This window comes from Zootermopsis nevadensis, unplaced genomic scaffold, assembly GCF_977971745.1.
Source record: "Zootermopsis nevadensis isolate Lab colony 2312 unplaced genomic scaffold, Znev_1.0 Znev_ptg000025l, whole genome shotgun sequence".
NCBI classification, from domain to species: Eukaryota; Metazoa; Arthropoda; class Insecta; order Blattodea; family Termopsidae; genus Zootermopsis; species Zootermopsis nevadensis.
In genome coordinates, this window is record NW_028259157.1 from 6,477,203 (window position 1) to 6,597,663 (window position 120,461).

The window sequence follows — 120,461 nt, forward strand, 5'->3', positions numbered from 1 at the left end:
TCCATCTGCATCTTTTCTATATCTTTACTATTTATAATTTTCCTATATATTATACAGTCATCTGCAAAAAGTCTAATAGTCGATTCAATGTTCCTCCAAATATCATTTACGTACGCGAGGAATAGAAGTGGACCCAATACACTCCCTTGCGGTACTCCTGATGTTACTCTGACTTCCTCTGATAATTGCCCTCCTACTCTAACTCTCTGTGTTCGGCCTAAAAGAAATTCTCTTATCCATACGACTATCCTCGAGTCCACGCCCGATGCCGCGATTTTCATAAGCAGCCGATCGTGAGGAACTAAATCGAAGGCCTTCGAAAAATCGATTATAATCGCGTCTAACCTTCCTCCGTTATCCAGTGTGTCTGCAATGTCCTGACAAACCGTGATTACTTGACTTTCACATGAATATCCCGGCCTGAACCCATGTTGACCCTCGAATAACCAATTCTTTTCCTCCCAGTTTTTCCTCAGGTACGATGCTATAACGTGTTCCATTTGTTTGCAGACCACCGATGTTAAACTGACCGGTCTGTAATTTGTGACCAATGATCGATCACCTCCTTTGTAAATAGGAACCACTATGGCTTTTTTCCAGTCCCTTGGTATAGTGGCATTATTAATTGTTACGTCCAATAATCGCGCCAGGTATGGAATCATGGCTTCCCCACCCAGTTTTAGAATTTCCCCAGAAATGCTGTCAGGCCCTACTGATTTGCTTTTTCCCATCCCTGCTAGCCTTTTTCTAATGATTTTAGTACTAATGGCGAAGGGTTCGCCTGAGTTAGCGCATTGTATCTGCGGGATGCTACGCTCGCAGCTAAATACCGAAGAATAATAGAAATTAAGGGAGTTGGCCTTTTCTATCGAGTCAGTAATGAGCCGTCCATTACCATCCTTGATCGCCGGAATATTATCCCTGTTTCCTTTACGTCGTTTTACATACTTGTAGAAATCGGTCCAGCATTTACCTTCATTTCTTAATATTGTCCGTAAAAATGTTTCCTGCGCATTTTGTTTAGCTAATAGCAACTGCTTTGATAGACGTTTCAGTTCCTCTTGGTGCTGTTGTCCTAATTTTCTGCTGTTATATGCTTTTCTCACCCTTGACTTTAACCGTTTCACCTCCTTATTGTAGTATTCAGGGTCCGAATTTTTTCTCAGTATAAATATACAGCAAGACTGCTAGCCACTCGGAGCGACGTTCGACTAACACACGAACATGATGAACACTCCTGCCTATGATTATAAGTACAGGAAGAACTGGAAACAGCAGTGGTGATTGGCGTTTGAAATAAGACCGTCAGTCCACTCATAACGACATAGAAATATGTAAGAGTAAACCTTTCCATCCCCAGCGCAGAATCTACATGTGAGTAATGCGATGGCCCCAGTTATCGATATCATATTATGGACTACAAGTTGAAAATGCAGTGAACTCGGCAAGTAAAACTGAACCAGTCATTGTGCGTATTTTGATCGTTTATTTATTATAATTCCGTGTATAATACTGCCTCTCAAAGATAAAACCGTCTACTCGTGAACCGCGTCCAATATGTTCCGATGCATGAAGTGAAAGCAAACGTTGGATTTGTTTTAAGTATTCAAATTTGGTACAATCGAATATCCAATAGGTTTCATTCGATTGTGTCTATCTCAACCGTATCGCTACGGTGGAAAAAAGATAACATGGCGAAAGGGCGGAAAGATAAAGTGCAAAAAAGTCAAGAATTTACGATAATTCAAAATGTTATTAATTATAAGCAATATGACATGTTTTACTAAATCAAACGTATCTATCTGTGATACATGACACATTAAGTAATATGTCTTTGAAGAAGTAATTTCCATTCTGTCACCGGCCAGTTATAACACAAGAGAGAATGAGGTTAGTTATGTCTTAAATCTTCGCGAAAGAATGTTACAGTTCAGATGAGTGAAATTATTTTCTTTGGGGAATGAATCCTTATGCTATTTTGAGGATCGGTTAAGAAATGTGTATTACTCTGAGAATTAGAACTCTTCGGAATATTGGACATATCTTAAGTACTGCACACAAAACATTTTAGAGAGCTGGTCGTTATTTAATTGTAATTATTTCCGTGTGTATGAAATATAAGACCGTACCTTGCTCTCATTGAAGTTGCTGATATTAAATTATAAATTTGCAATATGGAAACTGTAGAAACTATTTTGATCAGGCGGGATCTATGGGAGATTGAGTTGAAGGAGACTGTAGTTTGTTGGCCCAGGACAGGGACCAGTAGAAGGCTTTGGTTAATTCGGTGATAAACATTCTTGTTCCGTAAGTCATCTAGTTAGTTAGAAACTATTTTTGTTGGCCATAACATCTGGGGGTATTTTTACTTGATTTGGAAGATGATAGACAGGAAGGAAACAGGCAAAGTATGGTAAGGGAACTGGCTGAAAATACTGTAATTTAACGAGAATGTTACTTTCACGAGGGAACACAATCATCTTGCCCCAAAGAAGAGTTATGAGAAATGTGCACAGTTTGACAACGATCGTAGACATTGGTTTTTGTAGGATCAGGTCTGCCTCTTTAAAGTAGTGTTTGCTTGCATGGGTGATTAAAATTACTTATAATATAATAGTAACAAATGTAGGGTATTTAGAATACAAAGGAAGTCAAAAGAAAGATGTCAGAAACACTCAAGAGTGTTTCTGAAAAGAGCTTCATATTATATACTATATGGAAAAATGTGAGACGTGATCCATTACACAGAAACAGTGATAATATACTGCAGTCTTGTGTGACTTAACAGATCCGTATATTGCTTTCCCACACTTGTCTTATAATATTTTATATGTTGAGCATATTGCACCATATTCCAACCACCGAAACTGAGGTGAAAAGTGTAATAAATTCCCTCAAATCAAAAAACTCATCAGGTTATGATGAAATAACAAGTAAAATTTTGAAAGCTTGTTCAGCTTTAATTAGTCATCCATTAACCCACATTTGTAATCACTCATTATACACAGGCATTTTCCCGGACCGCCTTAAAATATCAGTAGTACAACCACTGCACAAGAAAGGGGACAAATTACAGACCAATTTCACTTTTAACTACCTTTTCTAAAGTGCTTGAGAAGATTATGTACAATAGATTAAGTCATCATATGCATGCTAACAACATATTAGTCCCAGAACAATTTGGCTTCAGGAAAGGTGTATCCACTGAAGATGCAGCTTTTAAACTAACAGACAATGTGCTAAAATCTGTTAACCAAAAAATGCATGTTGGAGGAATTTTCTGTGATTTAGCAAAAGCTTTTGACTGTGTAAATCATGAAATTTTGTTGGATAAATTGCATTTTTATGGCATTCAAGGAATAGCAGCGCAATGGTTCAGATCCTATTTAACAGATAGAAAGCAAAAGGTCGAAGTAAAAGCACCTAAAAACAAACGAAATTTTTTCTCAAACTGGGGAACAATAAAACATGGAGTTCCCCAAGGGTCAATTTTAGGGCCCTTGCTTTTAATAATATACATAAATGACCTTCCTCCAACAATAAAAACAATAAATACTTTAACAGAACCCATAATATTTGCTGATGACACAAGTGTCATAATTTCAAATAAACATTTTGATGATTTCTGTTCAACATCAAACATAGTTCTGTCTCATATGAGTAAATGGTTTACTGCTAACAAGCTGGCCCTAAATCTAGATAAAACGAATATAATAAAATTTATAACAAATAACTCTCCACAATGTGCTTTAAGTATTGGTTATAATGGGAAGTATATACAAGAGTCAATAAACACAAAATTCTTGGGTTTGCAAATTGATAATCACCTAAATTGGACTAATCATATTGATGAACTGATACCTAAGTTAAGTGGCGCATGTTACGCAGTTAGATCTCTGTTGCATGTCAGCAACACTGACACACTCAGATCAGTATATTTTGCCTATTTTCACTCTTTAATGAAATATGGAATAATTTTTGGGGGAAATTCATCAAACATCAAAAAGATATTCACTTTACAAAAGAAAATTGTTAGATTAATGGCTGGTGTCAAACCTAGGAATTCATGTAGAAGTCTATTTAAGAGATTAGAGATCTTAGCTCTTCCATGTGAATATATATTCTCATTAATGAACTTTATTGTAAATAACCAAGAAAATTTTCAAACTAATTCTCCTATCCACCGTGTCAACATAAGGAATAAAAATCAGCTTCATAGACCAATTGCCAACCTCTCTGGTTTCAGAAGAGTGCATATTATGCAGGGATCAAAATTTTCAACAGTCTACCATCAAATCTCACAAGTCTTGTAAATAAAAAGGCACAATTTAAACTAGCATTGAAAAGATACTTAATTACACACTCCTTTTACTCTGTCGGTGAATTTCTAATGTTTACAAGTAAGTCATAATTTATCTATTGTATATAATGGGTGGGTTTATTTGTAACTTATCTCTACTTTAGTGATCACTTTGTATTTGTGACATTTATATAATAGTATGACTTGTATTTGTATAACATGTATTGTATTATTATGACTTATTCTACACCCTATTGTCATCTGAGTAACTTATGGATCCATGGAATGTATAAAGATGTATGTATGTATATACCATTATTTTGAGTGATTCCATAATAAACTAAAATTACCATTTACTGTGAAGTTTTTAATCAGTGTGTAAGGTTTTTATTTACATTACATTACTTTATTATATTATATTATACCAAATTTATGTAAGCGTTGTCTGAAGTAAATGTCCTAAGTCTTGTAGTAATATTTAAAAACCAAAGTTTATCATCATGATGGCCTGTATTTTCATAGTCTCAACTTTGAAGTGGAGGACATTAAGTTTTGGAAAAGACTCTCTATAGATATAAAGAACCAATAATGTAACTTGCTGCTGTCAAGTCATCTCATACTCAATTGTGAGGGAAACTCTGCTGTTAAAAATGCAAACCATCAGATGTCTCTTCATATGAATTCTTTGTAAATATACTCATATCAAACAGGTAAAGAACATTTAATGACCTGCTATGGATATAAGTAAAATGCAAATCATAATGGAATTAAGAATTTGATACATTCAGTTGCTTAATGTAATAAAACTGGCTATTCTAATGACATATATGGTGTTATTACTGTTTATTTGTTACTTATTAATTTTTTACTATTCAGTTGATCTTTCTGTTTGTTTCAGATTAGATGTTATATAAGTAATACCATACTATCAGACTGCATTTCCAAACTTTGTATGAGTTTATATTAAATCCAGATTTTTGTGCCTTAAAATAATCAGTATGAAGAAGATACGTCGACGTTTCTCACAGACATTTCGCTTCAGTATTGAGGAATCCCTGTCTGAATTGGCAGAACATTTGACCATTGATGATGGTGGTTCTGTTAAAGAAAATGGTAAGTGTTGGGTAGTATGTTGTTTTTATTGACACATCTAAGTGCATTGTACTGTGAGGTCTTAATCATTCATACATCAGTTCAGATTTACATAATAACTAAAATCCATTGTATGTTACCATTGTGTATGTCTAGTTGTCAGAATGTAGTCTACATTTGTTGAGTACATGCAGTCTTAGAAGATTATTTGTACATTTTAAAAATTGTGATTTTGTGTGCCCATTTTAACGAATTGTGAATTTGGCAGTACTTACACAGTGTTTTGGAGTATGAGATATAATACTTATTTTGATGATGTTGAAATCATTGAAGGGAAAATATTTCTGAATTGGAATTTTTTACATGTGTGAATCATTTTAAATGTTATTTATATTAGTGTATTTATAATGAAACCAAAGCACAAGGTCTTGGTGACTTCCTTTCAGATCATCACCAGTTCCTAGTTTACTACTCATACCACACCACTAATGAAAAAGAATATGGTAACATAATTCATTATCACAAGGCAGTGAGGGGTTGGACATAAAGCTTCATGTGTTTTTATATTTATAAGCTTGACACTAGATGGAAGTAAATGATCAGCTTCTTAAGTCAGCCACTTTTACCCCTGGAAAATAGTCCCCATTACCTATTGTATAGGAGGGTGGGTGGGCTCCAGAGCTTGTCTTTATTTGGTGGCTCATGGAAATTTAACTCAGTCATTCAGCTTGTGTGTAGCCATTCATTTTACTGACTGAACTATCTCATCTGGTATTAAACAACCTATGCAGTTGAGAGTTTAATTAACTATATGAAAATATAATGAGAGTAGTTTTTAGCATCCCACTAATCACTGATTCTCTCAGGCAGAAAGATAGATTCTCTTCCTGTCATGTGGCCTGTGGAGATTTGAATTGCTAATATAGCTGACAGACTTGCAACATAAACACATTCAAAGTTAAACTTAATCAGAACACATCAGATTCTGGAAATGATTTCCATTTTTCTTTGTATCTCCATGATACATTTATATCACACATTGAAGTTCATGGGTACTGTTCCACATTTCTCTGGACCTCTTGAAAAAAATATCACTATACAGATTATTAAAGTTCACAGTTGATTGATTGTAAAATGGGACAACTTATGTTTTGATTGATTGTAAAATTGGACTGAACTTCTTTTATTTGCAGGTGTTCATGTTATCCCAGGATTCTCTGATCTAAATCGGAAGCTCTCATTGTCACACTCACGCATCATGTGTCCAAGTCTGAGAGACGGTAAGTCAGTGTGAATTATCAGAACATGAAATATTACTCTGACATTAGGAAATTTTGTATATTCTGAAGGGTTATGATGATTGTGTAATACAATCTATATTTTTGAGTTTTTGGACTTTGTCGATCATCTGATGTTATAGAATTACATTTATTTTTAATTTTATAAGAGATAAGTGATTCAGTGATTTTTTAATCACTGTAAATGCTGTGAATGTTATGTGTGTGGTATTGTAAGCAATGTCTGGTCACTGATCACTCTTATGTTAGCAGCTGACTCAGGGTCCTAAAGTGGGGAAAGGAAGGGTTGAAAAGAGAAGGTTTTGGAAGTAGGGTGGCCTATGGGGTAAAATGTAAACGTTGGCTTCAGTCACCACTTCATTTATCAATTAATGAGTGGTGATGGTGATATTTTAATAAGAGTGATTAAATAACTGTTACTGATATATAACTCTTTATGCATCGTTGTGCACATGTACAAAATACACACATACGCACACACAAGAACATGAATATATCATGTAATATACCAGTCATATGATAATTTACCATAAAGGGTGCAAAAAGATGTGGGTAATGAATTCAAGCAGTTCTTTTATGTTGTTTGAACTGGTTTTATCTAGTAACACATTCCTATATCAATTTAAATAATAACAGTTGCACTGTGCCTTTAAAATCTCTAGAGAAGTAGAGGTTTGTCAGGTGTATTTGTAACAAATCATAGGCATATCTCTTCAATATAAGATTTATTCTTTAACTCTTAGGCACTTCTTATTTAAAAAAAAAAGAGTGCATTGCAGTCTAATATACATACTTTACACTGTTATAACTAAAATACATGAACATACATTTTAAACATTGTTTTTTTTTTCTTCTCTACTGATTCAGTTGTTTATTGAAAACTGATTGTCCAGTGGTTCTTGAGTTGAATTATGCAGAGTGGATGGACAGAGAGACATGTATGTGTTCATTTTGTGCACATTGTGCATAAAATGCATTATAAGGAATGCAATAAAATGGTATATTTTGTGTTGTGTACAACACAAAACATAGGGTAAGGTAAGAAGTTTGAAGTACATTTCAGGTAATTTAATTGTTATATATGTTTTTATATATCATAGTATAGACTCTACAAAGATGCATATTTACTGAAAGGGGTCATATAGGAGGCCAGTCTTCAGGAAACTTGATAAAAATATTGCCTTTATTATCAACTATGTCTTGAAATGAAGAATACATATTTGTAAAAAAATTTCCATAGCCATTCAGCTGCTGTATATTCTCATCATAGTGAATTTGATTGATATTTGTCCAGCCCTTCTATAATTGTTTTCTATGGCAGTAAAAATTTAGAAATACACATAATGTACTGTGGCCCTAAGCATGTTATGTGTTATACTAAGAAACTTTTTAGAGTATTTATAATTTTATTTTTCATATGCTAACCTCCTTGTATCCCCAGGTCTTGCAATGGGTGTGCTGCACAGTTGTGAAATTTTTCCTAACTTAAAGTGGTGTGAAAGTTCGTTTGTGCATTTGATGTGATAGAAATTATCTCATATTGCACATGACATGAAGAATAATATTGCTTTTGCTTTAATGCTGAAGTTAGTAGTTTAATGCTAACGTAACGTCTAGAAAATAAAAATATGAAGTTACCTGGATATTTCACATTTTCTTCTGAAGCATCCTTCCATCTCACTATACTGTAATTTCTGGAGTTTCAACAAGGTAATAGGTTTGACTACCTTATTTCAGAAGCTTTAAATTTGTTGCTTAATTACAATTTTAATTTTTCTGTATATTCCTGTTTTTGATATATGGTAGTTTAATGCTTCTTTTGTAAAATGTGGAGTGGGAGCACTATGGCATTGGTATTTTTGTATTTAACATGGAGACAGTTAAAAATGGAAATTCTACCTGAGCCTTATAATATCCCTTAAAATAGAAATCAGAGAATACTCAACACTCACTGGTACAGTTATATAAATTTAAGTGTCAGCATTTCAAGATAAATTCTGCTATAAGAATAAAGATGCATGGCCATTAAGGTTAGGTACTTGAGGTTTGACATAGGTTACAAGAAAAAAATACAATAATACCTGAGATACAGAACATTAAGGGGCTATTGTTTTCCTTAAATGCATTTCTTATAGCATTTGAAGTAGATTATTGGTAATACAATAGATCAATTTAAACTGACAGAGTTTTATAAATGTGGATGTTTGTTATGATCAAATTAAGAATATGGAAACTTTACAGTGATTGTGTAAAATACAGGGAAATAGGTAGAGATTCCCTACATGTTACTATTTTAAGTCCCTGTGCACAGTCACAAGAACACACTATTCTGATTAGTAGTATTACACTGCATGATAGTCAAGTCCTGCGAAGGATTTGCACCATTGCATCCTTGCAGTTTTTCTATCGTTGCACTACAAAGCACTTACTCACTCACCCATCGTTGTGTTTAAATTGTAGTATAGTTGGCATTTGAGAGTATTACAAAATCAAACATATAGCAAGGGATATTCTGCAATGCATATCAAGGGCATCATACCAAAAGGTTTTATTTTAAAAATTTCTGATTTACAGGAAACTAAATTCTTACACTTATTAAGTTTGACAAATGTGCATTATTAGTGTTGATATGCCCAAATGCATCTGTTTGTATCTCTGTGCAGGAGCAGCAGCATTATGCCTTTCTGACATACATCCCTCTATTCTGTATTAGACCAAATATCTCTGATTATGCAGATATGTTGATATGCCCATATTGCATTATGCTGTTGTAAAAAATATTTTACCTTTTTTTTTTCATCTTTACTCACTTAGCACAATGAAATAATTTTATCCTGTGTTGCCAGCTAAACTTCTGACTTTTGCTGAGCAATGTTCACATAGCAGCTGATAGCATTTTTTACTTTTCTTAGCCACTTCCGTTGAATGTTATGTGTATTGTAACAAGACATCATTACTACTTCTTAACATATAGATGATCATAATTCATAGTCAGTGTTTTATGCTTACCATTAATGTAACAGTATAATGTTGTGTACTACAATTATAGTAATCTGTTTACTGGGAAGGACAGTGATTTACTAGAATGATTTTTATTACATGAATAGACTGATACAAATTCATTACTTGTCTGCAGTTCTGATAAGCTAAAGGTCATCGAGTGCACAAGTCATCTTATCAGTCATGCTTATTCTTAATTATGAAATATGTGAACTGAATACTTGTGAAGATGTGTGGAAAATTTGTTGTGTTATGTTACAGTAGTCATGCATTAAGCAATTATATATGGTGAAATAGCATAGTTTATATTGAAAATTCAGTATTTGGTCAACTCGTATTTTGACTACATACTGAGTGAAATTTCTGTTGAATTTTGTTTGCTGATAAAGTAAATACAAACAAAATTCTTCTTTTAATATATCTTTTGGATCTTACATTAATTGTTTTCTTAAAAATCTTGGCCATTGAAAGTGTTTGTTGTTAAATAATCCGAGAACAAATAAACAAAAATGAGAACATTTGATGGATGATGCAGCTCAGTGAACAGCAATTCTGACACACATTTAAGAAAACTTAGGTCTGTATGCTTCTTTTCTTGTCCATGTTGACAGCCATGACTCTTACATAGTTGTGTATTCATCTTTTACAGCTTTATCAGTTATAGATGTTATGTTGTGTTTACTGATATGAGATAATTATTATATACAACGGAGTGGAAAGGATGAGGGAGAAAACAGTGATCTTGTTTTGTCAAGTGACTGGATATTCTAACATTCACCTGTGCTTACCAAAGATAACCAATAAGAACTTGTCATATCTGCTGCTCCTGACAGTATTTACACTGGACACATCCCAAATACAAGTCATGTCACTGAGACAACCTGTTTGGTGTGCCTGTATAAAACTAGCTATTTAAAATCATAATGTTTGCATGTTTGTGTGTGAATTTCTTGTAACTGTTGAAAAATGTTATGGTAGACAAAAGGCTGCACTACCAAGATATCTTATTTTACAAGAGCATTTGAATCTCAACCAAGCTACTGGCTACCCTGACAGCTTTCTTTTTAATTTGTGGTTTTCCTCATCATCTTAAATTAGTTGTCAGGATAGTACCTTATAGGTAACAACCACTTCCGAATTTGTGTCTTCTCACCATTCATGATAATCTCCATGTTCCAGCCAACACTAATTCTTGCACTCAAAACATTATCATTAAATAACTAAAGAAAACATGTCTAATTATTTAGGTGGGTTAAAGGAAAACAGCAACAACATAATTCTGCACATGAAGTAGAAATTGAGTTCATTGTTATCTGTACTGGTAGTTGTGTCTGTTTGTTAGCATTTAGAAGAAGCAGTTGGGTAGAGAATTTTATGATTTGTTGGAGAAAGTTGATCTTTAACTGAATTTTTGTTAACAAAAATTAATTTTACCAGTTGTATTGTCATATCTAAGGTGCATACATCTTGAATCATTCTGATCCTCAGATCACAAGTTCAAATCTCGAGGCATGGATGTACACCATTGTTTTCTGTGTTGTTATTCTTTGTAGGTGGAGAGGCCTTACAGTGTTGTAATACCACAGTCTTCAGGTGTTACTAAAGGTGTAGCAGTTCATAATTCTCTAATTCTGAACCAGCTCAGGCCAAAGGGCCTAATCTGTGGAAGCTGATGAATAAATTAAAATTTCCATTAATTTAAAGAAATAACTGCATGCTTTTACTGTCATGGTGAATGAGATAATATATACATATGTAGTGAGGGAAATATAATGTGCACAGAAGGCTTATGCTTTCTGGCAGATTGGAGTGACATATCACACTGGGACTTATAATAATAATCTGTGGCGTAACAGCCCTCTGAGAGCCTAAGGCGACTAACTGGCTGCTGGCCTCATGTTCACATGCCTAAGCAGAGGTGAACGATCATCCAACCAGATATAGGGTGACGTGTGGTCAGCACGACGAACCCCCTGCCATTGCTAGTTTTCATGACCGGATTACGCTACCCATTGTAGCTCCCCAATTTCCTCACAATGCTACATACACCGGTCAAAAATCTCATGAGAAATTTCTTTCCCTGAGACTCGAACCAGCGGGCATTCCGTATCACCGGTCCGAAGCATGATGCCTCTGACCGTGCGGCTATGGCGCAAAAATCTTCTCTCCAATAATTGCTGCAAATCCTTTCCTGTCCACCATGGTCACCAGAACCTCCTTGTCACCTCCTCCCAAAATTCCATCACCTCCTTCTCTCAACCACATTCTCTTCTCCCATTGGATAGCAGCTTGCTCCACCAATCAGCACCATCAAATTCATCTCACCACTCACTGCCTGCCTTATATAACACCAGAACCAGTCCCACCTCATACCTACCTTGGAAATGGCAACTGAGATGTTTGCCAAAACGTTGGTTGACACCAAACATTCAACATGTCTGTCACCCAAAAGCCAAAGTTATGTAAGGAATATCATTGGTATCAACTACATACAAAATGTTATCCAAAATTCTTCTGTCAAGGTTAGTGCCATTCATAAACAAAGTTTTGGGGATCATCGTTGTGTATTTTGATATAATTGGTCAACTACTGATCAGGTTTTCTGCATTCATCAGATATTGGAGAAGAAATGATGGTACAGTGAGACCATAAAAAAAGTAAAGCTGTCATACTATGTTCCTTGTAGGTGCTCAGGGTGTGGGGAGGTATAGCTCCAACTTATTCTTAACCTCAGCACTAGATGGGGTGATTGGTTAGTGCCATGCCCTGCCTGCTCTTTAACCCTGGGGTAAGGGCTCCCAGTACCCTTTGGACAGGAGGCTGGGTGGGCCCCAGAGCCAGTCTGGATGCAAAGGCTGGGAGAAAATTCTTTGCCTATGTTGGGGATGGAACCCTGGTAGGCCAGCTTTTAGTCAGTCATTATATTGACAGATACCTGGCTCATACAACTGGGGGGGGGGATACATCACCTATTTGTTGACTTCAAGAAAGCCTATGATTTAGTTAGGAGAGAAGTATTAGACAGTGTTCGTGTTGGATTCATTTTTCCAATGAAACTAGTTAGGCTAAACTTGCTTAAATCAAATGTGTAGTGAAGTCTGGATAGGTAAATATTTGTCTGATGCATATCCTATTCAGAATGGTCTGAAACAAGGAGCTGCTTTATCACTACAGCTTTTCAACGTTGCTTTAGGATATGTCTTCAGAAAGGTCCAAGAAAGCAAAGAGGGATTGAAATTGAATGGGACACATCAGCTTCTGGTCTATGCTGATGATGTTAATTTATTAGGTGAAAAATAAGGCAGAATCTATATCAGAAGCTAGTAAAAGAGTTGGTCAAGAAGTAAACATACATAGTTTATGTTCATTTCTTGTCACCAGGCTATAGGACAAAATCATTATATGAAGGTAGTTCATAAATTCTTTGAAAATATGGCAAAGTTCAGATGTCTGGGAGCAAAATTAACAAACCATAATTGCATTCACAAAGAACTTAGGAGCAGACTAAATTGGAATTTGTTTTCCCATCTGCTATCTACAAATGTTTAGATTAAAATGTAGAAAGCTGTAATTTTACCTGTTCAGTGTAGGTACGAAGCTTTTGGTCTCTCTCAAGGGAGGTGAAGAAGATAGAGGGTGTTTTAGAGCAGAGTACTTTGAATATTTGAACTAAGTAGGGATGAAGTAATGCATGACTGAAGAAAATTGCATAAGGAGGAGCATTATAATTTGTTCTGTTCACCATATGTTATTAGAGTCATCAAATCAAAAAGGTTAAGAGGGGCAGGACATGTATTCCACGTGGAGGATGTGAGAAATGCATACAAAATTTTGGTTGAAAAGGTAGAAAGGAAGAGACTGCTTGAAAGACCTAGGCATAGGTCTGAGGGTAAGATGAAGATGGATCTCAAGGAAATAGGGTTTGGGGGTGTGGGTTTTGATTCATCTGGCTCAGGTTAGGGATTGTTGGTAGGCTGCTGTGAACATGGTAATGAACTGCATGAGCATATTCATTTCTGAAGATTGACTCTGCTACTTGTAGTTGTTGTTTAGTTAGATGCATTGATGGTTGTGGTTTTCTGAATTGTCTTGTGATAGAGTGACCCCTCCAGAAGCCATACTGCCTGTCTAATAGGATTTCATAAATCTGTATTGTAGAGTACTTGGAAGCTCAGATAATATTGTAGTGATATTGAAAGGAAGATGCCACCACACAGTGAGAGTTTTGAAGATTATGAAATAGCAGACAGTAAATTTCAGTTCTTAGACAATGAAGAAAATTGCAGTGTCTTGATAATGTGATATCGTAGTCAGTGAAATCAGAGCTGTTTTACAAGAATAAATATAGTGTTGTTTAAGAAAAAGTGCTAGCAACTGAATTATCTGTTTTCTTGCATGAAACATCGAGATTGACATGTGTCACAGATTGTAGTATGCAGCCAGTTATTTCAGTTAAAATAATGCCAGTACAAATAACTTAGAAGGCTAGGAGTTGTTATGGCATATTTCAACCAAAATATAGGATTTCCATTTTACATATAATTTAACTGGAGAAACACCTGAAGTAATACAATTTTGTACTATAAAATAATGAATATAAACAAAACTGTTTACACTAGAAAGGACACTAGTGCCAAACGTATTTCGACCTCAAGAGGTCATCATCAGTGGCAAAACAAATTAATTCATATAATACAATTCAAAAAAAACTGTGGTTTTCTACAGAGCATAGAAGGTATGTACTTTACAAAACCATACTTATGTAACACCTCACTGGACGATACCTCTCTTAATCTGTTATGTATGGGCATTTTGCCAACATTTGCAGTATTTAGTTGATTTATTGTATGCCTAGTGATGACCCTAGAAATATGCTTCTCTTTCATTGCACTATCTTCTTAATCCTTTCATTAGTTTTAATTTGTTTTTTGATTGGTTGAACAAGGAGGCCAAACTTCTTCAGAATCCAATAGGCAACTTTAGTCCCATAAACCAATTCTGATGTTACTTCTCTATGAATCATTTTTAAATGTCATACTTTCTGAACTGGTTATGTAGATAACCTTTAGATGTGAAATAGGTGGTTCTAAAGATAGCCTTGCATTTGGTTCATTGATATTTTAATATGGTTACATGTTATGAAATTATCAGTGAAACTTGTTTCTCTTAGTTTTCAGGGCCAAACTCTTCTGAAAATTAATTTTTATTTTGGATATCATAAAATTGGGGCAGAATATTTTGAAATGTATATTGTATAAAGTATGTGCTACTATATCTAAAAAACCACAGATAAGGCATGACCATGACATAACTTTAGTCTGTACCGGAATACACATGTACTCATGCATTCTTTACAGCGTGCATTTTGAGGTATTAAATCCAACTTATTTGATACTTCCCACTTTGGCAACCAGATTGCAGCATCTCATTGTATACCTCTCCTTGTCTGTCATTTTGTTATCACCACTTGTAGGATATTCAAAAGCACAATTTTAAGGTTGTGCAGAAGAGCACAAACTCCACATAAAATTTCATTCAAATCTATCCATTGGTTTTTCTGTTGAATTGACTGGATAGATGGATTGACAGACATAACTAGCCCATAATGCTTTCTCGTGCAAAGAATGCATAGAATTCTTCAGGAAGTGCTTAAAAAATTCTTGTCCCTCAGATTATCTGACTCCATGAAACAGAGTTCTTCTTGAAAACTAATAGTCACTCAGCTATTCAAGAAATTCCCTGCATTTTACAGAACCTGAAGGTTTATTACTGTGTTTACAAGAGATCACCATTAGCCCTTATCCTGAGCCAGATGAATTCAATATCCATGCTATTTATTGTATATCTTTTTCATTATTATCCTCACATCTGCAGTTACATTTCCCAAGTGATCTCTTTTGTTCATGCATTCCCCAACTGCCAGTTTCAAAGATATGTTATTGACAGCAGAACATGTGTTCACTCAAGTGTAAACATTTCTTTTTATAGATTAATGAATAGTAAAGCATTTATGGATATACAAATATGATACATTGTACATGGACATATTTTATTATGCATGACTAGTAGTTATGCAGGATTAACAATTATTCTATTGATTTTGTGTTTGAACTTGATAATTTTAGGTTGATAGTGCTTTATGTGGCTAGGGATGTGATATATTTTAATGTACTCAACCATCATTTTTCTGTAGGAAGTGAAGAAAAAAGTGAAGTTTGGTGGATGAATATGGGAGGGGGGGACACCCAAATGTGTCTATCAAATACAGGACAGGGATGTGAAGGGTAGACAAGCTGTTTTAATGTTTTTGGTACAACAGGATGCCTCGGTGTACTAGATTGTGAAGTAATGCATCAAAATCTTTTTTTAATACTGTTCTTAAAGTTGAATGGAAATGATTGATAAACTTTTCCACCCCAGCTTCTTATTTTGGAGGTTCCTTGTTCAAATCTCGGCCCGTTTCTTGACTGTCCTGACATGTTTCGTGGTTTTCCTCAGCCCCTCCAGGCAGTTGCCAGGGTGTACCTTAGATTAGGCCACATCTACTTCCATATCCTTACCAATTCATTGAAAATGCCATCATTTGACATTCTGTAATCTAATCAGCTGACAGCGTCGTTTAATAAAACAAACAAAAAAACTGGAATGCTCAGTCGAGTTTGAGTAATTTCCGTATGCCATGCTTGTATTAGTTACGGTCTATGAAGTTTTCAGCTGAAACTTTGTTTGTGACGTATGGGAATATGTTCGGCTGTAACTGTTTGTTCTTTATGAACGTAACCGAAGATGAAAGAACAAATGACGACGGTAGACCGTTTAGAATGTATTGGCAATGTCGGATACCATGATGGGAATTACGGGTTTGGTTTTCGTAGTGTAGAGCAATGACGCAAGGAGATGGAGTTGTAATTTTCAAGGCGCTGCTAATAACAATTTAAAAAGATCTGTGTTGGGGAGATGGCAGCATTCCAATTACTGCCTCGTCGCTGCTAGAATAAGCTGTTGTAGATTGTATTATGCACGTCTAAGTGAGCAATAAGCACGGTGTGAAGTGCGCGTGTAAACAGGCAGTTCGTAAGTGGGCTTATAATAAGTTTCAGTAATGAAGTGTAACATAATTGGAAGTTAGCAAAATTAATCCAAAACATATATAATGGAGGATACGTGATTCATTCATAAGTAATATATAATCAGCTCATTTGAATTCGTGTTGCCGAAAAGAACGAATATCATGGATATAAAAGTTTTGCATAAAAGCAGCACATTTAGTTCTTTCACAAGCAGTGGCCATAAAATTGGCAGTTGGTTTGCTACCCTTGGTGATCGACGGAGGAAAAATTCCATGAAAACATCAAAAAGCCTAACTTTAGGTAAGGAAATGGCATGTTCCTGTTGGTACACAAAACTGTTAACAGATTTTGTCCTGCTCTGGCCAAATGTGATTCATTAATTACCATACCCAAAATTTATACACAATTTTGGTGTATATTTTTATTAATTTTTTTAATGTTTCAAGGCACACCAAAACATACCAACATTCTTTCCTGTCATACAAGCATAGTATTTTGTTTTTCTTGTGAGGCAGCAGTGGGTAATATTTATAAATAATAGGAATTTATAAGGAAGTAGAAGTAAGATACTGTCATAAATGATCATTTCTATAGGTCACAAAAAACATTTTTTTAAATTTTAAATTTACAACTTTATGTGGAACATGTTACAATATGGTAACCATATATGCTTGCCCCTAAATTTGAGATTTATGAAGTTTAATATTGAGGCCACAGAAAGAAGTACCATGGATTGGCTTCATCCACATATCCTTTGAGTTGTTACATGTCCACTTCAAGTGTACTTTTCTGTATTTACTACTGCCTTTTAAGTGTTTCTCTTCACACGAATGTTGGTAGTGACACTAGCAACAAGCACTTTCAGTTGGCTGACTTTGTCTAGAAGAAGCCTGAGGAAAATATAACAGTAGACAGGTTCCTTGAGCATCGTCATCCCCAAGATCTGCTGGAGTTTCTTCTGCAGCCATAATGTAAACCTATTCATTTCCTGTATTCTGTCATTGAATTTAGTTTTTAAGAGGGATGGTGTTAGTTGTGTAATATTGTTCTGTGAAGTTATCACTTATTGCACAGGTTAACTATGATATAACATTTCTGCATAATGTGTACAATTACTTGATCTCAGCTGTTAGACTGTTGCATCAGAATAGCTAAAATAAAACTTGGCTGTGCCAGGGAATACAAACTATTTCTTGTTCAAAAAGTTCATTGTGAACTAACAGCAACAATTTGTCATATTAACCTATCTGCAGACTGAGTTTCAAAGCTTAAGACTTTAATCTGCTGCTGATATTAGAAGAACAGTTTTCATAACATGAGGCAGCAATTTTATTGTATAAGAACAGAAAAATCATGATATGTTTTGTCATTGGATTTTGTAGCCAAAATATATATACTGAGGGGCCCAAAAAATATGTGTACAGAACATGACTTATAGTCATCCCTTGATGTCTGTATAAATTTAGTATTAAAGCTTTTATACAGGTTTTTGTTTTGTTGAAGTGTGTATACATTTTTTGGGCCCCTCTGTATACTGTGGTACCAGAATAGACTTCTTGATCTGTTGATTGTGGTGTTCTGGGTTTTGATGCCATGTATTCTTCTATGAGCTTTCCCCTGCCAGAATAAACAGTGTTACAATCCAGAAGATGACAGTTATTTTCACTGTTGTGAGAACCTCAGATCTCAGACTGTCAAAAGCTTTTTTTTAATCTGTAATGATTTTTTCTTTCTTCCAATTTTCTGCTTGTAGTAAATGGTTAAAATAAGAACCTAAGAATATATCTTCACATAGTATTCTCCCTTCCTCACTTTATTTCAAGGATTTTTATGCAGTATAATACAGTAGTGAAAGTGTTACCTTTAATTTTCAACAGTATTAATGCTAGAGTATGCCTTTGGATCTGATTCTGAGCCAGTTCCATCAGTCTGCTGTCCTTGCAACTTATATCTTTAAGAGTCATCGTATTAACTTTATAAAGTTTTACAAACAAGAGCATGTTGCTGCTTTCCAGTATTACCTCTGCAGTTAAGTAATTCAATTAATGAGGTGGCTTGCTTGGGAATTGGCTTTATTTCTGAGGTTTCCTGAAGTTCGTGTCTTTACATGTTCAGAGCAGAAAGGGACGCTTCACTATGCAAACAGGTAGACTTGAATATTTTATCAGAAATCTTTGTTTGCTTTGGTGAAAATTGTTTGTTGATTTGTGAACATGTGATGTTTAAACCAGAAAATTAATTGTAAAAGAGTGAACATTATATTTTTTTATTTGCATGTCAGATTTTTTAACATTTTATTCATGAAGTGTTGCTTCATAAAAATGTCTTGGTTTTATAATGGATGTGTGTTATTTTATAAAATAGTACTGACAGCACATACAAAGTGAAACAGAAGAAAATTAGAAGACATAACATTAAGGGTTCATGTGTTGGATTATGTAAATAGCTGTTTTTCTTTTCATCGTGGCAGCACTGGCAGTTGTTTGTGGATGAGATCACAAAGTAATGTTTTGTATGTATTTAGATATATTAGATTTGTATAGTGAACTTCAGTTTTTGTTGTCATTTTACACTATGTGACTTTGACATGTTCCTGTTGTTTGCATTTTGAAAGTAAATAGGTAGGTGTTGTGCATGTTGGGTTGAAGGTAATCAGATAACCAAATCGCTGTGTCACCTGAATTTACAGGTGTGGTGCACGAAAACCCACGGATTGGCTCTGATGGCGAATCAGAGGAGGCATCCGGAGCATCCGATGAGGTAACCTCACCTATCAAACTCCGGCCAAAGAACAGGAGACTGAGTGAGGTACGTCATGCAGGTTTAAGTTATGAACCATTACCATGTTTTCATTGAGTTGTATATCTTATGAATGTTAGCCACGTCTCTTCAGAAAACAGTAAGTGTGGTGTTTACTAATATCAAAGCAAACATACCTGCTCTTTTAAAACCCAGTTATTTGCTCTTTCACTAATGAAAGTTGTATCTTCTTCTTATTCTTCTTGGGCATACAGCTCAAAGTTTAGCCAGTGCCTCCTTCAATATGATAGCCCATTCAACCCTATCTTCAACTCCATCTTCATATTCCTAACTCCTCCAAATCCTTCTCAACACAATCCAACCATCTCAGCCTGGGCCGCCCTCTATCTCTTCTCCCATCGGGTTTTCCCATAAAGATTTTCTTCACAGTCCTGGTGTTCTCCATTCTAATTAAGTGAACTGTCCATTCAAGTCTTCTGGCTTTTGTTAAAGTTACAATATTTGGTTTGTTGTACAATTTCTCAATTTCCAAATTACTGCAGATTCTCCACCCATTTTGTTCTTTAATAGGATCATAAATCTTTCTCATGATTTTCCTTTCCCATCGTTTTAGTTTATGTTTCATTTGCTCAGTCATAGCCCATGCTTCACAACCATACATCACTATTGTTTAATTATTATATTATAAATCTGCAATTTAGATTGGAGGAGACATTAAGCATAGAAAGTTTTAACATTGTGTCATTAGTTGGAAAGTAAAGTACATTTTAACTTTCAAATCACATTGTAAAGTTAAGAAATATAACACAGGTATTAAAAATTGCTGAATTTGTAGTAAAAATAGTAGTTTTGTGGCTGAAGTTCAGTGTACAACCTTGACTTTCAGCTTCTGCCATTTTTATATGGCAACTGCAATGTTTACTGAAATGTTGAATAGTTCTCAACATTTGACATGGTTCATCCCAGAAGTTGTACAACAAAAATACTTGTTTAAAATATGATTGAATGAAGACCATACTGTTTGCATAAGTAGACATTTTGCAGATACCTATATAATTCAGAGACCTGGAACAAGTGGATGCTTTATCTCCAGTTGTTTATATTTAAATTTGTGATATACACTGTAAGCATTGATAATTCCTTAATTCCAGAAGTGAATGTTATGTTGATATTAACTCTGAAAGTTGATTAGAAATTGTATTTATTTCTAAATATGAGGGTCATATGAATTACTTCTACTAGGAACAGTCACAATGAAGGCATTCAAATGCATTTATTCTATACCCCCACAGCAAGACATCAATAAACGTTTGTCACTGCCAGCTGATCTTCATTTACCAGAGTCATTTGTAGCAAAGCAAAATGCAAGTCCTACCATTGAGGGGCCGTTGAGTCGAGCCTCACGTCGACAGTCGCTGTCAGAAATAGGTTTTGGTCGTACGGAAACTTATACCAAGTTGTACAAACTTGGGCAGGTATGTGAATACAACTTCAAAGTTTATTTTAACATAGATGAACCCTTTCCAGTCCAATGTTGAGGCGGACACAAAGTCCAACATGCTGTTATATTGTAGTGTATAATGTCTAAAACATTTTAAAAAATCAAAGTATAGGCAAGTAATGAAATATTCATAGTCCTATATAGTTCAATAGTTCTATAAAGAATAGTTGGTTAACACTGTTTAAGAAAATAATCACTGTTTACTCTGTGAATCATACAAAACGTAGGAATATACTGGGGTCAAAATGCAGAGTTTTTTTTAAAGAGTTGCTAGTAACAGAAAGGATTTTGTATAAAATTTAGTACTGTACATTCAGTTACACTTTTCAGAAAAATTTATAACATTGTTAATTAATGAATGTCTATTAGATTCCATCTGATAGTAATAACATTCTGTTGTCATAAAATTCAGGTTTTAGCAACAGTTTATTTATGTTAATACATTAATAATGGATTTGTACTTATTTATGTTTAAATGTTCTAACTTTTAAAACAGATTTTCTTTATTAATTTTTGTTTAAACTAGATAGACCCTGATTAATCTGCCCCATGAATAATCAGGAGTTTACTATACTGCACATATACAGGTGCTTACTGTATAATTACTATCAGTTGCATGTGTGTGACATGTGGAAAAGTGGAGTGTTAATTATTGGTAAGAAAATGTGCCTACAAAGAACAGTGTCCTGGGGTTTGACTACGCTTTGAACAGAACTTGCTAGTAAAGGTATAGTTGTGCATATTGTTGCTGTAGACATTGTCATTTGTAAAATTAACAAGAGAAAGAATGTTCAGACAAACAGTAGTGTGTATTTTGTTCCATAAATGAGGATATAGTAAAGATGACTACTAAATAAATGGTGTGGAAATATACTTCACATTTGTGCCTTTTCTTTTTCCCTAATGATCCTAGCTGCACTTTGGTACATACATTAAGAAATAGAAATATGCCCAAGCATAAAAAAAGTTTGTTTACCACCACCCCTCCTTTAACACCAGTATTGGTGGTGGACGAAATGTGGCACTTTAATAGGGCTTGTCTGTATGTTCCTTTTTTAACAGGGTACATACGCAACTGTGTTCAAAGGGAAATCACGTCTTACAGATAATATAGTAGCTTTAAAAGAAATTCGGTTGGAGCATGAGGAGGGAGTTCCGTGTACAGGCATCCGAGAAGTATCTTTGTTGAAGGAACTCAGGCATGCTAATATTGGTAAGCATATCACGTGTTTAACTTGTTTTAAGAATGTACAGTAATTGATTATGCTCTGGCAAGAGTGGAGAACATCTTATGGTATAGTACCTTAAAATATGACAGTGGCTTTCTCCTCAGTTCTTTCTGGATATTATCATCCTTTTATGTGGTTTGATCCAACTTGATCAAATCATGAATCACGAATAATATCTTACCCAAGGTGAGTGCTGCCAGTATCACACTTTTCATTGTTTTCACAGCCCTTTTGCTGAACAGGGGAATTTCACTGTCCTGTAGGACAGTGAAGACAGATTAGAGGACATAGATAAACTTTATGTTGTATATTCTAGACTTACTAGTTGTAACTTACATTTCTTTTACCATCTGTTCGCACTTAACGTTATATCAGTACAGATCAAGCAGCCGTGTTACTTATATTCTTTTCTTAGATTTGTTGATGATTATTTTATTAAATACACATAAGATCAGACACAGTGTGTACCAGTGATTAGAAAGGATGAAAAATGCCAAGAACACTGCATTGCTGATTAATTCAGGCAGTGTAATTGGTGCTGTGAAATTGTAAGAGATGCAATTGTTCATAAAGTCTGTGCATATTTCTTTGCTATATTCCCACTTTTCAGTAGATATTTGAGGACAGACTTTTTTTACATTACTGATATGTAGCCTTGATCCTACATTCCTGTGCATAAAGAGTTTTTAAAAATGCACAGTGTTCTTTTTGTGTTTATTAATAATGAGTCTATCATTCCAAATTCCAGTAGCTTGGTTCATTTGGCTCTGGATTAGAGTTGGATGGCATATGTTGAATTTTCAAAATATTTGTGAAATATATTATTCTGATTCAATATTTATTTTGCAGTGACATTGCATGACATTGTGCATACTGAGAAGTCCCTCACCCTTGTTTTTGAATACCTGGAAAAAGATTTAAAGCAATACATGGATGATTGTGGTGCCATCCTTAGTATGAATAATGTTAAGGTATGTTTTTGTTGTTTTATATCACATAAAGCAGTCATTTCTAGTATGATTACTTAAATGTGTCTTAATCCAGTTTGAAAGTGAATTTTCTGCTCTTACTCATAAAGTATCTCCCAGATTATGAATTATACTAACAATATTCATCTTTAATGATGCAATGGAACTTCCATTTAATTCTCAATTTGTTTTCCTTACATAGTATTTTGTTTACCAGTATTGTAGTGTCAAGTTTCTTCTTGTTTAATAATTTCCTTATTTTAGTGTTTGCATCTAGTCTCTTCTGAAGAAACATTAAAGTGGGAGTTAACTGTAATTGGAAATGTAAGATAACAGTATTACTGTAAGTTGTGACTAGAAATATTTGTATGAACGTTACATAAGTTTTGTGGACTGGTGTTCCCAATCAGCAGCTGCTGCCCATATCAGCAGATATAATTAGAATCTGGAAAATTTGAAAAAGTACTCAATCTTATGGGTACTGATTATTTTCTAATGTGGTATAAATTAAAGGAAAGTATAACAGAATTTTTATTGCTGTTCCAATGTTTGTTGTCAGATTAATTTTGAGTATATACTTTCTGCTAACAAGCAAAGCATCAGTGTCATATAATTAAACTTTTCATTTGTCCAAATGCCTTTGTCAGTATAATAATGGACTCTTTGTAAGTAAGTTCATGAATCTTGAACAAGAACTGAAAGTTGTAAGCTACTTGTTTATGTTTGCTTGGATGTCTCATGTTGAATTAATAGTTGCATAGAATATGTATTTAAAAACTTGTACTGCAGTTTATATTTATTAATTGATTCATTGTGTTATCTCTTTTGGCACAGTGATTTGAAATTTATACCATTAACTGCTTTCATGTCTTCTCCCAGCTGTTATGGCAATGCTGTTGAATCTATTATTGCGCCATTACATCTGTCATCATATTCATCACTGCTATTATAGTTTAGGGTATTGTTGATATTTGCTGGTAGCATTAGTATGTATTAGGTTATTACAAACAACAATTGAACATAAAATTGTAAAATAATAAGGCTGTCCTACTAGCACTTCAGTCTCATGTCTGACGTTTACTTACAGGAGAGCACGTTTGATAACATATTGGTAGAATTGCATAAATTTGACATACCATATTACAGTGCAGAGATATCAGTAAAAGTATATGAGTCTTATTTTAACCAGTTCTTTCATATGTAAAATCTGAAACAATGTGTTTTGTCACTCAGTTCTTGGTTTGATATGACTATCCACAGAAAATATTCCTGAATTTTGAGAACAGGAACAAACTGAACCTTCTGTACAACTTATTTTGAACTTTCCGTATGGATCAGATGGTTTCAAAACATAGTAGTGAAATATTCACATTACTACATATAGCAGACTAACAGTGACAAGTTGAGAATGGTCATTATGCGATATCAGTATATTGTTAGTCAGGTAATAAGATTTAATGTGTATGTACAGTGTTGATAAGTACAAAAATTGGCATGACTGCACTGGCAGCCATTATTAATTTTGTTCTGCTTATAGTTGTTCCTGTTCCAACTTCTGCGTGGCCTCGCCTATTGTCATCGGCGCAGAATATTGCATAGAGATTTAAAGCCTCAGAACTTACTGATAAATGATAAAGGTGAATTAAAGGTCAGTAAGCTTTTCCTCTTTCATTAAAAAATAATTCCATTAACATCATATCTATCCTTTAATAAAATTACATTTATCCTTATTCTTTTGTTTACACTTTCACTATCATTAAAGGTGACATGCAGTTCTGTTTTAGTTAATAATTTTCGGTCATTGGAGGCCATGCTTTGTGTTAATACTGAAAGCAAGGAAATTTTCATCATTGTGATCCGCTCTCCCCTTCTCAACAACAGTTGAAAGGGGGAGGAGGTGTTCAGTTCTATGTGTCGGAGGTTCGCTTGGCCCACGCCCCTGAAAAAGGGTGTACTCAAACACATCAGAGTACAGTTGAAAATAAAACCCTTTAATGTCCTAAAACAAATTATCATACATACACATTACCAGGGCTCATTGATAAAACTATCACACACAAAGAAACTCTCAAACAAAACATATAAATACAACAAAATCCCCACGATACGGCTCACTCTCGGCAATGCTCAATTCGTCTCCCCGGTCTTGATGACCCCGAGGGACCAAGAATAAATCCGAAACACAGTAGTTGCCCCGTCCACCAACAAAACAAATCCAATACCAATCTGGATGGGCAACTACAACGTGAAAACACATACAAATCAATGTCGCCTCGAAGGGAGTGCCTAACCGGAGAGAAGTTGCCGACCGAATCTGTAGCTACAGCCAGAGAGAGTGTCTGTGTTCTGGCGAGAAGGGTTCAGCCCAAATCAGTCCCCCTTCCTAAACTAGCTTAACCTCCCCACACGCATGCGCACCCCTTTCGAAGTTTTGCCGTCACAACCTCAGAGCCAGATGTAGTTGGCTCATTTGTATGAATTTAAAGTAATGCTTTTCAGAATATTTAATTTTTTGCGTATGTAACTGTATAATGGTTTTCTGTTTGTGTCCTTTGAAATGTGTTTTTTAAGAACTTTAGAAAGCGTTCAAGATACAATGGGTAAAGTACAGAATAAGTAGTAACTGTCTGAACATATTCAGCTTGCAGATTTTGGACTGGCTAGGGCAAAGTCAGTTCCCACCAAAACATATTCAAATGAAGTTGTAACACTTTGGTACCGGCCGCCCGATGTCCTTCTTGGATCTACAGAATATTCAACACAAATTGACATGTGGTGAGCATTAGGTACTTCATGTGATCTGTAACATTAGTAAACAATATCTTAAGGAAGTTGATACGCAGAAAATTTGTTTTAATCACATTATCTTACATAATTTGCATCCTTTCCCCTTGATCTTTTAACTTTAAGGAGCAAATGCAGACCCTTGTCACAGTTTTGAGAACACAACTGTTGGGCTTAGAATAAGAAACAATTAGTTTAGTTGTTTATGGACATAATCACATTTCTTATGCCAAATTTGTAGTCCACGAATTTGGATTTTATGTATACTATTGAGTGAAAGACATAAATTGTAGATGCAAAATATGATATATGAACTGATTTCATATGTATGATGATTGAAATTAAATGTTAATTTGTTGTCAGGGGTGTTGGTTGTATATTTTATGAAATGGCCTGTGGACGTCCATTGTTCCCTGGTTCAACAGTTGAGGAGGAACTGCGACTGATCTTCCGAGCACTAGGCTCACCACCTGAGGATGCCTGGGGTGGATTAGCAGCAGCATATGCATCCCAGGAGTGCTCACCTGAGCCCCTCTTGGCAAGGGCACCCCGCTTGGATGCTGATGCCATTGACTTGCTGTCAAAGTTCCTTTGTGTAAGTTGAAATTAAAATTTCTTTAATATTGTAGTAAGAATCATCAAGATCACAGATAAATTAATTTAATGTGGTGGTGGGAATGAGCATGTAATGATAGATTGTAATTACATTTTTACACGTATCGATGCTGAATATAATAATTGTTCACAGAAGCTTTGTATTTCCAACTTAGAAACAGTGAACATTATGTGTACTAAATCATAGACTTTCATTACTGAAACATTGATAGATTAGTAACCACAATGTGATGACATCATAGTAACAACACTCATAACCGATTATCTATTGTCTGAGATATTGGATGGGTGACAGTACAAAGTTTAGTAAAGTGACATCAGAAGAGCAATGCAGTGGCATCTAGGTAAAGAAGCATGTCTGACTCCATGTTCATTGGATTTTTTTTATTGTTCTGTTTCTGAAAACATGTCCTTAAATTTTCCAAGCATACTTTTGACTCATTCTTTATAGGTTACAGCATATACATTATTAATATGGTCATTGAATTTTGTGGGCCCCCAAATTTTCTGCATTCGTAGAGATCTGTAATGACCTAACGATCCTATAACATTATTGTTTTTACAAATAATGTATACTAAATATGAAAGTATATTCTAAAGTTGATACCCTATTATGAAAATGTGGATTAAAATTGTCATCTTGTTTAGAATGATATATGTGATTCATCTAAAAGTTATATTATACAGTAATGTGACTGTAAGAGATCTAATAAAAGGTATATGGGAATTACCATCCACAAAAGTTTTATTCTGCAGCAGTCATTTTGCTGTGTACTCCATGTTCCAACCTAACCAGGTCATAATCAGGCATAAAGACTATGAATGGCCTGTTGCAAAGATGTGTATATACATTTATCTTTTAGTGGGCTGACGGATGTTAGTGTCCATATGTGGGTATTCAAGGAGTTTCCATGTTTTTATATATACTGTAGTAGAAGTATATGTAAGTATAATTGTATAGAAGGCATCTTGGTACTTCAGTAAATATTGATAGTTTAGTATATTGAATAAAGCTCTTGTTCATTCTCTATTATAAGTCCATAATTTTTGTATTGTGTTACATTTGTAGGTATTTGCACCCATTATGTGTTTCCTAACTGTGTCATATATTGATTTTCAGTATGAAGCCAAAAAGCGTGTATCTGCAGCAGATGCTATGAAACACCCTTATTTCAGATCCCTTGGGCCTGGTGTTCATAAACTTCCTGATGGTAAGAAAGGACAATATATGTAATATGAAAGCAGCAGAAATTTGAATAGGTTTATTCCATGATACTACAGACTCTTTAATATGTTTCAGTAATGTCCATCTTCACAATTCCTGGAATTCAACTGAACAAAGATCCTGGTTGCCGATCGTCCAACTTTCCAAAGTCTGGAGTCACTGGGCATTCACGACGCCAGAGCATGCTCTTATGAAATACAGAGTGGCCGAGCATTCAGCGTATCTCTTTAGAGGTAGCCATGGCTCGGTGAGACACCATGGATATCCAGTCCATCCAACCGCAGCTCTGATTCCGCCCGCCAGCCATTCTTTTCATGGCATGCTGTGAGGTATGGGGTGCTTTATACAAAAAGTCGGTTCTGTTTAAGTCATTTAATAATATCGTTGAACCGTGTGGTGAAGAAGAGGGAAACTAGCTGGAGTATGCTGTTACTGGCATCCTAGATTAGGAACTGTTACAAAAAGTGTTTTTGACATTGTGCCACTAAAGTCCTAGTTTTAAACAGAACTGTAATATATCATATTATGTTACTGTGTATTACTTGCATTGGACTTTGATCTCTTTATTGACTAATTGTTCACGTCTAGTCAATAGACGAACTGGTAGTTTTATGAATTAAGCAGATGGTGGATGGTAGGCAGGTAATGGAACAAAACAACCTGCTAACATTGAAGATTAAGTGGAAACAAACCTTAATTAATAATGATCTAGGGCTGTGCAAATATTTTTTTGTTTTGTTTAAAAACTGAACATAACTGTGATGCATCAAGTTGATTCTGACGTTTTGAACTGAACTGGCAGTTGGAGTCAAATTGGAACTGAACAATTTTCAACCATAGCGTTTTATCCCTCCTTGCATAAACACGAAATGTGTTCAATTGTTTGTGATGTAGAGGTGTATCCTATAAATTATTCATGTTTTTGAATTATACCTGTCCATTCTTTAGTAGATTAAAGAGAAACTTAGGATTCTGTTTCCTCTATTAAAACCTTTATTTAATGTAGAAAGAAAATTTTCCATCAATTTCAAAGAGCGCTAGCATGCATGCAGATAGAAATTGTGCTGTGTCATGCATTGTAACATGAGTGTTAAATCATTACAGTTTTCTGTACACTGTAAGATGATGGCTGAAAAAACGATAGACGTCAGTAAATTTTTATAATTATATGGGCAAGTACAGCGCAAATATATTTTGCTTTAAAGGACTAAAGGTTAAAAAATGTATATTGATTGTTAATGGACCATATGATCTTATCGTTGTCAACAAGTTAATATTTAATGTTATTAGAATGAATAATGTTAATTTGGCAATTTGTATGAGGGTCACTCCAAAAGTAATGCACCATATTTTTTAAAAATTCAATTTTTATTTTACAACTTTGCTATTCACACAGTGGATAGGTACAGCCTTTAAGAACAAAATGCTACTTTTCAACGCAGTCTCTATCTCTCTCAACTGCCTTACACTACCTCTGAGCAAGAGCATGTATTCTTGGACAGTAAAACTTGGGGTCAGCCCTTTTGAGCCACTTTTTCACAGCTACCACAAGGGAGTCATTGTCCTCAGACTTAGTCCCATGAATGCTGTCTTTCAGTTTATCAAACAGGTGATAAACTGGCGGTGCCAGATCAGGCCTGTGTGGTGGGTGTGGCAACACTGTCCGCCTCAATTTTGTGCATCTGTCAGTTGCCACGGGACCCACCTCGCACAGACCTTCGAAAATCCCAACTGTTCCAATATTCTACAGACACTGACTTTGCAATGTCCAGTCGGAGTGATAATTGTTTCACAGATATGTGTCTGTCCGCCATGATCACGTTGTTCACCATCTCAACATTGGCATCCGTCCACACTGACTGTGGCCTGCCATTGCGCAGCAAATCGCAAATGTTTGCATGTCCACCTTTGCCTGATGTTCTTTGTGCCCAGTGGCTAACTGTGCTGCGATCGACGGTATCCTCCCCATACACCTTCTGCAGTTGCTGGTGGATGTTTCCCACTTCTCGTTCTCACACACCAGGAACTTGATAACAGCACGTTTTTTCTGACGAATGTCAAGGACAGCAGCTGTGTTTAATGAATGATACACATGTGTCGCTTGCGGGAGAAGGATGAAGTAAGTTTTAATAGAAGCGGGATGAATGTTTCTGTGTTCTATGTGAATAGCAACACAGTAGAATAAAGGGATTTTTAAAAAAAAATATGGTGCATTTCTTTTGGAGTGACCCTCATATGAAAATTAGAAACTCACATTCAATTTACTTCACATTTTGATTCAGGCTATTCTCACAGATGATAATTTTAATTTATACACACCTTCCAGATTTTGTATGGGGTATGAGACGTTCAGAAGGGTAGAATAATTATGGTACACTTGAGTGAACCCTTCAGAGAACAAAATGGTTGGACTGTGTTATATGGGTACAGGGAAACCTCGATTTGCGCTGATTCAGAAATTATTGTTGCTATGGGTAGATGACATGAATAAAAAAAAACACTCCCTTGACTGAAATTGCTATCACGGATAAGGCGAAGTCAATTTTTGAGGAACTTAAGTCATCAGTGTTTGGGTGCTGGGAACACATGTCATTGATTTACATTATAAAAAGAGTTTCAATTTACGCCGGTTCATCCAGGAATGCATCCCCGGCGTAAATCAAGGTTTACCTGTATTCTTTTTAGAGGTTTTGGTTGTTTTTACTTTACCAGTACTGTAAATTTTAATTGTTCTGTGGAGATGTTTGTAGGTTGGCTTATGAGATAGATGACATAGTGGTTTTACTGTATTTATTATTTCATAACTTTCTTACATTTTCTACTTCTTAAAGCAGTAACATAAGTTCAGGTAAACTGCACTGTAGTGAAAGTATTAACATACCCTAATGGTGGAGGTAGGGAAGGTCTGCAGAATGTTGGACTTGTGTTTTGTGCTCTAGAAATTATAAGGTGGCAAAATAAATCTAATGTTCTCTTACATATCTGTTTTGGAGGTGTTTTCTGGTCCTGAACTAATACTCAGGTACATACCTGTTTGTTTAGATGTTTTCTGGTTCTGAAGCCTCCCAGCACCAATGACACCACATCAAAGCTTGGATTTGGGTTGATATGCTTCAATACACCAAAGTCCCACATCATACCCTTTTTTATCCTTTGTTCAGAAGTTACTTTGATTGATTATGCATGTTTGGTTGTACATGTACATCACATTTATGTCTTCAGACCATTTACATGAAGTAATCTCTTGCTCTAGGCCAAATATTGCCTCATTATAGTTTTTTGGTGGTAGCTGGTCATGTGGCATTCTATTTGTATTAGGCTTTACTGTTCCACAATAACTTATTTAATTTTCATCAAACAAGTCAGAAGAAGGGGAAAATAAAGTTGTCCATCTTTCACAATTTCTGTGAAGTGTTTTACAGTTGTGTGTGTTGCTATCATATTTGTGGTCTTACTTGTTATGCCCTTCTCTTAATTAAGACTTCCATGCCATATATAACTGACCTGTCACTTAATTTGTAGTTTTATTCCTAAACATGTGTTTGTTGGGGATATACTGTTTTATATTTACCTTCCCTTTGTATTATAACTTCATTCACAGGCACATGTTCCAAAAGGATGTACTATTTTGAGTAGTAGTTCAGCAAGTCAAAAGTATGTCACAGTGAACTGAAGGACACCGGTTTGTGCAGACTGCGTTGGTCATGTAATGTTACTTCCTGTCACCATAAAAAAGTACTTTAAAAGCATAGCATACAGCAGTTTGCAGCCCTTGCAAATGCAGCTGCTTGCAGAATAATATGTGCAACTTTGGCAAGTTGTAAAAATTGTTTCTCTACTTAAAATATAATCACAAACATTCATTCAGCATTTTGCTAGAAATTACATACTGATTCGCATCCAGCTGAGAAGACATAAATGAATTCTAAGGTATAGTACAGTAGTGTTCAAAACTTCAGACTGTAAACACTATTGATACAATTGTTTTGCTTATTTTGTGAAATGAAACCATACTGTTGTAATGGATTATAAAGTAACTTGCATATTTAAAGATTAGTGTCAAATCTTTGTATGCACATACAGTTTTATTCTTTTTTTATAATTTAGATCTTATTTTAAGTTGCTTTGTTAAACATAATAATGTTATTCTACACATTCTCACTGTTACATAGCAGTTTAATCCAGCTGAGTCGGTACATATCAGCATTATGCCAGAAATTTGAATGGCATCACTTATCAAAGGATAAAATTTTGTGTGAGACATTATTCAGTTTGTGTAATGGAGAATGAGATTAAAAAACTATTTTTGATTTCTGAAAGTGGTGTTTATATGTTACTGATAACCAGGAGTATAATTTTTGGCTAGGAGTTTTTTTAAGAACTCCCAGTATTAAGATTTTGCTAAATCTTTAAAAAGAATATTAACATTTCTCTGAGTCCAAATCTGGAACTTCTTGTAAAATAAATCAAAATTGTTAAGTACTGTATTATTCCCTCATCTGCCTAGTGGTGTAGAAGTATAGTAGGGAGCTGACCATTTGTTCTGTACTGTGGCTTACATGGACAAAAATTTATAATTTTGGTAACATATTTCCTGAAGTCCATTAATGGAATTCTTTAGGAGTTTTTCTCACTCTAATGTGAGTGAAGAACACCTTATGGGCCCATCCATGTCTGTCATGGATTTTGGTCTGAGAAGTAGGTAACCTCCCAGGGCTTCCCCGAGAGGGGATGCAAAAGGAGAGGTTTGCACTGTTAGGATAGCTCCTTTCCCCTGAGGGCTTCCTTCCTAGATTTTGGTCTTAGTGGGGTTTATTTCTCCCAGTCATTTGTCCCCTTCTTCTTGATCCCTACAGCTTTGCATCATCCTCCTCCCCCAAAGCCTTGCCTTGGTAAGACCAGGACTACCCCCAAGGGGCTTTGTCACCTCTGGGGACAGCCCTAGATAACATCCCCTACACCTGTTTCTAGTCATGTTTTAACCCACCAAGCCTTTCCCAGCATGTTTGCATCCTGGGGCCTAGATGCCTGTATATTTCTGTATCAGGGGTTCTGTCCCTGTGCTTTCTCTCCTGTGCCTGGCCCACCCAGGTGTTTAAAGTCCATTACTTTGTTCTCACTGTGCTTAGACACTGCAGGGGCGGCTTCCACAGTGATGGGTTAGACCACCAGTGGGACTGCCCACTCTGGGCTTTGTCACTTCTGAGGCTTTTATCCCCTTGGAAAACCTCAAGTCTCTCTCCACACCAAGGTTTATAACCCCCGTAGCTTTATGAACCTAGCCCCTCCCCAGTATTCTTGCTCCCAGAGGTTGAGCCCCCTTGTGCTTGTTGCTCCAGGAGCTTTGCCCCCTCCCAAACTTTATTGCTCATACATTCTAACTGTCTGCAAACTTTCAAAGTCTGTAGTTTTGCCCTTGCTGGGCTTCGACACCTCTGGTCTTCCACTGTTACAGGTTACACCACCCAGAGTCATGGTCGATTAAAGGGTCTTGGCCACCACTGGGGACTGCACAACATGGGGAAACCCCCAGCACATGCTGCTCCAGGGGCTTTACTCTTCTGATCTCCCATTGTCTTGACCACTAGGCCTGGGCACCCCAGTGCTTCCACTAGCCTGGTTGCAGCAGTGTGAACTAGGTCATTCTTGGAACGCAATGCTCCAAGTGTGAATTGAGGTCATTGGATTGCATTGTTGTGATATCTGATCACATTATTGCAACAATTATTTTGGATTCCATCGTTGCAGTTATTCCCTTGGTTTCTGTGCTGACATCATCATCCCTGGTGTGGCATGAAGAATGCCTTTGAAATTTTGGTTTACCCCAAAGCGTACACCTTTCCAGTCTTATATTATGTATGGTTTAACTGTGACAACAGATACAGTTCTTCAGACAATTAATCTGACCAAAAGCACAGTTAAATTAACTCTGTTCACACGTGTTCCTACATTATTCCAAATGGTTGTATAAATTTTATCTTGGTCTTTGTTTGACATACTTAAGGGGTTAGTTGGAATCTGGTGAGTGTTCAAGAGAAATGAATCTCAATCATGAAACATTTTCAAATCTTCTTGCTTCCTTTTGTAACTTCTAGGTATAGAATGTCTCCACTTGTAGAATACAGTCACGTTTCCAGGAACTAAAATTAAGAAATGTTGTAACTTTTAGATGCTGGGAGTTCATAAATATTTTAAACTAGAAGTGTTTTTTGGAGCACAGTAGATAGCATTTGTTTCATCTTTTCCATCAGTTATAAATCATTCAGAATTCTAAGATCTTTCACTAAGTTACTGCAGAATGTGGCTCTAATCTTAATTAACACTTGTGTTTCAGAAGTGCACAATTTGCCATAAACCAGTATGTCCACTTAAATCTCTTATTTTTAGTGATGCATATAAATATTGTTTTGGAAGAAAGAACTCACCTCCATTCTTTCATTTAATGTTTAATTTTCTATATTTATATTAAAAATAGCAATTCAAGGTTTCATCCTTTAAGATACAATTATTGTAAAAGATGGATGCTAGATACTGCAACTTAATTTTTTTTCTTCTTCTTCTGTAAACGTTTGCCCCAAAAGCCATATAGGCCTACCTTCTTCATGAAAATAAGATAGTGGACAGGCACTGTGCTATGCACTCTCATTTTGCATACTGCAGTAGCAAGGGTATGTACAGTGTACAGAATAACACTTAAAACAGTTCTCTACACTTGTGAATATAATTTTGTTTTGAAAGTTTTGCTTCAGAACATTGTGAGGAAGGCAAGTATGTTAATGCTAAGGTACAATAGTATCTGAATACCTGAAAACATTTTCAGTAATTTCACAAATTACAGCATTATTTTAAATTATCAGTAATTTCTGTTCTAAAATTAGTCTGCCTTGAGTACATATTTGTATAGAATATACTTACTCAGTAGAACATACCACATTTTTACATATAGCAAATCCTTCTTTCTGTCTCCTGCTGGTACTTCAGAACTTTAAATTACATGAATAAAAATTTGGTCCATCTTCAAATGAGAAGGAAACACCAAGTTACGTTTACAGTAGAGTCTTTACAAGCACTGTTTACTTTTAAAATGCCTGTCTGTATTAATTGTACTGGAATGTTTAGTATATGTTGTTTATGTCCTACGTTTGTTGCAGTTTGATTACTGTATGTAATAGTGCACTATTTTAACCATTTGGGCAGTAGATACATGAATATTGTTAAAACTGCATAAGTAAGAATTATTGTGCATTTCAATGAATACAGTGTAACTTATTATATCCTAGTCATATAGACAAATTTTATGATTCAGATTAGCAAGAAAGCTTTAGAAGCTGATTGGTTTAGCATGTAAAGATAAGTGTAACATTTTAAGTGATACTGGGATCCCCATAGAAAACATTTCCAAATTTAATAGAAATAATAACTGATAATAATAGCAGTAATAACAGTGAAAGTAATGTTTCCTCCTGATCTTCAAAATGATGGAAATGTAGTCATGTGTGCTTCTTCATTTCCATTATATCTAAAGTAGTTGTTTTACCTGTACTGCCATATAGATCAAACACTGAAACACAACTGAATATGGAAGTGTCAATGCTTCAGCATGCTCAGTGCATTTATTATATTAGCAACCAGACTGACACAACAATAATTAAAGAACTGATACTGGATTTGTCTGTGGAGCTATCAGTTTAGTTAGTTTGCCATAATACAGGAAACTTTCAAGGTGTAAAGACCCAATACCTCAGACTCCACTTCCAGTACAAAGTAAATATAATGTGGGTGAAAATAAATGTTACAATACTAGTTTAAAAAAAGAAACTTTTATTATTTCTATAAATTAGTATACAAAATATAAAAAGTAAGCCATACTTTAGAGCCATCAGTGTTATAAGTTAATACAGTATACTCTTAATTATCAGGACAAATGGAGCATGAATAGTCCCAAAAACAAAGGTATGCTTTAAAAAGAAGATAGGTCACAAAGGCAGACTTGTCGTTTTTCTTACAAACTTATAAATAACATGTGGTCCATAAAGCTATTGTTAACCATTTACCAATCTTCTGTGTCTTCCTAGTCTAGGAGAAGAGAATCTGTATTCTGGAATGTGTGAATAGTTACCCCTCCAAATTCTAGCTATTTAGAGATGACCATCATATTACAAACTCTGAACTTCAGTCCAGGTATCTGTTGTGATTGAAGAAACCAATTCTCATCTTCTCACACCTTGGTACCATATTTCTTTTGGATTATTCATGTTGCCAGTTGCTCATACCACTCCTTGACATGATGCCAGTAAGAGTGATATTTCTATGGCTTCTACCCATATGGAAAGCTGACAATAGTAAAATGTGATTGGGAGAAGTTACAGATTACAGTGTTGTCACATTACAGAAGAGGAAATATCTCTCTTCCAATAATGTATTTTTAAATAATATGCTCAAGCTGGTGGCTGACCCAAAATGACAAATGTTACAACAGAACCAATAGTAGTGACATTCAGAGGCTGATGTGGTTTTAAGGCACATCACAACAAAGTTATTTGGAAACTGTTATAGCTTGTTTTATTGTGTATTGTGTTGTCTGAGTTGAAAAAAATGTTCATGTTTCATATGAAAAAAGTGCCCCACCCTCAATATGACAAGAAAACCTGTGTATCTGTGAAGCCAGTGGCTTCTTCAAAGAGCAAAACAGGAAGATGGTTATGGATAGAGTACTTCAGTAATGTTAACTAATTTGAAGGGCAAACACAAATTAATCAGCTGTTTTATGTGATGGAAGATGTGTGTATTCAAATCATGGCGCTAGAACCAGCTGTTTATATAATATACACACGTAAGAGTTTGTTCAACTTTAACATATCCATGCATTATGTCTGTCAAGCAAGTTTGATACAAGTTGACATGTTTATTCCCACAAGTGTATGCATGTTTTGAGACTTATGAGTGAAGCTTGCAAGCATGCAGCAAATAGTGGATGGGACTTCTGCTTGTAAAAGATTTCTCATAAGTAGTCAGTAGCACATATAACAGATTATGTATATGTGACACATTGAGAATGTTGAATTATTGTTTTTTCAACATCTATGATAACCACTTCAGAAAGGGGTGCTATTTCACTTTCCAAATCAATTTTTTCAAACCTTAATGCTGTACTATTAATATGCATAATTGGAAAGTATGAAACCATTTTTGGAGTTACATGCACCAATCAGATAACAGGCATGTCTGGATTTTGTGTTTTCTTGTGACCACCTGAAAATCACACTGTTTGATTCTTCCATAGGGCTGATATAGAGATTTGGATGTTAGTGGTAGTATCTAGGAAAGCTATGTTTTATGGGACAGACAATTCATGAACCAAATAATCTATACAGATAAGCAAGAGTTATGCTGTACATTCTACAAAGCAGCCTATAATTCCATCTCAGCTCCTTGGGAAATATTTACACATGCTCACACATAAACATTATCAGTCATCAGTGAGGAAGGATTAGAAGTAATGCTGTTTCTTCACCACTGCAGCTGGCTGTGATGACAATTTCTGGTTAAAAAAACCTGAAAACAAAATTATGAGTTAACTTCCTGTAAAGTGATATTTTAGGAAAACATACCAGCAATGTGCAAAGTCATCATGTTAAATCTCCTTGAAGACATTCACAGAAAAGTGGCAAAAGTACTTTAACTTTCAGGAAGTGGTTTCCAGCCAATGGATGGATACTTCAAAGGAGACCACACTCAGTGACGGTATGTGTATAATTCCCCCCCAACGAACACAGGTAAAACCTATTAGGCCTTGTATACGCCAGTATCTGGCATTAACAAGACTAAGATTCTGTACACATGATTTTACACTACATTTGTAACTGTCATCATTACATACTTAACAAAGAACACTGGGCATCCTCATATTACTCACTTAGTAAGTGGCTGAACTGTTCACTAAAAATATCAGAAAACATTCAATCTGGTAACACACTTTCTCCAATCGAGAGACTTGACTCTCAGTACTTTTGTAAAATGTTCCCACTGTACATTTCTCAAGTGTCCATATAATGCATCCACCATATTTTGTTTGTTACTTATGTTTCATTCCAATCTGATGATGGACATCCTTACCATTCTTCATAGGAGATGATGAAAATGATGGTAGTGTTGCAACACTTGATACATGAGGTGGAGACTTATGTACATGAAGATTTTCTAGGGCCATTTTCACATTGGAAGTCGGCTGATGACCTAAAAATTCATCAAGGATGTTCATTATAATAAGGTCATACGTAATCATATCGAGTTTTTCTTGCCCATAATTGCATGTGCAACATGCCATTAATCATTTGTGTTTCTTACAGAACAAAAAAAATTTTAAACTGTAAAAGTGATATCTGAATAACTATTTGCATCTTTCTGTTATCAAGAATATGTACTTAATGCTTCTCTTTGCTGTCATGTCTTAGACTGGCTCTGAAACCCACCCAGCTTCCCATCCAATGGATATCAGGGGCTCTCTACAAGGGTATGTATGTAAATGGGGCAGGTGATCGCTCAAGTGACCCTTGCACTGCAACCATTGACTGATCTTTTGTGCATCTTCTCCAAGGGTAAGTGACCAGTGTGTGCTGGGGTTTAGAATACATGGAGCTACATCTTATACACCTTCATAGTATGATGCCTATCAATACTCACCATGATGTGGATTGATGCTTGCTGCAACAGTATCAACATCAACACCTGGTGCTTGCAACCAAGATCCACTGCCAGATGCATCAATTCCCTACAGGCATGGAATAAACTAATAAAGTTGGTCCAGATGAATGTTTCAACAGAAGTCACATTAAAATAGTTCTTACCTCTTGATCATGAATGTGAGAGTTCTGCACATTAAACATTTCTCCATTGCCTGGAACATAACAAGAACTTTAAATGTGGTATATGATTACTACTGTAAGACCTACAGAACTAAGACCCTGGAGCGGATCAAAGCATATTTTCTTTCTTCGCAGTTTCAACAACCTCTCAATACTGTCATTTAAGGACAATACTACTAGGGTAATCAGAGTTGCCAGATTTTATTCACACTGGCTGTTAAGATTTTATCTATGCACTCCAACAGTGTTACCCTCTTTAATACACAATACTTCCCTCACTGTGAACAACTTAGTTTAAAATTTTAATGCATTATGTCTTGTATCAATTCTCAAGTCACATTAATTTCACCAACAGTGTATGAAGGGATTTTCTGAAAAGCGTGGATGGAAATGGAATGTTTACTCATGGGTCACATATTTTCTAGGATCTTGGAGCCACTGGCCACACTGTATTAAGACTTAAAATTGGCCACTTCATTCATTTCCCCTAACCCACATGATTCCATATAACAACCTCTATAGTCAAGACATTATTCCTAACAAATCACCAGTCCTTGAAAGTACCATCTTTTTGCTATAACTAACTCCATGGGACAGTTTCCCTTTCATAGCTGATAATAGTATTTATCAAGAAATATCCTATGTATTTCATCTCACTTCAATCCATTTTCAACAGGGCTCTTATCTTCATGAGGAACATTTCTAACATACTGAAATCCAGGATCTTGAAACACAAGTAATGCATAATCAGTACGAAATGTGGAAAAATTACCATCGTTTGATGAGTTCCATACAGCAAGAGACGGTTGGGAAAGACTGGAGTTCACTTCATTCACACCTCCTGTTTCTGCAAGGCTACGGCGGAGAAGCACGACACTAGCATGACGACGAATACGGGACGATATATTTGGGCCTGATCCCATAACACCAGATGGACCGGGACACAAAGCTAGATCATCTCGGGAACCTCGGCACAACTGCACGCCTGCTACCAAACCTGACACAGAACCAATTGCAACATCCACTCAGGCATCTCTTCACATATACCTTAGTCAGGAAGGTGACAAGTGTGGGTGAAGGTTCTAATCATGGCAGGGTGTTTGAATTTTTCTTTTCACCACTTCATCCACAACATGTTTGGCATACCCATCTTTTTCTTCAGTGGACACCAAACAATACAGTGGTTGGAGTATGAAGCTGATCACTCCCCTCATTTGGTGGCAAGGCTTAGAATGAGTGGATGATACATCTTCATAGCATGGTATGCACTTAGACTCAAGAGCAACTTGATTTAACACTATGATGACAGTGTACATGTTATGGTATGTCTAATTCAAATAATCTATTTATATAAATCTTTCAGTTTGTCTAGCTGCTTAATTACACAGCCATATTAATAGCTGTCCCAATTCAGAGAATAAAATATAATGGAAAAATAGGGCACACGTTATATTCATGATCATGTGGGGTCCACATCAACATTAATACATATGATCACAGCCACCAGATAAGTTAAACTTTGTTTTGTATGTTAGTCATAAGAGGCAACTACCTACCACAGGAATAGTTATGTTACCATTTCACTAAGTAATATGAGAATTGTGTTTGGGTCTATTTACCACATTAATACAACACATTTTTCCACAATATTTTATTTGAAAATCATGACGCTTGTCACATTCAAGGATCACCTTCTCTGGTACCAGCAACAATGCAGACATGGAATTGCAGAATTCAAGCTCATACTTTACTAATATAATAAGCTGCAGGCATCAGTTAATTTAATATAAAAACAATGATGCTTATATCAGGAATGTGAAGTATATACAGAAGTAAAATGAAGTGGTTAAAGCATTAGTAAAGCTTTTCCCAAAAAAAATTCTTCACAGACCTGTACCTTTCCTGTACATTATAAACAAAATACTGCCATGCAAATGACTTAAAATCAGTAACTTTGTGGAAGTGAAGTACATACCATAACTGACTTCTTGCATGCTGTGCTGTTTCTTAGCTTGGATGAATGGTGTGGCTGTGTGTTTGCTGCTGTTAACTTCTGTAGACCTTAAAGTTGCATCACTAACTGCTGGAACTGACTGTGTAGCACTACCCACTCTTAAGATTGGTCCATGACTTACAACCGGTCTTGTTCCTTTTCTGTGGCAATGAACACTAGGACTACTATAGGACACTCCCTTTACTGAAGTCTTGCCTGTTCCACTGCAAGAACTTGTCTTCAGTTCCTGATCCGCTGCAGTCTGCAGACTACTTTCTTGATTTGGATGAGCACTAAAATCAACAGATCGAGAATTTTTAGGCTTTCTTGGCCCCAAAGCTGTAGACTTTTGTCCTTGAACTTTCAACTCACATTTAGATGGCTGAAAAATATTACTGGCATCAACTGACAAACTAAATCCACTAGCAGTAGACTTAGTTGCACTATATCCAGGCTCAGTTCCCACCTGACTGTGATGCAACCCCTTCCTGTCTGGAGTCATCAACACACTACTTCTCATTAAATGTTTTGGTTGGACACCCAGTTTTCCAAGTCTGATATTTGAATTTTCAACTTTTATATATGCATTTGTATTCTGTTCTGGTGCTAACACTTCCCTAGACAGTCCTTTAACCTGGCTTACTCTGTTTTTTATCAGTTCACTGGAGAGAAAAGATAATTTTCTTTCATCTGGTTGTTGAAATTTGTCACCTCTTGGGTTTGGTGGATGTCTTGTCTGAAACCAATTACCCGTATTTCCTTTTGTTTGCTGTAACTGGGAATGCATAAAATTTGACCCACCAGAGCTGTTTCCATGTGATCCTGAAGGAAAACTTTCTTGTGCCTGTACACTGTTCCCATTCAGTGAAGTTGTAACATTACCAGAAGGCCAAATAGCCTCATAGTCTCTCAGCTTTCTACTTGACCTCATTTCTTCTCGGCTAGTGCCCACGGCCTGCCGAAAACTATTCCTCCTTTCTCGTACTCCCAACCCTGCAACAATAGTATTTACTTTCCTTTGAGCTTCCAATGTCAAATTATCAGCTTCCGCACCGTACTGCACTTTCTTCCCTGGCTGGTCAGATGATACATCACATTTTACATTGCTAATGAGGTAATCTTTGCAGTCCTGTAGCACCTTGGATGCATCACCATCGATAAGTTGTAATTGCTGTGATGGTGGTAAAACAAGATTATGACAGTCAAGACCACTTCCACCAGATATTGCTGTATCCTCAAAGTTAATTGATTCCAAACTCCGCCTTCTTCTGGGAACTACATGATTGGGTTCATAATTCCTCCAGTTTAATTGTATATGAGATACAAACTGTTTATCATCTTGTTTTGAAGATCTACAATTATCACTGTCAGACTCACACACATCAACTTCTCCACTCCTTGTTGACAAATACTTCTTTGGAAGAACAAAAGATTTCAAGTTTGATGCACTTTCACCTCTTGATAGCAGAATTCTGTCTGCTGGTAGTTTCACAGATGTGGCACCAGCTTCTGTGCCAACCCTATCATCTGCAGTATTTGGTGATGAAATAGGGCTTACAGCTGCAGCTAAAGAAAGTTTACAGTGTTGGTTGCTACCTAAAACTTTCAGTGACTTACTACGTTTGACAGGAAGCGTTGGCCTTATAGTCAGAGTGGATCTCTGTACTGTGGAAAGGTGGGGAGCACGCAAAATGCCATGACAAACAATAGGACCATTTACATTACCCTCTCTGTGTCCTGCTTTTACAATGACCTGGTCTTCTTGATTCTCAGCCTTGACACGCACAGCACCTAGTGAATGACTTCGAGCCACCGACTGAGAGTTACGCTGTTTAGACTGTGAACTTCTGCTTTCTCTTGTTGCTAAACTACGTTCAAATAAAGCCCTCAGCTTAGCAATTCGAGGTTTGTGAGACAAGCTTGTACCCGACTGTTCTACAATGGACCGCTGCTTTTCAGTTAAATTTTCAACTTCTTTCTCTTGTTTGGAAGATGCAACATGACCTCTCTTCTTCTGTGGCAGAGGAGGAATTCTCTCTTCAAATTCTTTCTCCTTCCCATCTTGTTTTTCTGAGGACAGAGAAAGTAACAAATACAATATTCATACTTATTTTAACAAAAATGTCACTGATTTTATTTATAAATGCAATACACTGCCATGAAAGACAATGGTAGATGGGGAATGGCTTCTGAATCATAACACTAAGAACAAGAGTAAGAGAGTTTATTGCTTTAACAGAATACAAGTCACTTTGCTACCACCTTGTATCAATATAGTCTTTTTCCTTCTAATAAGTTGTAAATATTTATGTAATTTTCAAATATGGGCCTTTCAAAAGTAAAGGAAGATCCTTCAAAGGAAATGTTACTATAAATTACTCTATTTTAACATACGGTGTTTTTATAAGCTATCACAACACAAATTAATTTAAAAAATACAGCTAACCTTCACTACAATATTCTGCTGAAACAACTATAGCAGGAGTGGCATACATTGGTTCTTGTTCCTCTTTTACTAATGGCATTCCATTTGCATCAATATTCTCATAGGGATGTGAGTCAATCATGCGCAACTGTTCACGGAACAGTTCCCTCACAGCCTGATGAACCAGAACATACTGTTCTTTGGTCTGCACCATGGCTATACGCTGTTTTCGCATATCTTGAACCAGTTTGTATAAACTGAAGTCCTTGCTGAGTTTCTAGAATTAAAGAAAAGATAGTTCATGTAATGTAAGTAAAAATCTAGAATCAGCAGTAACACAAACCACTGCATTTCAAATCAGCATACTATCAATGTTTGATTATAGTATTTTGGTTATAATCCAATGTTTTAGAGAAACACAAGTCTGCTCATAATTCACTGTGTGTACCTACTTGAATGAGGGTTTCATTCATTAATAAGCCTCAAAATTCACAGATTCAAGTTTAAGTTTTTCTATTTTATTTCCTTAAATATGGTTTAACACTTTTTAACATACACAACACAAAGAAAATGACAAAATTTGTCAACTACCCATCACTAGCCAAGTTATGCAATAAACAATGGAACAAGTTAAAGTAGTGTCCAGATGTATTTGCCACAACATGCAATTTAACTCTTTAAAAAACAGTGATAACTTTATGTTCCGCCTGCTTTAACATTCAATAACTATGCAATTGGTTCACAGGGTTTATTTATTGGCCTCAGAACAAAAAGTGAGGATTTCCTTAAACAGTGTTAACCAGGGTATCTTCATAATGGAGACTTCTCATGTTCTCTCTGAGGTAGGAACTGAGTTTTTAAACAATATTTAGATGAACTTCATGCTTCAAAGCATCAGCCCATAAGTGCAGAGAAATTCTGTTACTTTTACCATCTCCTTTGTGATATTATTTTGGGTTTAGCACACTGGCCAGAGAAGATCATTTAAACAAATACATTATTGGAACAGAGTTATCTTTCCTCCTTCTGTGACAGGACATTGTTGTAATCTGAAACTACTTCCCATGACAGTTTGTTGTTATGTTACTATACAGGCAGCCAATGGTACAGATGGTACCAGTTCATCCAATAAAGGTAGAATCTCAGAAGCTTGCATGTCATAAACCAACCTCACCATATTTTCATAATTGGGAGAATACTTACTCCAGCTCTAAGAAGACCCCACACATAGTCGATAGCACAGATTGTACCAGTTCGCCCACAACCTGCTGAACAATGGACCAAAACAGGTAGTGTCTCAGAAGCTTGTGTATCACGAACCAACCTCACCATATCCAACAGTGGTCGCACTAAAGGAGGGACACCATGATCTGGCCATGCTGAATAGTGAAACTGACACACTGTTCGTTCCTCTGAAACTGAAATGGTCACATGTCTTTACCACATATATACCTAGCATACTGAGAAAATTTCTGGGCAGCACAGTTCAGACCAAAATAATAAACATTAAAGAAAACTAGTTTTTGTTTTTGTTTCCATGTCAATCAGTTTCCATTTTTAATGGTAATTTAAAATAGGACTTACCCTATATTCTTGGGATTAGACAAGTTTTCCAATAAATGCAGTCTTTCATTCAAACATAGCTCCATTTTGGACAAGCTGTATGTGTGTTAAAATCAGTGTGGGTTGGTACACATGTGTGTATACATGTTCACTTACCATGAGGTGACTGACTGCTAGTGTACTTAAGGCGCATAGTACGTACAAGGAAGTCTGGGCAAACAGTGCTAGCTTTCAGCAAGCGTATGGCAACCATACCAAACTGCTTCTCTTCACCTTCTCGTTCCACCCAGTAATTCTCACACTTATGCTACAAAAATAAACCATAAATCAGCTTTTCCCTGCATATTCTGAAGCAGAATACTGTACTTGCCAAATACCATGTTTTTCTGAAACATCTGAATTATGAAACTGTATGTGCATCATATTCAAGAATTTGATCTGGATAGCGCTAATCACTGTGTGTGAATATACAAGGTGTAGCAGTAAACTTGGCAAAATCAGCTATTGGGCAAAGCAAGAAGCTTCCTATTTTCTTGCAACAGAGTAAAAGAGTGTGGTTTACTGTCAATCACTGAATGAGTCTTTGCTAAATAAAACATTCTCAGCCACACTAATCCTTCATTCACAACAGGTTTCTAATGCTGGTGACAACCTTAACTATGGCTATTGAAAGTAAATGAAGCAAAGTGACTGCAACAATTCACTATCTGTTAAACAAGATTTTGTACAAGAAGATGAACAAACGGAATCACACTGTGGCCAGAAAGTATGTGTTAGTGAATTTGAATCTGAGCAAAGCTGGAGAAAGAAGAATATTTTTCTTAAAAATAGCTACCACTGGTGGCTTTGTATGTGGGTAAAAAGCAAAATTGGTAATGATGAAATCAGTCCATACAGCAGTGGTAGCAGAAGTGAAGCATACTGGTAATGTAAGAACAGTATTGTAATTTTTATTAATTTTTCATGCTGCTGTGTTTTTTTAGCCATCAGGCATGCTTGTATAGATTTACACATCTTAAAATCATATGCATGCCATACAATATTTATACACATGAGAGTATTTTACAAGATTTTATACTCATAATTACACATTTTCACCTTTCTATTGTTGTTTTTACAGGTTACACGACTTCATGGTTACACATGCCTAAAAATTCTCTCTCCAGGATGTGGACTTTTATGTCACAAATAAATATTCAGAACATGTTGAATTTCACTGCAACATAGTTTCATCATTTAAATAATATTAACTTGCATATATATCCATTGCAACTGACCTCATACTTGTAGTTACTCAGTTTAAATATTTCTGTTGACTCAACATATTCCACCTTGTACAGTACTGATGAACTCCATACAACTGATAATTGGAATGCTGTTTTATGTCAGTGGTTAAATCCCCTCTCTCCAAGAAATGTGATCCAGTTAGTGTAAGTAAAGCCTGATATATAATTCAAACGTTTTCTTTCTACATCTCCAAAGTTAACACAGTTTTTATTAATAATACCATGAAATTTCCATAATGAATTTTAATTGTATTTGTTGAAGGGTCGTACAGTCCAAACATTCTCTAACAGCTTTCATATAATTTCACAAGTGTTCTTTTTCTATTGTTTCCTGTACTATTTGCTTCAGCTGCAGCTGTATCATGCTATGGCAGAGAACATAAAAATCACACATAACATCACAGAAATCAGTTAGGAGTACCTGTGATGCCTGTCATATCTTAAAATACTTTTAATTTGATTTCAATTATACAATCACCTTCCCAGCTTCCTCTTCATTACATGCCATGACAATGACTTGCACCTCACACTCCACCACCATTCGCCAGAAGTCGTTAACAGTGTGAGGAAGTGGACCCTGACATGCAATGTATGCTGGTGATCCACTTGCACCTTTGATGTAGTTGGCATTGATATAGTCACTGCCTGGCACGCCTGCATATTCACTCAAAACAACACGGCTACTGTCAACTGAAATATAGATATGTTTATTGAAAAGGATTTCTTGATTACTTCCCAGGATACCAGAAATATTATGAGCATTAAGTCAATGAAAGTAAACTGCAGATTTTTTTTCTTCCCTATCAACATGGTGATCATGCAAACTCATGAAGTGGAAGCTGTGTTAGAACCATTCAATACACAGCCCTGAAAACTTTGGAGCTTACATTTAAAAATATGCAGTTTATTACACTTCTGTTTGTGTATAATATAAAATAACAACATGGTGGTTGCTTAAACCTATTTCTACTTTTCCATTTGACAGTAATAATTGGCAGAACATTTAGCCATGTACCGAAAATGTGTAAAGTAATAAATCACATTCATATCATTTTTATATAAAGTGTCATCCTGGGTTAAAAATTATGCAATGATGCAAAACTTGGTATGACTTTAGGTTCTGGAAATGTATACAGAAAGAAACTATGCACACAGACCAGAAAGCTCTACTTTTGTGAGCATATCTTTAAATTTAAAGAAAAGTAGATAGTTTATTTATCCCGTGCAATTCTAGGAGTGGCCACTTCTGGTTTAAAAATAATGTGGAAAATTAGCTAGGTGTTTACAATGCACAGTACCTAAATCATGAATAATGTCATTCTCCCGCATTAAAACATATGCAGTCATGAAGCACTTTCTTTACTTCAATATTTCACCACAAATATTATCTTGTAGGCAAACTATAACAACCCAAATTGGGGCAGTTGGCCTGTGCATGAAACTTGATATCTTCATTCCTTAAAGACTATCTTCCAATAATACCAAAATACTTACAAGGCAGAATGTCCTTATAGCGATTTTTCTTCCGGTTTACTTCCTTCTCACCTTCTGAACAAGAATACTGTTTTGAAGTCTTTAAAATTTCACTGAAGAACTTTAATTCCTAAAATTAAAAGTACAACCACTTTACCAAGAAGTGTGCATAATCACTCCATCCTATTACAAGAGGCCAAAAGACTTTTCTTCATGCTTACTCATAGTTTCTCAGTTTCCTGATATGTTTTTGGCATCTACATTTTTTATGCTTTACTACCATCATTATACTAAAAGGCTTCTGTAGCTGGTATGTAATTAAGTAATATCTTAATCTGCTATCAGTTTTTATAAACCAGTGCACAATGTGTATAATAATTAATAATTCTAGATTATTCTTTTAAAATTATGCCAAGAAAAACATGTTTACACAATAGTTATTTTCCATAAAAATTATGTAACAATCTTGCCCACTTTGATGTTCAACATACTTTCTGACCTGCACTGAGGGTTTAAAACCTCACTAGTGAGATATTTTAATGATGGATGTGTAGGCAAAGTGAAGTGTTTATATACATTTATTCTTACATTAGCCATCAAGCACTCCACGATCTAGACATTTAGTAACACATAATCTATACAGAGCAAATAAAATATACATACAACAGTAAGACAACATTAGAGTTTAAAAGCATCAGCTTAAAATTGTCCATTTTTTAAAGCCAGCACTTATGCCAGCTTTGAAAGGTTAACTTTTATCTCACTCCTGCTCTTTGGAAGAATTTACTTCCACTGAAAATTCTCAGATATTCTAAATATTTGTGTAAACAGCTCTAACAATTGTGAATTATGTTTGTATTGGTATTGTATTGACACAATGTATGGTATTCATATTATGACAAGTTCCACATCCTTGGCTTATACTGTGAAGGATCTATGGACTGTAATAAATTTTATTAATGTTTTCTGCTGCTTATGTCGTTCTCGGGTATCCTTCAAAGCTCAAGGCGTGTGCAACATCTCGAAACAATCTCGTTTTTACTGTGAATTGTTATTTCCCAGCCCAAACCCCAAACTGGGGGGAGACCACCCCTTGTCGGCGAAAAACCAAGTTTTAAAATATCCTGAGACGTCCACCTAAATAATATCAGCACCTGAAATTCCTTATCATAGCTATCTTCTACCCTCTGGATTTCCAAACTCTCAATATGGTTTAGAAAATTCTGTAAAATTGTTCTCAAAGGAGTTCTTTCCTGTTCTTCTTTCATTGCAACCCATGCCTCTGTGTTCTTAAAGCAAAATACTTCTTAAGTGATCACTTTCAGCACAGATTCACACTACAAACACAACAACACTAATCTCACACCATAACCTTCATACCTATATCGCTTTCTCTTTCTCGTACCACCAAGGTTTATGGCCGCCGAGCTACATTCCATCCAGCCAGAGTTGCTCTTCCATAGCTTTGAACTTCGATCACACCGATTTTCGCTCACCTGTGCACTATACACTATTGCCCTCCTGAGGGTCCCAATGACAACTTATAATTGGATTTTGACGCTTAATGTCAATTGAGGTGTCTATGAGTTTTTTGCAAAAATGGAAATACGTTAACGGATTAATGTAGTGATAAAACAGTTATGATACATTTACAACAGTGTATATTAAAGGAAGTAAAGCTATTATTCTATTCTATTCTATTCTATTCTAGTCTATTATTTAAAATAGAACTAGCAGCGAATGGTCCGATTTTAATCTGGGATACTGAGATGTTGTACTTTGTCCATTGTCTGGTATTCTAAAACACACAACGTTTCGAAGACCGAATCTGTCTTCGTCCTCAGGTGCAAGGAAAGGGCAGGTGCACATATTCTGGCAATTGTAACAAAAAGGAACATTGATTTTTATTTTCGTATTTTCAATACGCTTTTCAGTCGATTAGGAAGTGTTACCACTCTTCGTAAAAAGTGCTATACCTCTATATGTTAGTGGTAACTTTACGTATCATAGTCTATGACATTCAGTGACTGTACTTTGTCCGAAGAATATATGCAATGTGTGTTTTATTATTTTCAGAATAAGCAGCGATTAATTCCCTAAACAGCAATAATCAATTTATTGTTGCAATGGAAAAGTGTTGAAGCTACTACTAGAACAAATCCTGAATATTGATGTTTTGCTGAGTACTGGTGCTGTGTGGACTCGTTGGTAGATGCCGGAGAAACATACCATTTCCATATTCAGGGCTCGAGTGGCGTTGCTGAGAAGTGGAAGAATGTATATGGAGTTAAAGGAAGGAAAGACGGGAAATGGGCCTTCCATTCGTGGCAACGCGACTTATGCTGCATTCTGTATTTTGGTGAACTGTAGCCTAAAGGCCAATTGAAACAATTTAGATTGAGATTCTTACTGCGGTCAGTATGTCGATGCAACGATATGTTCCTCCAAATAGTTGTTATCTACCAACAGTTTCACACAGTATAACAACCCAATATATTAATCGTCATGAGAAGCCAGTCTCATATGGCTCATGGTTTTCTTGGTTGACCGTCATAATTTCTTCGTGCGAGAAAGAAAATTTGAAACTCGCACGAAGCTTTTGTTGAGACCAGTGTATTTGGGTCCTGTGAAAGTATATTAAAGACATATTCACCCTGAAAGTGTTTGGTCGAACGTGGGTTGAGGGTCCTACGGAGTGCGAACATTAGAGTTAGGAAAATATTCTCAGGGTAGTGTCGGACACCTCGAACATTGTCTTGGAATTGATAATATTTATCTCATAATTCATCTAGTATACTGAAATTGTGGCGTTCATACCGCTTGTCGAATATGCGGTGTGAGAAATATACGTTAAGAACTTCAAATAATCTGTAACAACCCGTGATTGCCAACGCGGTAATAGTAGAGGGCATGTTTCCCCGGTTTTTATATCACTCTTCGTTTGGTGTTTGATTTGCGTTATGCATTATTGCTTTCAAGTAATTGTTAATTTCACAATCATTTGCAAAATAAGAAGAGTTAATGATGTATTACTTGAAATACAATGAGTTGTGCTGGGAAATTATCGCATTGTGTGAGGTAAATAATTACACCAAGATTTCGATCAAGAAGCTGGAGTACTTCTCGAACGAGCATTACCAGAACTTCAAACTAAATGTGTCCAAAACCTTCTGTAGATCTCAGTTCGCCATAGTTCAACCAATCACAAATGGCGGTGCTGCGTGACCATAGCTTGGTAAAATATGGCGTCAGTGAAAGAGGGATGTAATATACATGCAAATATTACGGCAGCATTCTCGTCTTGTAAAGGGAACCATCTGTTTGCAGTATACAAGGTAAACACAATTAAAATTTCCCCTAAAGTGTTACTTCGTTGTTATTATACAATATGTTGTATAGTGCTTGAAATTTTCTTGTTACCACTGTCCGTATCCGCCATGTTATAAGGTATTTGACGGATCGTGTGTATCGGTTGTGTCCTTGCTTGATGTCATATGTGAACAGTTTATTATTAAGTGAATATAAGATATGAAGAATGTGATTATCAAGTTTAACCTGCCAGTAACACACGATAGTTTAGTGATGAAGTTTATATTGGTTACAACAGTGTGAACGGTAGGCGTAACTGACGTAACTCATCACATACTAATTTTTACTTCTCATTCTCTAATTGCTGGGAAATCTGAAGACTTTATAGCAACACTTGTAAGTACAGTTAGTGGCAATTTATTTGTATTTCGGCGTCCTAACATTGCTTAAAAGTTTTGCAAATGTAAGATAATGTAATGTCTGGCGTGCCCACGGTTTTTTAAAGAAGAGAAGGTGGTTGAAAGGTTAACAAGTTGGCGTAGTGTCATTTACTATTCACAGAAGAACGATATTAGTCATGAAGTGCGTTTCATTTCATTTGTGTGTTTTATTTGGTATCCTGAAATCTCGTAAAGGTGGCTTCACTTCGAAGTATAACAATTATGGGGTAGGTTGCATTCATACAGACATTAAAATGTAACATTTGATAATCTTGAATAGTAGAAAGATGATGAATAATGTTACAATTGCGTGAACCTCATGCATTGTATCAATTTATATAATTTGACAATTTTGATCAGACTTCACAGAATTTCTCCAAACAAGTAATTCGTGGTACTTCGTGTAAGAGGAATGAGATTTTATACGTAGTGTAGAAACAATTTGAAATTAGTTTCTGAAATTGGATTCCTGATTTTGATCATTCATGTAATTTTCCCTTGCCCAATTATCCCATTTAGTTTACATATTCTGTTTTAAACGAGACAGTTTTGCTTCACCCTTCTCGAAGGTATCACCACCTTGTCGAAGGCAATCTGCCGGGTGAGGAGGCTTGCGTGCTCAAATGACCCTTAGGGCTATGCCGGCCTGAGCTTCGGCTCATGGTAGGGTCACCCAAGCCGGACAGGTCTAAGGAGATGCGCTAGACTAAGAGTGATACCCTGGTCCTCCAGGTTGGGGGTTGGGTGTAGGGCTAACAACCTTTCACCTTTAAAAAAAAATATGTGTTACGAAAAAATCAACCAAGCCTCGGATCAGGACGGACTCTTTGGCACGACCACGGCAATTGAAAAAGGACATGAGATTTGGTACTTGGAACATTAGGAGCCTCTATAGGGCTGGGGCACTGAAATCAGTGTGTAGGGAATTAGGGAATTATAAGTTAGACTTAGTGGCAGTGCAGGAAGTGCGATGGGAGGGGGAGGGCATGATCCCAGTGGACAATTTTACATTTTTCTATGGAAAGGGGAATGACAATCATCAGCTAGGGACGGGTTTTTTTGTTCATAGCAGAATTAGGGCAGCAGTTAAGAGAGTAGAATTTGTTAGTGACAGGTTGTCTTACGTAATTTTGGAAGGACGTTGGTGCGACATCATTGTCCTTAATGTTCATGCCCCAACTGAAGACAAAAGCGATGATATCAAGGATAGCTTTTATGAAGAATTGGAATCAGTATTTGATACATTTGGCAAGTATCACATGAAAATTCTGCTAGGAGATTTCAATGCAAAAATTGGGAGGGAGGATATCTTCAAACCCACAATAGGCAGCGAGAGTCTCCATGCACTTAGTAATGATAACGGTCTTAGAGCAGTAACCTTCGCTACGTCAAAAGATTTAATTGTAAAAAGTACAAAATTTCCACACCGTGATGTTCATAAATACACTTGGACTTCTCCAGATGGCAGAACACACAATCAAATAGATCATGTTTTAGTAGATAAGAGAAGGCAGACAAATGTAATTGATGTGAGATCATTCAGAGGAGCAGATTGCGACACTGATCATTATCTGGTGGTAGCAAAAGTGAGGGAGCGGCTTTCAGTAAGTAGACGAACTAAACAAAATTTTGACACAGAAAGATTTGATTTGAAAAAATTAAGTGAGGGAGAGGCAAAGGAACAATATCAAGTTGAAATTTCGAATAGGTTTCAAATTTTAGAGGCAAATGAGGATAATGAAAGTGTGGACATCAACAGGGAGTGGGAAAATGTCAGAAACTGCATCAAAATTTCAGCAAAAGAGAAACTAGGATACTACAGGAGAAAGCAAAATAAACCGTGGTTTGATGAAGAATGTTCAAAATTAATAGATCGAAGGAAGCAAACAAAATTTCAATGGTTGCAGAACCCAAACAAAACAAATGCGGATAATCTATGTAACGTGAGACGTGAGGCTAGTAGAACCTTTAGGACTAAGAAAAGGGAATACCTGAAGGGCAAAATTGCTGAACTTGAGACAAATAATAAGGAAAAAAACATCAGAGACCTGTACAGAGGCATTAATAACTTTAAGAAAGGATATCAACCCCAGACCAATTTGGTAAAGGATGATAGTGGCAAGTTGCTTGCAGATCCAATAAAAATTGTGAATAGGTGGAAAAATTTCTTTAGCGAGCTCTTAAATGTTCATGATACTGGTGATATTAGACAGATTAAAATGCATACAGCTGAACTGTTGGTGCCAGAACCTAGCTTAGATGAAGTGGAACTAGCCATTGGGAAGTTGAAAAGTTATAAATCTCCAGGAATTGACCAGATTCCGGCCGAATTAATTAAAGCAGGTGGCAAAGGGTTGCATATGAGGATCCATAAGCTTATTCAGTTAATTTGGGATAAGGAAGAGATGCCACAACAGTGGAAGGAATCCATAATTATTCCTATTCATAAGAAGGGGGACAAGACTGAGTGTGGTAATTACCGAGGAATATCGCTGCTATCAACCTCATACAAAATTCTATCCAACATTCTTTTGGCAAGATTAACCCCATATGCGAATGAAATTATTGGTGATCATCAGTGTGGGTTCAGACGAAACAGATCAACGATTGATCAGATCTTTTGCATCCGTCAGATACTAGAGAAAAAATGGGAGTTCGGTGGGACCGTACATCAGTTATTTATAGATTTCAAAAAAGCCTATGACTCTGTGAAGAGAGAAGTGCTATATAATATTCTTATTGAATTTGGTATACCAAAGAAGCTAGTGGGTCTAATAAAAATGTGCTTAAATGAAACCTGTAGCAAAATTCGAGTAGGTAAATATGTATCTGAGACATTCCTCATCAAGAACGGTCTAAAACAAGGAGATGCTTTGTCTCCCTTGCTCTTTAACTTTGCGCTAGAATACGCCATCAGGAAGGTCCAAGGTAGGCAGGAGGGTTTGCAATTGAATGGGACACATCAGCTATTGGCATATGCTGATGATGTTAATTTATTGGGGGACGATATAAATACAATAAAGAGGAACGCAGAAGTTTTACTAGAGGCTGGTAGACAAGTGGGGCTGGAAGTAAATTCAGAAAAAACTAAGTACATGTTAGTATCTCGTCATCAGAAGACAGGCGGGCAAAATTATCTTAGGGTGGCTAATAAATCCTTTGAAAGGGTTACAAAGTTCAAATATTTGGGAACAACAATAACAAATCAAAATGATACTTGTGAGGAAGTTAGGAGGAGACTAAATTCCGGAAATGCTTGCTACTTCTCAGTCCAAAATATTTTGTCTTCCCGTCTGATTTCTAAGAACCTGAAAATTAAAGTATACAAAACAATAATCTTGCCTGTTGTTTTGTATGGGTGCGAAACATGGTCTCTCACTCAGAGGGAGGAACACAGATTGCAGGTGTTTGAGAATCGGGTGTTGAGGAGGATATTTGGGCCTAAGAGGGAAGACGATGGGGCGTGGAGAAAACTGCACAATGACGAGCTTAAAAATCTGTACTGCTCCCCCAGTATTGTGAGGGTGATTAAGTCGAGAAGAGTGAGATGGGCGGGACATGTAGCGCGCATGGATGGGACAAGAGGTGTGCACCGGGTACTGGTTGGGAAACCTGAAGGGAAGAGACCGCTGGGGAGACCTAGACGTAGATGGGAGGATAATCTCAGGCGGGATCTATGGGAGATAGGAGTTGAAGGAAACTGGATTTTGTTGGCCCAGGACAGGGTCCGGTGGAGGGCTTTGGTTAATTCGGTGATGAACCTTCGGGTTCGGTAAGCCATCTAGTTAGTTAGTTAGTTTTGCTTCACAGACACAGTTTATTGATGCTGGGTGTTTGATTGAGTATTATGATAACATTCAGGTTTTTGTTATGAGTTGTAGGTGCATTTCTTTCATAATTTGCATGTAAAGTTTTTGAATATTAGAGGGTTTGTTTTTCCTTTCTTTATACAATGATTTTTCCACTTTAAATATATACTTTTGGAAATATTTTGGTACTATGGTTTTGCATGTTTTCTGATTTTGAGTGTTCTGTTTTTAGATTGCTGAAATTTTTGTTTCTTTGTTCCTCACTATCAACAGCAGGTTGTTTCTGATCTGAAGCTTTCACTGTGGCTAAGTATAATGAATTCTTCTCGGGCTTCAGTGCTCTGAGGACAAAGATGGTTTTCAAAACATTGGTGTTTTCTCCATTCAACCACCTGACATGCCTATCAGCCCGAGAAGAATTCATTATAAGCAGGTTTTTTTGTCCTTATCAGGATTGAATAGAAAATAGGGTCACTGGAAGATGTTGGTCATAATACTACATAAAACTAAGTTTTGATAATTTGAATTGAATTGCATTGAAAAAAAATGAATTGAAGTTCAAAATTTTCTTTTGTGTAAATTACATTTAATTTTTCTTTGACAGCAAGGTACAGAAAATCTAGAAGAAATTAGTTTGAATTGTACTTTTTAGGGCAAGTTTACAAGATTTGAAGAATATCAAGTAATAAAATGTAATTGAATGATTTTTATTAGAAAATGTGGTTTGAAACTATGATGGTATTTATCATTGTTCATTGAAATGTTTTCTTCAGCAGTGATAATGTGCAAAAGTAAGTTGTATATTGTTACTGTTTATGCATATTACCATATTAGTACATATACTGAACTTTAATAGAACTGAAAGCTCTTGTTTACAAGTATCCAGTGACTTACTTCTTTGAAGTTGGACACCATTGATATTGCTTATATGTTCGGCAGGTAAAAACAGTACTGTGGCTCCATGTTGTGGCATGGATATATATTAATATGGATTTAATATATGAATAGAATAGAATTGATAGCATTTTATACATTCTTTATAGGGCTAAGCTAAGATTGTAGAACATGTCATTGCACAAATACAGTACTTGCTTCTAATACAAATATAAATACATAGTTGTGATAGTTGTTTATGGTTTACTGCAGTATTACAGCAAAAATAATTGCACAAGAAAATATCACCATATTTACTCACACGTATTTGTAATAGCTGAGAATTTTTGGTTAAGGAAAATTCTTCTGTAGAATAGAAGGGGTGAGTTAGATACTGTTTAGTGCAGGATTGAAGTTTTTTATATAATGGTTTAGATGTGTGAATGAGCCAGCATAGCTCAGTCAGTATAGTGACTGGCTACAGACTGGAAGACCAGTGTTTGATCCTTGACGCAGCAGAGGATTTTTCCTCTAGCCTCTGTGTCCAGACTGGTTCTGGGGCCTACCCAGCCTCCTATCCAATGGGTACCAGGGTCCTTTCCCAGTGTTAAAGTGCAGCTGGGGCATGATGCTGATCACTCACCCCATCTATGCCGAGGTCAAGAATGAGTAAGAGCTATGCCACCTTTCCCCCCAAGCACCTACATAATGTATAGTGGGACAGCTTTATTTAATTTAGACTTGTGAAGATTGTTGGAAAACATAATTCCAGTGTAGTAAACTCCTTGTTGATATTTATTGATGTTAGTATTTTGCACATAAAAGTTGTATGTGTATGAAATATGAATGATGCGCATTGTTACTTTAATTATGTAATGGTTTCCATTAATGTCTTATTCAAGGAGTGGAGCAGGACATGTGTTGAGAAGGTATTCAGGATTTCAATTTTTTAATATTTACAGTGACATTTTTTACTGCATGTAACGTTATCAAAACTCGTCATGAGACTATTTGGCAGAATAACCTATTAAATATTGGTATTGGTATTGTATATTCATACAGCCAAAAATGGCAACAGAAGAAGTTAGTGCTGTTGTTCTTCAAAGCCAAGTATTATTATTCATAATTCTTGCATCAGTGGAACCTGAATAGTCTGATAATACTCTTTACTCTTGACTTTTACACATACACAGATATTTTTGCTGGCTAGTATCAAGAACTGAAGTTCTTATGAATAGAAATTCATGATATGTTTGCTAAGAATGCATGGAGTTTCTTTACCCCAACACTTGCTTCAAGGGGTTGTATTTGGGCAGAATAAATGAGTGAGACATCCGCTGTTGAAGACTTTATTACTTTCGGTGGCTGAAATTTCTGCTCGTTGAGAAGCAAGCATTCACCAAAACAAACAAAATGTTAGCAGTGTGGAACTGAAGGGTATGACATTTGCATACCTTGACTGAATAGTGTGATTTATATATGTTGTGTGCATAATAATGATGGTTGATCAGTTATTTTTTATTTATCCATTAAAGTAGCAGCCTTTAAACATTGGTATTTTTTAAGAAAAGTACATCATTCTCAAATGCTTAATCCTTGTTGGATCAACACTTACAGTACAAAAGCTTGTCATTATACATGGTCTTTTGCTATTTCTATCCATGTCCAATCCTCAGTCTTTTAAGTAGTTGATTTTCAATACATTTCCCCACTGAAATTCAGTATGCATTTCTCATCTCCTGGGTAAATGCCCATCTAGATTTTACTGTCCTAAGAATAGGTAACTTGATTTGCATTGTTGGATTTCTGTATCAGATTTGAAATCTTTGTTATTTTGAAGATGGAGGTACCCCCCTTTGAAACATTTGTAATCACGTACAGAAGTACACAATCCATACTAAGTTTTCATTATTTAATGTGCATTGGTCACATCCTTAATCTGTCTTAGTTCCAGACATTTTCATGAGCAGTGTTTCCCCGAACAAGTGTAATTTATGTTCTTCATGTAAAGTAGAGAATATGTTTTGCACTCATACAGAACACATTATAGATTTGTTTTATATACATCTTCATTTACAGTTTTAGGGAAAGTAGACATTACAACACTTTTGAACTCTATAGTGGGAGACATTTCCAGAATTTATCATTCTCATTTTTTATTGTTGTTTATGATTTATTATACAGTTATATATAATGAGCAGGTTGCTGTTGCTCATTTTGGTTTTGTGTCATGGTTACTATTTAGTTTTGTCTGTATTTATTGTAGTCTAATATCTTTGCTGGCCTGTATGGGACATTATGCTTTTATACTGCATAAATATATATTTATTTTAAATTATTTTTGAATTTTTCACAGTCAAAATGAATGTATTGTTTGAAATCTGAAAATTGTATAAACATGTATTGAAAAAGACTGTTTGGATCAATCCCAGGAATGGAAATGACTGCATTCCTTTCTTTCAAGATAACAGTGCAGTCCATATTTTACATTTCATATTTTATAAACACTGCAGAACAGATTTAATGTACTGTCATAAATTTAGCATGTTAAACTAATAAAGTGATAGTGGTGGTTGAAATTATTTTCCCTACTACCTAGTATCCTGATAATGTGTATAAATTGTAGTTTTCTGTGTCTGGTATTTTATGTTTTTAACTTTTTTCTTCACATCTCTCATACCAACTTACACTGTGTTCGGGTTAAATTGAATGAGGCCTCGCATCCTGCGGTTATGAGAACAAAATTAAAAATATAAGATGCAATTCTCCCTCAGATATTACATATTTTTGTTACAAATTCTGCATCAGCTGTGTGCTGCAAGTGGTAATTTTAGTAGCATCCATTTTGTTAAAACAATTTTATTTATTTTTCCACAGTGTGTATTCTATGCTTGGAATGTAGACTTTTTAAAATTTCCAACAGTATGATCAGCATGCTTATTGTTCTGTTCATCATATATATAAACCGATGAAGTTTCAACGTTTGGTCATGTCTGATTTTTGTGAAATATTGTCATGTGTTGGGGTGTCTTTATGTTTTTCTGTATCATGTCATTTATTTAATAAATTATTCAATTTTTTACACACATCATCAATGACATAACTTGGTTGAAACATGGTTGTTAAATACATTACTCTTAGTAAATCTTTCTTACCTTAAGTTTCTTTGTCACATACTGTACATACAAGTATATATTTTTGTTCATGTCTTCTGAGTTTGCAACACCACAATTAATATTTGAATACAGAACTTGGCAACTGTTGCTATGACATCTGCTCTTCTACAGTGAGATTTTTAGACAGCACATGTGTGATGTATGTTTTTTGGGCTGTGCCACTTATATGTCCTAAGTTTCTATGTTACTTTAACTAAAAATTTCTGTACCTGGTGTGTGGGATTTGGTGTCACTCATTGTCATGTTGTTTCCCTTGTCTAAATGTTGTATGTGAGACACACATCAGAATGAATGTTTGTGTATGATATGTATGTGAGAAATGGTTCTGCAGGAAGAGTAAGGGGATTATTCTGCGTGGCATACATTTTAGGGCATTCAAGTTTCATGTTGACTATTTATAAAATGATAAGTAAATTGAGATAGGGTTATTATTGAAAAAGGAACCCAGTTCAAGCACTGACTGCTTGCTGAAGAGAGATTGGATGAAATATCTGTTAGACTTAAACATTGAGTTCATAAACATTTTAGACATCTTTTAACAGGAGACAGGTTTCATGGTCATCAGCACAAACTACCATAAGATACCGAAATTAAAACCATTTGAAACAACAGTGGTGTTTTAACAAGTCATTATTTCAACAACACTGTTTGGAGACAATTATTAGTATTTTTTTTGGACCAAAACACTTACTGATCTTTAATTTGTAGACTTATTTATGGGAACCATAAAGTAAAAGGTTTACACATCAAACCCTCATACAGTCAAAGAACTGATGGAAAATCTCTTGGTGGAAGGCTTTTCTATTTCCAATGAAAAACTTTATTGTGTAAATATAAACTCCTTACAGAGGTGCTAGGAATGCTTGTTTTACAATAGAAGGCATTCCCAGCATTCTAAATATTTTTTTGATTTCAAGGCACATGCATGTCAAATTTGGGGCAGATTGGTGTATCCATTCTTTGACTATAAGCAAACGTACATATACACATCTTATTATATAGATATATTATCATTTACTGAAGATCAGCATAGCAACTTGTAAGCCTACAGGTAGCATAGAACTTGTTGGGGGGGGGGGGGGGGGGGGAAATACTTTCAATCATGCTGCCTGACATACAGTTTTTGATGTATTATTATGAGTTCACAAGATGAAGTAGCTTGCATAATTTAGTGTTTTGTAACTATAAATTTAACCACTGGATTCCATTGCTGTTTTTATGGCCAGAAGGGTTGCATGATTAAAAGTTTGTGCACATTAACACTAAATATTGTACTGTAGTACTGTAGTGGTAAGTGGTTACACTTTATATTTGGAAGGTCCTGGGTAAGAATCTTTGCCAAGATACCAATTATCCTTGAAATTTTCATGTTTTGTTTAGTCCCTTCAGGTATAGGTACTTCACAAGGATAGTGTGGATAAGGGATGATGTATTATAAATAGGCCATATTTATTTCTGTCCTTGGTTCATCAGTTTTAATTTTGCCATTTGATGCTATATAATGAGTAGTTGATAAAGTATAATTAAAGAAGAATAAACTAAATAAAGACCATTGTAGTATGTGATACTTCAGAATTAAAGAAGTATGTAATTTTTTTTTTCAGTCTGCCTGTTAAAAATTATTCATCACAGTAATTTGATTGATCTAAAAATACCTGAAGTAATACAGAATTATGTAAAGGGGATGGTGAATTGTAGAAGGTGAGGATAATGTTATGTTATCTTAATATAACTGGCCAAACTGACATGTTCTCCACTTGTTTGTCAGAAAAGAATGACATTTTGGCTGCTAAGAAGGATGTTACGCTCTTGGCTACTATATGGCACCGTAAGGTACATTTACTTCAACATTCACAGAAGCAAAACAGGACACTGAACTCAAAGCAAGAAGAGGTGTACCTCACACTGGAGTACACTGAGCTTCCAAAAGCATTCTTTAAGAATGCAAGGTCTCTTGGTAAGGGAATTTTTGTACCTCAAAGTCAACGTTTTAAACAGCTTAATGTTGGTTTGCTTCTGTTTTGTTTTTAATGCATTAGTTAATTATCATTATTTTTTGGGCTGTGTCATGTTTAATTAAATGGCTTATTGAATTAAAACATTCCATTCTAATTCCCAAATCAATAATTTTTTACATAACAGGGCGTTTATTTTATTTATCAGGGTGTCAGTTGGCTAAAAAGTTCCTTCATATGCTTCATTAAGATGCATTCCATGATTTGTGGGGTTTTCATTGCCTTATAGGCTGGTGTAGCTCAGTCAGTATAGTGACTGGCTATGGACTGGATGACCTAGGTTCGATCCCTGACGGACAGAGGATTTTTCTCTAGTCTCTCTGTCCAGACCAGTTCTGGGGCTCACCCAACCTCCTATCCATTGGATACCGGGATCCTTTTTTCGGGGGTAAAGCACGGCCAGGGCGTGATGCTGACCCCCCCCCCCCCCTCCCTTACACGCACACACAAGTGCCTACATGGCATATAGTGGGAAAGTTTTTTTTCCCATTGCTTTATACATGCATAACCTGTTTACTGGTATATCTATTTAGGTAAAACTGTGCTTGTTTGTGAACCAAATGTGATGAGTAACTGTTGGGTTGTTATCCCAGTATCGGTGAAGTGAAACATAAAAGTTGACCAGCTGACCTGTATCCACATTTATCAGGGATTATTGCATCTGAATTTTGTAAGGAGTGTTTTTATATTTTTTCAAACAGTGGTTAAAGAGTGTTTGTTTTAAACCCATTTGTTGAAACAGCAATTTGACAGATTTGCCTGGGTAGGCATTTTCCATACATGTGCATTGCATATCCATTGAAATGAATCGGCCCTCTTGCATAGCAGGCACAGTAGTTCTTGGCTGGTTGAGAAGCTAGGAGAGCTGGTGGATGGACCTACTCTGTGTACCTGAGGTGACAAGATCAGTGTACGAGTATTTGTTTTGTTTGGGTGTTCATTCCAATAAGCTCCTCGTCCTTCCTGGAGGCAGACGAAACATTATACTATCATACAAGTGACTCGTTCCTGGCCTTTTCCTTGAATGTTCCACCAGCCAAAAACTACTGCAACCACTATAAAAGAATATCTGCTTAGGATTAAGTTTGCTGTAATGAAGTAACACAAGATACCAGGTATAGAAATCAAGTGTGGCATCTGTATCACATGGCTGCAAAGAGTACTCAGCTGTGGATTTTTTAAGGCCATATTTTCAGTAATTTTGTGAGTCCCATTTGATACTTGTTTCTTGTTTAAACCCCATAAAAAGCTTATGAGGTGAATTTTGAATCTAATATCTGATATCAACCAGATATTTTTCTGTTGGTACTCAGTGTTGACCATTAGTTTTCACTCGGTAACATGCCAGTTGTTCAAACTTCATTCACAAGCTTCTGAATACTCTTTCTGTGCCGAACTTTAACCTGTTTCTGATAACACCAATTATTGTGAAAGGGTGAGAGAAGAATTTGTAGTTATTTAAATTACTAATATGTAAGCTCTGAGAATTGGTTGTTTTATATCATATTAGATGATTTGGTTCAAACCTTAAGTTACTGTTCGTGTTGACATTTTAGCATTGGAAATAATACCAGGAACTTTATTAAAAAATATGGGCAGAATTTTCCTCAGTGTACATTTAATAAAGGTGGCTGAGTGTCACAGTGTGATGGTTAACGCTCCTTCGTGTTCAGGGTGTTTTGAGTTACAGTTTAATGTTTTTGCAGCCCACTTCACCAGACAAATGAATGGTTGGGTTCATGCTTTTGCCTCATTTACATAATTGATCTGTGAAAAATTAGGTTAGTTATGACCTGTTTTTCTTGATATTTAAAAAATTATAAATCATTAGAGCAGTTACTTATTTATAGATTTGACTGTTACAGTATGACATCCCAGAAATGAGAATGATTTTCAGGGTGACAGCTTAAAGTGATTTTTTGTTATTCTACTACAGAATATACAATTATTTTTAACAAAATTGTTGCAAAAATATTGACATAACATTTAATACCCATTTATTTGTTATATTGTGGTATAGATACATAATTCATAATATAGAAATATCCAGAGGAAGGATTTGAAAAAATATGCAATTAAAACTTGCTAGAGAACCATATATAAAGACATTTATGTCATCACCTTTCTAATCATTATTTTCAGCATGTAACATATACTGTTGTATAAAGTGAATATACTGTTATTTACCCAGTTACACCAAGTTACCCCTTAAAATTTATTTTATTTGGAAAATGTTACATATTTGGTGCTTTTGTGTGTGTGTTGTGATTAGGTTAAAAGGCATGTGGAACTGTGACACTTAATTCTAGCATGACACTTGACACTTTCAAGTACTGTCTGGCCCGTAAATATAATAGTTGGGGCATGGATGAAACCATTCAGTAACACTGCATTCTGCTTTGGATTCTCTGCTTTTTTAAACCTCTACATAAGCAAAATATACAATTTTTTGTGTTTAAAAGTGATAATGGTATTTATTTAAGGTGTATAACTTTAAAGCAAAGTGAAAAATTAATATGAAAACTTGATTGATAATGTGTCATTCATACTTTTCATCATAGCTATCATTTTCTCTTGGCGCTACAGCCCTTGTAGGGCCTTGGCCCCCATAACAATGCTTGCCCATTCCTTTCTGTTCACCACCTTCCTTCTCCAACCTCTAACTTCCATTCTCTTGAGATCTTCCTCTATATCATCAAGCTGTCTCTTGCGGGATCTTCCAGCTCTTCTTCTTCTGTTGGGATTTAGATACATGATTTTGGCAGCAGCCTCTTATCCTGCATTTTCTTTACATTTCCCAACGAACTCACTCTCCTTTACCTAATTTCTGTCACTGGGTCCAGATCTTCATAGAGACTATAGAGTTAGCGATTAGTTCTTATCCACCACTGTCAATTTTTGTTGATTGCACCATATGCTTTTTGGAGAACTTTCCTCTCCCAGATTTGTCAGTGTAGCTGGCACCAAAGTAGTATTATTATTCAAAGCTCTCCGGTTTTGTTCTGTATATTATATCCAGGGCTTTTATTATGAATGGAATTTAGTTGTATTTTCTATTGGTCTTTATATGAAATTGCAACTGTCTGTCCCTATTGTTACTAAACTCATATTAACAATACTGATGCTGTATGTGTGATTATAGTGCATGCCGTAAAAATAACGTATGCAGAGGTTGAATATTCTTTTATGTGTATGTGTGTATATGTACACACACACTAATGAGTTGAGCAGGTCACTTTGTTTACAATTGTTATTGGAATTTGCCTGCTGTATACATATCTTTTAATCAAAACCACAGTGTTTTAGAAGTTGGTTGCACTTTTTGACGTAAATACGTCTATGAGGAAGGGTCATTCGGCAAAAAAGTGTAACAAAAAATTGTAACGAAAAAGGGGAATGAAAAAGTGTAAGATGGTTACCTAGGAAGCATCATCTGTTTATTGATAAACAGATGATGGTTCCTAATTAACCATTGTTGTTTATTTGTCAACAAATAAACAGATGAAGTTTCCTAGGTAACCATTGTTGTTTATTTGTTGATAAACAGATGACATTTCCTAGGTAACCACCTTACCTTATCTTACATTACGTTACATTACCTTACCTTACCTTACATTACCTTCAGCTACCACAGACCCATCTTAAGCGTAACTAATTCAAGTTGAATAAGCAATTTATTAATGAAACTTATCTCAATTATAAAGCATGTATAAAGGAAATAATTAGAATAAAGCCAATATATAAACTTCCTTTCCGTATAGACGTATTTACGTCAAATTCTCCGGAACCATGGTTCCACTGACAACTTTTTCTTCAGGTGACAAGTTGGAGGCAAGATTGGGGCAAGGTTGAGACTAGCTCAACAGTAGGATTTTGTTTTGAAGATTGAATGAACTTCCAAAACATTGTGGTTTTAATTAAAATTCACTTAGATGATTGATAATGTCCAGCAGAATAATTATACCAATTGTATCACACCATCATCAAAAACCTTTAAACTTTGCTGTGACTTTGTTTATGCACTGATTGAATTAAAAGTATTACTCATTAGTTGCACATAGCATAAAGTGCATTTCACAAGTATAGAGATGCTCAGAACATGGATGGGCAGTTCAGAGGTTATACTGCATGCAAGGTGAGGTTCGCTTGTACTGAAGCCTAGTTGAAGGTTACTCTTATTAATGAAATTATTTTTATTATTAAACTTTTAGGTTGTGTTCAGTGTGTAATAAAAGTATTACTTTTCCAGGGTCTTGAGGCTACATTAAGTGACCCTAAAAAGAAATATCCAGATAAAGTTAATGCACTGCTATCAGCATGGGAACATGTAACTGCATTCATAGCAACATCAGCTCATGAGGCTTCAGAAACTTTGATTGATTGGGTCCACCGGTGCGTATGCTATATTATTTAGTCCTTTTTTAATTTTTAGTGTACACCCTCATTATTGAAGCTTGCAGTGCCACATTTGGCGTTGTTAAGGACTTGATGTCAGTAATCTGGATTGTGACACTGTGTGGACTTTTAGGTAGATACATATCAGTGTTTCAGAGGAACATTGGTATGTACCTACAAGTCTACATGGCTGCACAACCCAGAAGTTCAATATCAGTGTCTTCACCGTTGTGAGAAACTATAATCTATTAAGGATTGTTAAACAAAGATCTTGTGGTGGTGCTTACATATTTGCTTTATAATCTCAAAAAACTTTTAAGAGTTGGTTTTCAGACCTAACTTCTTTTCAACGTGAATGGATACATAATCCATTTGTAGTCACAGTCATTGGGAAAATTTCACCTTTCTGCAAAATCCAAGGAATTCCTGTTGGAACTCGCCTGCGATATGTCCCTTAAAAATAAGTTTGAAGCCCTACCTCTTTTTAATTTTTGGATTTATATCTGAAATAAGTATGTGTAATTCTCGCAGCGGCCATTAACATACTACTACTTTTCAGCACAACGTGTGAAGAAAACTATTCAGCAATGACACTAATAAAATTAAAGTACTGTAACTGCCTTCAGCTTGAAAGTGGCTTACCAATTGTACCAAAGATCCACCCTATGATTTGTCACCTAGTCTGAAATATGCAGGCCCATCCTTCCTACTGAATAAGTACTGTTGTGTTTATCGTTCATATGTAAAATAATTTGTGAAATATTTTTTGATTTAATGGTGGCACAAAAAAATATTTGGGAACCACTTGGGTAGAGAATCTGAAAATTATCATCCATGTTTGTTTATTCTTTCATGAATCTATATAAAGGTTAATTATTTTTTGTGGTGGTTTGAGAGATATGGAAGTTTTTCACTTACAACAATTGCAAGTCTCAAATTTAAGCATTTAAAGATGGTTGGTACCAAAGACTGTGCGTTATGATAACAGTTGAAATGTACATTGTACTGAAATAGTTTATGAAGTTGTAATTGTTATTGAAATACTGTTATGTAAAGGTATTTTCAGATCTGATAAAAATTTGTAGTATGTAAGATTATTTTATGCTGATGCTAAAAGTTTTTTTTATAAATATACAGAAGTGTGTTCATTTGGATATTATTCATTGTAATAAATATAAAAACATTGATTGTTTCTTGTTACAATTAAATCTTTAAAAAGTTATCAAAGGAATATGTTTCTCCAATATGGAATGAATAAAGAGAACTGTATTGAACAGTACAATTCTGTGTTATGATGTCCTTGGTAATTTCAGTAATATATTGGAGGTATTGTTGAAGTCTGGATATACAGCATATTATATGGAATTATATGCTCAACGTAACTCATGCTATTTTGTTAAAAAGATTATAAGAATTTTCAACAAATAAAAGTTTATAATTTTAATGCAGTTGTTTAATTTTGCACTGAAAATTTATCATGCGGAAACATTCAAAATAGGGTAAGGGTAGGTGATTGGAAGTGGAATCTTTGAAAGCTAAAAGTTTCACAGTAAATGATTTTTATTTTATATCAGGGGCAATCCATGATTTATGGAGAGCTAAAAATGGGATATTATGTTTTGTATGTACTATTCTGTACACTTATAAGTGCAGGTAGGTGAAGGCTTCAGAAAGTGAAATGTAATTATATCAAATTGTTGGTTAAATATATGGACAAATGGGTGATTGTTTTTGGTAGGTTTGCAGAAGATACACTGTTTTAATTTCAGTTCTTTATTTTCAGTGTTAGTAGTGGGGTGGTAAGGTTTGTTGGTGATGGAAAGAGGGGTGCTACAAATGTCTTTTTCAAATGTTAGTGTGTTTCAGTCAGTCCTGTGTTTTGGGTGAAACTGATAGTTGCACTTATGGGTCCTAAGTAAAGTGACTCAAAAACAAGAAAATGGTACTTGAAGTAAAACAAAGCCTGAGTTAATTGAAGAAAGTTGAGAACAGACAACTGGTAACAAAATTGGCCAAAGATTATGAGATTGTGATTGTGTCCATGAAACAACACTACTAGGATCACCTCAGAACTCTTTGGTGATGAAGACAACATAATTGCATTGTAAAAAGGAATGGTGGTGTTGGGTGCTATGTACAACATATTTAGGGCGTGGTCTTCGGTGAATTCAGTAACTCTGGTTTGATTGTGGAGGAAACTTGTTCCAGATCTAGAAGATGATCTTCAAGGTTTTCCTAACAAAGAAACTGGAAAGTACAAGAGTGTGGTGTGTGCTATGAGAAGTTTTGAAAATGTTAACAAAGATAACGAAGAAAGACTGTTAAGTAATGTGTGTGAGCTTAACTTCCAATACATGACAGATGCAGGCATTGTCAGTGTTGATGTGAAACAAGGGAGGAAGAAGAGGGTGAGGAGGATGAATGTAAAGAAGGAGATGGACAAAGTAGTGAGAATATCAATCATAGTGTGGCACTACAGTGTGTTAGGGAGGATTCAGAAACTGACATTGCAGCTATCAGTAAAATTTGTACTGCCATGCTGAGGAATATGAGCAGTTCATAAAAAACAAGTGACCATTACAAGCTGTCTCTCAAAGTAAATGATAATAGTGTAAAAAAATAAGGAATGTAATTTGTGAAGTTTTATGATTTAACCAAACAAAATATTTTGGATAATCAGTGTTTTTAAATTATTTGTGCATCTTCTTTCCTTCATTAGCTTGGATAATCAGAAATTTGCTCTGATTTAAGAGCGTGGAAATATAAATATTTTGAGTGATTTCGGTTGTAATGTTGAAGTAAAAAATAATATTTACACACACTATTAGGACTGAACTCTCTCTTGTCTTCCATTCTTAGCCCAAACCTTTGACAGTTGCTAGTATTTCACTTATTTAACTCAAGAGGAAGCAGATTTCTGCACACAGCTTTAGTGAATTTATTTTTATTTATGCACTTATCTTAAATACTGGATTTATATTCCCCATCAATTTCAGTGGACTTTCATTTGTCTTGGATAAAGGTGTTTGTGATGTCTGTATTTATGTTATTGAAGTAGATTTGATGCGTTTCTTGACTTTTTTATGTAGGAGCAGTATATAGAACACATTTGATGCGATTAATACTTTCTGTTCCACAACTTATTATTTCATTAGGCTTTTTACTTTTGACATTATTCTTTTCATATGATGAAACTAGTGGGTGTAGTGTATATTGAAGAATAAAAGCTGTCTGGAATGTGTTTAAAATACATCAGATAGAATCGGTAAGATCTCAGGCAATAAGTCATGTCAATATGAGTAGCAAATTACAGTTTTATCAAAGGTCTGTAAATTAACATCCATCTTTACATATGGGACACAGTGTATTATTGGTTTATCTCTGCAATATGGTTTATTTTGAGGCTGATCATCTTTTTTTTTCATTAAACTAAGTATAATCTGATTAAAGTTGGCTTTGTCTGCTGTTGTGGCTTTGGTATGGGGAAGCTAGAATAATCCCACTGCTGCTATCCGGCTATTGTACAGTAGGGCAATAGTGGGTGGTGATTCTGCTGTTTCCACAAACTGTTGTGGTGTGAACTGATTTAACAAAGATTATTATAAACTCTTCTCCCATACAATGAAAATGTTATACTTATTCAACTTCTTGTACTCTCTGGAAGAGGAGGGGTTGCCTTGCCTTGTCTTGTCGGACTTCTTCAACCCTTCTATAATTATGTTGCCACCAGTGACCCAAGGGCCACACAGCATTATTAGCACCTTCATGTTACATGTCTGTGGTTTCTAGGATAATATTTGAGGTTCTGTGTTAACAGTGCAACACAGAAAAAATAACAGTGATATCAGCTTTTTTAATATGCTACAAATTTATGTATGATGTAATAATATTAAACCTTTGAAGTCAAAACTCATCTATCTCCGTAGGCCACAACAAGGTTTTAGCTATATGTTCAGCATTTTCAATCATTTAACATATCTTCGTGGGATATTATAAAATAAGACACCTTATGTTCGATTTACATTGACTTGTGAAGACTGCTGTTTTATGGATTGTAGCAGAATGTAGTCAGTGTCTGCTGGACTGTATGGTTGTACATACCAGCCATATTTATACATCATGAGAACCTCAAATCTCACTATTTTGTTAAAGTTTTGTAAAAAATGTAAATTTGTCGTACGTGAGAATTTTGTATTATGAAGAGTTCAGGAGTTTATAATAAATATACTGTGTGTGTAATTTATTTAATAACAGACTATTGTAATCGAGCCACTAAAATACGAAAATTGTGTTCTTTAATGATTTTGTATACAAACAGTAATTTAGACAGTTGCATTTCCTTTTTTCAGGCACACACTGTACCTAGTTTTACAAGGCGAATGGCCAAAGTTGTCACCAGCAACTAAGACACATTTAAGTGTGACTCTGCAACGCTGTGCTAACCTGCTCTCAAACCATAATGCAGCTCCAAGGTGCAAAACATTGATTGGACTAGTTAATGACCCCTGGGGTCATCCAATTCTACATCGGATTTTGAATGGTGCAGAAGACCTGGATGATTCTGAAGGTGAGCATGTGTGACATGCTTTTTCATTTGGTGTGGACTTCTACCAGACTACATAGTGCTACAACCCAAAAGACAGCCAGCCAGCCATCTTTGTACTTACCACTATGAGAACCTCAAAGGGCTGTTTTCAAGACTTGACATCTTTAATAAGATGTCAATCCCTGAGCATCGGCTGTGGATGTCATTTGCCAAACATTAACTCAATTGAACATAACATTGAGACAAAGTAACTTTTGTGTTAATCGACCATACATAACTTTATCATGGTTATTATTTGCTATTTTTACTGGACATCAGTATGTTTGATTTATGGTTAATAGAAGGGGGCCCTGTTGACTGAAACCCTCTGCTTTGGCTCCAGTTTTGTAGTATGGCAGTAGACCCTCCTACGACTTGTGTCAAAATATTAGGTGTTGACATTCCACTGCATCTTTTAATATGGAATCTTATTTTCCATTGTTGATTTATAAGTCTCATAAAAGTTAGTGCACTTTTGTTGTCAGCGACAGTTCAGTTTGTAGCATGTTTGCCTACAGTGCAAGCAGTTGGGGTTTTTAATCATTGTATCTGTAAGGGATTTAATTTATCAGTTAAATCTTTACAGTTGTTTATTTTTCTTCCTTTATCCACATTTGAGAATGAGAAGAGTGCATTTGGTTTTGTAATTGAAGTATTTAAAGTAAAATTCTGCTTTAAGGCAACTGCAGGTTGGGTCCTTCAACTTTTCTGGTTTTTATGACTTTTGTGTGAACTTTTTATCATACTCTGACTGTGTATATTAACTAGTACACAGGCATAAATAGTCAGAATATCTGTTGCATCTTTAAACCCACTACTACTGCTGCTGCTATAACTACTACTACTACTACTACTTGCACATATAAATTAATTATAAATATTTTGTTAATATTCATAAAATTAGATGTTTGCAATGTAAAGTTGGGCTCGTGAAGGTGATTACTTTATAAGACTTGAGGTTCTCACAGCGGTGAGTATGAAGATATCCGTCTTCTGGGTTGTTGCGCTGTGTAGTCTGGTCAATGTTAACCAACGTTTCAGAGGTCATACTGCCTCCGTCATCAGGGCGATGAGGCAGTATGACCTCTGAAACGTTGGTTAACATCGACCAGACTACACAGCGCAACAACCCAGAAGACGGATATCTTCGTGATTACTTTATTTCACATCTTATTTATAATGAGTTATGTTTGCAGACATGGTCACCAGAATATAGTTGTAATTTTTTTGGATTCCCTAGTGCTTGTCTTGTCAGAATGATTTTGGGATATTCTGAATGTAAATCTGTTTTCTTGGATGAAACTTGCTAATGTTAGATCTTCATTTCACTGTAGGACCACAGTTTCTTGCACCCAGCCTTCTGGTTTGTGATACAGCGTCTTACAAAGAACTGGATGATTGCATGCTGTTGATTACATCACTACCATCAGCATTACCACTTCTCATCTAGTTTAATGAGATTATCAGGTTGCAGGATGTACTAATTGACTTCACTTGATTTGTCTTTTCAGTTTTAGAATTGTGCCAGACTGAGAAAGGAATTCTTCTTTCAATGAGATTGGAAATGTTGTGTGAGTCCAAGTGTGAAGACTTAGCCCTGAAGCTAGCAGAAGCAATCCACAAATGTCTTCAGTCAAGGGATTCTTGCTACCGAGAGGAGAGTGCAGAGGAACACTTCTTTTATACGATAGACATGTACATTGCACTCCTCTACAAATTCAAAAGGATACATGATATAATCAAAGAGGTGATGGTCTGGCTGAATGATGTTTAAGAATAATGTATCATTTGTAATATTTAAATATTTTGTTTGCTGGATTTCAGGAATAGGTATTTCTACATGTGGTAACAAAGTATTTATATGTATTGATACTGAAAATGAGAATTTAAATGACAATATTAGCAGATTTTCTTGTGAATGTGCTTTGAGAGCTTAAGCACACTTTTCACCACACTACACTATTCAGTCATATTTCTCTGATGCTTGACTTTGGGATTCTGCGCAAACTGCAAACTTCTCACTCAAGAACGTATTATGATTCTTAAGCCTTTTTCTGTGTACTTGACAGTTCTGTAGGCACCCAATTTTCTCTTCTTCACTTTTTATCATGTAACCACTTTCTCTGGATTGCTCATTATATCTTTTCAGTATGTGTTTATAAGTGTTTTTGTCTCTTCTGAAGATTCTGGTTTTGTTTCAGCAAACAGTGGGATACTTTAAGTATATTTTGCCATTGCTTGACCTGTATATTGTTTATCCACTTTTCTTCACCTTATCAAAAGGGAATAACAAGATTCTTTGAATGTGTTCAACATCAGTGATTAAATTGTGTGTCTTCTTCCAGGCATTATTGCTTTTTGATGATGTATTATACCTTTTAAAGTAAAACGAATTAGTGAGCAGAAAGGAATAATTTATAATTTTGCTAAGACATGCTTCTGAAATTAGAAGATAATTCCCTAATGGCATATTATTTATTTTCACCATTGTGTGATCCTCATAATTATCTTAACATCAAATTGACAACAGTATTTAGCACTAAATTAACAATTCAGTGGGGTAGGGGTATTTTTTTACAACACAATTTAGAAGTATCAAATTAAAAAATAAATTTATAATTGTGTTTTATTATTAACCCCTGAGCGTGCAAATTTAAAAACCGCTTTTGTGCTCGTCCTGCGCAGATATTTTTTAAATGTCCATTTAAATTTTGCTGTAAAATACTTTTTTTATCATAACTTTTGAACTATATGAGATATAATTATGAATTTTTCACTGAAATCCTCTTAAAAGTTGGTTTTATAATCTTGCCTTATAAGATGAGCACCCTGTGTATCAGCAATGGAAGCAAGTGGATCAGAAGTTGAGCTTGGTATGGAAGTTTTAGAAAAAAACGGAGTGAACAGCAGCCGGTTCTTTGAATAGTATGATCTAAGTGTAGGCTTTTGTACAATGCCCATCACCATAAATACAGCCAAAACCACGTAAATTTCGTCCACTGTAGCATCTTGCCACTTCCTAATCCTAGAGTGAAATGTGAGAGGATGAGCACTTTCTGATATTTCTTGCTGAGCATATCTGCTTGTTTCAACAACAATGTGCTGTACAAGAGCTATATCAAATTTTTTTTCGAAAAAACCCACGACATCTAGTTCAGCAGTGTCGAATTGGGGACCACATATATTACAAAATGCTTCCCGTGAAGGAGTAAATGAATCTATATCTTTCCACACAAATTTGCTGGAAACTGCCTCTGCGATTTGTTCCTGTATTTCGCCGCCACCATTGTCACTATCTGTATCGCTAATAACGTCATCTCCGGGTGTCACCAACTGTGCGTAATCAATTTATAAAACACCATCTTCATCAGAACTGTATTCACTGAGAGAGTCATCTGCTAGAAATTCTTCTACTTGGGCCTCTGTCAAGGCCTTGTCCAAGGCCACTCCATTGTAACTATGAGGGGAGGCGTTTATTTTTAGACTCCAGGTACTTGCTAGAGGGAAATACAACAGGGTTGCCATTCACAACAGACCAGTGCAAATGTCATCGCGCTGGAGTTATTCGTTCCATACTTATGGTCTGTAGAAATTAGGCCTACAACCTGGTGTAATAGTACTGACATACGCAGCCAGGGATTTAAAGTCCTGCGTAACTTTACTGATTCGCACGCTCAGGGGTTAATCTTGTGTTTAATATAAAACTCCTAAATTCATTGTTGAAGTAAGATTAAGAGTTAAATTTGAGATTATTGCACTTTGTGTGATATGTTAATTTGTATTCAGAAGGAAGTGTATAAGGATTTCTACTTTTTGTGTAGTTGAAACACTTTGACCTGAAAGATGGGCTGCTTTTGGTGAGAAGATATGCCTTAAAGGATGGTAAACGGGCTCGTGTATGGAAATACAGCGCCAAAGTTGCAGAACTTGCTGCACAATACTTCTTGACAGTGGCCATGGTGAAGCCAGTCAGTGAGACTGGGACACTGCTACAGGATCTCATGACAGAATGGGCCCTTCTTCACAGTGATTTGCCTTCTGTGTCACAGACTTTACCAAAAATGATTCGGAAATTGATTCAGCCAGCTGAGAGTGCTGTGCATATTTATCTTTTCTGCCAAGTTCTAGTGAATCAGGTGACGTATATTTTCTTGGAATTCCTATACAGTAAATAAAGTGTCTTCTTCAATTGTATAGTAGCTCTCGCCAGATTGCATCCTTCAAGTTTACAGAAAAATTGTACAGTATTACAACATGAACAGCAGAGTCCAGGTAAGTGAAGACAACTTGTAGCTTGCAGTTTATTAAAACCAGCAACACACTATTTTTGACAGAGAACTGTGCCATAAGGAGGATGAAGTCTGTCTGTGGCCCTGATGCATGCAGTTTGGTGATGACTACTATAATAAAAGTCTGGATTTGAGTGGTACAGTTTGCCTTGGGGCCATAAAAAGAGTTTAGAAATTTCCGTACTTTGGCATCTTTAAAACCCTTCAAAACTGTGAACATTTTGAGTTTATAAGGCATGTTTTTCTAGGTTTCATATCTGATCTAATTTTTGCTTAGACTCTGATTTTTGTAGTATGATAAGAGATGGTACTGTTATGTGGAATTTTTGATAAAAAAACTTTTGCTCATAAAAAGAGCAGGTAGCTTTGTAACTTAGTAGTGCCTAAGCATTGACCTGGTTGGCATAGTTAGGTTCCCGCAGGGGCAAAGCATGTTTCTCTAGCTTTCATGTCCGTACCGGCTCTTGTGACCATCTAGCCTCATATCCAGATAGTACTAGGGGCTGTTCCCTCATATATAAAGTGGGCAGTGCATGAAGCTAACCACTCAACTCCATCTGCTGCTGGCATTAAGAATGTGCTGAGCTCTGCATATACGTATTTATGGTGTGGTATAACTAAAGCTCATGGAACAACACTGTTTTCCTTTTTTATTGCTGAGAGTGGCCAGAAAGTGAGCATATAATTTGTAAAAAAAACTTAGGTGTGGTACTGTGTGTATGAGTCAGTCCTGGTGTAATTCTGTACCTTGTTTCATGTCAACTAGTGACAAGCTGTTCCATTATAAGTTCTTGTCTGCTGTAACAGCAGTCAATTAAAGAAATCCGTGTAATTATTTGCTGTTTGATCCTGGGAAGTATGTCAGCAGAAATTCTTTATTTGGTGGGTGTGTGAGTAAATGATGCTACGAGTTGGCATTGTGTCATGAAATGTTACAACTGTATGTTGGAGGAGGGAGTACAGATGGTATGGAAGGAGCAGTAGGCCCAAGACTGTGACCAATGCTGACAACACTAGTAAACATTGCAGTTTTTAACAAGAATGGTTATGTACTGGGTCATGGTTTGCATTATATACATTGAACATTGATCATTATTGTACATTATCACATTTTACAAAGACAGCATTGTGCAGTGGAATGATTAACTTTACATAGCATTGTTGTTTAATATTTCCTGTCTCTCACTGTTAATAATACTGAAGTTGATTGTCTGCATTTTGGAAAAATGTTGACAACTGCATATATAGACTGTAATAATTGTCTTTGTCAGTGTGGTTTGAGAACCACAGATCATATATTGGAATATAAAACTTGTCTTGAAGACTCGTAGTTGCCCTTTCTTGCCCCCGTGGTGGAAATGAAGTATGAATGTTTTCTTTTGATGACCATTGAAGAGAAAAGTATATTATTTTGTTATTGGTGATTATGAAATATTGTAAAATTCTTAAAGTCACAATTCAAGAAATGTGTTTTAACAATTATTTACTCATTTGTAGTTTATTTAATGATGCTGTCAGTACCGCAGACTATGTATTGTCAATTAATGGGATGATTAATGAAAAATTAATTGGGAGGGAAGTGGAAGGAAATAGTCACAGCCAAATTGAAGGAACCAACCTGACATTTGTTTGGAGGGACTGAGAAAAACAAAACTTAGGATAGTGGGTCTGTGAGGGCAAGATTTGATCACAGGACCTCCTGAATAGGAAGCAAGAATGCAAACCACTTGTATGTGGTTTTAGTAATTACTGAAATAAAACTTCAAAAAGGTGTTCAAGCTTTGAAATATGTTAATGAAATGCAACATGTAAGAAAGCATTCCACATATTGATTAAAGTTTTAAATGCAAATTAGTCCATATGTTTATTCTAATAAGGTACAGGTTAGTGAGATATGTTTTGTTGTTTTTTTTCTTTCAGTTTGGAGATGCACTGAAGTCTCTCTGCATTGAGTTATATATCAGGGGACTTACAACTGACATGAATGAGCTAGAACAACAGAAGATGAAAAATGACAGGGATAAAGTTCGAGAGGCAGAAGTAAGATTATCTGATGGTTTCTTGAAGCTTGCTGATTTGGTTAAAGACAATGTGGGGGTGTGCCGTGAGTGTGTCCTTACTGCATTCTCTTTAAACCCAACTCGAGTTTGTTATGAACGAATTAAGGAAATGGCTGTTGCGAGTGGGAAGTGTCTTTGTCTTCCTGCTCAGGTGAATACTGTAGATGTAGGAGATCCAAGAAGTGTTAGTGAGGGTAAATCGCAGAGCATAGGGACAGAAAATATGGACTTAAGTTACAACTGTGTCGGTGGTGAAACTCGGAGTGATCCGATCGAGGTCGACACTGGACAAGTGATGACTGTGGAGTTTGAGCATCCCGATGAAGTCGTGTCATCTCGTACTTCTCATTGTTCTGAAGATGAACCGATTATTTCTGACTTTCATTTGCAACAGAATAGGTGTAACCTCCATCCTCCATTTGACCCCAGCAGTGGCGGTGCTCTTGGTGAACTTTGTCCTGAATGTGGTGAATTTACTGGAATAGAATCCCCTGCTGTGGATCCAACTGGTGTAGAGAGGAAAGAACGTACACTTGATGCATTAATTTTAATCAAGGGAAATACTGTGACCGAATCTTTGAACTATGATGTGCTATCTGCTCCGAATCAAGTGCTGGATGCTGAGACACTAGGATTGACTCCACAGCTTTGTGATGACTTGGCAGTTGTACTTAGCAGCCCTCGTTACCAAATGCTTAGTTGGGTTCTAGACTGGGCAGAGCTTAGTATAATGTGTGAGAAATATTTGGAGAATGGTGAGGAAATGAGAGGCACTACCAAAGAGTTGAAATTCTTGAATATTGATTACAATCAGTTCAAGGATTGGCCGAGTGGTGACGACGAAAAAGATGAGTATTATGGCATTGAGAAAGGATATGAACAGTGGGTCGACCTTCGAAATGATACGTATGATACGTCGGGAGTGTTGTACGGCCAGGCGTGCAAAAGACGTGCTAGGCCCATACAGGGGGATTCTGACTCTGATACGTCTGTTGCTCCCAGGTCTCGCACCAAAGGAAGGAAAGTGAACAAGTTGGAATATTCAGACTCTGACTGTGACTCTAGTCAAAATACTGAAAGGATGAAGCACAAGAACTATAGGCTGCAATATTCATCTGTGTATGATTCAGAGAATGGAACACAAGATAGTAGGACTGATAGTCTTGGAAGTGATGGCTTCAGAGCTGAAAAGCCAACAAAGAAGGAGAAGAATGGCAGAAATGAAAAGGCATCATCTGGTAAAAGAATTGACCAGAAAAAATTGAAAGACATTTCACATTTCCAAGTGGTGATGAATGATGATCTAAGCCAGGGTGATTTATCTAGCAGTGAAATGATGAATATATTTGCCCGCATTGGTGAGAATGGCAAAGAAGTTCCAAATACACAGTTTCCTTCAGTCCCTAAGCTCAAGTCTGTTCTTAATCCAGATAAGCATTCAAGTAATCCCTCTGTCCTGAAGTCATTGAGAATGTTTAGACCTCACAATGTAAAGAACAGTCCACGTGATCACTTATCACAGATTTTGCACAATAGAACAAAGGAGAGTCCACCTGAAAGAGAAGAGAATGATTTATCATATACTAAGTTTGCTCCTATGCTAAGTACTTTGAATTTAAACCCACGTATTGTTCTGACTAGGGCAGATGTTTCACATCAAGATCTCAAATCAAGTAGATTGTTAGCTGAAGCAAATAACAGACCAGGAAACCCTCTTTCCCAGATTACTCCAGATATTCTCTCCAGAAAATCCATTCAAAGTAAAAGTCTGTTTGATGTTGATAGAAAAAATCAGATTCCCATATCCCATTCATTGGTTGGAGATATGAATAGACATCAATACATGAAAAGTGATCTGTTGGTGAAAAATGTTCCAGGATTGAACTCATTGGACATGATAGTACCACCACCTTCAGAAGCTACGGTACAAGTGGTACAGTTGCCTAGAAATACACCATCCACAAGCAACAACAGTCGAGGTAATTCCCATCACACTCCAAAAGCAACACATTCACAGAACCTTCAGTCTTCAGGAAACTCATCAGGTGGGACCTCAGGTCAGGTTTTGGAATCACCTTCAAATGTGAGCAACGTATTGACCCACTCTCAGTCCTCACAATCAACTTTAAACACAACCATTGAAAATCCTCAAGGTCAGGCAGTTATTTCAGCATCATCAGCACAGAGTTCTAGCACATCCATACTGCAAGCAAAACCCATGAAACTGAACTCTCAGTCAGAAGTGAAGTACTTGACAACAACAAGTGAAGTGAATGAGATTCTTAGAAGTACACTAGGAGAAGGCAGTGTTCAAGTCCATATAGCACAACAACTTCCATCATCTACAAGTTTGACAAAAAAGCTGAATTCAAGGCAAGAAGTAAAATATTTGACATCATCTAATGAGGTTACAGAGGTTCTTAGGAATACTATTGGTGAAGGTGGCCAGCAGGTTCAAACAGTATCTGGTTCCTCATCACAGCACACTGCTTCAGTTTTGGATTTTGGTTCCCAGAGTAAAACAAAGGTAAATTCACGATCAGATGTCAGGTTTCCAACTGCAGCCAGCGAAGTGAATGAGGTTATCCGAAACAATCCAGCTGTTCCTAAGCCAGTCACATTAGAAGCAAATACTTCTACATGTCCCTCATTACAGAATGCTGCTCACCAGACTAATAATTCTCATCATGTTACTCCTGTAGGTCCATTTCCAGTTGTAAAAGGAGTGGACTTAAATGTAATAGCAAGTATAATATCTTCCAAAAACTGTGCTAATTCAATTACTACATCATCAGATAATCCTGCTTTGACATCAGATTCCCAGATGCTGCAGTTAGTTTGTAAGGGTCGCAAATTTCAGATCAAACCCATCATCTGTACACAAGCAGGTTCTAGAAGTGTCATCCCTGATCATTCTGATGCATCCACCAGTGCTCCAGCATCTTCACTATGCACCGAACACCAGCAGCAGCAGCAGCAGCGTGTATCCACACATTCCATGTATGAGGAGAACTTTGCAGGATTCTCAACACCCGTGAGGTCGCCAACCAAGGACAGAAGTTTAGCTAGCAGAGGACAGAAACAAAGTTCATCTCAGACAGCTACTTTACCCAAATTTCAACAAGCATTTGGGAAAACAATATACAATAATCAGGCCAGTACTACAGTGGATGGAGGTTCTCGTAATGCTACTGTCAGGGGTAGTGAAGATGAAAATGGTTTAACACGTGAAACAGTTCCATCAGAAACTGCACCACAAGCATCCTCTGTTTCAAGCACAGTGCTTTCAAAAGCTGTTCAAACAACTAACATGAGCAATATAGTTTCACGTTCCCCTGATACAGGAGTTATTCAGACTGAAGTGTCTAGCAGTGTGGATATTGGGATTCCATCTACACTGCACGTTACCAGCACTGGATCAGTGTTTAGTATTTTGCAAGGATCTCCCAGGATTGCTGTATCTGCAGCACTCAGGGCAGGGATGACTGTGCAAGCCATACAGACTTCATCTGGTGTTATATACATGCACCCTGATACAACTACATTAGTTAATTCCAATGCTGGGGCAGCTCTTGCAAGCACCATTTCTGCCAGCCGAACATCAGGTATCAAACCGTCTCAAGCGTCGGAAAATGTTCAGCAATCGCAGCTACCTGATGTGCTGCCAAGTTCTGTGGCTGTTGCTATAGCCACGCCATCTATTCCTGTCTTGCCCAGAGATGCAGAGAAAAGGAACAGAATGCTGGCAGCAGCTTTGCAGAATCCTCACCATTCATCCACAGTGAGCAGCACAGAAAACCAAGCTGCCAATTCTTCACAGTTGCAGGAACCAGAAGTATGTGTAGTAGAAAGTTCGTCTGATGAAGAGGTAAGCAGTGCAATACCGCAGCAGCAGCAGCAAATGCTGGTAACAACAGCAGCTGTGCATAGGGTAATGCCTGTTCAGAAAACTGTGGCTAGACAAATTGGTCCAACAACAAGAAATGTTCGACCAGTGCTGCACATTCCTGGGGCAGGAAGTCTTATTGCTCGATCAGCTATTGCCAGTGTCGCCGCACCACTGAGGCAGCAGAGTGTGCAATCAGTCTTGGTGTCTCCAGTATCCTCTACTTCAAATTCTAATGTGAACACCAGGTTATCACAGAATGTGGGAGCATCAGAGACTTTGATTACGCATGGTTCAATTGAGCCTACAGTTAGTTCCACAACACTGGAACAACTGCGGGAATTTGAATCAGTTTTAGAACAAGTGACTAACACATCGCAAATGAAGGAAAGAAGTACAGTTCAACCTCAGCCACAACACACTATCCTTACCCAACAGCTTCTCCTGACACAGGCAGCAACTTCAACAACAAACACTGACATGGAGTTTACATCTTGTACTGGAAGCCAGTTGACACCCAGTACATTTTCACAGGATTTATTTCCAATAGTTTCAACAACAGCAGCAACATCTAGGTTGAATGTTACATATGTGACACAGGCTTCAACAATACGAACTTCAAGCATTGTTCCTGTATCTGCTGTTGCAGGAGGAAATGTGACAGGAAAGATGTCATCTCCAGTGGTGGTAGTAACCAGTAACTGTCAGCCTGTAGCTTCACCTGCATTGAGTGTAACTTCACAAAGCTCTTCTAGTCCTTGCGTGACTCCTGCACCGTCTGCTACTTCAACTTCTTCTGGGAAGTCACCCCCTAAATCTTCAAAGTCTTCAAAATCCAAATCTGTAAAGTCTGGCACTGCAACAACCACTTCCAAAGCATCGCCTGTACCAAAGCCACAGCAGAAGCCCCAAGAAGATGAACAGACTGCTCAAAGGATTTATGCAATTTTAGATGAATATGCAGAACAGTTGCGTAACTCTCCTGACCTCAATAATAAACCGGCTCCTCGACGTCGTTCTAACCCTCCTACAAATGCAAATCAGTCTTCAAAACGGAAGAAATCTGCACAAACGAAAATGAAAATTTTAGGACAACAGTCTTCCTCAGCCCAAGAAATGAGTCCTGGAGCAGATGACCCTCGAACTATTGGCAGTGAAGACAGTTCAAGTGGGATCACTCAGCTGTCTCATATTCAGGATTCTCCTGCTCCATCGTCACAGAATGCAGATGAAACTCTTAGTTTGAGGGCCACTCCATCCATGGACATTAGTACTGAGGCTGGGAATCTCAGAAGTGTTGTGTCAGATGCAAGTGACCTGCAGGATGTTTCAAAGCAGCAGGGGCAACATTCACAAGAACAGAATTCTCATTCTCATGAGCAGGAACAGTCGGATGGACAGCAATCACCAATGCAGTTGCACCAGACAACACAACATGGACTCTTATTCACAGATGGTAGTGGCATCCAAGGGAGGACAGTGATAGTGCAGGAAAGTGTACCTAGTTGTGTGGAAGCAACAGGTGTTGGAAAACCTGTTGTGGTAGGAAACTCTGCTGCAGTACCGGCACTGTTTGCAGGAGTCCGTCAGGTGATTGTGCCTGTGGCACCTGGTTTAACAGCACGGCCTGTTGTGGTGTCATCCAAAGGTTCTAAAGTGATACGTGTTCACCAAGTGACAGTACCTGGTGGTTCATTGCAGGTGGCATCAGGAATGAGTGCGATGCAGGGGACTGCATTGGTAGTGCGACAGATCAACAAATCTGGAATTGCAGCTCCAGTTTCTGTTCTTGGACAGCCTGCTACAGTGAAACAGGTGAAATTGCCTGTAGGTAGTATATCTTCACAGGCAATAAGTGGTGTGACTGCTCAGCCTCCAGTAGTGTTGCCACCAGGAAGTCATCACCTGTCTGGTCAGGTTGGCAGTGTAGTTACTTCAACAATAGCTCAAGCACTTTCTTTTCCAGAATCTGGCATAGAAAATGTTCTGCAGGATGGTACAATTAGAACAGAATCTTCAAATATCATTAGTTCTGGTGAAACATTACTTTTTAATGCTGGTACAACTTCACAGGCAATTGGTTTGATACGGAGGGGAATACCTACGTCATTTCATGATAGAATTGCTACATCTGTAGGTGGTGTCATGTCAACCAGTACATCGGTCACTATACCAACATCAGTTGCAGTAGATAGGTTAACATATCCAAATGTCAGACAAATTTCTTCAGTTAGTCTTGAGTCTAATGTTGTCACTTTGAACTCACCAAATTCTAGCAACATCACATCCAACGTGATAGAACAGTTAAGCACTAACAACGAATCTTCCCCAGCATGTGATCGTGAGTTACCAGCTGGGACAATTTCCGAGTGTAGAACAGAAACTAATCCCACAACTCTGTCCCATGAAACAAGTATTCAGTGTCTTGGCTTTGGCGTTGATATTGTGACACAGAATTCTTTAGGAAATACTAGTTACCATAACAGACTTGTGAAAGATATAGGAAATGATGTACCTCATATAGCAAAGTCTGGTACAGAAAGTTGCACTGTACCGTCTGAAGGCTTGGAAGGTAGAGACGATAATTTATCAGTTTCGACTTCCTGTATCAAGACTGAATCTGGGGAAGCGGGTGGAAGTTCAGTTGGAAGGTTAGAACCTAATGTGAAGGCTGAGTCAGTGAAGATGTCTGATTGTGGCACAACTTCCTTAGATCAGCATGGTCACTCTTACCATTCAAATTCTATATGTCAAACTCCTCAGTCTCAGCTCCATCATGCAACAAGTGCAACTGATCAGGGTGGTGATGCAGTATTACTTCAAACTACAGGAACTAATGCTGGATGTACAAGTAAGTAATGCCCTTATCTTGATTTCCATGTTTGCACAGGACTTTCTTCAAGGTGTAAAAGTGTGCTGCCAAAGAGATAGAGACATATACCTCCACTTCAAATATAAGCAAATAAATAGTTCATAACTTACCTTTAAAGGGAATTTCTCATGTAGATTTGTTTGTATTATGTACTCTGAAATTTTATAGCAAATCCATTACATTAACATTGAATTTTCTGTTCTTGTGATGTGCCCAATTCAAAATGATTATTTCACTCATAATATATAGTGGAAGAGATCTGTCAAAAATTGTATAATTAGTTCTCTTATTTTGAATGTTTAATTTTAGAAACATTAAACAGTCCTATATCTTGTGATTTTCAAGCATTCTATTCAGGGAAATTCTGTTCATTTGAAGTTGTTATTAATAGAGAATGTGCTTCTCAGTGACTTTTCACATTTGGCTTTCCAAGTTCATGTGCCCCTGTTGTAGGCAATTACAATGAGAATTCCTTCAGACAACCCACATAAAGTGAAAATGTCTGAGGATGAGGAAGATGAGAATTTGCTGTGTGCTGCCTATTAAAGAAAACAAAGATGGGTGTGGGTGTAGTGATAATTACTGCTACAGCTGTTACATCCTCCAGAAGATGTAGTTATTAGCAATACTGCACACTGGTATTTAATTGTCTGAAACTTTCCTTGCTGTAACTTTGTAATTTTTTTCCCAATGCCTAGCCCATACTTCCTGTAGACCTGGGTTCTGGTTTCCAAAAGTAAGAATAATATTATGGAACATTGCATGTTTGCTTCCGTCATGAATACTGAGGAAAACTTTTTGTGTCCTTTTATGACCATCAAACAGAAACAAGATGGAAACGGTAGATTGCAGAGGTAAACATACAACATTGGCTGATTTATCCTTTGTACACTAATTACACATCAAACCTTAACTTTTAAATCATACAATAACACTTCATGAACATCATGAGGACTTTCTGTTCTCCAGTATGTGTTATTTTAGCTGTTTATGTATGCACTTAAAGTGTACCATGCCTTGTCAGAATACATAATAAAATGTAAGTTCTAGGTCAAGAAGTCCATTGAATACTGATTCCTGAAATTGTCTGCAGTGTCATATTCTTCCTTCACAGTCTGATAAAGTGCGTGTATTACTAGTTTTGTAAGTCTGTAACATTAGAAAGTTTGTACCATTGTGAGTTGTACTTTTTGCCAACCCACATTGAAAAGCCAAAGATATATCATCATCATCATTTTCCATGGATCCATAAGTTAGTCAGATGACAATAGGATGTAGAATAAGTCATAATAATACAATACATGTTATACAAATACAAACACAGGATAAATTACGACTTACTTGTAGACATTAGGAATTCATCGACAGAGTAAAAGGAGTGTGTAATTAAGTATCTCTTCAATGCTGGTTTAAATTGTGCCTTTTTATTTACAAGACTTGAGAGATCAGATGGTAGACTGTTGAAAATTTTGATCCCTGCATAATATGCACTCTTCTGAAAACATGAGAGGTTGGCAATTGGTCTATGAAGCTGATTTTTATTCCTTGTGTTGACAGGATGTATAGCAGAATTAGTTTGAAAGAGTTCTTGGTTATTTACAATAAAGTTCATTAATGAGAATATGTATTCACATGGAAGAGGTAAGATTTCTAATCTCTTAAATAGACTTCTATATGAATTCCTAGGTTTTACACCAGCCAATAATTAACAATTTTCTTTTGTAAAGTGAATATCTTTTTGATGTTTGATGAATTTCCCCAAAAAATTATTCCATATTTCATTAAAGAGTGAAAATAGGCAAAATATACTGATCTGAGTGTGTCAGTGTTGCTGACATGCAACAGAGATCTAATTGCGTAACATGCGCCACTTAACTTAGGTATCAGTTTATCAATATGATTAGTCCAATTTAGGTGATTATCAATTTGCAAACCCAAGAATTTTGTGTTTATTGACTCTTGTATATACTTCCCATTATAACCAATACTTAAAGCACATTGTGGAGAGTTATTTGTTATAAATTTTATTATATTCGTTTTATCTAGATTTAGGGCCAGCTTGTTAGCAGTAAACCATTTACTCATATGAGACAGAACTATGTTTGATGTTGAACAGAAATCATCAAAATTTTTATTTGAAATTATGACGCTTGTGTCATCAGCAAATATTATGGGTTCTGTTAAAGTATTTATTGTTTTTATTGTTGGAGGAAGGTCATTTATGTATATTATAAAAAGCAAGGGCCCTAAAATTGACCCTTGGGGAACTCCATGTTTTATTGTTCCCCAGTTTGAGAAAAAAATTTCGTTTGTTTTTAGGTGCTTTTACTTGACCTTTTGCTTTCTATCTGTTAAATAGGATCTGAACCATTGCGCTGCTATTCCTTGAATGCCATAAAAATGCAATTTATCCAACAAAATTTCATGATTTACACAGTCAAAAGCTTTTGCTAAATCACAGAAAATTCCTCCAACATGCATTTTTTGGTTAATAGATTTAAGCACATTGTCTGTTAGCTTGAAGGCTGCATCTTCAGTGGATACACCTTTCCTGAAGCCAAATTGTTCCTGGACTTATATGTTGTTAGCATGCATATGATGACTTAATCTATTGTACATAATCTTCTCAAGCACTTTAGAAAAGGTAGTTAAAAGTGAAATTGGTCTGTAATTTGTCATATCGGTTTTGTCCCCTTTCTTGTACAGTGGTCATACTACTGATATTTTAAGGCGGTCCGGGAAAATGCCTGTGTATAATGAGTGATTACAAATGTGGGTTAATGGATGACTAATTAAAGCTGAACAAGCCTTCAAAATTTTACTTGTTATTTCATCATAACCTGATGAGTTTTTTGATTTGAGGGAATTTATTACACTTTTCACCTCAGTTTCGGTGGTTGGAATGATATTAAGGCCAGAAAATTTTACAGGAAATGCAGCTTTTAAAATGGAAACAGCATCTTCTGTCCCTGTTTGATTTAAATTTAAGCTTTCAGTAATTGTTAGAAAAAACTTAATGGCTTCTTCAGGCTTGCTTCTGTTTGAGCCCTGGTGTCATCAATTTTTTCTTCAGTTAGTAAATGTCTTTTTGAGATTTCTATTTGTCCAGCACTGATCCCATAGAGTGTAATCTTAATCAGTGTTGTAAATCATTGCTTTACACAACACTGTACTGTTAGGATACTTCCTACAAAATTTTCTACAGCATGTCCTCCATGGAGAATGCTGTACAAATGTATAGTGTATGGATAATTTCTGTTTAACACTATTTAATTTTTGAGCACTAAATTTCTTAACCCTGCAAACTGTATTTTTTATACATATCAAGAACAACTAACATGCTAAACAAGTGGGGCTGTCAGGATATGCCAGCAAGCATCAGGTGGCTAATCAAAGGTTTGGCCAGCATGGGTGAACAAGTTTCTAGCCAGCCTATCGGAAGACATATTGGATTTCCTGTGTAAATTTGATTGAAATGTATACAAATTACGTATTATTTTAAATTTGCTCCTTCAACAGCACGTATCTGACAGTGTTTAACTTAAAAACTTACATTTTACAACAGGGTTTTAAAGTCAGTAGTACATGTGGTATTTGAACATAAGGCAGCAGGTAAGATGAGAATTATGATTTTTTAAAATCCTTCGCAACTAAGAAAATAAATGACCCGGTAGTAATTAGTAACAAATTAAAAAATTAATTTTGCAGGCATGGTAACAAGTGGTCTCGGGTTGGCATTTGGAACACACTTAATTACTACATGAGGTGCTATGATGAAATGATATGTTTATAATTTTTTGATAGGGGTTGAATTTTCTGCAGAAATGGTTGGGATTCCTGCACCTCCGTACACGAGGTGGACAAGTAACAAGATAGAGTATCAACATTCCTTTATTGTGCCTTGTTACAGAATGTAATGCTGCTTTTACAGGAAAGATAACATGGTTATGTAAAACAAATTGAGATGTGTATAGATGCAAGTGGTTTCTATAAAACTAAATTTTTGTCTGTAATTTAATTGTTAGTGATGGCCTGATATGTAAAAACTGACTTTCTTGTATTGTTATAAAGTAGCTTAATTTTTCAACATTGATGCTTAGATTTTGTTGCTTCAGATGCTCTGAATGAGGAATTGTTTCTGCAAGACAGAACTGCAGGATCTTCAAAAGAAGTTACCATGTGCATGGAGACAGGTAGTCATGATGGTACAACAGTGTCCAGGTCTTCCCATCTTCATTTAATGGAAAGTGGCCTGCAGAAAGCAAAGGAGGGGGATGTACCTGAGAACAGTGACAGCAGCAGTAGCAGCAGCAGCAGCAGCAGTAACAGTAACAGTAACAGTAGCTCTTCTAGTGATGCCATAAATGTGGCCAACAGTTGCAGCAAGGTTCCTGGCATTTGCAAGCAACGAGAAAGCAGTTCAATTTGCCAGACTTCTAGTGTGGAAGGTGCAAGCCAGATGATACCAAAAACAGGATTATTGTGCAGAACAAACACAACACAGACACTTCAGTTTGCAGCTGGAACAGAGAGTGCCACAGAAGTGGGAACATACCATGCTTCATCCAAGTTATCAAACCGTCTGGAGTACATCAATGACATAGGATATCGGTTGTCAACAAAGATGACACCAGAGAGCCAGGATTCACCTTGGCGTTATATGCCAGTGGTGAAGCGGGTACGGGTAGCCATTCAGCCAGTAGTGGTACAGAAGGATGAATCAGACATGACGACAGAACAAGTGGGAAGTTCTCTTCACCTGGCAGATAGGGATGGATCTTCTGAGGCTGAGGATGTTTCACAAGATAGACGCTCATTCTTATCAGATACCAAGTTTGTGCCTGCGGGCAGGAAAACTAGTATAGCTGCAAATTCTCTGCATGTTAATCCCAATACAATTCACACATATCGTAAAACAGAGAGTGAAACAGAAGAAAAGCGACGAATAGAAAAATTGGAACGTATAGAAATGCACCAAAAAATGGCAAGACTTGAGAGGGAACTAAGGTTGCAGAAAAGTTTGTCTGAAGAATGTGAGGATCTTGGTGTGGATGAACCCAGCACCAGTGAACTTTTCCCTGAAGCTGACCTTTTGCTTGATCCAAATTCATCACCTAGTTTTGAACAAACAATGCAAGATACTTCTTGTAATCAGGCTGTGGAAACAACAGAACCATATACAGGTTCAAGTTTCAGGCATGAATATTCATCAAGTAGCCAGGAAGGATCTCATGGAAATCCTTGTGTGGATAATCAGGTTAGTGAGGATTTAGAAAGTAGGCGTGAAACCAGGTCTTTTGGTTCCAAAAAGTCGTATAGTGATTGGAAATCTCGTTTGACAGGTAAAGAGCGGAGCAGATATAACACAGCTGTTAATGTTGTGCAAAGTCAGAAGTTAAATGCCCAGATGAATGTGGTGAAAGGTAATTTATCAGGCCAAAGTTGTTCTCTAAATAATTGCTTGAAGAGTGCATCACAGAGCTGCTCTTCTGTGGAAGACTCAATGAATACAAGTTCCAAATGTGATGATGCCAGTGAGGGTGTTGTCAGCAGTATAGTCCTTGATTCATCCAATGAGCACACTGAAGAGTCTGAATCTGGCAAATGTAATAGGAATGAAGAAGCATTAATTGGTGACCAAGAGACTTCTTTGCCTGAGAAAAGCATTTTAGCAAGGACTCTGAGTATTCCACCAAGAACTGTGGTAGCACACATGGACACTGTAATAGAAGAATCACAGGATAGTGTTCCAAAGCAGGTTCTGGCTGGAAATACAACCATTCCAAGTGGATCAAATGTTGAACCTAAAGTAGACTTACCTGTTACTAATTTAAGTGAAGATAGTGTGACTTTGGATTCTTTTTCCACAAGAATGGTAGCTTCCTCATTGGATGTAACCATTCCTTCTCCAGTCCCAACAACATTGTCTTTGATACAGCATTCCCACCTTCTAGAAACTTCTGGTACAAGAGATCCATTACCATCACTTACTGCTGCTCAAAAATTTGCATACACTTATGCTAAGAAGCCTTTTACCAGTCGGCAGGATGTTGGCCGAGCCATTAAACGAGCACGACTCAACAGACCCAACCAGTATTTTAATGATCATGTAGATTCCCAAGAGACGTGGGACTCTTCAAGTTCACAGGATAAAATTGGTGCAGATGATGAAGATTTTGATGAAATGAGTCCCTCATCTCAGATGTCTTCTCAACTAGATGATGGGGCCACCACCGATGTGGAAGTGGTTGAGATCAGTAATGATGGGTCATCATCTTCAGCACTTGCATCTGTTCATTCTTCAGCATTCCCATTGCTTCCTACTGTTCTTAACAAAGTTCCAGTTTCAGATTCCCAGAATACTGATGTGACCTTGAAATTGTCTAGCACTAATGGCATGGATTCAACTGATAGAAGTCCAACGAATTCTGAAAAAATACTTCCAAATAAAAAGAATCGTCCAGTCAAGAGGGTTTTTACTGAAGGAGGAACAGACAAGGATTTTATAGAATCTAATGCAAAGAGTGGGAGGATCAGAGAAGGACATAGATTTGATCGGAGGGATTTGTTACGCGATAAAAGATTCAGGGACGTTCCTTCCCTCTCCAAAATAAATGTGCCAACAAAGGAGTCAACAGTTGTGTCCCCTTCTGTTGATATTAATTGCAGAAGGCAGCAAGGATTACATACAAAGCTGCAGGGAGGGAGAGAAGGTGGTGAGGATGCGAGTGTAGATCCCTTTACTCTTCTGCTAACCCCAGCTTCAATGGCAGAAACGGATACAATGCCTGTCCCAGATGAGGAACATCTTGTTTCAAAGGTGCGTTTGGAAGATAAAGGTGATTGCCCCAGTGGAGGAACATGTGAAACACATACAAAACCCACAAGATCTTCAAGGAGACGTGGTCATATCAGGAAGTGCCAGTGTTGCAATGGATCACCAGAACGACCAAAGAAGAAGAAACATGTTGTAAGGGTTGAGAAATCTGTTAAGAAAGGTCAACCCCCTAAGCAGATTGGCAAAGTGAGTGCAGCAAAGAAGAGGTAGTGGTTTTCCATTTTTCTGTTTATGTATTAGATGCTAATGCATATTTTAGTGTGAACCCATAAGTACACAGTGCTACTTTAAATTGCCAAAGTTATGAGACAGGTTTCAGGGTGGATGGTCTGCTGTATGAAGATACATGTGGTTAGATACCTCAGTTAAAATCTAGTCAAAACATTCAGTTTCAGCTGAGGTACAGATTAACTACACTTTAGTACAAAATATATATGTATATATACATACATACTTATGTGTGTGTATACATGTATATATGTATACATATAAAATATAAATTAAACATAGTGTGGATGCCAGTCCCTTGTAATAAAATGATTTCAGTCTTTCAGTAAGCATTTTATTGTGTAAAATATAATATTGAAACTGACTATTAGTCCAGTGGCATAGTAACAATTTTAACAGTTCTTGTGGTAGTTTAACTTTCAAAGAGCAGTGTCACTTAAATAGCTTGCTCCTTTCTAAACACATGAAAAGGAAAAGTAGAATCAGAAATTGGCACTCACGCTGTTTCAAAAACTCACAATTTAAGTTGCATATATGGCCTTCATGTAGAAATTTGTGGTAATTCATTTTGGCTACCTTATTAATTTAGAACTTAGATCATCTTCAGCTTATGGCTGAACTGTGTTTGTTGGGTGCAGTAAGGAAGGTTGTACTTACAACTTGAAATACACCCCAATCAACAGGGAGCTCTGCTATTAGTGCATATGACTCAATTCAACAACTGTGTGATGTGTTTGTTTATGAGAATGCCATGTTCATTGAAAGTCCATTATAGAATGGATTCTGTGAACTGGTTATTGAATTTAAAAATTATTTAATTCACCAAGCAAGAGATTTTGATTACCATCACAGTTTACAAATGGTGTGCCAGGTTGACTACTGAATGAGGAAGTAGAAAAGTAGAAAGTGATACTTTCTGGCTGTATTATGAAAGTAAGCTCTTGGAAATGACAGTGTATTGAATATAATACTGTTTCTGTGTGTTGGCTAAATACATGTGTATTGTTGGGTTCTATTTCTGCATATGAATATCCTTGATCCAGATATTGGGTTAAGATATTCAAACTCTTGCCTAACATCCAGTATGTAACCTTATTTATGTATGAAGTCTACACTGGTCTGGTCTGTCCCACTATGAAATGATTTTTGGGTCTAGCTTTACTGGGCATGGTAACTGACAGTCGAGTACAATAGATTTTATGCTAAAGAAGAATAACTTTTATTTAATTTTGAGAAAAGATTATAATTCAAGTCAAGACAGTCCAGACAATTCTGTTGTGAGTAGGAATATTTTCATGTAAATATAAATTGAAATGTCCTTTTTATGTGCAGAAAGTGATGAGTATGTAAACATATTTTTTAGTACAAGAGTGTTAAAGTAAGTGCATTGAAGCACACCATGTCTTTCTTGATATTGTATGTGATGACTGTGCTTGGACTTCTTGAATGCTGAATTTTTATCATTGATGATGGATTTGCTGATGCCACAGCCCTACTCACAAGAAGTATAAATATGTATAATTTTTGTATTTATGTGTTGTATATGATGGAAGTATTAATTTAATTTGATAGTACCAATGCTTTACTGTCATAAATAATTTATAACTAATATAATTTTTGGGCATGTTTTAGTGATATTACTTCCTAATGATTTCTTTCAAAAGTAATTTACAATGAAATGGCTAAATTTATCCTAAATATTTTATTTGTTGACATATTTAATGGAAGTCTTTATTTGTTGATTTTTAATTAATATGAACATGTTGATACTTCATTATCATAACGAATAAATATCTGTAAAATTTTGTACATATACTGCATCCCTATAAGGAATTAAATGTGTCTGTTGTATATTATTAATGTATATTCCTGTACAAATTTAACTAAACACAGAGCCACTGAGAGAAATTAAAAATAATAAATGTAATCCACATTAAAAATAAGGAAGAATTGATTGTTATGTGTCATGGGGAGCATACAATAAGTCTCAAAACTTTTTATGCCATTGCATTAGAAATGAAATTATGAGACCTGCGATCTTTTCATACTGCTGGTGTCTAGTATTGGTAACAAAAGTATGAACTTCAGCATTCACTTGTCATTGCTGTTATTCAAGATTGCAATAGTGAAAGTGGATGTATAGAGGCTGTGTCATGAAGTTTATAATTACTTAGTTAACATTGCTGAAACATATCTACAGCTGTTTGAAGTTTTCAAAGATAATACTCTGTTATTCTCCATGATGTTTTAAATGTGTACATGTTTCTGAAAACATCAAAAAATCTGTTATGGATGCAGCCTGCACTGGTGTGCCATGCATTGCTCTCTCATACAACATATTGAAGCATATATCGTAACCTAATTGGATTATCTAATAGTCTGTGGGATCATTTGTATGGACATGGTCCATAGAAATTTGAGTTGTGAGTGATGCAGATCAGCAAAACGGTCAGGTAGAATGGGAGTGAACACTGCATTCCAGAAAGTAAGTGTGTGTTAACAACAAATGAAGGAGATAAGTTTTTGCTCACACTCGTGTAATTCAGGAGGTAACTTCTGTTGGAAGAGTCATGGCAACTGACTTCTGGGACAATCAGTTTTCTTTGCCAAGTGGAGCAACAGTGATTTGTGAATATCATGCCTTTGTGCTAAAGGAATATTTGTGAGAACTGGTAAAGTCCACCACTAAAAGGGTGTTCCTCACTGAGACAGTGCCAAACACAGTGCTTTAGAAAATGGTCTGGGAAGTGCTTCAGTACCATCCCTCTCCTTGTAATACAGTTAAAACTCACTTACCAGTAATTTCCATCTCTTTGTGCCATTGAAGGAGTTGGTGGGGGTCAAAACATGATGAGCAGATCCAACAGCGTGTCCGTCAATACCTGCAGTGGCTTCAAGAGACTTCCTACAGCTTGGTTTATGAAACTCGTATAGTAATGCACAAAATATGTGGAACTGAAGTGAGACATGTACAAGGTACATAATAAGGTCTTGGAATTTATTGCATGCTCTTAGTACATAATAGTAACTAGCAGTTGATACTAAATTTTGTTTTGTGCTTATGTGTTCATGTTGGTGGAGGGTGAAAGTTTGAGGAAAGAAACAGTAGTGCATGAGGAACATTTTTTAATCTGCTCAGATTCACATTTTTTTAAATTTCACATACTGTAGAAAATATTAAGATTGCGAAATAATGGGTCTTAAGTTTTAACAGGGTGTACTTTTCAGGTGCCTTAGTCTGAAGAAGTGTTTTTTCTTATGCTGACTGTGTAATCATTTGTGTCTCCTTGTGCTTAAATTATGAATCACATTTCCTTCATACACAGTATTCTTTAGTTTCATATTTTTGGTTTTGTATGAATATATATGCGACAGTACATAAATTATGGGAACTTATATGAAGCCTGAAATGTATGATCATTTTTAACAGTTTTATTGGTGTAAGTTAAATTTACTAATTTTAAGATAAATATGTTTTCAAACAATACTGCATACAGAATTTGCTACAAAATAAAAGTGCGATGTCCCAAGTAATTGATAGCGCATGCAATAGATACAGTAATTCCACCATTTATGATTTTCTGTGAGACTAGTTTATAAACTAAAAGATTTCAGTAAGGGTTTTCTTAGGGTTGTAACAGTATATGTGCCACATTGTTAGTGCCAAAATAACAATATATTAAGTTCTGAAGCTGTATATATTTTGTGTAATATATTGGAAGGCATTAGTAGATGCATATTTTAAACCCCCCAAAGTTTCCAACCTTATTTTTTATTGTTGACATTTTTTAAAAGTTACACTGTATTTGACTTCATCACATGATCTCAGAATTTAAGTAATCTTTTACATTTTCCTGTTCTTGGTATTGTTTATTATAATTGCGCTTACGTTGCAGATATTTTATTGTGTTGTGTCTGGGGCATTTGTTATTTAAAATGGGGTCTGCTTGATACTTCTAACTCCAATGTCCTTTCACTCATTTTATATGTTATTCTGAATTTCATTATATTTGCTGCTCTTTATTTCATGCAAGAGGAGTCTTAATATCCTCTGCTTTTATTTTCATTGTACAGACTGTTTGGAATAAACCTAGGGCATCTGTAAACATCCTACCTAAGTCAGTAGGTGGCTAGTGGGGGTTCATTCTTGTTTTGAGATCTAATTTAGTGCAAATATTTTAAAGTGAAACTAACAAATGCACAGGTTACAAGCTTGAAAATGGAGATAGACTATTTGAAGTGGATCTATATTTGTTGAAGAAAATAAATTATAATTCAAAAGTAAAATTAAAAAAACCCTCCATTACATTCTATGATGAGTCAGTTCAAAGGAGAACACATCTTCACACCTTCCTTTTCTAAGATATATTTCAGCATTATCCACTTGTCTATGTTTTAACATCATCCTCTGATCAGCCTCCAAGAGGTCTCTTTGCACCACATTTTCCAACAAAAATGTTAAGTGCAGTTGAAGTCTGAAGGTTTCTGATGATGATGCATTGTATTAATAGTATGTTGTAAAATTGTTTTGGACCTTGTCCATTGTCTGAATTATAAAGTTATAAAACTACAGTGTTTTGGAAGCTGAATTCTGCATCTTTTCGCAGGTAGGGGGGTGGGGGAAGTGGACAAATGCCTATCGGTTGGGCCTCCTGGTTGAGCCACCCTCAGACCTGAATGTGGGCATGTTATGTGTGCATGTTTAATAATACTGAAGGACCATGTGTGGGAGGGCATAAATATTAAAATTTTCTAAAGCTTATAGCATTATTTAACAGTTATCAAAATCTAATGTGTTGCAGTTGGCCATTCCAGAAGATGTATAATGGCTAGTATGAACAAAATAAATTTATTTCATATTCAAAATGTACAGTTGGCCTTGTTATACCATTAAACCACAGAATTGGATACACCATGGGTATGAACATGCCCCCAAGACAGCTATGTTTTATTTCACAGACATTTTTACAAAAACTTATTTAAGTTTAGTGTATGGCCACATTTTTTAAATTTACCCACACTATGGGATCATTACTGGGGGGGGGGGGGGGTCAGAGTGCATGGATCTATGCCTCCACTTTCACATATGTTTTTATGGTGTGCTAGAAAGTTCCAGGGATAACATTACCCATACATTCTTTTTCTCCACAGAAAAAGAAGAAATACCAAAATACATAAAAATAATAATTATATTCATCTTCCCAAAAAATATTTATTTTTATTTATTTACTTTTTGTTAGTATTCTAATTGAAAAATAGTAAGTAAAAATAAGGATTTGGTGATAAGGCAAATTTAATTGTTATTTTTGATGTCTGGTATATCTGTAAAATATATCAAGTTTGTATAATTTATGGGTATAAGTATTAACAGTTTTTCTTGTGACATACTCCAGTCTGCTGTCAATGAAATATCTTATGGTCTTTAATTAAAGACTTATGGATACTGGCAGCTTTTTGAAGAAAAATTATGGAATTTGATGGTTATTTTCTCCCTTTTGGGGGTCCTCCCTGTGTCTGATATATTAGCACAGTCATAATATTGTATCCTTTATATATATATATCTGTGTGGATTAGAGCTTCTTTGTTTACACAATTATTACACTGGTTTACACTAAATTTTGCAAAAAGAAATTTTAATGCAGGGATTATCTCAGTGAAGCTTTTTTAGTTTTTTATTCTGTTTGTGTCCATGTGAAAATTAAATAAATTGTATGTCTTCCATCATATATAATAGTAAATTTTGCATCATTTCATGTCAAAACAAGATTTGCCTTAGGAAATATTGTGCACATTTATCTGAACTCCTGGAAGTGTGTCTATAATGTAGAATTTTAACTCCCAGAGGACAGTGATGTTAAAAGGAATCCATCACATGTGGTTTATAGTACCACCCACTCATTTTCTTCCACCTTTACTGTACATTTGTTGTGAAAAATGTTTCCAAAACTTTGCTTTAATGGTCATGGTATGTGGGGAATGTAGCAGAAGGAATTCAGTCCTGTTATGTTCACATAACTCATATTTTAGTGTTTGTATTAATGTTATGATTAGATGTAACTCACAGGAGTAGTAAATCATCTCTGAAATATATATACTTGAATTTAGTATGTATAGATATAAATACATGAAATCATATGAAGCAATTGAAGGAATTCTTGGGTATTTTCTTATTCTAAAAGTTAATATTCTGACACATTTCCATATAAGTTGCAGTTGCATTGGTAATTAATTCTTTGTTTTCAGTTGGTAATTTCATATGCATTTGCTTATAAAAAGGGTGTTATGAAAAGCAAAACTGAAGTGTTTATATAACAAATGTCAAATTGACTGAATGAATCTTCATTTTGGGAAAATTTAATTAGGATGTTTAAAAATATCCTCTGAAGGCATTCGGTAATGGAATAATGGAACAAATCTGACCAGATGTAGCTCATAGTTACTTGAATTGAACAACCTTAGGCTTCAAATTGAATAGAAAAGCATGTGTTTCAGTGTGGCCAGGAAGAAATTTATCCCTACAAGTGATCTTTTTTTTGGGTATTGTATGTACTTGATCAAGATTTTTAAAAAAATGTATATATGCTGTAGAAAGTGTAAAAATTTAGATTTCCCACATTTGTATACAGTATGTTAAATTGTGATCCTAACGACCTATATTTCTACTTGTAATTTCTGTTTTTGTGTTTATTTATGTATCTACAAAATTTATATTTTACATTATTCTTCGTTATGATTATTAAATATTAAAGTTTTAAGTATACTTGGAAATGTTGTATTTTTATCATAAAAATTATTAATTCAAGAATTATTTATTACATGGAGTTGGTTAAATGAATGAGCTGCTTTCCGATCTAGAGAGGTGTGAAAAGGCCAGAACTCCTGAGGTTCTTGCAGTATAAGTTGGGCTAAACACAAAATTGGAATTCCTATTATGCCTGTCATTCATTTAAGAGACTCTGGTTTACTGAAGAATGGCATTTTCCATAGTTCTTTCAAACAGTTGCCAAGGTAGTGCCATGCCTTATAAATGAGTTTGATCCTTTTTTCCACATTCTCACACTCCATGGTTATCATCATCGTCATGGGCCCTAAAACCAAGGGTGGGTCTTGGCCTGTTCTCTCTCCGTAGTTAATGAGGTTAAAGGTGACTCAAATGTGCTGGTTATTTGTGGCTGTCCATCCATTCTTCATTCTTTGACTGTTAATGGCTTTAAAGTTGACTTGGCTGATCTGCTTATTTGGTGGTGCCAATCCATTCTTTTTTGTGGGTAATGGGTTTAAGTTACCTCAACTGCAGTTATTGTTTGTTGTCCATCTGTCCTGTGTGTCAGGTGTAACCTTGCAAGGAATGGGCATCAGTTTTTGTCTGAATGAAGAATATCCCTGTTTCTAGCTGCTTTTCAAAACATATAGTTGAATACCATCTTAAAATAAATGAGTCAGTTTGCACTTTAAATTCATAAGTGTAATTTAACCACTTATTTTCAGAGTTGCCATGAATAGTGTCTGTTTGCTACCTTTGTTTCTTCTAATTTTCTTTCTGTCTTTATTTCTGGATGATTTGGGTCTATTGTTTTCTCTTTCTGTCACCTGTAACAAAGACAGGACTTGATGAAAATAATTGTTATCAAGTCCCCACATGGTTTGGACCCTCCACCACCTCTGTAAGCACTGAGCAGCTTGATGTAGTAGTAAAGCCGTATAATTGTTTTTAATAGGGTACCAGGTTGGATGGTTTTCCAAGTTCCTGGCTATCCTCGTCAAGGTTTTTTATGGTTTTTCTCAGTCCTGCCAAATACATATTGAGGTACAACTTTCAAATAGGCCATACCATTTCAAAATCTTTACCCACTCTCCATTCATGATTATCTTTCCACCTCATTCCACACTCTGTAACCTCTACACTTAACTGTCACTGAAAAATTGGTAAGTCATCTACATGCTTCCTTGGGTTCATATTGTGAAGTCTGAACTTTTATCTGAGTAGTGTAATTGTCGTGATATAAAGTGTTTAAAATTGGCTTGTCTAATGTTTTCTGTGATCATTGTATGTATCTGCAAAACTCTTTTTTCAGCAGCAAGCCTAATTGTGTGAGGATTGAGGTTATTACAGTAGTAAAGGTGGTAATGTTGGTCTTCCTTGGAGAAAAATAGTATTCATTTTCAGTCCTGAAGATGGAGATGGTACGTTTCTCCAGAACATTGGTATCTACCTACAAGACCATATAGGAAATTTTGGTGTATTCTGCTGCCATATAACTTATTAATGTGTTCACTTTTCATTAGTGACGCTTTTTGACTTGGTTGCCATATATCTGCAAATCATATTGAAATTATGAAATTTATAGAATTTATTTTTCAAGTAAATTAAATGTGAGAATACCTTCATGGCAACTGAAGCCAGGTTTGGGCCCAAACATACCAACATAAAACTGACAGACTGACTTCAGACGCATTGTCCCATCTTACTATGTGTCATATGTAATCACAGGAATAAACAATGTATTTTCTTGCATAGTTGATATTTTGAATTACAGTAGTAACATGTTACACATTTCTAAGGTTCAGGAAGATCCAAGTAATGCCTTGTGCTGTAAAATCACAGCAGAACATCCAGATCTGTAAGATGTGATTTGATATTAAGTTAATTGAAATGTCCATATTCTCTGTTTTTTTAGGGCAGAACCATGAATGTGTCTCAAAACAGACAACTGGTATTTGGGCACTGATAGGGCTATGGAAGTTTTGCAGTACTTTCCAACATGCTGTAATACACAAGTAATAGCACACATCAAACCAGTGGAATTTAAGTTGAACAACATTAAATGCTGGATACACCCATTTTTTAGTATAGTTTTCAAATCTTGACCACTGGTACACTGAAATATAAATTTTATCTGCTTGGTATGATAGATGTTTATCAAAATTTATTCTGCTTTTTAATAATCCTACTAAAGCTTTCAAATTTTGCTTCTTGTTTACTTGCTAGGTTTATGGTTGCAGTGAATGACACAGAAGTGTAATCTTCCACATTAACAGTACCTGTGCAGGATATGCATGTGTTTGAAGTGGGGGAGAAGGCTTGGAATACAGATAACTGTAATTGACATTGACTTTATGTGTGTTCTTTCACTATTTTTGAACTTAGGTACACTGGTAATGCTTGCTTCATTTAGAAGTTTGTAGCCTATCTATCTTAGAGTTGTATCATGTTTGGCCTTTCCAAAGGCTGAAAAGTATATCAGTTTTACCAACACACCTGCCCCACAAGATGTTTTATGCTGTGCAGAAATGCTGCGTAAGATTGCTGTTTCACATTGCTGCAAAACTTCAGATTGCTTTTTTTAATATCAAATAGAGAAATAAAAGAGATGTGTTGAATAACCTTGTCAGTTTTGAACCTGAAGAAAAAAATGTTTCTGAGTTTAGAATGAATTATGAGAAAGTTGCAATAACAGGTGTCAGCAGACCCACAGTTAAGTTTTTCAATGCCATGTGGCTATTTCTCTCTGTACATTATATTGACATTTCCAAGGGTTGTATGAAAATCCAAGACATGCATGAACCACTACAAATGTGCCATTTCAGCTGTGAAATTTATGTTTTTGTGATGGACATGCTATTGAAGTTAAATAAATTCTTTCATTTGTTGGTTTTAGAGCATGCCCTGTAAATATGCTATGTGATTTGCTTTAGAAATCTCATAATGAACCTTGCAGAAAAGCTTAGAACATTTCTATTAAGACTTTCACCATGCAAGAAATGTGTTCCAGCATCTCTACTGTATTGAATTCTGTCAATGTTCATTCATGCAAAGAGTTTCCGACTTTGGTAGACACTTGGCACATGCTTGGAAAATGTGATGAGGTGGTAGCCTGCTGTATATTCCATGGATGTAACTATATAATAGCAAGTGAGAGTTTACCAAAGGGACAAAGAAGGTAGTTGAACTCTTAGGGTGTATAATTTATATTTAATAAATCTGTTCTAGAAAATTATTCTTTATTCATAGTTATCACTGATAGTTAACAGATTTAATGTATGCAAAATTTCTTGTATGTAATAAAACAAAATGGTTTTCTTATAAACATATTCAGGTACATGGAAACTGAAGTTAAAAGTTAAAACTCATGGGTTCGTGAAAGTGAGGAGTGACAAGATTGATGGCATAATTCTGGTTGTGGTAGATCATGGTGGTAGTGGTGGTTATGACTATGACACTGCAGAAATACCACAAAATAAATTTACATAGTGAAGTGGAACTCCCTTTGCCTCTGAATCAGCATATTGTACATGTGTGCTGTGAATGTAATTTTTGTGAATGCTTATGTAACATTCTGATGTTAATTATTAAACAATGTGTAAGATATTTGGAAACATGGAAGCTGTGGTCCACATTCTGTGTGAGGCATGTTAACTATGTAGAATTTTGAGGCATACTCTATGCTTTTATGAGAAAAATCTTATGCAATGATAGTGTGAAATTGAAAATAGATGAAAATAGCTGAGACAGGGAGGATATCAAAATGAAGAAGAGCTCCTAATGCTTCATTCCATAAGAACTCTTGTAAGTCACCTAATTAACGCTTATTGTACAGGGATAGGGGATTTAAATTCCTACATCATGGGGCTGCCAGCCAGATTTTGGAAAAGTGTAGTGGTGGATAGTTGAATTCCTTAAACTGCATCGCATGGATGATAAAGGTTAATACTTGGTACTTAATTTAATAAAACAATCAGTAACATTGATTGAAACCATTCAGTAGAGTTTTATTTTGAGCAGATAAGGGTTAAGTTATGACAGTATAAATTATTTAATATTGTGAATAACTTAACTTTTCAGTAAAACTGTTCACTATAATTTATTTTAATGCATACTGAAAATTGTATATTTTCCAGTTGTAAATACTGGAGATCTCTTAAAATTATCATTTGATTCACTGTGATGAATGGAATTAATTGTGATGGTGTAGTTTATAAGTTTGGTAAACTGTAGAAAAATTACCCTAGTAATTCTACAGTTTGCAGATTCTGAAGTTTGAAATTTGGACAATGAAGGAAAGGAGCTTTCCTGTTTTACTGCCTTTTGCATTATGTTCTGGTCATTCCTCTATTTAGTTTCAAAGAATATGATCATGCCATCAGGAAACCGAAAATTTTGAAAAGAGAAATGTCAGTTGACAAATTGACAGTCATAATAATTCATGCTCTACTGTAATTTTGAGTGAAAAATTTACAAACACTTGGACTGGTATATGTTAGCATGCAGTGGAGCCTTTTCTGTATTATGCAAATGATGCCTGGACCATTGTACAGAACATAGTTTTGACTTGGATTCAGATTTATTGAACTTCCTTGAAATCAGAAGTCTGATAGAATGAAAGAGCCACAATGATCAAAACATAAATAGCAACACGATTGTGTGCAAGTTACAGTCTGCAACTTTATCTAACTGACTTCTGTACTGCATTTATGTTTCACAGCCAATGAAATATGTTATATCATTAAGTGCTGCTTGAGCAAATTAATACTTCAGACTTAGCACCTAAAGTGTTTTAAAATGTGATAAGTTTCTAATTACAGTACTACAAAAATTATTTTTTGTATTTATGTGTGTATATGCATATATACAGAGCTCAACAACTCATTTGTCCTTGGTGAGTGAAACATCATGGTTGATTAGTATTTTTTGTTCTTAATTTATATTCTTTCCCATTCATTTTTAATTTTTTCACCACAGATACCTAAGAGTAAAATTATAACTGGTGTGGGAATGAAGGTCTGTTAATGTGACACTAACATGTTTTAGCAGTGGGGTGTGGTAATAAGGTAGAGCAAAATACTATTATGAAATAGTGCATTGCTGTTTCACTTAGAGTGTTTCAGCATATGTAAGATGCCAATTGTTTTTCATCACTGTGTTAATGATGTCTAATTGTTTTGATACATGTATGATCCTAAGAGATGCTGATATTAGGGACTTGCCTCTCCACTGTATAGTTAATTTGTAATGTTTTGAAACAATTGTTCATGAAGGTCTATCTTGTGGAGGGCATGCCTGATGAGTAGAATTTTTGTCTGATTGAACTGATCCAACATTTGTTGACCTCTGTGTATGTGTATGTATATACCAGGTGGCACAAAAGAAATGTTTTTTTTAAAAAACAAGGGTAACAATTCCAGTAAAAAGTGTGACATATTTATAAATAAAATGCCTGTTTTTTCATTAAAAACAAAAGTATTTATTTGTGTAATGAATGAACCTAACTGTACACAAGCTATGTCCACTAAAATATACCTTTTCTTTGCACCACTTGGTATATAGTTTTCACTTAAATGCTTGTAACCTGGGAAGTTTTTCAGGCTATTATTATTGCAGCATGCATTACATTAACTTTGTAATAATAAAGCAATACTTGACTAGACTTAAAGTTACTTGCTCATTTTTGATATAACAAAATGATTGGATTTACTTTAAGAAAATTCAAATTTTAGCAGTTTATAGAAAGTTTTGTAATTTTAATTTTGTTCTATTGGCAGGCTGTAATGTGCTGTGCATTGTGTCACCTACTAGAGTTGCATAATGTACTCTGGACTGTATTCTCATCAATCATTGGCATTGCTTGATTGGAAATTTGGAGTGCCTTCCATATGTAAAGGAAGGTGCCAAAAAAAGCAGCAAAATAATTGTGCTAAAAGGGAAATTGCCTGGAAAGCACAGCAAAATAAGCATTCACATACAAAGACAGTGATTCCATTTCAGTGATGTATTTTGTGGTTTCCAGGTAATTTTCAGCTGCTGATTACCTGGCAGATGAGCCAGAAATTTATGCTGTATGGTATGAAAAGTGCATATTACCAATTCTGTTCCAAATTCTAGAAAACAGACTTCAGATGAGACCATTTATATCATGCCAGCTTATTTCAGTGTACTTGTAAGGAATGTTCCATGCATGTTCATCTTCCTGTGTGTGTATAAACACACACACAGTTTTTTGTTATATTGATACAATTACCGTGAAACAGCAGGTTTGTTTATATTAGTTTAATTCCATACTGTTGATTGAAACTCAACAACATTGATACAGTGTCTTTAAAATAACTTACTCCACAGAGCAGAGTTCTTGTAGTAGTTGCTCTTTAGTCAAGAAATTTCCTTTTATGACACCAAAAGGTTCAGTGTCATATTCATAAGAGCTCACAACTAGACCTTTTTTCTGAGCAAATGACTCCTGTTCATAACCTTACACCCCATGTCTTTATAAAGATCCATTTTATATTATACTAACATCTCTGCTTAAGTCTCTCAAATGGTTTATTTCCTTCAGGTTTCATGACTAAAACTTTATGTGCAGTTCTCATCTCCCATGTGTACTAGGGGTACATACCCCATCTCACACTCCTTGAGTGTCTTCATAATGCAAGGCCTAAATATGTTGCACACAAGGAAGGAAACATTGGAAAGAGAATATAAGAATTTAAGTGGCATAAGACTTTGTTCAGATGGGAACACTGCTTAGTTGAAAGAGTAAGGGCCAAATAGATGAAACATTTCATCCACATGACTGTGAAATGAACAGCAGAATTACATTTGATATATTAGCTAGCAATGTTTTGCCTTTTACTTTGGGGGGAGACTGATTTTTACTGTTCATACAAATTCTTAATTATGGGAGTTTTCATATAATTTCAGGTGAATATAAGTAAGTATGCACATATAATTTGAAATTTTTATGGAAGTTAAATAACACCTGAAGAAAGTATCTGAAATATTCAGGAATCAAATCTCACATTGTTCCTTGCATACCAAAATGTGGATGAAATGCAATCTTGTCAATGTCTTAGAATCAGTTTACTTAATTGGATGTCTCTGAAGATACTATACAAATTCAGGATTTAAAAGCAGGAATCAAGGATGGGTTCTGAAATGAAAATCCTGCATTTCAGGATGTTATAGTGAAATGGGATGAGTCACTCTAACTTAGAAACATTAATATCAATTTGTCAAGCTACTAAATGAAATACATTAAAAGCCAGCTTGCTTTATTTATGATTTACAGTTAATATTTTTAATGATTTTGCTCAGCCCCTCAAGGCAGAATACCAGGATGATTTACACACAACTGATGGCCACATTCTTCATCATTATTATAAGAGTGATTCAACTTTCATAATAGGTTCAAAATATCTGTAGCAATCAAAAGTGCACAGTTTACCAGTGATGATCTGTCATGCCCATTGCATGATGTATGTGCATCTTAAAATGTTTATCCTCTTTCATCTATAATTCTTACTGAATGTTGGTGTCTACTTTGATCTCTGAAAATTTATATGGTCTGTAAGATTTGAGGTTTTCACAGCGGTGAGTATGAAGATTTCTGTCTTCTGGGTTGTTGCCCTGTGTAGTCTGGTCGATGTTAACCGTTTCAGAGGTCATACTGCCTCCGTCATCAGGGCGATAAATATTACCAATATTAACCAACATTGGTTAACATCGACCAGATTACACAGCGCAACAACCCAGAAGACAGAAATCTTTATATGGTCCGATTGTTTTCTGGCATAACTGCAGTTTTGATTTTCTGTCAGCTGTTTATTCCATATAAGTAGGATGATCAAAGTATGGAATGCTGCAGACATGTGACCTTAGGTCCACTCTTCTTGGTTTCCAGTTCCATTAACAAGCAGTTTTAGCATGTTCTCTACTGGTGACTGAAGGATCATTGTGTTTTGTCATATAAACTTTATTTTCATGGAAGATTACAATTTATCAAGCCAATAACTGGAAAGTAGGATTACAGTTTATTACTCTTACTTTTCAAAAGCCAAAGTTTTGCAAGTTTTATTACATTTTAACTTAGAACACTATAATTTTTTTATTTCACACTGATTTTAATTTTGTTCAATTCACGTTGTTAAATGTTGGATGTACAAGTCAGCTAGATTTTTTTAAAGACTGTCAAAATAAACTAAGTGTAACATTTGCTTTTACATATGTAAGAAAGACTAAATATATTGAAAGGAACATGGACCTAGTGTATGATGAAAGTCCAGCAACCAATTAGCAATGCTATGCAATAGGGAACTGTTTGCAAGCAGTACCCTGACTGCCGGACACCCCCCCTCCCCCCATAAGTTGTGTATTAACATAGTTGTAAATGCCATGTTGATTGTAGCAAAGCATGTTTTTTAAAATGCTTAGTTTTGTTTTTTACTTTCTTTGTGCCACTGCATCCTAAAGGGATATGGAAAAACTTGGATAACAATTTATTTTATGCTTAATTATGCAGTATTCTTGGTGTGCTCAGACTGCAAACATGAAAATGCATTAATTTCTTGTCCTGAAGTAGAGCTGCTGTTGCACTTTTATATCAGAATATTTTAGTTTCTGTCTCTTGATGTTTTCTTTTAGTGTTTTAATTGAACATACATTATCCTTTGATTTCCGTATATTTATTTTGAGTGTACCATTTTTGTGGGAGAAAAATCATGGAGTGTTCACTTACATGTACAGGTGCCATAAAAGCACAAAAAACTTGTTTCTTACTCATTGCTATTTTGTACATTTTGTATGAACTGTCGAACCTTAGACATCAATTTCTTCTGTAAGATAAGAAAGTGTGTTTACTCTAGTAAAACTTTGATACAGAAATATTCTTGTAATTTTTTTATGTAATCTAGCAAATTGCATGACTGTGGGACAAGCAAGAAGAATTGAAAACATATAAATAATGTGTTACAGATCCTTCATAACTTGTTTCAGAATTTCAAAAGGATGTCATCTTTCTGTGAAACTTCAGCTACATGAGGAAGTTATTAGTATGCAACAGACTAATTTGAATTTTGAGTGCAATATAATAAATGTAAATATATCACAAGAATCCTATACATATATTAAATATTAAGACCTTGCCTATACCTTGTCATATTTCATTGTATTTATTGACATTCTCATGGTTCAGAATGGGCTTTTTTATCAAATGGGCCCGCATTGTAGAAAGAAAGAAATTAAGGGGGGGAACTAGCATGCACAAGATATGACCTAATTCACATTACAGCAAGATTGGAACAATTCGTAACTTTATGTGGCAGTCATATAATTTGATTTTCTTAATTTTCATGAACAAGATACATCCATATATACACAAGCACTCTTAGCATGCTAATCTTGATGTGTAAAAATCATTAATACATGTGACCACACAAATTGAAAGTGGACATGAAAAAAACAACTCCTCTTGATTGTCTAAAAATAACAAAAATCTGTACCATAAGAACATAGTTTTCCCTCATTACTCTATCACATTTTTATTGTAGTGATTTAACAAGTGTGTTGATTTTCTCTACACACTCCTCTTTCTTCTTGTTGAATTGATTCTCAGTGTCAACAAATGCCTGCCGAGCAATCTTTCCTGGTACTAGTTTATCAACATACAGACTCTGGTGTTGCGTGTACAACTCTTTCAAATGCCTGTCATAACACAAGAACAAAAATGTATTAATAAAAAAAACTAAAAGCCTTTAAATCAACAGAGTTAAACCATCTTCCCATAGTTAAAACAGTCCTCTTACCACAGCCCAACAGGTTATATATGTTTCATAAAATAATTACAAGTGACCAAATTATTGGGTTTAATATGCTTTAGTCAGTGTACTGTTAACTCATGTTATTCATGTGATGCCAAGATTTTCCTTCAAAACAACCTTAATTTATTGGGTTGAGGTGCTGTGTAATCTTGACATAGCTGACCAGTGTTTCAGGGAGTAGAATTTTATATGCCCCTAAAGAAAATGACATGGCACAGTGAGGAAAAACAGATGTATGTGATCTCCCCTCTACTTATTACTGAACATTATATTATAGTTTAAAATGTTGGGTTTGTGTATTAGAGTGGTATGCTAGGACAGTTTTAACTTAACATTTGGAAATGTAACATTGTGTTAGAATTCTCATGCTAAACTTCTGTAACTATTAAAATGACTACTCTCAAGTGTTTCAACGGCCATTATCTTCTCGATGGCAACAGTAGAAAATCATTTTGTATGGTATTACATTTTGAATAAAATTGCAATTTTAATGTAAATAACCCATATGACCATCAGACCATTATGTAATCATACTGATCCTTTGGGAGTGTCATTATCAACTTTCAGTCACCTTCGAAGTACTTTACTTCTGACTTTGTATGTGCAGTTCAGTGTCAATGCCATGCCTGGAAACTTCGCTGGAAATCTTTTGTGTCTTCAGTACATTGTTCTGAATGTCAAGTGATTGAAAGTACGATCCCTTCAAGAAGATTAATAGTTTTAAGAACAAGAAAAGGTTGCATGGAATCAAATCAGGCAAGTATGGTAGATATTTTAACACTGGATCTGTTTAAAGGGCAAAAATTCATTTTCCAAAAGTGCTGAGTGGGAAGGTGCATTGCTAGCAGTGGTGAATGGTCTGATTTGGCTGGTAGTGTGCCACCAGACAATTAGTATTTGTAATTTTTATTAAAATACTTTTAGCAATGTGTGATTTTTGGGGGGGAGGGTGGGTGGGTATAATAATTTTGCATTTCTGCACCCTGTGACTTTCAGACTAGGATTTGCCATGCACACTAGATCAAAATATCTTTCTATAAGACATATACATAACCAAAAATTGGCATTAACATTTTCTCGGTCATTTTCTATGTATTTTCATCATTACAGAATTGACTGTTGTGAAATTGGAAGTTCTCGCAGTGATAAAGCCTTGAAGATGTTGGCAGTGCTCCTCTGAAACATTGGTATCTACCTATAAGTCCACATGGCATCATTACTCAGAAGACCACAATCAATAACTGATTATGCTTTCAGATGGAACGCAGAGGAATACTTCTCTTTGTGAAAAGCGTATGTACTTCATTTACTTATCTTATAACTCATGTTTATTATATAATTCAAGGTCAAAAATCTGCATGTCTGGGGTATTTGCCATGATACCACAAGTCACAGCCCAAAATATGCCCCGAGTGATTATCAGACGCCGAAAAAGTGTGCTGCCTACTTCAAAATCTATAACATTATGAAACGCGGGCTTCTGAGTTTGCTTCTGCACATGGAACTTACAAGGTAAGAAATATATACACATACTGTAGGGGTTGTATTATTCTAGTTCTGTAATTATATTTCTAGTATGTGCATGTGTCTAGAAGCATTTCAAAGGCAGTTTAACAACATCAGTCTTCTAACTGTAACTATTGTGCATTGCTAGAACTATCAGAATGCCATCACTGCAGACTGCAAAGGAATGAGAAGTGTTTTGGGGCCTTTTACATTTATTTACTGATGACTTCTCAACAACACAGGTTATGTAGCACTAAATATGGGGATGATTCTGAATGATGATGTCATTGCCTGTTTTAAAGGACTGAGGAAAAGCATGAATAACCTGAGTCAGGATAATCAGTCTACAGAATGGCAACCAAACCCAGGGCTTCCCACATACAAAATAGGAATTGTAACTACTTGATAACAGTTCAAATTTGTGTGGCAAGGGAAATCGAAACATCCAAGAAAATTCCATGGAGCTGAGCCTTTCTCAAGAAGTTAATAATCATTCAGCTTATTAAGAAATTCCCCATCTTTTATGGAACCAAAAGATTCATAACTGCCTGCTACTGGACCTCATCCTCAGGAAAATGGATTCAGTCCATGCCTTTTCACACTATGTACTTAACATTTTAACATATCCTTTATCTCTGCTTAAGTCTTCCAAGAAAAACTGCCAGCCGGTTCAAATGTTACCACAGAAGCACATGATGATGCCTTAAGCATATGTTTAACTATAATATGACAGTGCATTAAAAAGTGGAAATCCATATAGACAAATTCTGGTACCAAATTATATAAGTTTCACAGTGAATGTCTTCCACTGAACTGAACAGGAGTGCTTCCATGAAGGACCTGACACACCATAATATACATACTTATCAGCTTTCTGCAGCTCTGAGACCTTTTCAGCAAGATCTGGGGCATCAGCTTTTAGTTTTACCAAAAGGTCAGCAATATGAGCAGTTTCACGCTTGTATTCATGGTTGATGTTCTTCACTGATGTCTGGAAAACAAAATAGAAAACTTGTTATGAAAGTTAGGAATGTCAAATTGCAGTTGGTACAGTAAATGCCAATGAAGAGAATGGTGGAAGATGGCTTATGCTATTTATAATTTTAAATTCCAAGTACTTTACATATTTTCTTATTGTTGATACTAGCTAGCATCCACCTGATCATAGATTTCTCTCTTTATTCAGTTTCCTGTTTTTCAAATTGGGGGAAATTATATATTTCTTGTATATTTCAGTACATAAAAAGAAATTAGTCCATAGGCACAAGACGAAGGCGAGATTTGTTGTTATGTTACTGAAACAGAAGTGTACAGTGAACCCAGCAGTGATGCAAGAGCCTGGGATGAAAAAGTAGTCCCACTTCTTTGATCAATACCAGTAATACTTAAAGACAAAATAGTTCTTAGAACACTAATAACAAACCCCAGATGACAAAGGAAACAGTGCAAGGAGTAAAATGGCAAAGGAATCAAAGGCTGTGATCACTAATATAAACCATTATACACAGGAAATATGTGGAATATAATTACATTAAGATGGCTGTCTTCAGCCATCTTCAAACTCACTGCTGTGAGAACCACAAATCCTATGATAATTGCACTGTTTATAGGTAGGACAAAATTAATAGCAGGAACCAGGAACATGAGATTGCTGTACAAAGGATTTCAAGAATGATACCACTTAGGAACATAACTGTACAAGTGACCCATAGTCAAATCCCATCGATGAAACTTTTATTTTGGATTACAAAAGAATTTGCCAGTGTTGATTCTACCTAGATACTCTCATTTTTTAAAACATTCAAGCCAAGTTTGGATTTCACTAAATATAGTGTACATATGCTTACAAGAAATGCGTTAATGTCTTTGGATGATTTCAGCTTGCCCAACTGCTCATTGTAGTATGTATATGTAAGGGCCCGTTTATCCTGATGGGCTAGTACCTTCTCGCAGTAACCTGCAACTCTCATGCGACTCTCTCCTACTTCATCCTGCCAATAGCCAAACACAATTTTCAGATGAGTAATGTATTTCCATCTTGTTAAATCATTCACTTCTCACATATATATAAGTTTCAGATGAAGCTGATTTGTGTACAATATGTAGTCATTCAATACTGCTGACCACAGCTATCTACGGAAAAAAAATTATTACTCCGTTGACATTACTTCATTAAGTTACTTTTGGTATATTGATATTTCCTAGTCATAGTCAACAGAAATAATGTAACAACTTAGCATTAGTCAGACATGATGTCATGAAGGTTTAATAGTGTACTGATATGCATACAATGGAAGTATACTGGATTTTTACCAGTTAGTGAAGAAAAACATTGTCTGCCAAGGATCAGCTATTATTCACCCATGTCAGAATTTAGATGCCCATGCAAATTTCCATGTATGCACATATACATATATAACTAGCTCTGCGGCAGGAACACATGAAAATCCAATATCATTAATACCTATTCTGATTGGTCAGGATTTTGAATTTATTCCACCCAGCTCCTATCCTCAAAATCTATCTCCAAAACAAACGTCTTAATGTTTTTGTTCCATCTTCTCAGTCTTCTAAGTGGTCACAATCCAGAGGTCTATGCACAAAAATGATGTATGCATTTTTCAACCGAGGTGTATATTTCTTTTAAAAGTATCATATCTCACATTACTTGTTTTGCTACTGAATGTCTCAAAATGCAAAAATTGATGTTGACTTATGCCTTCAAAAACATTTCTTCCCATAACATACACAATGCTTTTCTGCACAGTGGAACTTTATATCCATGACAATGAAAGTGATTAAAAAAGAAGTTACCTTAGTTATGGAGAAATCTAACCGCACATAAACAATGACGAAGACAAACAAAAGATAAAAGGCTGCAACAATGAGGAAAGGCTCCTGCAACATTAGGATTCGAGGGAAATTGTACTGCAACTGAAACAAACAAAAATTTTACATCAGCATATTTACATGTGTCTACATTTCATAATTTCTCATTCATCAATATTAAATGTAACCAATTTTTCAAATTTGTCATAAGATGCAAAGAACAAAATGGCATTTATATGGAGAGAGAGAAAAGCTCTAGTTTTCTTTCAAAATAAAATATAGACAGTTAAATTCCCAATCAGTACCACACATTTAAAGTAATTTCTGATGATATATTTGGTATGTTGTACAGAAACATAAATTGTACATACAAGGGTTCATTTCTGTTCTTCCAACTTCAGAAATTGTCTTGAATTTAACTATCAACATTACGGTATACTGAATACTTCAACAGCATTGATTAAAATGTGCTTACCTGAAAGTCCTGAATATGATTCTCAACAAGATTTTTCTTTCTTAGTATTATCACTGGCCTTCCTTTTATGTCGAGATATGTAAAATGAAGAGAATTAGGCAAATGTTCTATAGGATATGGAGTTGTAAGTTGCATATTCTGGGAACCCTCTGGCAGAATAATTTTAGTAGTTACTTCATCAACAATCATATCATCAAACACATGGTCCAAGAAGCGCATTTTTAGCAAGTAATCATCTCCTGCACAAGAGAAATTTTATTGAAACAGAGAAGCAGTGTAATAATATCACACATAATTAATACATGCAACAGAGTTTCAAGTGCAAAATGCTACTTGTTGCAAACACTAGTCATCAACTAAACAGAAAAAATTACCTCTATTAAATAAGTACTCATAGCTTGGGACATTGTATCCAATAACGTAGTGGGTTTTCCAGCCTCCAAATAATGGAAATCTTGGACGAAGATCAAGTTCTACAGAATCACTTAGAATTTTCATATTAGAAGTGGAGATGTTACCAATTTCATCTCGATAATATATATCAGCTGCAGCTGCTGGGAGTATAGTCTGTGATAAAACAAAATAAAAACAAATTTGTACTCAGCACATTCTATCATGGAAGAGAAAATAAATTCATACTTACTTCAGTTATACTTCTATATAAATGGGGATTTTGATAAAATTAGGAAAGAATAAGTTCTGAAGGGTCTGCTAACATTCAATGCAAAAGTGACCATCCATCTATGTTCCAAAGTACTTGAAACTTTTTTAATATTTTCATTTGCTCGGTTGTGTCATCATGACTTGTGATGTCAAACCTCCATTTTCAGGGCTCAGCCCTACAGATGAAGGCAGTATGTTCCTTTGAAATGCTGCATCTGTCTGCAAGTCCATATGGAAATACAACCTAGAAGACATCTCCACCACCATGAGAATCTCAAATCACATATATGGCCTTTTACTCTGACGGAAAACTTAAAATATAAAATATTTAAAAACAAAGTGCTCAGGAAAATTTTGGAATTATGAAGGATGAAGTGAGGTGTTTAGGATATTATCTAATGAGGGACTTCATTTGATTTGCTTGGGCCATCTAGTATTCTTAGGATAGTAAAATCTAGGATATGACCGACTGGGCATACAGCTGAGATGAAGGAGATAAGGAATTCACAATGAATTTCAGTGGAAAACATCAACTTGGAAGACTGTTAAACAACATCAATTATGAATAACATTCCTTCTCTTTTACTGTACAAATCAAGTACAAGATTAACATATCTTGTCTTCTCTGGAAATATTTAAACAAGTAAGAAGAAAGCACTAAGTCCATATCTGAAATGCTTCTGATCTAATATAAAAGAAAGAAAGAAGTTATAAATATTTTTTTTCAGATATTAAGAATGAAAATACAAATAGTTACATATTTTAAATCCATGTAAATAATTGTTTCCACAATGAATTACTTGTGTAGAGAACTTGTATTTCTAATTTGAAAATTTACATTTCTGTTTAAATTTTTAATAGTATTATGTATCACAGATTCCTGTATTATCTCCTACTTGACTATAGCCCACAAAGGGTTAAGTACAGCTATGAGATCAGATATGCTCTGATTGAAGTAACAAATTCTGAAGCAAAATAAACAGTCAAGGAAACATTCATGCCACAAACAAAGTTTAAGCTTCTAACATCTTAAATGCCCAAGTCTTTCTGTGTATTTACATTAAGTGAATTTTGCTAATATGCAATAAATACCTTAAAGGACCTGACACTGGACAAGCCACTCTGAGTTTCCCTCTGGTACTCGTATCGAGAAAATGGCCCCTTTAGGGTAGCACCACTGTGTTTCAGATCAATGGTTTCTTCAACAGCAATATTTCCCCAGTGAGACACTTCAATTACTCTTTCCAAGTTTGTGATTGTGAGGAATGGTGCATTGTTTTCATAATGAACAGACATCTTATCCTGAAAATTGGGTATTACAACCAAAATTAAAGTTACATCTGGTCTCAAAACACCCTGCAGTTGTACCTAAATTGTAGCATAATTTATAATTCCAAAATGCTCAGTTGGTTACTGGCCAAGGTCAACATTTTCTTTATATTTTACTTTATTGATATATTACTACAGTAGTCCATGTTTTGCATGATGAAGAGTCATTTATAATTTCTGAAGAATAACTTTTTGAAAAGCAACATCATAAATTCAAGCAAACTCAATGTATACATTAGATACTTACCACAGAAAATGGAGGAACATCCTCATATGACCCATATGTGATGATGTTCTCAGACTGAGAAGATGGCTTTAGTTTTGTGTAACTCTCTACATTTCTTGTACCAAGGTTCACTATTGTACTTTGTTCTTTTACAGGATAAGGGCTATAGAAATAATGGTTGCCATTATACAATACAAGCTGCTTATCTTTTTGTGTGATAGAAGCTGGATGAGGTATAAGCTGAAGGGTATAGACAGTCTCTACATCCACCTGAAACAAATATGACAATCATTTATTTCCAATGGTCTTGACTAATACAGACATTTAGTACATAATTAAAAAAATGTTTAAGAGACAAACTACCATTTCTCTCACATATACACTGACAAATATCCCATTCATCACTTTTCAACAAATGTGTTTCAAACAATTATGACACATTTACTGCATCCCCTTATAAATTTTCCATTGCCTTCCTACAAAGACTCACAAAATTATGGCAAAATATTAATAATTTATGTTGTCACCAAGCTGATATTTCTGTTGATGATAGAAGGGGAAAAAATTGCACATAAAATTTCAGGATGTTATATAAACAGTGCTGGTGTACACCTCACTTCAAAATGAAAAATAGCCTTCAAGTTAGTATAATTGCAGGCACTGCAGAAACAATTGATGGCATTACCTTTCTACAGACCACTGCTTGAAACTTGTTAGGGAAAACATACACATATGCAAAAATAGCACAAACTGTGGAGTTAGGACGTCTTGTATGAGTAAATTCTTAAGTTTCTGCTGTAATCGAGGAGCAATGGTAGAGATACTGTAAGGCAGCAGATAACATGAAAAACATGAGTTAGAAATAGTATCACACTCTTTTGGGTTATGGTTATGATTGTACAAACAGTAGTTTGTTAATACTTGTATGTTCTCTTTTTTCATATAATTGAGAAACTAGTCGATGGCTGTCTACTGGCCACATTTCAAAAGTGTTTGCTGCCTCCATCATCACAGCAATCTACTAGACTAAATGGTGTAACAACACAGAAGACAGCCATCTTCACATTTATTTAATCTGCCAATCATCAACATTTAGGTGTGTGCCACTGGACTTCATGTTTCACATATTTTGACCACATGCAGTGCTCTGTTTTTCTTTGTGCCTGATGCATGTCAAATGTAACCCTCCATACATCTACTTCGATATGGATTCAATGGGAATAGAATTACTGTGTATGCAATCACAATTTCTTCACAGGTAGAATATTCATCCCTAAATTATTGCTTTTCAGAATAACATGTTCTTAATTTAAAATGGACCACTGTCACACTTGAATGTAGCTAAACACAAACATTCCTCTGTTTTCTGTTATGTGGATACGTGGCATCATTCTTACACCTATTTGATTGTTTTCTTCTAGCACAATTTTGGCACACTTCTTTTAGTTATAAATTTCCATTTTTATGCACATTAGTGTATTTTTTTTTACCAGGAACTGCATAGAAAGGAAAGTGTTTATATTGTCAGAGAAAAATAAAATATTAACTTACAACAGCTGTCTCTCCAGGCTTCAGAACATCTTTCATCTCGATTCGCCAGAACAACTTATCAGCATGGCCTTGAACCTTAGTATCAAAAAGCTTCAGGGAAGTTTTAAGTGAATCTCCTGTCTACAAAAGAAAAAGACATGTCCTAGTGATCAGTACTCCTATTTCACATTCAGGATACCCCAGGTTTAAATCTTGGCTCAGAGATCTTATGTTAGGCTATGACCACTTCCTTCCACATTCTTTTCAATTCATTATTCACTTACACTCCTATGAATTTATGCTACATAATCCAAAATACAATACTTTTATTTTCCGTCGTTTACACAAGCTTATTGTTAAAATCATATAAAATTTCACATAAAATTGTTACATTTTAAAATTGACGACATGTTTCGATATACAATCTTATCATCGTCAGGTCTATCAAAATTAAAATTAAAATCTGGTGTATCTGTTGCTCTGCTTATATTGTTTTTGTTTTTACTCGTTTTTACTACATCTCCAGGCTTCTTCGATTTTATTTTTGGAGACGCGCCTGGGTGCCTATATCTGCAAAATCAATTTTAATTTTCATATCGTGATAAGGCTACCGAAATAGGAAATGGAATAATATTACTCTAATTTATAATATTTGAAGGAATTATTCAAATATATCGTATTACAAGCAAAATGAATGCAATCACAAAATATAAAGTATTATAACATACCGGGTTGTGTATGAGGTGCGTGTCCGTTGTTATTGAATGGCAGACAGTAACTGAGTTGTGAGTATCGTGTATGGCTATATATATTGGGTGAAAGTTGTTTAGGGGGTTGGGTCAATGGACTGTAGAATGTTAAATATCGGATTGTTCGTGTAAATGTTGCTGTCGTTTAATGCAAGGTTCTGTTTATGTGTTCTTTGTATATGATATTTCTCTATGGTGTCTCTATGTCGTTTATTTTGTATTATTTTTATAATGTCCAATGTATGTTCTATTTTGTTGTATGAATGTCCTGTGTTTAATATATGCTTTGCATATGCTGAATGGTCTTTATTATGTTTTATTGCTGTAATATGTTCTTTATATCTTTGATTAAAGGTGCGTCCAGTTTGGCCTATATAGGTTAACGGGCAATCATTGCATTTCAACCTATATATGCCTGGTTTTTCGTATTGATTTGTTGTATCTATTTGTGGTTTTTGTTTCAAGATGTTTTTTATAGTGTTTTTTGTTCTAAATGCTATTTTTATGTTATTTGTTTTAAATGTTTTTGTTATATATTTGGTTTCTTTTCCTATATATGTGAATGTGGCCCATTTGTTTTGTTTATTTTCGTTTCCGTCTTCATTTATGTTGTTTATATTGTTTATTTTATTTTTGGGTTTTACTTCATGATTATTATATCCGTTTTCTATTAGAATTTGTTTTATTGTGTTACATTCAATTTGTTTGTTTACTGTGGTTATGGGATATGTATTTTTCCTGTTTATTAAGTAGTTAATAGCCATCTGTTTATGTTCATTCGGATGGCATGAAGAGGCATGTATTATGGTGCTTGTATTTGTGGGCTTTCTGTATATTTTGAATTCGAAGTTATTTTCGTTTCGTATTATAGTTAGATCTAAATAATTTAATTTGTTATTTTGTTCTTTTTCTAAAGTGAATTGTATATTTATGTCTGTATTTTTTCATCAAAAATCATGAGTATATCGTCAACATATCTACTATAGTAGAAAAATGAAATAAATGAAGACGGAAACGAAAATAAACAAAACAAATGGGCCACATTCACATATATAGGAAAAGAAACCAAATATATAACAAAAACATTTAAAACAAATAACATAAAAATAGCATTTAGAACAAAAAACACTATAAAAAACATCTTGAAACAAAAACCACAAATAGATACAACAAATCAATACGAAAAACCAGGCATATATAGGTTGAAATGCAATGATTGCCCGTTAACCTATATAGGCCAAACTGGACGCACCTTTAATCAAAGATATAAAGAACATATTACAGCAATAAAACATAATAAAGACCATTCAGCATATGCAAAGCATATATTAAACACAGGACATTCATACAACAAAATAGAACATACATTGGACATTATAAAAATAATACAAAATAAACGACATAGAGACACCATAGAGAAATATCATATACAAAGAACACATAAACAGAACCTTGCATTAAACGACAGCAACATTTACACGAACAATCCGATATTTAACATTCTACAGTCCATTGACCCAACCCCCTAAACAACTTTCACCCAATATATATAGCCATACACGATACTCACAACTCAGTTACTGTCTGCCATTCAATAACAACGGACACGCACCTCATACACAACCCGGTATGTTATAATACTTTATATTTTGTGATTGCATTCATTTTGCTTGTAATACGATATATTTGAATAATTCCTTAAAATATTATAAATTAGAGTAATATTATTCCATTTCCTATTTCGGTAGCCTTATCACGATATGAAAATTAAAATTGATTTTGCAGATATAGGCACCCAGGCGCGTCTCCAAAAATAAAATCGAAGAAGCCTGGAGATGTAGTAAAAACGAGTAAAAACAAAAACAATATAAGCAGAGCAACAGATACACCAGATTTTAATTTTAATTTTGATAGACCTGACGATGATAAGATTGTATATCGAAACATGTCGTCAATTTTAAAATGTAACAATTTTATGTGAAATTTTATATGATTTTATATGATTTTAACAATAAGCTTGTGTAAACGACGGAAAATAAAAGTATTGTATTGAAACACAAGCATGATGCAATTAAGATATAAGATAATCCAAAATATTGTATTCTCCTTCCACAGAACTGTCACTAACAGGAACAAACCACCACCAGAAACAACAAAAGTCCTTCCATTCAGACATGTGGTTCCTACACTGTGGAATATACTTTCTGCAGAATTTCATAAATCAGCTGTGCAAAACCAACCATGAAAGATCATAAATTCCCTTCACTCTTATTATACGTCACCTAGCACACCCATGTCAGTCAGATGAGCCAGTTCTCAGTGATTCCAAAATTGCACAAAGAACACAAATGTCATAACAATACTCAGGGTTGATCTTGTCACATGGTGGTTCACAGTATCCTAATGCCATCAGTCATTAATTTAAATCCATTTTAAACAATTTTGGTATAGTTTATCACATATGGCAAGAAACATTTTACAACAGCAAAATCACATGTTGTGGAAGGAAAAACACGTGAAGGTGTGGGGATCCATACCAGGTCTAGATATATATAATTTTGACCTCTACAAACTTCCTAATACAAAGCTACCTAAATTGCAGGGGTGAACCCTGCAGATGTCATATTGTTTTATAATAAATTGTACAAAACAAAGTGAATAAACTGAATAAGAGCTTAAGTGCACAGGTAAACGGTACAAATCCACTGATAACACAAGGGTCCGTCATTTAAATGTGCATACAAACTGATATATTTATACATTCATTCAGAGAAGGAAGGCTAAAAGACATATGATGTACAAACACGTGGTGTGTGATGCCTGTTTAGTACACAAACAAATTTTACGGTAGTATATAATACCATCCAGGTCAAATTCACATACCGTCCACGTAATTAGTAATTTATTTGTGGTGTACAGAAATATAGTATTTCCAACAAAACTACTCAACCCCCCCTTTTTTAAAAATTTAAAAAACAGCATGGCCAAAACCAATGGGGCCATTCGGCAGTCTTCGTTCTACTCTTTGCACATCATTAAACTCTTCACAACTACGTGGCAGGCGTCGCCCGGCAACGCCGGCAAATGCAGCTCCTGCCAAATATACTGAACCAGTATTAAATTTACTCGCCTGTGCTCCTATATATGACAGACTATCTTTCACATTCGGCTCCACTGCGAACAAAAAACTCTTCACTTCACCTTTCCCATTATTTTTCAGCGTTATTTTGTATGATAATTTTGCCAGTTGCGTTGCTAGGTCGATGGACCGATCCACGTTGTTTGCAATTATATCAGGATTAATTAAATCGAATGTAGCTGCATTGCATTCAATTACTAAAGTGAAAAAAATTATGCCTCCAACAGAAATCAGTAGCATCGTTGATACTATATGTGACAACAAACAAAACTGGAACAACAGTCTACTCCTTACACGAACACGAAACAAATGCAAATGCAAATGCAAAACAAAACACTACAGACTCATGACAGAAACACCAACACTGTAGAATGAAATTCTCGATAATGTATTTCTGACGAAGTATAACGCGTGGTTGAGATAGATACGAAATTAAGTAGGCTGTAAAGAAATTAAAAAATAAATTAACTCCTTTCGTACCGATTCCACTGTACGGAGGAGTAATCTATTATTCACGAATTAATTGTTTGAAGATACTAATTATAATTAGCACATATTGAACTCAAAGACTATGTTGAGCCAGGTGACTATCGTTTTGAAGCAGCTATATGGGTCGTTGGCCGTCGTGTATTTGGTTGTCTATTGTCTTTAGCGTGCTATAGAAAAATGCTTTAGGTGCTTTTCAGATGAAAAATGGAAAATGTGAATGGTATAACAGGAATAACTCGAACGAAGGTGTCAACTTCTGCCTTTCAGGTGAGGAAAAAGTGGCTTTTCTTAGGATATAAGTTAGGCATTAAGTGTGTGCTTGATCTGACAGGTTATTTGTTAAAGGTTTATTGTAGTAGGATGCAGTAATATATTGTGCTGTCCAGGTATTAGCAAATAGCTGAAAGCACATCATATTAATACACTAAGTGCAGGTGTTCATATTATGATGTGTTACACATCCATGACTTGTGCTATGAAGGATTTAAGGAGTGTAAATGAAATTATATTCTATATGTATATTTTATAACTAAATTATGTACCTTTAAAATTCAGGAATTGAATGTGGATGTAAGCTCTTAGAAAGTATGCTCAAGGTACAACTGTCTTATATATTAACAATTTTTAATCCAGCACCCATAGTAAATTTTCAAACAAGAACCCAAAATAATACAGAAACAGTAAAGTATCATATTTTTATAGACAATAGAATGTAA

The 120,461-nt window shown here is 35.6% G+C and overlaps 4 protein-coding genes across 20 annotated transcripts; 2 read left to right on the top strand and 2 right to left on the bottom strand.

The window, feature by feature from the left end:
- The first annotated feature begins 1,248 nt into the window (after nucleotides 1-1,248).
- LOC110828879 (cyclin-dependent kinase 17) lies at nucleotides 1,249-45,910 on the top strand. 11 transcript variants are annotated; one of them, XR_015537028.1, is made up of 15 exons: nucleotides 1,639-1,890; nucleotides 5,199-5,413; nucleotides 6,586-6,672; nucleotides 19,450-19,568; nucleotides 20,813-20,995; nucleotides 22,084-22,234; nucleotides 23,100-23,221; nucleotides 24,756-24,866; nucleotides 25,860-25,993; nucleotides 26,366-26,597; nucleotides 27,738-27,828; nucleotides 27,918-28,171; nucleotides 37,532-37,586; nucleotides 38,297-39,968; nucleotides 44,220-45,910. XR_015537028.1 is itself a non-coding variant. In XM_022062010.2 (12 exons), the coding sequence occupies exons 2-12, from the start codon at nucleotides 5,299-5,301 to the stop codon at nucleotides 28,034-28,036; spliced, it is 1,464 nt and encodes a 487-aa protein (XP_021917702.2). In that variant the 5' UTR covers nucleotides 1,249-1,374; nucleotides 5,199-5,298; the 3' UTR covers nucleotides 28,037-32,161. The 11 variants fall into 11 exon arrangements, 7 of the variants coding, with proteins under 7 accessions (XP_021917702.2, XP_021917700.2, XP_021917699.2 ...); XR_002542786.2 differs by having other exon boundaries at nucleotides 45,320-45,910; XR_002542787.2 differs by lacking the exons at nucleotides 37,532-37,586; nucleotides 44,220-45,910 and having other exon boundaries at nucleotides 38,297-43,089.
- Nucleotides 35,644-48,889, bottom strand: LOC110828892 (uncharacterized). The gene is made up of 12 exons (XM_022062038.2): nucleotides 48,602-48,889; nucleotides 47,469-47,577; nucleotides 46,453-46,664; nucleotides 44,845-44,995; nucleotides 44,329-44,543; nucleotides 43,147-43,402; nucleotides 40,683-42,770; nucleotides 39,480-39,704; nucleotides 38,690-38,739; nucleotides 38,526-38,613; nucleotides 37,959-38,078; nucleotides 35,644-37,397 (listed from the first exon to the last, which is right to left on the bottom strand). The coding sequence occupies exons 1-12, from the start codon at nucleotides 48,713-48,715 to the stop codon at nucleotides 37,333-37,335; spliced, it is 3,693 nt and encodes a 1,230-aa protein (XP_021917730.2). The 5' UTR covers nucleotides 48,716-48,889; the 3' UTR covers nucleotides 35,644-37,332.
- A 1,516-nt stretch (nucleotides 48,890-50,405) lies between these two features.
- On the top strand, nucleotides 50,406-109,307 carry LOC110828876 (uncharacterized). Of its 6 annotated transcripts, none has more exons than XM_022061999.2 (9): nucleotides 50,408-50,782; nucleotides 65,319-65,461; nucleotides 69,814-70,031; nucleotides 71,561-71,796; nucleotides 73,871-74,185; nucleotides 76,259-83,135; nucleotides 87,257-93,198; nucleotides 107,418-107,566; nucleotides 108,156-109,307. In XM_022061999.2, the coding sequence occupies exons 1-7, from the start codon at nucleotides 50,690-50,692 to the stop codon at nucleotides 90,202-90,204; spliced, it is 10,830 nt and encodes a 3,609-aa protein (XP_021917691.2). In that variant the 5' UTR covers nucleotides 50,408-50,689; the 3' UTR covers nucleotides 90,205-93,198; nucleotides 107,418-107,566; nucleotides 108,156-109,307. The 6 variants fall into 6 exon arrangements, with proteins under 6 accessions (XP_087211737.1, XP_021917691.2, XP_087211736.1 ...); XM_022062002.2 differs by adding an exon at nucleotides 60,823-61,011 and having other exon boundaries at nucleotides 50,668-50,782; nucleotides 87,257-107,566; XM_087355610.1 differs by having other exon boundaries at nucleotides 87,257-107,566.
- Nucleotides 106,300-119,589, bottom strand: LOC110828878 (dolichyl-diphosphooligosaccharide--protein glycosyltransferase subunit 1). Of its 2 annotated transcripts, none has more exons than XM_022062005.2 (10): nucleotides 119,248-119,589; nucleotides 115,390-115,509; nucleotides 113,860-114,108; nucleotides 113,376-113,585; nucleotides 111,995-112,187; nucleotides 111,621-111,859; nucleotides 111,131-111,250; nucleotides 110,164-110,307; nucleotides 109,180-109,307; nucleotides 106,300-106,694 (listed from the first exon to the last, which is right to left on the bottom strand). In XM_022062005.2, the coding sequence occupies exons 1-10, from the start codon at nucleotides 119,494-119,496 to the stop codon at nucleotides 106,532-106,534; spliced, it is 1,815 nt and encodes a 604-aa protein (XP_021917697.1). In that variant the 5' UTR covers nucleotides 119,497-119,589; the 3' UTR covers nucleotides 106,300-106,531. The 2 variants fall into 2 exon arrangements, with proteins under 2 accessions (XP_021917697.1, XP_021917698.1); XM_022062006.2 differs by lacking the exon at nucleotides 119,248-119,589 and adding an exon at nucleotides 119,001-119,135.
- Nucleotides 119,590-120,461: the final 872 nt, after the last annotated feature.

Excerpts from the sequence above, each read along its gene's own strand:
- LOC110828892 (XM_022062038.2), bottom strand. The coding sequence starts at position 48,715 with ATGAAAGAAGAACAGGAAAGAACTCCTTTGAGAACAATTTTACAGAAT. Across the intron at positions 42,771-43,146 it reads AGCAGAATATTGTAGTGAAG|AAAAACAAGATGGGAAGGAG; the intron begins GTTAGCTGTATT and ends CTCTGTCCTCAG. Across the intron at positions 38,079-38,525 it reads AAGCATCAATCCACATCATG|GTCATCAGCCGACTTCCAAT; the intron begins GTGAGTATTGAT and ends ATGAATTTTTAG.
- LOC110828878 (XM_022062005.2), bottom strand. The coding sequence starts at position 119,496 with ATGCTACTGATTTCTGTTGGAGGCATAATTTTTTTCACTTTAGTAATT. Across the intron at positions 113,586-113,859 it reads ATGTTCCTCCATTTTCTGTG|GATAAGATGTCTGTTCATTA; the intron begins GTAAGTATCTAA and ends CCCAATTTTCAG. Across the intron at positions 110,308-111,130 it reads TAGATTTCTCCATAACTAAG|GATGAAGTAGGAGAGAGTCG; the intron begins GTAACTTCTTTT and ends GGCTATTGGCAG.
- LOC110828879 (XM_022062010.2), top strand. The coding sequence starts at position 5,299 with ATGAAGAAGATACGTCGACGTTTCTCACAGACATTTCGCTTCAGTATT. Across the intron at positions 22,235-23,099 it reads ACTCAGGCATGCTAATATTG|TGACATTGCATGACATTGTG; the intron begins GTAAGCATATCA and ends TTTATTTTGCAG. Across the intron at positions 27,829-27,917 it reads TGTTCATAAACTTCCTGATG|TAATGTCCATCTTCACAATT; the intron begins GTAAGAAAGGAC and ends AATATGTTTCAG.
- LOC110828876 (XM_087355610.1), top strand. The coding sequence starts at position 50,690 with ATGGCGTCAGTGAAAGAGGGATGTAATATACATGCAAATATTACGGCA. Across the intron at positions 71,797-73,870 it reads TACATGATATAATCAAAGAG|TTGAAACACTTTGACCTGAA; the intron begins GTGATGGTCTGG and ends CTTTTTGTGTAG. Across the intron at positions 74,186-76,258 it reads GCCAAGTTCTAGTGAATCAG|TTTGGAGATGCACTGAAGTC; the intron begins GTGACGTATATT and ends TTTTTCTTTCAG.